The sequence below is a fragment of the Rhinopithecus roxellana genome, chromosome 5 (genome assembly GCF_007565055.1).
Source record: "Rhinopithecus roxellana isolate Shanxi Qingling chromosome 5, ASM756505v1, whole genome shotgun sequence".
NCBI lineage: Eukaryota > Metazoa > Chordata > Mammalia > Primates > Cercopithecidae > Rhinopithecus > Rhinopithecus roxellana.
In genome coordinates this window covers 111,739,110-111,870,380 of record NC_044553.1, presented here as the reverse complement: position 1 = coordinate 111,870,380, position 131,271 = coordinate 111,739,110, and the positions used below count along the sequence as shown (strand labels likewise).

The 131,271-nt window shown below is 47.0% G+C and overlaps 2 protein-coding genes across 6 annotated transcripts; one reads left to right on the top strand and one right to left on the bottom strand.

Annotated features, from left to right (window-relative positions):
* The first annotated feature begins 38,461 nt into the window (after window positions 1–38,461).
* ACSBG1 (acyl-CoA synthetase bubblegum family member 1) lies at window positions 38,462–103,444 on the top strand. 4 transcript variants are annotated; one of them, XM_030930538.1, is made up of 16 exons: window positions 59,632–59,721; window positions 60,439–60,616; window positions 63,885–63,989; window positions 65,042–65,142; window positions 79,422–79,642; window positions 80,129–80,217; window positions 80,523–80,643; window positions 91,370–91,450; window positions 91,540–91,689; window positions 92,006–92,182; window positions 93,213–93,394; window positions 94,367–94,597; window positions 95,334–95,551; window positions 99,793–99,932; window positions 100,475–100,718; window positions 102,757–103,444. In XM_030930538.1, the coding sequence occupies exons 2-16, from the start codon at window positions 60,567–60,569 to the stop codon at window positions 102,840–102,842; spliced, it is 2,196 nt and encodes a 731-aa protein (XP_030786398.1). In that variant the 5' UTR covers window positions 59,632–59,721; window positions 60,439–60,566; the 3' UTR covers window positions 102,843–103,444. The 4 variants fall into 4 exon arrangements, 3 of the variants coding, with proteins under 3 accessions (XP_010376959.1, XP_030786398.1, XP_030786399.1); XR_004057302.1 differs by lacking the exons at window positions 100,475–100,718; window positions 102,757–103,444 and adding an exon at window positions 99,491–99,575 and having other exon boundaries at window positions 99,793–99,931; XM_030930539.1 differs by lacking the exons at window positions 59,632–59,721; window positions 60,439–60,616 and adding an exon at window positions 63,143–63,251 and having other exon boundaries at window positions 102,757–103,435.
* A 305-nt stretch (window positions 103,445–103,749) lies between these two features.
* On the bottom strand, window positions 103,750–125,715 carry IDH3A (isocitrate dehydrogenase (NAD(+)) 3 catalytic subunit alpha). Of its 2 annotated transcripts, none has more exons than XM_010378658.2 (11): window positions 125,613–125,715; window positions 119,479–119,541; window positions 117,114–117,197; window positions 114,191–114,305; window positions 112,619–112,806; window positions 112,025–112,158; window positions 110,795–110,897; window positions 110,626–110,690; window positions 109,193–109,277; window positions 107,992–108,144; window positions 103,750–105,353 (listed from the first exon to the last, which is right to left on the bottom strand). In XM_010378658.2, the coding sequence occupies exons 1-11, from the start codon at window positions 125,637–125,639 to the stop codon at window positions 105,270–105,272; spliced, it is 1,101 nt and encodes a 366-aa protein (XP_010376960.1). In that variant the 5' UTR covers window positions 125,640–125,715; the 3' UTR covers window positions 103,750–105,269. The 2 variants fall into 2 exon arrangements, with proteins under 2 accessions (XP_010376960.1, XP_030786400.1); XM_030930540.1 differs by having other exon boundaries at window positions 119,503–119,541; window positions 125,613–125,675.
* Between the last annotated feature and the right edge of the window lie 5,556 nt (window positions 125,716–131,271).

Sequence of the window (131,271 nt, the reverse complement as noted above, 5' to 3'; positions counted from 1 at the left end):
CAGAACACAGTTTCTAATAACAGCGTCACATCCTTAAGATCACCAGTTCCCAGGTTTTAGGCACCAGAGACAAGTTTCATGGTGTCACAGACAGGGTGGTGGGGATGGGCAATAATTCTATGATGAAGGCCTGGCGTGGTGGCTCACACCTGTAATCCCAGCACTTTGGGAGGCCGAGGGGGGCAGATCATTTGAGGCCAGGAGTTCAAGACCAGCCTGGCCAACTTGGTGAAACTCCATCTCTACTAAAAATACAAAAATTAGCCGGGCATGGTGGTGCTAGCCTGTAATCTCAGCTACTCAGGAGGCTGAAGCACAAGAATTGCTCAAACCCGGGAGGCGGAGGCTGCAGTGAGCCGAGATCACACCACTGCACTCCAGCCTGGGTGACAGAGCAAGACTCTGTCTCAAAAAATAAATAAATAACAATAGGATTGCCTAGTAAAATCAGCCATTTTTGGCCAGGTGCGGTGGCTCAGGCGTGTAATCCCAGCACTTTGGGAGGTCGAGGTGGGCAGATCACTTGAGCTCAGGAGTTTGAGACCAGCCTGGTCAACATGGTGAAACCCTGTCTCTACTAAAAATATAAAAATTGGCCAGGTGTGTTGGCACGGGCCTGTAATCCCAGCTACTCAGGAGGCTGAAATAGGAGAATCGCTTAAACCCAGGAGGCAGAGGTTGCAGTGAGCTGAGACTGTGCCACTGCATGCCAGCCTGTGCAACAGAGAGACTCCATCTCAAAAAAAAAAAAAAAAGGGGGGGGGGGGGATGAAACTGTTTCATCTTAGATCATCAGGCATTAGATTCTTATAAGAAGCATGCAACCTAGATCCCCCGCATGTACAGTTCACAGCAGGTTTTGAACTCCTATGAGAATCTAATGCCACTGCTTGGTTCCTAACAGGCCACAGACCAGTACTGGTCCACAGCCCAGGGGTTGGTGGCCCCTACCTAAGGTGACACTGGCCCCACTACCCCCTCTTAAAGTGCCTGCCTGAGAAAACTTAAGGCTGCCAAAATATTTACTGTTTTGTTTCATCCAACACCTGAGGATAGAGCTTCTGTCTCCCAGTCTCTTTGGGAGGATGGCATCCTAACTTTGGTAATTGGCAGCTAGCAGACACAGCTGGCCTAATGTCACTTACACTGACCAACCCTTTGTCATTTTTCACTTCCCTGATTCTGTTAAACTGCTCCTTGTCCTTCTTCATATTCCCTCATCCTCTTTTCAAAATGCCCAATTACTTTTCTTACAAATCAATGTTGAGCTCAGTTCATACTAGATTGTTTTCCCTAATGCAATAGTTATGACTGATTAAATTCTGTGCTTACAGTTTTAACTAGTGTTCAGCTTTGTTTATCTTAGACAAAGCCTCTGACAATCTAGTAGATTATTTCCCAGAATTATGCATGAGAGGATTGGAGGCATTACACAGACATTTCTTATTTTGTCAGTTACATGTTTATTTTCATGATGACCTTTTCATTACTGTAACTTTTATTAAAAGTGACATTGGCTTTCCACTCATAGTAAGCAATTTTAGATTTCCTTTTTAAATTCTTTCAAAAAAGAGTAGATACATAGTAAGTGTATGATAGTACCTGTAGTACAAGAATAAAGCAACAGTGGTGGTGCTTGAATGACAGAAATTTGAGAAATGCTGATCCAGTTCCACCATCTCATTCTGCAGTTGGGGAGATTCTTAAAGAAGCCAAATTATACAGAACAGCCATTGTCCCCTGATGCTGTGTGAGGCTTCCTTTCTGACCCAGCCTAGGAGAGTCAAAGCAAGCATGGAAGTAGGTTTTACCCAGGGAATGCTGGGATGGGGTCTTCAAGGAGTTTCCTGAAGAGGGAGAAGCCACACCTACCTGGGGAGGGGGACCAGGAAGGACTTCATGGACGAGGAGCTTGTGCCATAGTCCAGGAAGTTAGAGCTCCCTTGAGCAGCAGGAAAGGGAGGGCAGCCATGCTGAACGGACAGCAGGATAAAGGCAGAGAGCACAGTTGGATGAAGGCTGTGAGTTGGGAGGGAAACAGAGAGAGGTGTGCTAGAGCCTTGAATGCCTTGAGGAGTTGTTTGCTGTTCTGATGGGCCCTGGGGAGCTATTGAAGGTTTCAGAGCAGGACTTGCATTCTGAGAGGAGTAACTAGCAGCAGTCTTCGGGGGCTGGATGGATCTGGACCTCCTGGGAGAGGCCCGAGCTGGGCATGCAGGTTTGAGAGGCAATCCAGAGAGAGGGCTGGAAGGAAAAAGAGAACTCCAAGGAAAAGTGTTGGGGAGCACCCGCCTTTAGGAAGTGGAAAGAGGAACAGCCATCAAAGAAGCAAGAGGAGAACCCAGAAAGTGGAGAGGACCGAAATCATGCAAGGCCAGAGCAGCGAGGGGTAGAGGAGACAGTGCCTGGGTGGCAGAGAGGCTGGGAATGGGGGACGAGTACTTCAAGGGGAGGACGTCAATTTATTGGCCCCCCCAAACAGCAGTTGTCATTTCAGGCCATTGTTTTAATATTGGGAGGGATTTCCACTTGGAGAGGCCTTGCCTCTCACTGGCTGTGTGACCCTGACCCTGGGCAAATTACCTTTCTCTGAACCTCCATTTCCTCCTTTGCAAAATGAGGATAAGAACATTGCTTCACAGAATTATTTTGTACAGAAGAATGGAGACAATGCATAAAGGGCTTACCGTGTGCAGAAAGCACATGTTCTCACAGTGGAATTTATTGATTTCATCACAACAGGATTAGTGCACACCTGCAATGTGTCTGGCTCTGTGCTGGAAACCAACAGTACAGTACTAGATTAAGGTTATGCTTATCCTCAAAGAGCTCAGAGACTAGCTGTGCCTGAACATCTGACTGCAGCCACTTTGGGTGACCCCTAGCACGGGCTGATTTTGCTAGCATTCCAACCCATAGAATTTTCTAAGAACTCACACTGAAATAGTTAACCATTGCCACCTTGCTTGAACAGATAAAACCTGAGCCTCTGGCTACATTCCTGTGGGTTAGGGCCTGGTCTCTGAGAAGTCACTTCCTTCTGGAACTTGGCCTTTACCCAGAGCTGCTGCCACCAGAGGTTGGGGCTGCTCTGTTTGGGGAGAAAAAAACTAAGAAAGTGAGGGAGTGGTCATCCTGCCACGTATTTGGAATTTAGAGACAAAATTCTGAGCTCTTCTCATCAGAGCACCCATCTTTCGAGGTCCCAGAGTCCAGAGAGAAGACATCCCTCCATCCTTCCCACACATTTGTAAAGTGCCTTTCGTGTCCAGTGTTGCAAGAGGCTTTGGAGCGCACCACGGAACACATCCTGTCTCCCCCACACAGAGGACAAGAACAAATCTAGAAATAAAGCTCTAACTGTAGGAGCGAAGGAAAAGTGTCCTTTTGAATTCTGGTTGGTCAGAAGGAGGAGATGACCTTTGCATGAATCCTGGAGGTTGACAAGAAACCAGGCATGCGGGACTTGGGTTAGAGAGTTCTAGGCACAGGCAACAGCACGTGTGAAGGCCCCAAGGTGTGAAGAACCAGAAAGGAACCAGTGTTTCTGGAACAGTGATGGAGGAGGGGGATGGCCTTCAGGGCAGAGTGGGATTTTATCCTTAGGGCAGCAAAGGTGGGGGGGTGTACTTTAAAAATTTTGTTGTATATTTATTTCATAAATTTTTTTTTTTACTTTATTTCAGCAATATCGCTATGTTGTTACAGACAACATCTTTGCATACTTTGTGTTCTATTTTCAGTAATGCCAGATTATAAAACATTTCTTGAGTCATTGTAGCTCTTGGTTTCAATTTGGAGACATTTTGCTCCTCTGAGGCATAGCAAAATCCTCAAAGCAATCCTTAGATTCAAAAATGAACCATGGATTTTATGTATCATGCTTGAATGTCATAATGGAGTCTCATAAGATAATTGAGAGTTACTACAGAAGTATTACAAATACTTTAATTCCATCACATAATTGCTATCCATTTTTTAAAAAAGTTTTATAAAAACAGCTGACACACAATGAATTGCACCTATTTAAAGTGTACAGCTTGATCAGTTTTGATATATGTAAATACCCATGAAACCACAATCTTAATTGAGACGTGAGCGTATCTGTTGCTCCCAAAAATGTCCTCATGAAAGAGTATGTATTTAAAAGCCTGCTCAAGCTTGTGTTGGTCAGCAGTTAAGCTGGGGCCACAGGCCTGTTCTGCTGTCTCCTAGTTTGTTTTTTTCTAGAAAATAAACCCATCAGCGCTTTGGTTGTGATAATGGCTCCATCGCTTCTTGGCTGCGTGACCTTGGGCAAGTTACTTAACTTCTCTGCCTCAATTTCTATAAAAAAATACCTACCTCATGGGGTTGTGAGGAACAGAAAAGGTTACGTGTGTATATGAATTACAGGACGAAAAGCTTTTGGACAGGGCTTGGCACAGTGTTCAATAAATACTAGCCATTGTTGTTATGTGATACAAAGAGCTCCATACATGCGTCTGCCTAGAAGGATTCTATTTGGAAATAAAAAAAGCCAAATAGGGTGGGAGGCTGAAAAACCTCCAGGGGAACTGGGCTGAGACACTTACCTTAATAGCGCCACTGTTATAGGGTGCCTTGTGTGTGTGTCCAGTAAAAGCTACACTTAATGATTTTTTCAGATCTTTTCTCAGCCTTGGCCAGTCCTATCTCAGCAGTAATGGCCTGTGTTAAGTATGGTGCCTAGAAAATTACAGACTATTCCAGACCAGGAAGGAAAGGAAAGTTGACTTCATCTTCAGATACTCAGGCTCCAGCCTGGAGGCATCTCATCTCTCCTCTGTCACTCCTTCCCCATCATTAAAGTTTGTGGATGTTCCTTAGAGTCTCCCAGACCTGTCTTGGCTTTAAGATGAGCCCTCATCATCCTCTGCCTAGCCCCCTCCAGTCACCCTCCTTCCATTCCAGAAGCTTTAATGGATCCTTAAGTAAAATAATCAAATCCAAATCCTTCCCCTGGCATTGAAGTTTTTGCATGGTCTGAACTCAGTTTACCCTTCTTGGCTCCATGTCCTCAGAGTGCTGTTTGCACGGTCAGAGTAGCGTGGTGCCATTCACCAGCTTGGAAGTTTGAGAGAAGTAGCCTGAAATCTGTTCAGAAGCAGAAAAACACTGCAATTCTATTATGATGATGGTGGAGTCACATTTTCAAATGTGCATTTGAGTAGCTGGCATTCAATTGTTCTTAGAATGGGAACTATCTTTGGAAAAAATACATTGATAAGGTATTTGAGATTCTAAGGCCAGGGCCTTAAAAGATGATGGTGAAACTTCCTGGCATGACATGGGAAAGGAATTTGTTAGGCTCTCAAGAGGGAGAAAAATGAGAAGCAAGGAGGGAGGGGGGCTGGGCGCAGTAGCTCATGCCTGTAATTCCAGCACTTTGGGAGGCCAAGGCAGGCAGATCACCTGAGGTCAGGAATTCGAGACCAGCTTGGCCAACATGGCAAAACCTTGTCTCTACCAAAAATACAAAAATTAGCTGGGTGTGGTGGCGCACGCCTGTAATCCCAGCTACTCAGGAGACTGAGGTAGAAGAATCACTTGAACCTGGGAGGCGGAGCTTGCAGTGACCCAAGTACCATTGCACTCCAGCCTGGGAGACAGAGAAAGACTACATCTAAAAAAAAAAAAAAAAAAAAAAATGGAGGGAGAGGGAAGACAGAAGAGCCTGCAGGATGAAGATAGGCTTGAATCAGGTGAGCCTGCTAGGCCCTCCTGTCTCCTCACCACCCCAGCCCATCTTCAGTGTGCTAAACTCACAAATATTTGGTGCTTGTGTGTGTGTGCAGGGTAGAGTGAACGTGGAAGGAGGGAGTGAACACATGCAGAGGAGGCCATGGAACCCTCCGCCCTGGAGAATGCACAGGATTGTGAGGAAAGCTTTGGAGTGCTGTAGGCTGTCAAATTTGAGGGATGCAAGCCAATTTTACTGAGTCTGGAGGAGCAGATGGTTCCATTTTTTATTGTTACTGTCATTGTTGTCACAAAAAATTACCCCTCAAAAAGATACTCCCTCCTAGGAAAGGCACAGAAGAAAGAAGAACAGAATCTTGTTGCAAAAAATACATATATATCTTTTAGAAATGCTTGCTTGGGGCCGGGCGCGGTGGCTCAAGCCTGTAATCCCAGCACTTTGGGAGGCCGAGGCGGGTGGATCACGAGGTCAGGAGATCGAGACCATCCTGGCTAACACGGTGAAACCCCGTCTCTACTGAAAAAATACAAAAAAACTAGCCGGGCGAGGTGGCGGGCGCCTGTAGTCCCAGCTACTTGGGAGGCTGAGGCAGGAGAATGGCCTAAACCCTGGAGGCGGAGTTTGCAGTGAGCTGAGATCTGGCCACTGCACTCCAGCCTGGGTGACAGAGCGAGACTCCTTCTCAAAAAAAAAAAAAAAAAAAAAAAAAAAGAAATGCTTGCTTGGCAAAAATATATCTTTCCTTTCTTTTTCACTGTTAACCATTAGTGTGGAACGAGTCCTGAGAAAATGTCAGGCTCTGGTCAGGCGTGATGGCTGTCACCTATAATCCTAGCACTTTGGGAAGTCAAGGCAGGAGGATTGCTTGAGTCCAGATGTTTGAGACCAGCCCGGGCAGCATAGTGACACCTTATCTCTACAAAAATAGAAAAAATTACCCAGATGTGGTGGTGTGCGCCTGCAGTTTCAGCTACTTGGGAGGCTGAGGTGGGAGGATTGCTTGAGTGAGCTGGGGAGGTTGAGGCTACAGTGAGCCCTGAATGTACCACTGCACTTCAGCCTGAGCAACAGAGTGAGATGTTGTCAAAAAAAAGAAAAAAAGAAAAAGAAAAAGAAAAGAAAATGTCAGGCTCTGAATAAACAGATAAAGATGTCCAGTAACCATATTTTAGAAGCTCAACCTCACTACTATCACTACTAATCCAAGAAATGCCAATTAAGACAACACATGATACCATTATTTGCCAGTGAGGACTGAGGAACAGCTGAATCAATAAGGGAACTGTGGGTCCCTATATAGTGGAGAGAAAGAATGCCTCATGTTCACCTGCTGCAGGCCTCACCAAGCAGGCCATCAGGGCCAGCTGGGACCAGGTGACAGGTGTCCCCACTTTGCGTGGTCCAGCATCCAGGAAGAAACAGTCAATCCTCCTACACAAGAACCAGAGGGCAGACCTGGGGAGCCAGGCCTGGGACAGGTAAGCATTCACTGAAAGAGACCGTTGTAACCTGAAAGGGGACCAGCCATATTAATTTTTAAATTTTCATAGTACTTTATGTATAAATCACATACAGTAAAATGCACAAAACTTAACTGCTCACATGTGTAGACCTGTGTGACCACCTGGATCAAGATACAGCTACTTCTGTCACCCCAGAAAGTTTCCGCATTCTTTTGAGTTGTCACCACAGACTGTATTCCATATAAATGGAACCATATGGTAGGAGATGTTTTTAGTCTGGTTCCTTTTGTTCATTACACCTTTTTGAGATTTGTCCACGGCCCTACATGTCTGTCTCATTAGTCCATTTGTCCTGATGAGTAGTATTCTATTGCGTGGATATACCACGATGTGTTTATTCATTATCCTGATCATGAGCATTTGGATTGCTTACTGCTTCAGTCTACCATGCATAAAGCCGCTTGCATGAATCTGTGTGAATGTGTGGTTTCATTTCTCATCCACTCTCATACCTGAGAGTGTGGATTTACCAGGTCACAGAATAGGTGTCTGTGTTACTGCTGCATGAGGTCTTGCCTCACTGACAAGCAAGCAAGCTGTTCTGCAGTGGACATCAGCTAGGTGTCCTCTAACTCACCTCAATTCTGACTCTGCCTGCCTGGAGATAGCCTCAGACCCCACAGGTCAGTATCACAAGACTTTACATGCCCTCCCACTATTAGATGCCAATCACAACCTGTGCCTCTGGCCTGATATGAATTGGGGTTTCCACAACCCCCTCCTTGGGTTCAATTAATTTGCTAGAGCAACTCATAGAATTCTGGAAACACTTTAGTTATGTTTACTGGTTTATTATACAGGCTGTTACAAAGAATGCAGATGAACAGCCAGGTGGAAGAGATGCACGGGGCGAGGCCTGTGGGAAGGGGACGCGGAACTTCCATGCCCTCCCTGCATGCACCACTCCAGGAACCTCCACGTGTTCAGCTCTCTGGAAGCTCCTCTGGACCCTGTCCATTTGAGCTGTTATGGAGGCTTAATTACATAGGTATGATGGATTACATCATTGGCCTCAGTGATTAACTCAATCTCCAGCCCTTCTCTCCTCTACCAGAGTGGTCAGGGAGGCAGGGCTGGGAGTTCCTTTTTTTTTTTTTTTTTTTTTTTTGAGACAGAGTCTTGCTCTGTTGCCCAGACTTGAGTACAGTGGCTCAATCATAGTTATTGCAACCTCAAACTCCCAGGCTCAAGTGATCCTCCTGCCTCAGCCTCCTGAGTAGCTGGGACCACAGGTGCATGCCACCATTCCCAGCCAATTTTTTACTTCTAGTAGAGACAAGGTCTCACTCACTACATTGCCTAGGCTGGTCTTGAACTCCTGTGCTCAAGCAATCCTCCCACCTCAGCCTCTCCAAATCCTGGGATTATAGGAATGGGCCACCACACTGGCCGAGTTCCAATTCTTTAATCACACGGTTGGTTCCCCGGGCAACCGGCTCTCATCTTGAGGCTATTCAGGAGCCCACCAGGAGTCACGTTATTAGAACAAAAGATGGTCCTATCACCCAGGACATTCCCAGGGATATAGGAGCTCTATGTTAGGAATCTGGGTCAAAGACTAAATATTAGAACAAAAGATCCTCCTAGCACTCCTGTTTTCCTAAGGAAATTACAAGAGTTTTAGTAGTTCTGTGCCAGGAACTGGGGGCAGAAACCAATATGTGTATTTCTTATTATTTCAGAACTGCTAAGCAGTTTTTCAAAATGGTCATTGCATTGTATACAATGGAATATGTATGCAATGTAGATGAGTTCCAGTTGCTCTGAATATTTGGCAGCACTGTAGAGTATCTTTTATTTATTTATTTATCGAGATTATTTATTAAGACAAGGCCTCATTCTGTCACCCAGGCTGGGATGCAGTGGCATCATCATGGATCACTGCAGCCTCCATCTCCCAGGCTTAAGTTATCCTCCCACCTCAGCCTCTCAAGTAACTGGGAACACAGGTGCATGCCACCATGCCTGGATAATTTTTTTTTAGAGATGGGATCTTGCTATGTTGCCCAGGCTGGTCTTGAACTACTGGGCTAGTGTAATCCTCCTGCCTCAGCCTCTCAAGTAACTGGGACCACAAGTGCATGTCGCCATGCCTGGATAGTTTTTTTTTTTTTTTTTTTTTTTGAGACTGAGTCTTGCTTTGTCACCCAGGCTGGGGTGCCATGGTGCCATCTTGGCTCACTGCAACTTCTGCCTGGGTTCAAGCAGTTCTTGTGCCTCAGCCTCCTGAGTAGTTGAGATTACAGGCATGCACCACCAAGCCTGGCTAATTTTTGTATTTTTAGTAGAGACAGGGTTTCACCATGTTGGCCAGGCTGGTCTTGAACGCCTGACCTCAAGTGACCTGCCTGCCTCAGCCTCCCAAAGTGTTGGAATTACAGGCGTGAGCCGTCACACCTGGCCTTTTTTTTTTTTTACAGATGGGGTCTCCCGGTGTTGCCCAGGCTGGTCTTGAACTCCTGGGCTTGTGCGATCCTCCTGCCTCAGCCTCCCAAAATGCTGGGATTACAGGTGTGAGCCACTGGACCAGGTCATCTGTCTTTAATTCTGCCCATTTCTGGTGAATATGTAGTCATATCTCATGTTTTTAAATTTGCATTTTCCTAGGAACCAACAATGTTCAGTATCTTTTTGTGCACTTACTGTTTCAAACAGTGATTCGGAGTGTGTCAAGGACCCGATTAATCATGGAATGAGGTTCCCTAAAGACAAAACACCTCAGGCCAGGCATAGTGGCTCACACCTATAATCTCAGCACTTTGGGAGGTCAAGGCAGGAGGATTGCTTGAGGCCAGGACTTCAAGACCAGCCTGGACAACATAGTAAGACCCTGCCTCTATCAAAAAAAAAAAAAAGACAAAACACCTCCAAACCGAAATTTGCATTTGTAGGCTTTCTCTTCCTATTCCTCTCACAGCTTTTTGTTGGCCATGGGTTGCGTTGGTGATTGAGAGGGCTGGGCAAGTCGTCCTGGTGTATTTGAGGGCTTAACATGGAAACCTTGGTGGGACATTACAGCTTTGAGCCACCTTGGACTCCACATGGCTCCTTTCCATGAGGCTTCTGGAAAATTCCATTTCCCAGGCGCTCTGACTTTTCCCTGTGGCTGTAGAAACCCAGGACGGCTATGGCCACTCAGCAGGTGCATGGGTGGGTGGGGCAACCTGGCAGAATGGGCAGGATCCCAGGCCCAATAACACAGTATAGTGAGACAATAGAAAACATTGTTATTTTTGACTGTCCAGAACCAACCCTCTTTCTCAACAGGCCCTCAGAAAATTGTCTCTTTGTCAGTATTGACAACCACTGCTTTAACTCACTTATATGTGGAATCTTAAAAAGTCATACTCATAGCAGAGAGTAGAATGGTGGTTGCCAGGGGTGAGGGGTGGGGGGCAGGAAAGGGGAGATGTTGGTCAAAGGGTACAAAGCTTCAGCTGTAAGAGGAATAAGTTTTGGGGATCTAATGAACAGAATGGTGACTATAGTTAATAATAGCGTGTTGCATACTTGAAATTTGCTAAGAGTAGATCTTAAGTGTCCTCACCACACACACACAAAGTAACTATGTGAGCGGATGGATGTGTTCATTAGCTTGATTGTGGCAATCACTTTACAGTGTACACATATATCAAATTATCACATTGTACACCTTAAATATATATACTTTTTTTGTCAATTCTATTGCAATAAAACCAGAAGAAAAAGGAAATTATCTCTCCTGGGGAGGGAGAGGGGTAAGCCCAGCCACAGGAAATGCCTGCCTCCCATGACAAGGTTCAGGGACCAGATCCAGCCTCTCCTGGTCCTGGTGCAGCCAGGGATGAGGGCATGATCTGGGGATTCCTAACAAGATAGATGCATTCTTATAGGACACTGAATCCCGAGAGAATGACACCAAGAGGAATTGGAGGAGCCAAGAGGAATTGGAGGCGATTCTTGGCAGCTCTGGTGGGGCTGGGGGTGTATGTGTATTGCTTTCTGCTTCCTGACTCCCTGGAGCTCCCTCGAAACTGCTCAGTCTCAAGCCTGGTGCCCCAGCCTCCTGTCGATTCTGCGAGTCCTCCAACAGCCTTTCCGTTAGGTATGGCTAGGTGACTGAATTCTGGCCAATGGAAAGAAAAGGAACAGTACGGACACCCCTTCAGGTCTGCAGAATCCTCTGCATGCTCTCTTCCGTGCCTGCTAGCTGCATGTTGGCTGGTCACCTAGGAAGCCAGGCATTGAATGGGTGGGGCCACCCTTGGCCTGGGTCCTGTACTGAGTGACTGTGATCCAGAGCTGCCTCCACTCCCCTCTACCCAGCAGGAACCACTGTGTCGGGCTTTATGTGAGCAAGAAATACATTTGTGTTGTATAAAGCGACTGTTATTTGGGGATTTTCCTAGTACAGCAGCCAATTCTGCCTTAACTAATGTAGCTAGCCAGAACCAGTTTCTGTTGCCTGCAACCAAACACCCTGGCTGATCAAATATACCTGGTGATCACATATGTAAATCTGAAGGATATACACAAAAATGTTAACAATAGCGATCTCCAGATGATGAAATGATGAGTGAGTCTTCTTTTCTTTTTCTTTTCTTTTGAAACAGGTCTTGGTCTGTCACCCAGGCTGGAGTGCAGTGGTACGGTCATGGCTTACTGCAGCCTCAACCTCCCAGACTCAAGTGATCCTATCACCTCAGCTTCCATAGTAGCTGGGACTGAAGTCTAGCTTCACCCTACCCAGCTAATTAAAAAAAATTTTTTTTGTAGAGACAGCATCTTGCCATGTTGCCCAGGCTGGTCTCGAACTCCTGGACTCACAATACCCTCCCACCTTGGCTTGCCAAAGTATTGAGATTACAAGTGTGAATCATTGCACCTGGCCGAGTCTTACTTTCTTTTTCTCTTTTTCTCATGAGATGGAGTCTTGCTCTGTCGCCCAGTCTGGAGTGCAATGGCACAATCTTGGCTCACTGCAACCTCTGCTTTCCCAGTTCAAGTGATTCTCCTGCCTCAGCCTCCCGAGTAGCTGGGATTACAGGCACACACCACCACGCCTAGCTAATTTTTGTATTTTTAGTAGAAGTGGGGTTTCGCCATGTTGGCCAGGCTGATCTCAAACTCCTGATCTCAGGTGATCCACCCACCTCAGCCTCCCAAAGTGCTGGGATTACAGGCATGAGCCACCACACCCAGCCTTATTTTCTTATTTTGCTTTTCTATGCGTTTCGATTTTTTTTTTTTTTTTTTTTTTTTTTTTTTTGCAGGAACATATGTGCCTTATATAGTTAGAAAAGAAAACCATTTAAATTAAGCAGATTTGGATTCTCTGAAAACAAATCAGAGATGAAGAAACACTAGCCTCCACACAAAAGACCAGAAAATCCAGAGAGCCCATTGGATTTGCAAAAGCAGCGGCCCATGGCCCCTGGGTCTTCTCCGAGCGACTTGGCTTCAACTCCAGCAGTTTATCCAGCTGTTTCTCACGTGTCAAGATCCTTACCCATTTCTCATGTCCTCTCATACTGAGCTGAGTGCAGTGTGAAAGGCTGGACCTCCATTCAGCTCAGCAAGGCTCTCCTGGTACCTGCTGTTCGCACAAGGCAGTGGGAAACCACATGGGAGGGATGACAGGCCTCCAGGGCATTAGCCCAGGCCCCTCGCCAGAGGGCCATAGAGCAGCCCCCTCACGCTGCAATCCCTCCCCAACCCCCACTCTCTGGGCCTCATGGGCAGGGGCAGGCCTGAGGCCCCCCCGCAGTCAGGTGAGGCTCTCAGGATACGGTCCCTGTGACCTGTAAAGGTGGGGTCTGCTTTCCCAGGGCTCCCTGCTTCCAACAGCTGGGGGCACTTTTCACTTCATCTTCCCATGCGCCCAGTAGGGTGGGCTTGGGCGCCTGCACTTTACTAGTAACAGAAGGAAGAGTGCGGGAGGTGCATTAACTTGCCCAAGTTCACGAACAACTAAAATGGGGACCTTGCCAGAATTCTAACCTGGACTGAGTGCTCCCAAACCCACCATGTTCTTTCCAGTCCACCGCACACCTGTCTCTGAGGCCAAGGTCAGATAATTGGGCCGTTAGTAATGGAGCCAAATCATCACATGACTGCTCTAACAAGGAAGCAGGAAAACGTCTCCAGTTCCAACAAAGTCCTGGGCTCTCTCTCTTTCTGTCTTTCTCTTTAAAATAAAGACTCAGCTTAGCTATAGTTCCAGCATTCTGCTGAATTTCTGCAAAAATCATATAACTCACATATACACCCTTCCAATTCACGGATAGAGGAAACTCAGACCCAAAAAGGGGCCACAACTTGCCCAGTGTGCACAGCATCATAGTCCAGGCACATTAAGGCTGGAACCTGGGCCTTCTAACACTAAGCCAATGCCTCCTACATCACATAGCCACCAAAATAACCCCCAACACTGTAGTACATTCATTAATAATTTAAAAAATAAACATCACAATATAAGGTACCCAAAGAAAATGCACAATCCATACGTGTGTTGTACAATAAATTATTACAAAGCAGACACTCCTATTTAACCCCTGCCCTGAATCAGAAAGAAAACATTGCCAGCACTCCAGAAGCCCCCGTGCCATCTCCCAATCACTATGCCCTCCACCACCCCAGGGGAACCCTATCCTGACTTCCAGCATGCAGATGCATTTTGCCTCTTTGTGAACAATAAGTACACGGAGCCATGTAACAGATCTTTTGTATCTGGCTTCATTCGCTCTATATCAAGTTGGTGAGAATTATCAATGTTGCTGGGTTTCATGATGGCTCATTCATTCTCATCGCTGTTCAGTGTTCCCTTGTAGGAACATACCACACTTTAGCCACCCGTTCTCCTCTTGGTGGACATTGGGGTTGCTTCTAGTTTGAGGCTATTATGGCTCTGCCACAAACATTCTGGGATGTATATTTTAGCACATGTATATTTACACTTCTCTTGGATATACTCCTGGGAGTGGAACTGGGGTATGGGCTGGGGTGGCACCTCAGTGCCCCTCTTACCTTCTCCCAGCACACTCCTCCCACCAGTGGAGAATCCTGCTTGGTGCTCTGAGAAACCCCAGGTGGCCCCCCACCCCTCATTCCTACGAGACCCTCAGGCAGCACTGCTGAGAAAGGGCAGTGGACAGCCATAGCATCAATTTGCTGTAGCCACGTGGCTGCTGGGCTGGCTCTGGCACAGCTGTTGAAAAGTGCTCACCTCTGATCCCTTCAGCTAAGTCTTTTCTCAATTAAACAAAAGCTCTGCAGCTGCCGGTTAGGAACTGCCTCTGTTCGGGCTGCCAGTTAGTGATAATCTGCTCATCCTGCACTGTCCTCTAATCCAGTGTGGCAGCTGGAGTGGCCTCCAATGATGCTACAGCCCCAGCCAAGGCAGGGGCTGCACCTGTCTTTTGCACTATCTCCCCTTGGCCTAGCATGGTCCTGGCATGTAGAAAGCTTGGTAAATATTTGAATCCAACTTTCTAAAATGCCAGTCGTACAATGTTGCTTGAAGCCCCAGTGCCCACGTGGTGCTCAGGTAAAAGTGCTGTGTTAATTTCCTGTAACGGCTCTAGCAAATGACCACACTTAGTGGTTTGAAACAACACACACTTATCACACAGGTCAGAAATCCAAAGCAAGTCTCACTGAGCTAAAAATCAAGATGTTCACAGGGCTGTGTTGCTCCTGTAGGATCTAGGGTGTAGATAATCCGTCTCCTTGCTTTTTCAGCTTCCAGAAGCCACCTGCATTCCTTGGCTTATGGCCTCCCTTCCTTCCTTCCTTCCTTCCTTCCTTCCTTCCTTCCTTCCTTCCTTCCTTCCTCCCTCCCTCCCTCCCTCCCTCCCTCCTTCCTTCCTTCCTTCCTTCCTTCCTTCCTTCCTTCCTTCCTTCCTTCCTTCCCTCCCTCCCTCTCTTCAAGGTGGAGCCTCGCTCTGTCACCCAGGTTGGAGTGCAGTGGTGCGGTCTAGTCTCACTGAAACCTCTGCCTCCCAACTTCAAGTGATTCTCCTGTCTCAGCCTCCCAAGTAGCTGAGATTACAGGCGTGCATCACCACACCCAGCTAATTTTATTTGTATTTTTAGTAGAGACAGGGTTTCACTATGTTGGTCAGGCTGGTCTGGAACTCCTGACCTCAAATGATGTGCCCACCTCAGCCTCCAAAGCGCTGGGATTAGAGGTGTGAGCCACCATGCCCAGTCACTCTTCTCCATCTTTAAAGTCAGCAATGTGGCATCTCCAAGTCTCCCTCTCTAACTCTGTGTCCATCATTACATCTTCTCTCACTCTGAGCCTCCTGCCTCTGTCTTGTAAGGACTCTAGTGATTACCTTGTGCCCCACTGACAATCTAGGATACTCTTCCCGTATCAAAATCCTTAATCATGCCTGCAAAATCTCTTTTGACACATAAGCTAACACATGCTCGAGTTTCTTCTTTTCCTTTCTTTCTCTCTTTTTTTTTTTTTTTTTTTTTTTTTGAGACAGGGTCTCACTCTATCACCCAGGCTGGAGTGCAGTGGGGCGACCGTGGCTCAAGCGATCCTCCCACCTCACCCTTCCAAATATGTGGGACTACAGGTGCACGCTATCACACCCAGCTCATTTTCTTTTCAAATTTTTTTTGTTAAGACAGGGTCTCACTATGTTTCCCAGCCCTGATCTTTAATTCCTGGGCTCAGTCGATCTTCCCACCCTGGCCTCCCAAAGTGCTGGGATTACAGGTGTGAGCCACCGCACCCAGCCAAACATGGACATCTTTGGAGCCATAATTCTGCCTACTGCAAGCTCCAAACTTTAGCCTGGCAGCAAGGCCTCAAGCCTATGAAACTGCGTTTCCCTCCACTCAATCCAGGTCTACACCCTCCTCTCCTGGCCTGGCACTGTCCTCCTTAGTCACTCCATGTGCCTTGCACTTTTCTACCTTTGTTCCTAGAATTATCATGGCCCAAAACTCAGTGCCTTCAGTCCTGGCACCACTGACAAGTCACCTTCATCAGGAAGCCACTCCCAATCCTGCTGGTGAGAGTGGCCTCCTCTCCTCAGTCCCACACACGGCTGGTGGCTCTGACAGGTGGTGTTGCTTGGGTGCAAAGCCTGGCTCTGTCATTTGCTGCCCCTGTGGCCACCTTAGGCAAGTTAATATCTGTGTGTCTTAGTGTCCTGGTCTATAAAAAATGATAATAGTCATTTTGATAAGGTTGCATGAGGATTGAATGAGAGAATGTGTATAAAATGCTTTAGCACAGAGCCTGGGACACAAGAAAAACTTGATTTACAAAACAGTATTGTTTCATTCACTGTTGATGTCTAAGGCTCACTTCCTAGCTGGAGTTCCTAGTAACAGCTTATAAGAACACCTGTATTATTCATCCCTGTGCCCCCAAGGTGTTCCCTGCAAATCATAGGTGCTTGTTAATTTGTGTTGAAGGGATGGAGGGATGGATGCATGGTCACATTTATTCATGCTCATCTATCTGAGTGTGGTCAGACCGCGAGGTCAGCAGAGAAGCCAGGCTCCTGTGGCCCCAAGCTGAGCAGAAGTGGCAGTTTAGCTGAGAGTAGCAGGCAGTGAGGGAGTCTCTATGGACTATGTGATGAAGTTGGGGATGCAGGGGTGTCTAGAAAGGCTTCCCAGAGGAGATAAATGTGGGAAGTTGGAGTGGGAGGAGGCAGTGGGGTGTCTGCTACCTCTACCTGGGCCTAGCCCTCAAAAGTAGCAACTCAAGGGCTCTCCCCACCCCCTCTCTCTCTTTGTGTCGCTCTCTTCAGCCTCCATGGCCCTGCAGTATGAATGTTCTTTAACCGAGGTGGTGAGGCCCTGAAGGACGTCAGTTAGAGATGCTGATGGTTCCTGGGGATGGGACGACTCTTCTTGCCAAGGACCCTCCTGAGTCCGCAGAGAGGGCTGATCAAAGCTGACCCCAGCTGTTCCCAAGCAGCCAGGATGGCCGCTCTTCTCCCACCTGTGATAAGGGTTTTGCTCTACTTTCCTGGGAGTGGGGGCAAGGTCTGTCTGGGTTCTGCCTGAGAGAGACCCTCATAAAGAATGAAGCTCCCAAAGTCCTACCAGGCAAGGGTGGTCTATTGAGGTGATCAGATTCCTGTTTGGGAAAAGGAAAAAAAAAAAAAAAGCTTTTTTAGAGCCTTGGGTAACATGACAGAAAAGAGCACTAATTCATTCAGCTGTAACTGTGCCCTGCACAATGAGTTCCTCTGGGCTTCTCGAGAACAAGCAGAGAAAGCCCCATTCCCACGGTCAACGCAACCATCATGCACTCATCACTCTACGGCTGCAAAGCCCTCCTCTGAGCTCCCGCCCCACCCTTGACCCCAGAGGCAGAGGCCTGGGTCAGAGATCAGCCTGTGTAGGTTCTGAAACTGACTTACTATGGGACGTTGGCATGCCCCAGCCCTCTCAGTGTCCCTATTTGCACAATGGAGGGTTATAATAATGCCTCCTGGCAGGACTGTCATGAAGCACACATGAAGCCTTGGAGGTGAATGTCTGGCATGGCTCTGGACACCAGTGTCACCTCCTTCCCCTCTCCTCCCTTGTTTTGGAAGTCCAGGAAGCAGCTCTCACACCTGAGTGCAAACTCACCTGGGCACTCCTTTCTTCCCAGCAATTGCCCTCTGGACATCAACAAGGAGGGTGAGGGGACCGCTCAGCTAGAATCTCAGAGGGCCCCATCCTGGCTCAGCTGAAGATGCTCCCCTAGCCTCCCATTTCCTGGCCTTAGAAGTTTGTCATTAAGACATGGGGTTTGAGCAGGGGATCAAGTTCTCCATGTTTGGCTGTTCAGCCCCTCAGTGAGCAGCACTTCTCTGCCCCAGCCTGTGCTGGCCCTGGCTTCTGGCTGTCTGGGCCATTTGCCAGGACTCCTGGGCCTTGGCTCCCCATTCCTAGCCACATCTGCTGCCCCAGGCAGAGGCTGGAGGGGTCCCCAGACTCATAAAAGATACTGCTTTCTGAGGTTCCTGATGTTGGGTGTCTGTGCCAGAGGAAGCTATTCCCAGGTGTTCCCAGGCCAGCTCTCAGGCGCTGAGAAAGGAATTTGCATATCCCCTCCCCCTGCCACACCTCCTCTGTCCCTGTCTAATCCACAAGCCCTCTCCCTCGCCCTGGCCAAGTTATTTCCTCTCTCAGGGTCCCAGTTTTGTCATGTGTAAAAGGAAGGCAGAAGGCTAGAAGTGTCTCTAAGCCCTTCCAGGTATGATATTCACAGATCCCATCTGGGCTAAGTGCTCACTGGGTTTGTGTTCAATCAATGTAGTCATTTACAGGTGAGGAGACTGGGCTTCTGAGCTGTGGAGGCCTCCCCCAGGGTCATGCAAGCTGGAACCAAGTCCTATTGACTCTCAATCCAGTGTTCCTTCCCCAGCCTCAGGCCACTGCCCCAAGGTCAGGGGCAGCCAGCGTGGGAGGTGCAGCCTGGGTAGCAACAGGCATCCTCCGCTGCGTGGCTCTGTCATTGATGAGAACCCTGGAGAAAGTCATTCAAATCTCCATTTTTTTCCCCGATAAGCTGCCTCTGTCCCGATGTCCAGAACATTCTCAGGCCCCAGGGTACTAAAAACAGTGAACACTTTTATTTTCTTTTCTTTCTTTTTTTTTTGAAATGGGGTCTTACTCTGTCATCCAGGCTGAGTGCAGTGGCACAATCTCAGCTCACTGCAGCCTAAAACTCCCAGGCTCAAGCAATCCTTCCTCTTTCAACCTCCTGAGTAGCTGGGATTATTGGCACATGCCACCATGCCCAACTAATTTTTTTTCTTTCTTTTTTTTTTTTTTTGTAGAGGCGAGGTCTCACTATGATGCCTAGGCTGGTCTCAAGTTCCTGGACTCAAGGAAGTGCCAGGCCTCCCAAAGTGGCAGGATTACAGGTGTGAGCTACTGCACCTGACAATGAATTCTAACTGAATGCTTACCTACTGCTCTAAGTGCCTTCAGTAGACTTAACTCACTGCAACCTCATGAGCTAGGAATCATTATGACTCCATTTTACAAATGAGAAAACTAAAGCACAGAGAGGTTAAGTCATGTATCCAAGGTCAAACAGCTTCTAAGCGTCTATCTCATCCCAGATGCTCTAGAAAACAGAGCCCAAGGCAAAACTTATGTCCTAAGGCTTTACTGGAAGTGGAATTCTAGGGCACAAGAGTCAGGAAAAAAAAAAAAGGAAATGAGGCAGGAAAGGAAGGAAAGCAAATAGAAGCTAGTTGCATTTCTGAGCTGTTCACAGTTGCACAAGGAAACATAGCTCTTTTCTATGTCATGTAGGTGACCCAGACAGGTCCTGTGCGCTGAACTTTGGACCATTCTGTTGAGGGGAGAAAGCCGGGGAACTTACCGGCTGTCTCCTTCCTATCCCCGGTCTCTCCACAGGAGGGAGCCAGTGCAGAGTGAGCTGTGAGATTCACTCCCTCATAAGGGAGGTGGAGAGAGGGTATCCTTCCCAGTGGCAGAGCACCCCCGCCCCTTCCTATTTAGTTGTTAACCCTGTCCTGCACTGCACCCGTCATCTCGTGGTCCGTTTTGTCTCTGCTGGTTTCAGTTAGGAGTTGTGCCCCCTGGCAATCATGACTCTCCATTTTATAGAGGAGGAAACTGAGACTCAGGTGACTTGGCCTGGGTCATGGAGCTAATCTAAAAACGAGTGTGTTCCACCCCTGCCCTATATGGTGCAGATCTGGAGAATACGTGTCATGTGGCCCTTGATCCAGGTCTTTCCAGGTAAGAAAAGAAGGTGCCTCCTCTGCAGAGGTTGCCCAGACATCTGGGTTCCTTCCCTTCCTCCTTCTTCCCTAATCCTCCAAAGGGCTCCATCCTCCATGATTTCCATTGCCCACTCCCAGTTCAGTCCTGACACATTAGACTCCTCTATGTGCTACGTTCTTCTGCCCCTGCTCTCAGGAAAGCTCTGCCCTGGTGACCTATAGCTCAGAGAATCTGAGTCCCTGGGAGAAGAGTTTGAATTTCCAAAATTCTCTGGGTTTTACCTATTTTATTTTATTTTATTTTATTTTTGAGACAGAGTTTCACTCTGTCACCCAGGCTGGAGTGCAGTGGCGTAACCGTGGCTCACTGCAATCTCCACCCCCAAGGTTCAAGCGATTCTCCTGCCTCAGCCTCCCAAGTAGCTTGGACTACAGGCACCCACCACCATGCCCAGCTAATTTTTGTATTTTTAGTAGACACAGGGCTTAACCATGTTGGTCAGACTGGTCTCGAACTCCTGACCTCAGGTCATCCGCCCACCTTGGCCTCCCAAAGTCGGGTTTTATCTAGAGCTGGTGGATACTCTGATCCCAGGACTCAAACCCCACCCACTTGATGTAGACAGGGCTGGAGGGGACACAAATGCAGCCCAGAGCCTCAGTGCCCTCCGGAGCACAAGGGTCTCCCAACCAGGCCCCAGACCCGATGTCCAGAGCACACTGCAGTGGCTGACGGAGGCCTTCTAGGGGCAGAGGAGGAAGGATGGCTGTTTCTGGGGATGGAGGCGGTGGCGCAAGACCCCCGTCCTGTGGAGACCAGGGCGGGTGGGAGGCACTGCGGCCAGCAGGGGTCAGCAGAGGCCCATTGTTCTCCTGCTCCTCCTGCACCCTGAGACGACTGCAAGGCCTCAAGCCAGAGCCCCAGGTGCCCTATTTCGTAATTTAAAAAGAAAAAAAAATTTGTCTCCTGGTAATACATACACATGATAACAATAAAGTGGCCCAGAAAAGCTAATGCTGAGAACATACAGCAATGACGCTCCCACCCAAGCCTCCGGGTTTTTTTTTTTTTTTTTTTTTTTTAGACGGAGTCTCGCTCTGTCGCCCAGGCTGGAGTGCAGTGGCGCGATCTCAGCTCACTGCAGACTCTGTCTCCCGGGTTCACGCTCCCGGCACATTTTAAAAACAAAAACAAAACACTTAATATCTCTTTGTTGTGGGAGGCAGGCTAATTCCTTGACCCCAGGAGTTCAAGACCAGCCCAAGAAACATAATGAGAGCCAGCCAATCTCAGAAAGAAAGACAGGAAGGGAGGGAGGGAGGGAGGAAGGGAAGAAAAGGTAGTTTCATGTTAATTTTGACATGCATTGGGAAATATCTATATTTATATATTTATATAACAAGTCCTTCAATTGCTTAGAATAAAGCTATTTCATTTTTAAATTATAAAAGGGAGTTGAAAAATAGTAAATAATGTACAATACCCCAGAGGAAAGCAAATATGGCAAAACTCATGAAGGTGATAAAGAAATTGATTGGAAAATAGCGGTCTTGATTTTTTTTTTTTTTTTTTTTAAAGAGATGGAGTCTTATGCTGTCACCCAGGCTGGATTGCAGTGGCGTGATCTTGGCTCACTGCAACCTCCACCTCCTGGGTTCTAGCAATTCTCCTGCCTCAGCCTCCCAAGTCGCTGGGATTACAGGTGCACAGCTCTATACTGGCTAATTTTTTGTATTTTAGTGGAGATGGGGTTTCACCGTGTTGCCCAGGCTGGTGTCAAACCCCTGAGCTCAGGCAGTCAACCTGCCTCGGCCTCCCAAAGTGCTAGGTGTGAGCCACTGCACCAGGCCAATTCTTGAAGTTGAAAACCAGTGAGGGTAGCAATCACTTCTATGATGGTAGAGGCTGGTGCAGAGGCATTTGGCCTTACACGCATAACAGGCACAAATTTCCACAATGAACAAACTCAGGTGGGCAAAACTGCAGTTTTATTTTCTGTAACTCAATGAAAAAAAATTTTTTTTACAGCTCTCCACCCTTCCTCCTAATGGCAGGACATTTAATCTGTTCATTTTGAGAGACAGGACCTGCTGGATTTCCTAGGCCGACTAAGAATCCCTAAATCTAGCTGGGAAGGTGACCACATCCACTGTTAAACACGGGGCTTGCAACTTAGCTCACACCCCACCAATCAGGTAATAAAGAGAGCTCACTAAAATGCTAATTAGGCAAAAACAGGATATAGCCAATCATCTATTACCTGAGAGCACAGCAGGAGGGACAATGATCGGGATATAAACCCAGGCATTGGAGCCAGCAACAGCTACCCTCTTTGGGTCCCCTCCCTTTGTATGGGAGCTCTGTTTTCACTCTCTTCTAGTCCGTGTTTGTTAAGGCCGTCTATGCCATCCCTCTGGAGCCAGCAGGGTGTCCGCTGTGCTCCTGATCCAGCAAGGTGCCCATTGCCGCCCCTGATAGGGCTAAAGGCTTGCCATTGTTTCTGCATGGCTAAGTGTCCAGGTTCGTCCTAATTGAGCTGAACACTAGTCAGTGGGTTCCATGGTTCTCTTCCATGACCCACAGCTTCTAATAGAGCTATAACCCTCACCGCATGGCCCCAGATTCCATTCCTTGGAATCCGTGAGACCGAGAACACCAGGTCAGAAAACACGAGGCTTGCCACCATCTTCGAAGCTCTGGGAGCAAGGACTCCCCGCCCCCCTATAACATTTTGGCAACCACAAAGGGACCTCCAAAGCGGTGAGTAATATTGGACCACTTTCACTTGCTATTCTGTCCTATCCTTCCTTAGAATTTGGAGGAGAATACCGGGCACATGTCGGCCGGTTAAAAATGATTAGTGTGGCCACCAGACTTAAGACTCAGGTGCGAGGCTATCTGGGGAAGGGCTTTCTAACAACCCCCAGTCCTTCTGGGTTGGGAACGTTGGTCTCCCTGGAGCAAGCTTCCACTTTCAATTTTCTTGGGGAAGCTGAGGGTCAACTAGAGACAGAAAGCTGTCATCCTGAACTCCCGGCATTAGCCAGTTGAGATCATGGCGCAGCCAGAAGTCTCTATTTGACAGTCACCCATGAGTGCACCCCTACCTTTTCTTCTGACCCATACCTCCTGGGTCCCCACTACAACTTTCTTAAAAATGTAGCCCCAAAATTCTCCTTACCTCTGAATCTACTTCCTCTGATCCCTGCCTCTTAGGTAGTAATGGTTCAGGCTTTCATTTCCCTCTAGCAAGTTGTATCTCCAAAGGGATCTAAGGAAGTTCTATGCTGCATCCTTAGGCATCTAGGCTACAAACCCAGGGATCTTATCCCTGATGTCCCTCCCAGTTTAGGTATACAGCTCTCAACATGGGCAGTTATGTGGTATCCATTCCCCACCACCCTTGCCAGGGCCCCAAGTTTGTAATGGCTAAAAGGAGGAGAGAGAGAGACAGGAGAGAGAGAAACACGGAGGAGAGAGAGACACACACATGGAGGAGAGAGAGACACACACATGGAGGAGAGAGAGACACACACATGGAGGAGAGAGAGACACACACATGGAGGAGAGAGAGACACACACATGGAGGAGAGAGAGACACACACATGGAGGAGAGAGAGACACACACATGGAGGAGAGAGAGACACACACATGGAGGAGAGAGAGACACACACATGGAGGAGAGAGAGACACACACATGGAGGAGAGAGAGACACACACATGGAGGAGAGAGAGAGGGAGACAACGAGGAAGTCAAAGAGAAAAAGATAGAAATAGTAAAAAAAAAAAAAAAAAAAAAAAAGAAGAAAAGAAAAGAAAAAAAGTGCCCTATTCCTTTAAAAGCCAGGGTAAATTTAAAACCTACAACTGATAATTGAAGGTCTTCTCCATTACCCTATAACACTCCAATACTACCTTGTTCTCACTGTAAACAAGGGCATAATCTAAAAATACTGAGACCACTGACAACCCATAGCTTTCCTATTAAAAATCCTTAATCCAGTAACCAGCGGATGCATTCAATCTGTAGTGGCAACTGCTCTGCTAATAAAAGAAAGTAAAAAAGTAACTTTTGTCAGAGGAGTAGGTTGCAAAAATTTTCTCCCATTCTGTAGGTTGCCTGTTCACTCTGATGGTAGTTTCTTTTGCTGTGCAAAAGCTCTTTAGTTTAATTAGATCCCATTTGTCAATTTTTGCTTTTGCTGCCGTTGCTTTTGGTGTTTTAGACATGAAGTCCTTGCCCATGCCTATGTCCTGAATGGTACTACCTAGATTTTCTTCTAGGGTTTTTATGGTATTAGGTCTAACATTTAAGTCTCTAATCCAAAGGGCTAATATCCAGAATCTACAAAGAACTCAAACAAATATACGAGAAAAAAACAAACAACCCCATCAAAAAGTGGGGAAAGGATATGAACAGACATTTCTCAAAAGAAGATATTCATACAGCCAACAGACACATGAAAAAATGCTCATCATCACTGGCCATCAGAGAAATGCAAATCAAAACCATAATGAGATACCATCTCACACCAGTTAGAATGGCAATCATTAAGAAGTCAGGAAACAACAGGTGTTGGAGAGGATGTGGAGAAATAGGAACACTTTTACACTGTTGGTGGGATTGTAAACTAGTTCAACCATTATGGAAAACAGTATGGCAATTCCTCAAGGATCTAGAACTAGATGTACCATATGACCCAGCCATCCCACTACTGGGTATATACCCAAAGGATTATAAATTATTCTACTACAAAGACACATGTACACGTATGTTTATTGCGGCACTATTCACAATAGCAAAGACTTGGAATCAACCCAAATGTCCATCTGTGACAGACTGGATTAAGAAAATGTGGCACATATACACCATGGAATACTATGCAGCCATAAAAAAGGATGAGTTTGCGTCCTTTGTAGGGACATGGATGCAGCTGGAAACCATCATTCTTAGCAAACTATCACAAGAACAGAAAACCAAACACCGCATGTTCTCACTCATAGGTGGGAACTGAACAATGAGATCACTTGGACTCGGGAAGGGGAACATCACACACTGGGGTCTATCATGGGGAGGGGGGAGGAGGGAGGGATTGCATTGGGGAGTTATACATGATATAAATGATGAATTGATGGGTGCTGACGAGTTGATGGGTGCAGCACACCAACATGGCATAAGTATACATATGTAACAAACCTGCACGTTATGCACATGTACCCTAGAACTTAAAGTATAATAAAAAAAAATATATATATATATATAGAAAACAACAAATAATAAAAACCATTTTTCCATAAAAAAAAAAAAAAAAAAAAAAGTAACTTTTAGAGGAAACCTCATTGTGAGCATACATCACCTGCTCAGAATTATTCTAAGTCAAAAAAGCAAAAAGGTAGCTTACTAACTCAAAAATCTTAAAGTGTGGGGCTATTCTGTTAGAATAAGGTAATTTAACACCAACCACTGATAATTCCCTTAACCCAGCAGATTTCCTAACAGGGGATTTAAATATTATTTACCATACAGAGGTCCAACCAGACCTAGGAGGAACTCCCTTCAGGACAGGACAATAGATGGTTCTTCTCAGGTGATTGAGGAAAAAACTACAATGGGTATTCAGTAATTGATACGGAGACTCCTGTGGAAGCAGAGTTAGAAAAATTGCCTAATAATTGGTCTGTTCAAAAGTGCGAGCTGTTTGCACTCAGCCAAGCCCTAAAGTACTTACAAAATCAAAAAGACTATCTCAACCTTGACTCAAAAAGTTACCTACACCCTTTCTGAAATGAATTTACATAAGAACTGTTTATGGGAATGCATCTTGATGGGGCAGCTGGGTTGTTATGAAATACTCAGGAACCCAGCCCAGCTCTAGGACTCACCCCTGAGCACAAAGGCAATGTTGGGTACGCTGGTAAAGGACCACTAGAATCCAACAGCCTGGACCACTTTCTTTGTGGTCAAGAAAGGTGGGAAAAGGGGTGCAAGACTGCTACATCGGTGAGTGTAACTAATCCAATAAGCAGAGGTCCACAGGTGGTTACATACCCTGGAAAGAAATAAGCATTAGGATCATAGAGATGCTCTAGGAGTAATGCTCATTGGAAAACAACTAGCGGTGCTGGCATCCCTATGTTCTTTTTTCAGATGGGAAATGTTCCCCCCAAGACAAAAACACCCCTAGAATGGGGACCAATTTGACCCTCAGACGCTAAGAAACGACTTATATTCTTCTGCAGTACTGCCTGGCCACGATATCCTCTTCAAGGGGGAGAAACCTGGCCTCTTGAGGGAAGTATAAATTAATAACACCATCTTACAACTAGACCTCTTTTGTAGAAAAGAAGGCAAATGGATTGAAGTGCCATATGTACAATCTTTCTTTTCATTAAGAGACAACTTGCAATTATGTAAAAAGTGTGATTTATGCCCTACAGGAAGCCCTCAGAGTCTACCTCCCTACCCCAGCACCCCCCTGACTCCTTCCCCAGCTAATAAGGACCCCCCCTTCAACCCAAACGGTCCAAAAGGAGATAGGCAAAGGGGTAAACAATGAACCCAAGAGTGCCGATATTCCCTGATTAAACCCCCTCCAAGCAATGGGAGGGGGAGAATTCGGCCCAGCCAGAGTGTGTGTACCTTTTTCTCTCTCAAACTTAAAGCAAATTAAAATAGGCCTAGGTAAATTATCAGATAATCCTGACGGCTATATTGATGTTTCACAAGGGTTAGGACAATCCTTTGATCTGACATGGAGAGATACAATGTTACTGCTAGATCAGATACTAACCCCAAATGAGAGAAGTGCTGCCATAACTAGCCCGAGAGTTTGGCGATCTCTGGTATCTCAGTCAGGTCAATGACAGGATGACAACAGAGGAAAGGGAACAATTCCCCACAGGCCAGCAGGCAGTTCCCAGTGTAGATCCTCACTGGGACACAGAATCAGAACATGGAGATTGGTGCCGCAGACATTTGCTAACTTGCGTGCTAGAAGGACTAAGGAAAACTAGGAAGAAGCCTATGAATTATTCAGTGATGTCCACTATAACACAGGGAAAGGAAGAAAATCCTACTGCCTTTCTGGAGAGACTAAGGAAGCATACCTCCCTCTCACCTGACTCTATTGAAGGCCAACTAATCTTAAAGGATAAATTTATCACCCAGTCAGCTGCAGACATTAGAAAAAAACTTCAAAAGTCCGCCTTAGGCCCAGAGCAAAACTTAGAAACCCTATTGAACTTGGCAACCTCGGTGTTTTATAATAGAGATTAGGAGGAGCAAGCAGAATGGGACAAACGGGATAAGAAAAGTCCCCCGCTTTAGTCCTGGTCCTCAGGCAAGCAGACTTTGGAGGCTCTGGAAAAGGGAAAAGCTGGGCAAACCAAATGCCTAATAGGACTTGCTTCCAGTGCAGTCTACAAGGACACTTTAAAAAAGAGATGGTCCAAGTAGAAGTAAGCTGCACCTTCATCCATGCCCCTTATGTCAAGGGAATCACTGGAAGGCCCACTGCCCCAGGGGATGAAGGTCCTCTGAGCCAGAAGTCACTAAAAGTCCAGCAGCAGGACTGAGGGTGCCCAGGGCAAGTGCCAGCCCATGCCATCACCCTCACAGAGCCCCAGGTATGCTTGACCATTGAGGACCAGGAGGTTAACTGTCTCCTGGACACTGGCGTGGCCTTTTCAGTCCTACTCTCCTGTCTCGGACAACTGTCCTCCAGATCTGTCACTATCCAAGGGGTCCTATGACAGCCAGTCACTAGATACTTCTCCCAGCCACTAAGGTGTGACTGGGGAACTTTACTCTTCTCACATGCTTTTCTAAATATTTCTGAAAGCATATTTAGAAATGTCACTCCCTTGTTAGGGAGAGACATTCTAGCAAAAGCAGAGGCCATTATACAACTGAACATAGGAGAAGGAACATCCATTTGTTGTCCCCTGTTTGAGGAAGAAATTAATCCGGAAGTCTGGGCAACAGAAGGACAATATGGACAAGCAAAGAATGCCCATCCTGTTCAAGTTAAACTAAAGGATTCTGCCTCCTTTCCCTACCAAAGGCAGTACCCCCTTAGACCTGAGGCCCAATAAAGACTCCAAAAGACTGTTAAGGACCTAAAGGCCCAAGGCCTAGTAAAACCATGCAGTAGCCCCTGCAATACTCCAATATTAGGAGTACAGAAACCCAACAGACAGTGGAGGTTAGTGCAAGATCTCAGGACTATCAATGAGGCCATTGTCCTTCTATACCCACCTGTATCTAACCCTTATGTTCTGCTTTCCCAAATACCAGAGGAAGCAGAGTGGTTTACAGTGCTGGACCTTAAGGATGCCTTTTTCTGCATTCCTGTACATCCTGACTCTCAATTCTTGTTTGCCTTTGAAGATCCTTTGAACCCAGCGTCTCAACTCACTTGGACTGTTTTACCCCAAGGGTTCAGGGATAGCCCCCATCTGTTTGGCCAGGCATTAGCCCAACACTTGAGCCAATTTTCATACCTGGACACTCTTGTCCTTCGGTACACGGATGATTTACTTTTAGCCACCCGTTCAGAAACCTTGTGCCATCAAGCCACCCAAGCACTCTTAAATTTCCTCGCTACCTGTGGCTACAAGGTTTCCAAACCAAAGGCTCAGCTCTGCTCACAGCAGGTTAAATACTTAGGGCTAAAATTGTCCAAAGGCACCAGGGCCCTCAGTGAGGAATGTATCCAGCCTATACTGGCTTATCCTTATCCCAAAACTGTAAAGCAACTAAGAGGGTTCCTTGGCATAACAGGTTTCTGCCGAATATGGATTCCCAGGTACCGTGAAATAGCCAGGCCGTTATATACACTAGTTAAGAAAACTCAGAAAGCCAATGCCCATTTAGTAAGATGGACACCTGAAGCAGAAGCAGCTTTCCAGGCCCTAAGGAAGGCCCTAACTCAAGCCCCAGTGTTAAGCTTGCCAATGGGGCAAGACTTTTCTTTATATGTCACAAAAAACAAAAACAAAAACAAAAAAACAGAAATAGCTCTAGGAGTCCTTACACAGGTCTGCGGGAAGAGCTTGCAACCCATGGCATATCTGAGTAAGAACATTGATGTAGTGGCAAAGGGTTGGCCTCACTGTTTACGGGTAGTGGTGGCAGTAGCAGTCTTAGTATCTGAAGTAGTTAAAATAATACAGGGAAGAGATCTAACTGTGTGGACATCTCATGATGTAAACGGCATACTCACTGCTAAAGGAGACTTGTGGCTGTCAGACAACCGTTTACTTAAATATCAGGCTCTATTACTTGAAGGGCCAGTGCTGTGACTGTGCACTTGTGCAACTCTTTTTTTTTTTTGAAACGGAGTCTCACTCTGTTGCCCAGGCTGGAGTCCACTGGCACGATCTCGGCTCACTGCACGCTCCATCTCCCAGGTTCACGCCATTCTCCTGCCTCAGCCTCCCGAGTAGCTGGCAATTCTTAACCCAACCACATTTCTTCCAGACAATAAAGAAAAGATAGAACATAACTGTCAACAGGTAATTGCTCAAAACTACGGCACTCGAGGGGACCTTTTAGAGGTTCCCTTGACTGATCCCCACCTCAACTTGTGCACTGACGAAAGTTCCTCTGTAGAAAAAAGACTTCAAAAAATGGGGTATGCAGTGGTCAGTGATAATGAAATACTTGAAAGTAATCCCCTCACTCCAGGAACTAGTGCTTAGCTGTCTGAACTAACAGCCCTCACTTGGGCACCAAAATTAGGAAAAGGAAAAAGGGTAAATATATATACAGACTCTGAGTATGCTTACCTAGTCCTCCATGCCCACGCAGCAATATGGAGAGAAAGGGAATTCCTAACTTCTGAGGAAACACCTGTCAAACATCAAAAAGCCATTAGGAGATTATTATTGGCTGTACAGAAACCTAAAGAGGTGGCAGTCTTACACTGCCGGGGTCACCAGAAAGGAAAGGAAAATAGAAGGGAACCACCAAGTGGATATTGAAGCAAAAAGAGCCACAAGGCAGGACCCTCCATTAGAAATGCTTATAGAAGGACCCCTAGTATGGGGTAATCCCCTCTGGGAAACCAGGCCCCGGTACTCAGAAGAAGAAATAGAATGGGGAACCTCACAAGGACATAGTTTCCTCCTCTCAGGATGGCTAGCCACCGAGGAAGGAAAAATACTTTTGCCTGCAGCTGAACAATGAAAATTACTTAAAACCCTTCACCAAACCTTTCACTTAGGCATTAATAGCACCCATCAGATGGCCAAATCATTATTTACTGGACCAGGCCTTTTCAGAACTATCAAGCAGATAGGGCATGTGAACTGTGCCAAAAAAAAAACCCCCTGCCTTATTGCCAAGCTCCTTCAGGAGAACAAAGAACAGGCATTACCCAGGAGAAGACTGACAACTAGATTTTACCCACATGTCCAAATCTCAGGGATTTCAGTATCTACTAGTTTGGGTAGATACTTTCACTAGTTGGGTAGAGGCCTTCCCCTGTATGACAGAAAAGGCCCAAGAGGTAATAAAGGCACTAGTTCATGAAATAATTCCCAGATTCGGACTTCCTCGAGGCTTACAGAGTGTCAATGGCCTCGCTTTCAAGGCCACAGTAACCCAGGGAATATCCCGGACATTAGGTATACAATATCACTTACACTGGACCTAGAGGCCACAGTCCTCAGGGAAGGACAAGAAAATGAACAAAACACTCAAATGACATCTAAAAAAGCTAACTCAGGAAACCCACCTTGCATGGCCTGCTCTGTTGCCTATAGCCTTACTAAGAATACAAAACTCTCCCCAAAAAGCAGGACTTAGCCCATACAAAATGCCATATGGACTGCCCTTCCTAACCCATGACCTGGTGCTTGACTGAGAGACAGCCAACTTAGTTGCAGACATCACTTCCTTAGCTAAATATCGACAAGTTCTTAAAACATTACAAGGAACCTGTCCCTGAGAAGAGGGAAAGGAACTATTCCACCCTGGTGACATGGTATGAGTCAAGTCCCTTCCCTCTAATTCCCCATCCCTAAATACATCCTGGGAAGGACCCTACCCAGTCATTTTATCTACCCCAACCATGGTTAAAGCAGCTGGAGTGGAGTCTTGGATACATCACACTCAAGTCAAACCCTGGATACTGCCAAAGAAACCCAAAAACCAGGAGACAATGCTAGCTTTTCCTGTGAACCTCTAGAGGATCTGCGCCTGCTCTTCAAGCAACAACCGGGAGGAAAGTAACTAAAATCATAAATCCCCATGGCCCTCCCTTATATTTTTCTCTATACTGTTCTCTTACTCCCTTTCACTCTCACTGCACCCCCTCCAGGCCGCTGTATGACCAGTAGCTTCCCTTACCAAGAGTTTCTATGGAAAATGTAGCTTCCAGAAAACATTAATGCCCCATAAATCTAAGGGAACCCCCACCTTCACTGCCCACACCCATATGCCCCACAACTGCTATAACTCTGCCGCTCTATACATGCATGCAAATACTCATTATTGGACAGGAAAAAGGATTAATCCTAGTTGTCCTGGAGGACTTGGAGCCACTGTCTGTTGGACTTACTTCACCCATACCGGTTTGTCTGATGGGAGTGGAGTTCAAGATCAGGCAAGAGAAAAACACGTAAAGGAAGTAATCTCCCAACTGACCTGGGTACATAGCATGCCTAGCCCCTACAAAGGACTAGATCTCTCAGAACTACATGAAATCCTCCGTACCCATACTCGCCTGGTGAGCCTATTTAATATCACCCTCACTGGGCTCCATGAGGTCTCGGCCCAAAACCCTACTTACTGTTGGATGTGCCTCTCCCTGCTCTTCAGGCCATATATTTCATTCCCTGTACCTAAACAATGGAACAATTTCAGCACAAAAATAAACACCACTTCCTTTTCAGTAGGACCTCTTGTTTCCAATCTGGAAATAACCCATACCTCAAACCTCACCTGTGTAAAATTTAGCAATACTATAGACACAACCAACTCCCAATACATCAGGTGGCTGACTCCTGCCACACAAATAGTCTGCCTACCCTCAGGAATATTTTTTGTCTGTGGTACCTCAGCCTATCGTTGTTTGAATGGCTCTTCAGAATCTATGTGCTTCCTCTCATTCTTAGTGCCACCTATGACCATCTACACTGGACAAGATTTATACAATCATGTTGTACCTAAGCCCCGCAAGAGTACCTATTCTTCCTTTTGTTATCAGAGCAGGAGTGCTAGGTGGACTAGGTACTGGCATTGGTGGTATCACAACCTCTACTCAGTTCTACTACAAACTATCTCAAGAACTAAACAGTGACATGGAATAGGTCGCCGACCCCTCCCGAAGAAATCTCAACTACACAACCCCTACTATGCCCTAGTTCAGCAGGAGCAGTTAGAGTGGTAGTCGGCCACCTCCCCAACAGCACTTGGGTTTTCCTGTTGAGAGGGGGGACTGAGAGACAGAACTAGCTGGATTTCCTAGGCCGACTAAGAATCTCTAAACCTAGCTGGGAAGGTGACTGCATCCACCTTTAAACATGGGGCTTGCAACTTAACTCACACCCGAACAATCAGGTAATAAAGAGCGCTCACTGAAATGCTAATTAGACAAAAACAGGAGGTAAAGAAATAGCCAATCATCTATCACCTGAGAGCACAGCAGGAGGGACAATGATTGGGATATAAACCCAGGCATTGGAACCAGCAACAGCTACCCTCTTTGGGTCCCCTCCCTTTGCATGGGAGCTCTGTTTTCATTCTATTAAATCTTGCAACTGCACTCTCTTCTGGTCCGTGTTTGTTACGGCTCAAGCTGAGCTTTCACTCACCATCTACCACTGCTGTTTGTCACCGTCACAGACCCCCACTGACTGCCATCCCTCCAGATCCAGCAGGGTGTCCACTGTGCTCCCATTGCCGCCCCCGATCGGGCTAAAAGCTTGCCATTGTTCCTGCACAGCTAAGTGCCCGGGTTCGTCCTAATTGAGCTGAACACTAGTCACTGGTCCTCTTCCGTGACCCACGGCTTCTAATAGAGCTATAACACTCACCACATGGCCCCAGATTCCATTCCTTGGAATCCGTAAGGCCAAGAACCCCAGGTCAGAGAACATGAGGCTTGCCACCATCTTGGAAGGGGCCCCCCGCCATCTTGGGAGCTCTGGGAGCAAGAAGCCCCCAGTTAACAGTTTCACAAAAACTCTGTCATTTTCAAGTTTAAACTTAGTCAAGTCGTAGCGTCCCATTTCTAGGAATTTATCCTAGAGATAGACTAGCTCAAGTACGAACCACACAAGGATAAGATTATTATTATGTTTTTGTTGTTGTTGAGACGGAGTCTTGCTCTGTCGCCCAGGCTGGAGTGCAGTGGCCGGATCTCAGCTCACTGCAAGCTCCGCCTCCCGGGTTCACGCCATTCTCCTGCCTCAGCCTCCTGAGTAGCTGGGACTACAGGCGCCCGCCACCTCGCCTGGCTAGTGTTTTGTATTTTTAGTAGAGACGGGGTTTCACTGTGTTAGCCAGGATGGTCTCAATCTCCTGACCTCGTGATCCGCCCGTCTCGGCCTCCCAAAGTGCTGGGATTACAGGCTTGAGCCACCGCGCCCGGCCAGGATAAGATTATTCATCGCAGCTTCATCCGTAACAGCAAAAGACTGAAAACAACCTAAATGTTTATCCTACAGAGCTGTTGAAATGCATCTCAGGCCAGCCCTTCCATGGAATGCTATACATACCCCCTAAAAAGAGAACCAGGAAGCTCTCCAGGCAAAAATATGAAAAGTTCTCCAGCAAATGTTGTCAAGCATAAGAAGATACGAAACTGTGTATGCCATATGTTAGCATTTGTATATATCCAAGATATTTCTAGAATGATGCAAAAAAAATTTTAACAGTGTTGGCTCTGGAGAAAAGAAATGAGTGAAGAATGGTGAGGAGAGGGACAGAAAAGTGGGAGGAAAATTTAATTTTTACTGTGAAGCCCTTTGTACCTTTCAAAACATTTTATTGAGGTGAAAATCACATAACATTAAATTCACTGTTTTAAAATGTAGGATTCATGGCTGGGCATGGTGGCTCACACCTATAATCCCAGTACCTTGGGAGGCTGAAACAGGAGGATCCTTTGAGGCCAAGAGTTCAAGACTATCCTGGGAAATATAGCAAGACCTTGTCTCTACAAAAAAATTTAAAAATTAGCCAGGCATGGTGATACATGCCTGTAGTTCCAGTCACAGGAGGCTGAAGTGGAAGGATCACTGGACCCTGGGAGTTTGAGGCTGCAGCGAGCTACAGTCACACCACTGCATTCCAGCCTGAGCAACAGAATGAGATCCTGTCTCAAAATTTAAAAAAAAATGTACATGGCCGGGCACGGTGGCTCAAGCCTGTAATCCCAGCACTTTGGGAGGCCGAGACGGGCGGATCACAAGGTCAGGAGATCGAGACCATCCTGGCTAACACGGTGAAACCCCGTCTCTACTAAAAAATACAAAAAACTAGCCGGGCGAGGTGGCGGGCGCCTGTAGTCCCAGCTACTCGGGAGGCTGAGGCAGGAGAATGGCGTGAACCCGGGAGGCGGAGCTTGCAGTGAGCTGAGATCCGGCCACTGCACTCCAGCCTGGGCAACAGAGCGAGACTCCGTCTCAAAAAAAATAAAAATAAAAAAAATAAAAAAAAATAAAAAAATAAAAAAATGTACAATTTTAGTGACGTTTAGTACATTCACAGTGTTGTGCAACCATCATCTCTATCTAGATTCAAAACATGTTCATCACCCCAAAAGGAGACCCATACTCATCAAGCAGTTAGTCCCTTTGTACATTTTCATGTTCCACTGTATCAATCAGGGTTCTGCAAGAAAGAGATGGCCCCCTGAAAAGGGGCAGGTGAAGAACTTAATGAAGGGACAAAGAGGTGAGGACAGTGTTTTTTTTTTTTGTTTGTTTGTTTGTTTTGAGACGGAGTCTCACTCTATCGCCCAGGCTGGAGTGCAGTGGCCGGATCTCAGCTCACTGCAAGCTCCGCCTCCCGGGTTTATGCCATTCTCCTGCCTCAGCCTCCCAAGTAGCTGGGACTACAGGCGCCGGCTACCTCGCCCGGCTAGTTTTTTGTATTTTTTAGTAGAGATGGGGTTTCACGGTGTTAGCCAGGATGGTCTCGATCTCCTGACCTCGTGATCCACCCGTCTTGGCCTCCCAAAGTGCTGGGATTACAGGCTTGAGCCACCGCGCCCGGCCAAGGACAATGTTAAGGGAACCACAGGGGATGGTGAGGCAGCTGCAGGGAGCTAGACACTTCTGACCTGAAAGAGCTGGGGAGGAACTGTTTCCCCTGAGGCCAGAGCTGGCTGGAGGGGCTGCTGCTAGAAGGACAAGGATGCACCTGCTGCCAAAAGTGTGGCCAGCCAGGAGGGAAGGAGGGGAATAAAAACTCCAATCTTTCTTTCTCTCCACCTTCTGTCCTGCCACCACCTGGCATTGGCCTGACAACCAGAGGCCAGAGGCTGGGAGCCCAAGGAATGCTCACACAGGGCAGCTCTGGGGACAGAGCGATGGGAGAGAGTAGAGAGGGAATCTGGGGCAAACAGAATAACTAGCATGTTGCTTGTCTTTATTTTTCAAAATGAAATGAGCCATTCAAAAAGTTCAGCTGAATCAGACTCCACTACGGCCTGACCTTTTCAGCACCATGTCCCAGCCTTGAACTTCTGTTGCTATGTTCCCTTTGTCCTGGTTGCCAGGTGGGGTCAGCCCTCCTCGCAGTGACTGCAGAATGACCATGTTCCCATCAGCCTCTGTTGCCAGCCCACCAACTCTCTCCTCCAGCAGCCACTTGACCCTCAGTTCACTGACTGCCCTGGCAAGGGGGTCTGCTGGGCCTTTTTGCTCTTAGTTCCTTGAAGCCATCTTTTCTCTGTGGCCTGTGCTGAGCACTCTGGGCGCCCTGTCGCTTTCTTGGGCCACCTCAGGTCCTCATTATGCTCAGACCTGGAAGATCTGCCCAAGGAAGGTCTTCTTAAGGCCCTCCCCAGGGCCTTGCCTCTGTTTGAACTCTCTTCCCCTTCCTGGTTCCCTGGATCTATAAGAATCTGAGGGAAGGGGAAGGAAGGGGTGTTGGGAATGAAAAACTTACACATTTTCCCAAACCTTCCCAAGCTTTCATCTTGATCAAGGCTTTTGAACTTCAGAGCTGAGGATTCTATGTCTTTTTCTCTGATTACGGTTCTCCTGGGGTGGGGAGACACTGACTTGTCACTTACAGTGGTGTCTCACTTGATCCCTCCAATCAGCCCATGGGCAAAGGGCTCCCCATCACCTTCTCACGTCCAGCTGGAGCTGGTGGCCACTTTGGCCCACCCCAGGCCTTCACCCTCATGATTCAAGCAGTTAAAACTGAGGCCAGGAGAGGGCAGAGATCTGCCCAAGATCATGGTGGAGGGCGTGTCAGTGGGAGATTCAGGCCTCGCAGCCGGACCCCAGACCTCCCGCTCAGTGTACCTTCAACAGCATTAGGAAGGCACCATTTGGGGGCTTGTGGCCTGAGACCGCGAGTTTGTTAGAAGGCAGCCCAGCTTTTTCTCAGTTACCTGCCTTCACCAGACAGCATCACCTGTGGCCCAGCTGGACCTATTTCTTCTTGGGGACATCTCATATGTATCCCCACTAACACCTCCTGTACACAATGTATATGGAATTGAATTGTGTCCCCAAGCAAATTCATGTCTACCCAGAGCCTCAGAATGTGATCTTTTTTGAAAATAGGGTCTCTGCAGATACAGTTAGTTAAGATGAGGTTCTATGGCCTCAGGGAAGGCCCTACTCCAATGACCAGTGTCCATGTAAGAAGAGAAAATAGGAACATAGACTGCTATGGTTGGAAAATTTCCAACAAATTTCATATGTTGGAAACTTAACCTCAAAATTCTTATGTTGGTTGGAGGTGGGGCCCTTGAGAGGTAATTAGGATTAGGTAAGGTCATCAGGGTGGGGTCCCATGTTGAAACTGGAAACTACAAGAGGAAGAGAGACCTGAGCTGGCACCACGCTCTTGCCCTCTCACCATGTGATGCCCTCCACATTAAGATGTAGCGAGAAAGCCCTCACCAGATGCCAGCACCTTAATGTTGGATTTCCAGCCTCCAGAGCTTTAAGAAATCAATTTTGTGTGTGTGTGTGTGTGTGTGTGTGTGTGTGTGTGTGTGTGTTTTGGTGTTTTTTAAAATTTGTTTGTTTTGCTTTTTGAGGCAGGGTCTCACTCTGGTTGCCCAGGCTGGAGTGCAGTGCTGCAATCATGACTCACTACAGTCTCAACCTCCCAGACTTGAGTGATCATCCCACCTCAGCCTCCCAAGTGGCTGGGGCCACTGGTGCACACCACGGCATGGAACCCAGCTAATTTTGTTTTATTTTTTAAAGATACAAAGTCTCACTATGTTGCTCAGGATAGTCTTGAACTCCTAGGCTCGAGCGATCCTCCCACCTTGGCTTTCCAAAGTGCTGAGATTAAAGGTATGAGCTTCCATACCCAGCCTATTTTCATTATGAATTACCCAGTCTGAGGTATTCAGTGATAGCAACAGAAAATGTACCAAGGCATTGACACAGAGGAAAGACAGCCATGTGAGGACAGAGGCAGAGGCTGGAGAGATGCACGTGCAAGCCAAGGAACACCCAGGATGGCCAGTGACCACCAGCAGCTGGGAGAGAGGCAAAGAAGAGTCTGCCCACAGCCCCTAGAGGGAGTGTGGCCCTGCGCACATCTTCGTTTCCAACATCTGGCCTCCAGAGCCATGAGAGAATATATTTCTGTTGTTTGAAGCCATCCAACTTGTGGAACTTTGTTACAGCATCCCTGGGGAATGAATACACGGTCTTAGAGGTGAGACTTTTGGTATTCAGAAAAAGGCCTTGTCCTATGTGAATTTCCCATCTCTTTATGGCTGCCTGAAAATCCACCCGTAACATGCTTCCTTCCTTTAGAAGAAGGGGCAGGTCCTGGCTTCTATTCAGATGTCCCTGGAAAGTCACATTCCTTGGTTGCCTCTATCATGTCTTCAGTGCAAATGCTTCTATAGACCATGTGACAGTTCTCAGTGTCGGAAAAGTCTCCTTCCTTCCTCTGGGGTGGGCTCCCTCCTCAAATCTGCAGCCTCCACGCAGGACCTGGGGGAGGTGGACTGAGTGGGTGAGATCCCTCCCAGGGCAGCATTCGGCAGACTGCAAGTCAAGAGTGCAGAGTGTATGCAGCCAGGGGTAGCAGCCACTTCAGGATCTGGGTCTGGATTTGTGCTGAGAACCACTATGGCCTTTTAAAGCCAGTGAGGAGGTTTTCTGGGGGCCCAGAAGCCCTGAGCCCATTGGCCAAACCTCCTGGGAGAAGCGGAGCAGATTTGCATCAAAAAGAACACTGGCTTCATTGAAATTCTCCTCATCTTGAGTGAAACAAAACCACAAAGAAGAGGAAAGTTTTAATTCTGAGAAACTTCACTGAGGAGCTTTTTTTTTTTTTTAACTTCTAAAAATAGAGAGGAAATGAGCCTCTTTGGGTCACTCTAGTTGCCGCCTCCCCCCGCCCCATGCCTGCCCCCGCTGCCCACTCAAGGCCAGCCTCTCACAGTGGGTGACTGAGCTGTCTTCAGTGGAAGCCCGAGGCAGATGCCACGCAATTCTGGAGCTGGATACGGCTGCCCACACGGGGACCCCAGCATGCTGGACAGCAGAGAGACCCCACAGGAGAGCCGGCAGGACATGACTGTGGGGACCACCCAAGAAAAATTGAAAACCAGGTAAGTCGGTGGTTGGGTTTCTGCACACTGCACCTGTGGGCCAAGTTCTAGACTTTACTCTGCTGTGTGAACTTGGGCAAGTTGCTTCTCTCTCTGAGCCTCAGTTTCTTCACCTGGGAAATGAAGGGAAGGATCTGGGCAATCTGTAAGATGGAAGAAGAACCAGTCATTTGGAGGGTTACTTAGCATGGCCAAGAAAGGCTCATCAAAGAATGAGGCACATCCCAGGGGTATGAGCTGGGGCTGCAGTGGGAGACCCGTTGGATCTCAATTGGATGGAGGAGGAATTTTTTAGTCAAGAAGAATGTTTCCCTGTCTTCTCAAGGGGGCCTTTTGCCTGCAGGTGTCAAAGATAGACATGTTTTGTCGGGGAGCCAGAGGTTCTTGCTCTGGTTTGGTATGTGACCGTGGCAAGTCCCTTTGCCCCTCTGGGCTGTAGCTTCCCTGTCTGAATATGAGTGCAGTGGCTGAGGTTTCCCTAAAGCCCTTCCATTGTGTATATTCCAGTGATCTGTGATTCAGAGGAAGTGGATTCAATGTGTCAGGCATTCACCAATGCCCACACTGCCCAGGCCCTGTCCATCCAGGGAGTAGGGGATCCTGAGAAGATGGGACTCAGTCCCAGCCCTGGGATGCCCTGGTCAGGAGGCAGGAAGAAGGCAGGCGTGCACGCACGCACACACACACACACACAAACACACACACTGTGATTTGTGTCCAGGAGGGGCACAGGCTAAGGGGCAGAGAGAGGGAGGCTTCTAACTGGGGCGCCTGAGATGGACCTTGACAGTCAGAGTGGAGACAAGAGCAGTCGGCAGAGAGAACGACCTAGCAGAGCAAGACAGGAAGTATGGGGATGGGAGAGGTCTGGATGCTGGGCGTATAGAACCGGGGAGGACAGGAGCTAAATGCCAGGGTCCGAGCCCTCTGTAGTAATGGGGAGGAAATGCCAGTGTCTGAGCTTCCAAGACTATGGCCACTGTCCTGATGGGAGGTTATGGGGAAGGAAGATAGAGGGAAATGGGAACAGATGTTAATGCACCTCAGAGATGCAGAGGCCCCTCCAAGGGCTGGCAGCTGGGCCGTGCCCTGGGTCTCCGGAGGACCCTGCTAAGCCAAAGTGGACTCCTGTTCTCCCAGAAGCAAGGACTCCTCCCTGCAAAGCCTCCAGGAGCATGAGGGCCAGCCCATCCCTGGGCATAGGTCAGACGCACAGAGGGTCAAGGGCCCCTGGAGGAAAGTTGGACTGACTTCCTCACCCAAGGGCAGATTCAGGATCTCCGGGCCCTGGTATCCTGGCACCTCCACTCCTCCCTGGGGCTTGTGGGCTCAGAGAGCAGGAAGGCCAGGCGAGATGCTCAGAGGAGCACATCGAAATGTGTCCGGAGGCCAGGCACGATGGCTCACGCCTGTAATCCCAGCACTTTGGGATGCTGAGTCGGATGGATCGCCCGGGGTCAGGAGTTCGAGACCGGCTTGCCCAATGTGATGAAACCCCGTCTCTACTAAAAATACAAAAATTAGCCAGGTGGTGGTACATGCCTGTAATCCCAGCTACTCAGGAGGCTGAGGCAGGAGAATCGCTTGAACCCGGGAGGTGCAGATTGCAGTGAGCCGAGACTGTGCCATTGCACTCCAGCCTGGGCCACAAGAGCAAAACTCTATCTCAAAAAAAAAATAAAATAAAATAAAGGAAATAAATGTGTCCAGAGCAGGGGTAGACAGGCATGAGGACAGCCAGGGCCAGGGGAGCCCTTGAAAACAAAAATCAAGGTCTGCAGGATCTCAGGGTCTTCTGCTCCCTATGAGTGAGGGGCCAAGTGGGGCTCAGGAGCCCAGTGGCTTTGATGTCCACGTCTCAGGCCTAGGGTGAATAGGGGTGGCAGAGGGTCCTGTGTGCCCTGCAAGGCTCACAGAGGCCCGGGCTTGTTTTGCAGACATCACTGAAGGAAGGTAGGCAAACTTGAGGCAGAACCCTAGGCTTGTGCAGAGAAGGACTCCCTCCTGAAAGGGTAAATGGGTCTTGGGACCCTGTAGGGAACAAGAAAGGTTAAAAATTCAAGAGTTGGAGTGCCAGTTCGACTACTTTCTTGCTGAGTGACTTTGGATACATTGTTTAACCTCTCTGGGCCTCAATAGCATCCTCTGTGCAAATAAATATAAAATGCCTGAACTTCATTGACACTGCAGAAAAATTGGGTGGATTCCACCAACTGATATGTATGAAAATGTTTTCAAAGCACAAGAGTTACCCATCACAGGCATAGTAACCCTTATAGCGACATCCTGGAACACTCTTAGCAGCAGGCTGGAGGGCACATGCCTTGGGTTCCAGTCCAGCTCTGCTCCTAACCCATTCTGTGACCCTTGGCAAGACACCTTCTCTGAGCCTCAGTTTCCCCATCTGTCAAGCAGGGAAGCCAAACCTGCTCTGACATTCTTGCAGAGCAGCTGTGAGGAAAGAACTTAATTCTTGTTAAACATTGTTCTAAAGTCAGAGAGAGCCGGGTGCAGTGGCTCATGCCTGTAATTCTAGCACTTTGGGAGGCCAAGGAAGGAAGATTGCTTGAGTGCAGGAGTTCAAGACCAGTCTGGGCAACAAAGCAAGACCTTGTCTCTGCTAAAAATTTTAAAATTGGCCAGGCATGATGGTGTGCATCTGTAGTCCCAGCTACTCAGGAGGCTGAGGTGGGAGGATCACTGGAGCCCAGGAGTGTGAGGCTGCAATGAGCTATGGCCACTGTACTCTAGCCTGGACTACAGAGCAAGACTCTGTCTCAAAAAAAACAATAAAAATAAAAAATAGGCTAGGCACAGTGGCTCACACCTGTAATTCCAGCACTTTGTTAGGGCAAAACGGGTGGATTGTTTAAGCCCAGAAGTTCAAGACCAGCCTGGGTAACATGGCGAAACCCCGTCGCTACAAAAAATACAAAAATTTGCTTAAAAAAATACAAAAAAGGCTGAGCACAGTGGCTCATGCCTGTAATCCCAGCACTTTGGGAGGCCAAGGTAGGCAGATCACCTGAGATCGGGAGTTCGAGACCAGCCTGACCAACATGGAGAAACTCCATCTCTACTAAAAAAATACAAAAAAAAAATTAGCCAAGCGTGGTGGCGCATGCCTGTAATCCCAGCTACTTGAGAGGCTGAGGCAGGAGAACTGCTTGAACCTGGGAGGCGGAGGTTGTGGTGAGCTGAGATTGCACCATTGCACTCCAGCCTGGGCAACAAGAGTGAAACTCCATCTCAAAAAAAGAAAAAAAAAAAAATTAGCCAGATGTGGTGGCACATACCTGTGGTTCCAGCTACTCAGAAGGCTGACGCTGGGAGAATCAGTTGAGCCCGGGAGGTCAAGCCATGATGGCACCATTGCACTCCACTTGGGTGACACAGCAAGACTCTGTCTCAAAAAATAGGTAAATAAATAAGGCAGAGAGATCGTTGTTGTTGCCGCCACTGTGATGCCCCTTTCTGCTTCTCTGCTCCTCCAGGCCAACTCCGGAGGGAAGGTGTATTAGTCTGTTTTCCCGCTGCTAATAAAGACATACCGGAGACAGGGAAGTTTACAAAAGAAAGAGGTTTATCGAACTTACAGTTCCATGTGGCTGGGGCGGCCTCACAATCATGGCAGAAGATGAAAGGCACGTCTCACATGGCAGCAGACAAGACAACAGAGCTTGAGCAGAAAATCTCCCCCTTATAATGGCCATCAGATCTTGTGTGACTTACTATAATGCGAACAGCATTGGAAAGACCTGCCCCCATGATGCAATTACCTCCCACCTATTCTCTCTCACAACACATGGGAATTCAAGATGAGATTTGGGTGGGGACACAGCCAGATCATATCAGAAGGGCTCTATCTCAGACCTGCCCATTTGCCCTGACCTTGTGGCCATGGCAGCTGCTCCTGGGGAAAGGCGGGTCTGCATTCCTCCATAGCCTGAGAGGGGCTTATCTTCCCCCCGATTCCCAGTGTTGCAGAGGGGAAGACAGAAGGTGGAAGAAAGGGGAGGCTGAGAGCCCGAGGAGGACTTGCTCCCTGGCCTGACCATGAGAGTTCCCTTTCCTGCCACACTAGTTGCAGGGCTGGATCCGAGTAATTGGGGCAGGTGTCCGGAGGAAACAGCCAGGCCGGGGCCAGGAGAGGCAAAACCAATGGGGCCTGAGCTGACACTGGCCCTGCTCTGGCAGCTTGTGTTCTGTGCCCTTGAGGCTGTGGCTGTAGACCATGTCCTCCATCAGGGACACCCCTTGAGCCTGCCCAGGGCATGGGTCCCGACCCCGGGAAGCCCTCTGTCCGGTGGAGACACCAGTCTCCCTGAGCCTAAGGAAGCCCATTGTGGAGGAAGGGCTTGGGAAGGAACCTAAGAAGAGGGCAGTCCATCCTGGGTTTGAAAGGCTGTGGATGCCCTGATGGCAAGCAGGGCACTGTGCTGACCAAAGGCGTGGTTGTGGAGATGTTACGAGTGGCCATGAAACTGGTCAGGTTGGGGACCGGCTAACTCCTGCGCCTAGAGAGGTTGATGTGGCCAGACTAAGGGCAGCCAGGCCCAAAGGAGGAGGCAGACAGGAGCTCTGGGAGGGGTGCAAGCAGCAGAAGCCCAGGGAGAGCCTGGTTTGGGGTTTGTGAATCTAGCAGCAGTGAGTACAGGCTGGACTAGGGGTGAGGTGGAGGCAGGAGGCCAGGACTTGGGAGCTCCAAAGGTCCCATCTGGCCCAGGGAGGGCTGTCAGGCTCTGAACTGACCACACTCACTCTGGGCTCCTAGCTGACTCTCCCAGCACTGCCTACCCAAAGACTGGGTGCAGAGAGGAGCCCCCTAAGAGCCAGGGATGTGGAACAGTTGCAGGAGGCAGCTACAAGCCGCGTGAGCAAGGCTGTTTCCATGGACAGAGCTTTCCCAGGATGACAGGGAGTGAGCTCTGCCTCTCTGGGGTGTGCTAGCCTAGGAGGGGCAATCGTAAGGCAAATGTCACTGAAAGAACACAGGTGTCCTTAAACATGGACTATCTGGACTTTCTAGTGCTGAAATTCTTCCCACTCCCACTGCCCACTTCCCGTGATATTGAAACACAGTTGTTGTTTCATGTTTTGGTTTCTTTATTGTTTTCCTCTCTTTTTGTTAAGAATACATTCATTTATTCAAAATTATTTCTTGTAGAATAATCAGGCATTGTGCTAAGCACTGAAGAATATAACAGAAAACAAGAACAAGTCTGTACCTTAAGGAGTTTGCATGCTCGCAGGGCAGACAGACATTAACAAATAATTATACCATTAAACTGTAATTGTGACAGGTGCCATGAAGGAATAAAAAAAAGGGGAATATAATCAATGCCACTGAATTATACACTTAAAAATATTTCAAATGGAAAATTTTATGTTATATGTGTTTTACCACAATAAAAACATTTTTTTAAATGTTGATAATTAAAAAAAAAAGACAGAGGGAATTCATGTCTAAAAAAAAGACAGAGAATTCCATTGTATGGCTATACTACAATTTTTTTATCCATTAATCTATTGATGGGCATTTGAGTTGTTTCCAGTTTGAAGATTTTGTGAATAAAGCTGCTATGAAATTCTTGTATAAGGTGGTTTTTTTTTTTTCTTTGAGACGGAGTCTCACTCTGTTGCTCAGGCTGGAGTGCAGTGTGGAGTGCAGAGGGAATATAACGAAGATCTGACTTGGTCTTGAGGGTTGGTGCAGGCTCTCCTGGTAAAGCAATATTTAAACTGAGACCTGAAACAGGAGTAGGAGTTGGTTAGGGAAAGAACTTTCTAGGAAATGGGTGCAGCATGTGCAAAGGCCCCAAGGTGGGATGGAGCTTGTAGTGTTCAAGAAACTAAAAGCCAGTGGGAACAGGGCAGATTTGGGACTATCATGTAAAAGCCACAGGGACTCAAAGTGCTGGTGTCAAGAGCCCAAGATCAAAGGGTCAGGCACATCCGTGGAAAGCGTGAGCCTCTAGGGCAAATGAACACTGGTCCTAGACTTCTGAGTACAGATCTGGATAACTTCCGGATGCAAGTCAGCCCAAGCCAGCTCCAGTCCTTGCAGGAGCTGCAGAGATTTTAGCCAGGGGCAGCAGAGCTCAAACTGACCTGATATCAGGATCTGGACCCAAAGCTAACTCACTGTCTCCAGGCAAGCCCCTGAATGGCAGAGTACCAGGCAAGCAGGTTTTTTAGGTCACTAAGTCCAATCCACTGTATTACAACATTCACATATTATCAATCTACTCTGACTTGATTACCTCCAGGGAAGGGGAACTCACTACTTACCTCTTCATCCCTGCAAAATCACAGTTTCATCTAGGGCCAGTGGTGGTAGAAAAAAAATCCTATCTCACACTAGGTCCTATGAGAGACCCCTGGATCCCAGCTTTGGCCTCCTACCCAGACAATTCTGGCTTCTTGCAAGGGAGCCTGTGAGGAACACTTTAGAACAGGGCTCGGAAGGTCCTTTGGAAACTGTAAAGGTTGTGACCATGTGAAGGATATCTAGGGCCTAGCTCAGACTCTGGTCCCAAACAGCTGTAAAATAAGAATTTAGATGTTAGCTGGGTGTGGAGGTGCGTGCATCTATAGTCCCAGCTACTCAGGAGGCTAAGGCAGGAGATCAGTCAATTAATCAATCTTCACCCTCCCTTCAGAACATAAGTAACCACTGTTCTGAACAGCCAGTGTTCCAGCTGTTCTTGATGGTGGCATGCATGGGATCACACAGAACGTTACTTGTCTGACTCCTTGCACTCATCGAAATGTTTGTGAGATTGATCAGTATTGCTAAGTATCTCAGTAGTTCATTCATCTGTACGTTTAAGTAGAATTCCATTGTATGGCTATACTACAATTTTTTTATCCATTAATCTATTGAAGGGCATTTGAGTTGTTTCCAGTTTGAAGATTTTGTGAATAAAGCTGCTATGAAATTCTTGTATAAGGTGTTTTTTTTTTTTTTTCTTTGAGACGGAGTCTAGCTCTGTTGCCCAGGCTGGAGTGCAGTGGTCGGATCTCAGCTCACTGCAAGCTCCGCCTCCCAGGTTTACGCCATACTCCTGCCTCAGCCTCCCAAGTAGCTGGGACTACAGGTGCCCGCCACCTCCCCCGGCTAGTTTGTTGTGTTTTTTAGTAGAGACGGGGTTTCACCAGGTTAGCCAGGATGGTCTCGATCTCCTGACCTCGTGATCCGCCCGTCTCAGCCTCCCAAAGTGCTGGGATTACAGGCTTGAGCCACCGCGCCTGGCCTGTATAAGGTGTTTTTGTGGACATATGTTCTCATTTTCTTGGCTAAATCCCTAGAAATAGAATTACTGGGTCAGAAGATAGTTGTGTGCTTAAAGAAGCTGCCAGAAGTTTCCACATCTTTGTCAACACTGGGTATTGTTACTCTTTTTAGTTTCATTCTGGTGGGTGGATCGTGACATCTTGCTGTGGTTTTAACTTAAATTTCCCTGATGGTCAGTGATATTGAGCATATTTTCATGTGCTTATTGGTTATTTCCATGTCTTCTTTTGTGAATTATCTTTTCAAATCTGTAGCTCATTTTGTAATTGAGTCCTTAATCCTTTTATTATTGTTTTGTAGGCATTCTTTATATATTCTGGTTATATTTTGTCAGATACATGTATCACAAATATTTTTTCCCAGTTTGTGGCTTATCTTCATTTTCTTAATTGTGTGTCTTTTTTTTTTTTTTTTTTTCTGAGACAGGGTCTCGCTCTGTTGTCGAGCTGGAGTGCAGTGGTGTGATATCGGCTCACTGCAGCCTCCGCCTCCTGGGTTCAAGCAATTCTCGTGCCTCAGCCTTTGAGCAGCTGGGACTACAGGCGTGTGGCACCATGCCAAGCTAAGTTTTGTATTTTTAGTAGAGACCAGGTTTCACCATGTTGCCCAGTCTGGTCTTGAACTCCTGACCTCAAGTGATCCACCCACCTCGACCTCCCAAAGTGCTGGGATTACAGGTGTGAGCCACCACCCCTGGCCAATGGTGTGTCTTTTGATGAGTAAATTTTTTTTTAACTATGGTTAGTGCTATTGTGCCCTCTCTAAGAAATCTTTGCTATTTCAAGGTCATATATACATATATATGATAGATATATATATATATTCTTTTTTTCTATGTGTTCTACTATTTCCCACATTAAATTGCTTGGCTCCTTTATCTAAAATTTACCACATTTGTGTCAGCCTATTTCTGGATTTTCTTCCATTTAGCAATTATTTCTCTATATAATACCGTACTGTCTTCATTCTATAGCTTTTTAAAAGTTTTTTTTTTTTTTTAGAGATGGGGTCTTGCTACATTGCCCAGGCTGGCCTTGAACTCCTGGCCTGAAGTGATCTTCCCACCTTGGCCTTCCAAAGCGCTGGGATGAACAGGCCAGAGCCACTGTACCTGGCCCACTACTACAGTCTTATACTAAATCTTGAAATCAGGTAGTGTTGGTCCTCTAACTTCGTGAATTGTTTCCCCCACAAGATTGTTTTATCTGTGCTAGGTGCAGTATGCAGCCTCTAAGATATTGCTCAATGATTCTTGCCCTCTGATATTCTTGCCTTTTGAATTCTTGTGTAATCATCTATCCTAGAACATGGGCTGAATCTAGTGATTCATTTCTAATATAGAATATGGCAAAAGTGGTGGGATTTCTTTTTTTTTATTTCTATGTAATTTTTATGATGACCATAAAAATAACCCTGTAGTCAATAACAATTTAATTGTACATTTCAAAAGAACTAAAAGTGTATAATTACAAAAAGTGATGGGATTTCACTTCAGAGATTAGACTACAAAAATACTGTGCCTTTCATTTTGATTGCTCTCTTTCATTTTCTTTCTTGCTCACTGTAAGACACACTTATGTGGTAAGGACCTGAGGGAGACCTCTGGCCAACATTCAGGGAGGAATTGATAACAACCTGCAAAGAACTGAATCCTGCCAACAATCACATGAGTCTGCTTTTGGAAGCTTATTCTCATCCACTGAACCTTCATATGAAGACTGCAGCCCTGGTTGACAGTTTGACAGTAACCCTGTGAGACACTTTGAGCCAGAGCTAGCCCATGCCTAGATTCCTAACCCATAGAAATTGTGAGATAGTGTTTGTTTTTTTTAAGCCACTACATTTTGGGATATTTGTTACATAATAATAGATTCCTAATATACTAGATCCTTTGTACTTATATGTAAAATGTAGAATCATCTTGTCAGTTTACTAAAAAAAGACTTTGAAATTTAACTGGGAATAAATTGACTCTATATTTCAAATTGGGTGAATCCATGAACATAGTATGCATTTCCATTAATTTAGGTCTTTGATTTGTCTCAACCATGTTTTATACCTTTCAGTGTAGATATCTTGCACATGTTTTCTTAAACATTTCTAGAAATTTTATGTTTTTGTTGCTGTGAAAACTAATTTATTTTATTTTTAAATTTATTTTTATTTATTTATTTATTTTTTGAGACAGAGTTTCACTCTTGTTGCCCAGGTTGTAGTGCAATGGCATGATCTTGGCTCACTGCAACCTCTGCCTCCCAGGTTCAAGCAATTCTCATGCCTCAGCCTCCCAAGCAGCTGAAGTTACAGGTGCCTGCCAATATGCCAGGCTAATTTTTTGTAATTTTAGTAGAGATGGGGTTTCACCATGTTGGCCAGGTTGGTCTCAAACTCCTGACCTCAGGTGATCCACCTGCCTTGGCCTCCCAAAGTGCTGGGATTATAGGTGTGTGCCACCGTGCCTAGCCAAAACTGTATTTTAAATTTAATTTCCTAGTCAGTTGCTGTTAGTATAAATATAACTGATTTTTTAATATTGACTGTATATCCTGCAACCATACTAAATTTATTTATTAATTCCAACACTTTTTTTTGTAGATTCCCCTAAGACTTTTATGTTCAAAATTTTGGTATCTGTTAATAAAAAGTTTTACTTCTTCCTTTCCAGTCATTTTCCCTTTTAATTCTTGCCTTATTGCATCTTTTAGGATCTCCAAATGTAATGTTGAGTAGAGATAGTAAGAGTGGAGATTCTTATTTTATTCCCAATATATTTAGCATTTACAGTGATCTCCATTCCTTTCTATAGATTCATGTTTCCATCAGGGCCAAGTCCCTTCAGCCTGAATACATTTCTTTTTTTTCTCTCTCTCTTTTTTTTTAAAAAAAGGAGCAACTTAGCTGAGTGGTTCTGGCTCAGGGTCTCTCATGATGTTTCAGTCCAGATGTCAGCCAGGGTAACAGCCATCTGGAGTGGTAAGACCTGCTTTCAACCTCACTCATGAAGTTGTTGACAAACCTGTTTCTCACCGGATGTGTGAGTTTCCCACTGCACTATAATAATTACCACAAATTTGGTGGCTTAAGACAACAGATATTTATTCTTTCCCAGTTCTGGAAGACAGAAGTTCAAAATTGGTTTCAGTGGGCTAAAGTCAAGGTGTCAGGAGGACTGCTTTTCCTCCAGAGGCTCTATGACAGAATCTGTTCCCTGCCTCTTCCAGCTCCTGGTGCTCCAGCATTCCACTCTTGTCTTGTAGTTGCATCACTCCCATCTCTGCCTCTGTGGTCACATTGTTTTTCTTCTGTGCATGTCAAATCTCTCTCTGCTCCCACTTGCAAGAATACATGTGATTGAATTTAGAGCCCAACCGGATAATACGAGGTAATCTTTCAGTCTCAAGATCCTTCATTTAATTACATCTTCAAATCTCTTCCAAGTTTTTGCCATTTAAGTTAATTTTAACAGCTTTCAATTTGCTAGGTCACATGGTAACACTATGTGGATAACTTTTGAGGGACATTTTCAACTTACCACACTGGCTGTTAGCCAGAGACCTTAGTTCTTTACCAATGGACCTCTCCATAAGCTCTTTGAGTGTCTGTGACATGGCAGCTGGTGGCTGAGGCTAGGGACAGGTCAAAGTCTTCTTTATCACATCTGGTGCCTGAAATAGGAAGACTCATTAAACTAGGATTTGGAATAGCTGAGCCCTTCAGTGTCTCTATTTTTTTTTTAATTTATTTTAATTTTTGGTTCTGTGGTACATGTGCAGATGTGCAGGTTTGTTACATAGGTAAATGTGTGCCGTGGTGGTTTGCTGTACCTATCAAACCAATACTTAAAATCTAGGTATTAAGCCCAGCATGCATTAGCTATTTTTCCTGATGTTGTTTCTCCCCCCACCCCACCCCCAATAGGCCCCAGTGCACATTGTTCCCCTCCCTATGTCCATGTGCTCTCATTGTTCAGCGCCTCTATTTCTGTGTGGTTTCTTCACATGCAAGTTCATGTAGCATCACTCCAACATCACTCCAACATCACTCGTTCAAGGTAGCCAGACTTCTGACATGGTGGGTCAGGGATCCAAAAAGCATGTGCCCTGAGAGAGTCGGGTGGCAACTGCATTGCTTTTTATGACTTAGCCTTAGAAGTCATATAGGTTACTTCCCATACGTTGTGTTAGTTAGAAGCCAGTGATAAGGCCAGCCCAGATTCTAAGAGAGGGAAATGAGATTCTACCTATTGTTGGGACAAGTGTTAAATAATTTGCAGGTAAGATTTCAAGCAACTTCAGCAGTTTCCTGGTGACAAATCCTCCCATCTTCTATGTAAATAAAAATGTCATTTTTTCACCTTATTTTTCGAGGATATGTTTACTGGAAAAGAATTCTGGCTTGATCATTTACTTATTTTAGCACTTTAAAATACTGTTACAATATCTTTTGGTCTTCATTGTTTCTTGTGAAAAGTCAGTTATCATTTCTATCAATTTCCTTTTATGTAATGTGTCCTCCCCACTCCATCCCACCTCACCTCTGCTTTGGTTGCTTTTAAAATATTATCTTTTTTAGATTATTATTTTGAGACAGGATCTCACTGGGTCACCCAGGCTAGAGTGCAGTGGCATAAACCTGGCTCACTGCCTGGGCTCAAGTGATCTTCCTGCCTCAGTCTCCCAAGTAACTGTGACCACAGGCACCTGCCACCATGTCTGGCTAATTTTTTTAATGATTTGTAGAGACAAAGTTTCACTATGTTTCCCAGACTGGTCTTGAACTCCTGCCCTCAAGTGATTCTCCCACTTCAGCCTCCCAAAGTGCTGGAATTACAGGCATGAGCCACCGCATCCAGCCTAACAACCAATTTTAGAATATTTTCATTATCTTAAAAAGGAATCCTATACCCATTAGTAGTTACTTCCTGTTTCTCCTCAATCCCCCCAGCTCTAAGAAACCACAAATCTGCTACAGCTTGTCTCTATAGATTTACTTATTCTGGACATTTCATTTAAGTGGACTAATACAATGTATGATCTACTGTGACTGACTTCTTTCTCTTAACACAATGTTTTCAAGATTCATCCATGTCGTAGCGTGTATCAGTACTTCATTCTTCGTATGCCCAAGTAATATTCTATTATGTGGACATACCACATTTTGTTTACCCATTCCTCAATTGATGGACATTTGGGTTGTGTGGGGAAAAGAAAGAGATATCAGATTGTTACTGTGTCTATGTAGAAAAGGTAGACATAAGAAACTCCATTTTGCCCTGTGCTCATAGAAACATGTGCCGTATTGAATCAAGGTTTAAGGGATTTAGGGCTGTGCAGGATGTGACTTGTTAACAATATGTTTGCAGACAATATGCTTGGCAAAAGTCATTGCCATTCTCCATTCTTTATTAACCAGGGACACGATGCACTGCGGAAAACTGCAGGCACCTTTGCCCAAGAAAGCCTGGGTATTGTCCAGGGCTTCCCCCCATTGAGACAGCCTGAGATATGGCCTCGTGGGAAGGGAAAGACCTAACCATCCCCCAGCCCGACACACATAAAGGGTTTGTGCTGAGGAGATAGTAGAAGAGGAAGACCTCTTGCAGTTGAGATAAGAGGAAGGCCTCTGCTTCCCGCACATCCCTGGGAACGGAATGTCTCGTGTAAAGCCGACTGTTCGTTCTATTCTGAGATAGGAGAAAACCGCCGAGTGGCTGGAGGCAAGATATGCTGGCAGCAATACTGCTCTGTTACTCTTTGCTACACTGAGATGTTTGGGTAAAGAGAAACATAAATCTAGCCTACGTGCACATCTGGGCACAGTACCTTCCCTCGAACTTATTTATGACTATTTATGATGCAGATTCTGTTACTCACATGTTTTCCTGCTGATCTTCTCCCCACTGTCATCCTGTTCACCCCATTCTGCCGCACTCCCCTTGCCGAGATAGTGAAAATAGTAATCAATAAATACTGAGGGAACTCAGAGACCGGTGCTGGTGCAGGTCCTTGCATGCTGAGTGTACCGGTCCCCTGGGCCCACTGTTCTTTCTCTATACTTTGTCTCTGTGTCTTATTTCTTTTCTCAGTCTCTTATCCCTCCTGAGGAGAAACACTCACAGGTGTGGAGGGGCAGGCACCCTTCAGGGTTGTTTTAATGTTCAGGCTATTATGAAAAGTGCTGCTGTGAACATTTATGTACAAGTTTTGTTTTGTTTTGTTTTTTGTTTTTTTTTTTGAGACAGAGTCTCACTCTGTCGCCCAGGCTGGAGTGCAGTGGCGCAATCTCGGCTCACTGCAAGCTCTGCCTCCCGGGTTCACGCCATTCTCCTGCTTCAGCCTCCCCAGTAGCTGGGACTACAGGCGCCCACCACCACGCCCCACTAATTTTTTGTATTTTTAGTAGAGACGGGGTTTCACCGTGTTAGTCAGGATGGTCTCGATCTCCTGACCTCGTGATCCACCCGTCTTGGCCTCCCAAAGTGCTGGGATTACAGGCATGAGCCACTGCGCTCGGCTATGTACAAGTTTTTGTGTGAACATCTGTTTTCATTTCTCTTGGGTATATACAAAGGAGTGGAATTGCTGGATCATATGGTAACTCTACGCATAACCTTTCGAGGAACTGTCAGATGGTATTCCAAAGTATCTGCATTCCCACCAGCAGTATAGGAGGGTTCTAATTTCTCCATATCCTTGCCAACACTGTTATTATCTTCTTATTCATAGCCATCCTACCAGGTATGAAGTGCTATCTAACTGTGATTTTGATTTGCATTTCCCGGTGGCTGACAATGTCAGGCATCTTTTAATGTGCTTGTTGTACATTTGCATATCTTCTTTGGAGAAATGTCTATTCAAATCCTTTGCTCAGTTTTAATTGGATTATTTGTCTTCTTATTGATTTGTATGAATTCTTTATATATTCTAGATATAATTTCCTTATCACATGTATGATTTGCAAATGTTTTCTCACATTCAGTGGGTTAACTTCACTTTCTTGATGATGTCCTTTGAAGCACATCAGGTTTTAATTTTGATTAAGTCCAATTTATTTGTTTTGTTTGTGCGCTTTTTTACCTTATCTAAAAAAGCTCACCTAACACAAAGCCATAAAGATTTATTAATATTTTCTTTTAATATTTTTACAGTTCTAGCATTTACATTTACATCTTTGCTACATCTAAGTTAATTTTGTTTGTGGTATGAGGAAAGAATCCAACTTTATTTATTTATTTTTGGCATGTGTCCCAGCATTATTTGTTGAAAAGATAATTATTTTCCCATTGGATTGTCTTGGTAGCCTTCTTGAAAATCTGTTCACTGTAAATGTGAATTGATTTCTGAATTCTTAATTCTATTTCATTCACCTATATGTCTGTCCTTATGCCAGTACCTTATTGTCTTAATTACTGTAAGTTTTCAATATGTTTTCAAATCAGGAAGTGCAAATCCTTCAACTTTGTTCTTTTTCAAGAATGTTTTGACTATTTTAGGTTTCTTGAATCTTTTGTTTCTTTTTTGAGACAGAGTCTCACTCTGTTGCCCAGATTCTGGAGTGCAGTGGCGTGATCTCAGCTCACTACATGTTCCGCCTTCTGGGTTCACACCATTCTCCTGCCTCAGCCTTCTGAGTAGCTGGGACTATAGGCCCCCGCCACCACGCCCGACTAATTTTTTGTATTTTTAGTAGAGACAGGGTTTCACCGTGTTAGCCAGGAATAGTCTCGATCTCCTGACCTCGTGATCCACCCACCTCAGCTTCCCAAAGTGCTGGGATTACAGGCATTAGCTATGGTGCCCCGTCAGGTCTCTTGAATTTTTATACAAATTTTAGGACTAGGTTGTCAATTTCTGCAAAGAAGCCAGCTAGGATTTTGATAAGAATTGTGTTGACCTGTGGATAAATTTGGAGAGCATTACCATCTTAACAATATTAAGTCTCTTGATCATGAGACGTCTTTCCATTTATTTAGGTCTTCCTTAATTTCATTCAACAATGTTTTGTGCTGTTCAAGTTAAAAATAGTTTTTTCTCTCTACCCTTTGGATTGAATAATTTCTACTATTTTGTCTTCAAGTTCACTTTTTTTTTTTTTTTTTTTTTTTTTTTTTTTTTTTTTGAGACAAAGCCTTACTCTGTCACCCAGGCTGGAATGTAGTGGCACAATCTCGGCTCACTGCAACCTCCCCTCCCAGGTTCAAGCGATTCTCCTTCCTCAGCCTCCCAAGTAGCTGGGATCACAGGTACGCACCACCATGCACAATAACCAAGTAAAAATACATGCACAATAACCAAGTATCTTAGCCACTCTGCTAAGCAATTCCAGTCAATTGCTTCCTAGGAAATCCTGTGTTGCTGAGCTGTATGGAGAGGTGCCAAGGACCTCATAGAGCTTCACCTAAATTTAGGCAGTGCATATGGTAGTGGTTAAGAAGATGCGGCTTGGTGAAGTGGCTCATGCCTGTAATCCCAGCACTTTGGGAGGCCAAGATGGGCAGATCACCTGAGGTCAGGAGTTCGAGACCAGCCTGGCCAGCGTGGTGAAACCCCACCTCTACTAAAAATACAAAAATTAGCCAGGCATGATGGTGGGCACCTGTGATCCCAGCTATTCAGGAGGCTGAGGCAGGAGAATTGCTTAAACCTGGGAGGCGGAGGTTGCAGTGAGCCGAGATCGCGCCACTGCACTCCAGCCTAGGCAACAGAGCGATACTCCATCTCAAAAAAAAAAGGAGATGCAATCTGAAGTTAGATTGCCTCGATTAGAAACTCAACCATCCCCGTTACTAACTGTATAACCTTTAGCAAGTTACTTCATATCTCTATGCTTCCATTTCCCCATAAAATAGGGATTATAATTCAGTACCCACTTGATAGAGATAATCAAATGAATTAATTTGTGTAAAGCAATTGGAACAGTGCCTGGCACATACTAAGTGCTCAGCAAATGTTAGTTCTCACTTTTTAAAAAGTGAAATAATATTCCCCTAAAAGGCCAGGCTCCTTCTGCTCTGTGTCCCCGCTGCCTGACCCCTTTGCCTGCCGCGTTCAGAGCTGCCTCTTACTTGTACAGGCTGTGGATGTGTTTCTTTATCTTCCTCTTTAAACCCTGGGCTCCTCCATGGCAGGGAGCAAGTCTGTGAGCCAGAACCAGCCCACTGCAGAGCACAATGCCCCCGCTGGCGGAAGCCTCACCCCAGCTTCACCCCTACCCTCACCCCCACCCCCATAAAGTTCCTCTGGAGTCTGAGGAATAGGAAGGGTTCTTTCTTCTTCTCACCTCACTGGAAGAAAGGTAGAGAATCACCTATCATGAGAGCTGGGACTTACAGGCCGTCCCATCCACCCTTCCCCCATTTTACAGATGGGTTAACTAAGGCCCTCCTAGGAGAGGAGTACCTAAAGTCATACTTGTGGTACTTCAAATAAAAATGACAAGCAATGGGGAGATGGTGATTTTCTAGTAGCCTTTGCTTTGGGCTGGAATTATGTCAGCTTTGAGCATCACACTGCCCTTCTTGTGGTGACCAAAACCACCAACTGGCCATTCTCTGTCTGTCATCAATACAACATATGAAAACACCTAGATTATGATTTAATATATGCACATTGTTTATATAAACATTTTCCAATAGGGTCTGATGATGAATTGTTGGATGCAGGGGTTTAGAGGACCCTGAAGTGCCTCACTCTCTACACCTCCCCATTCTTTGTCCCTATCCTGCTCTACCCCAGTCACCCAATAGGCCTGAGACTATTGGGTATGGCTGGCTTGTTAGGAGCATAAACTCTGGAACCCACTTGCCCAAGTTTATATTCTGACTCTGCTAACCAAAGGACCTTGGCAATTTCCATAATTTTTCTGTATCTCAGTTTCCTCATCTGTAAAGTGAGGGTGGTGATAGTACCTCATTGGGCTGTTACAAAGATTGCATGTGTAAGCTGCATGAAACATTGCCTGACACACAGTGCTGGGTATGTGTTAGTTGCTAGCTACTGTGATTATTCCTGTCTGGTTTTCTTCTGCCCCCTTGGGCCTGGGGGCCTGGCAATACCCAACTTTGCAGCCTTGTCCCTACCTGTTGCAGCAGGATTCCAGCCTAGAGCCCTAGATGACCAGTCACAGATAGAAAATGACAAGGCCCTTTATCTGTGACATCTGAGGAAACAGAGTCCCGGAAAGAACCAGGGACTTGCCCAAGGTCACAAAACTGAAACAGAGCCTGGGCTAGAAGCCAGATGTTCTGATGTTCTGGTGCCCAGAGAACTTTGTCTTGGGTACAGCCAGGCTGCTTACCAACTCCTTTAGGGCTGTGGAGTGGAACTTGATGTCTGACACATTTATTTGTATACAGCAGGCTGTGGGATTTGGCATGACAGAGTTGGACACTATGAGCACTGCCAATTGGGTAAGAAGTGAGCTGGCTGGGCTGCCCCACCCACCCAGGCAGGAGCCAAGGTGGAGCTGAGATGAGCCTTGGGGACTGAGGCCTCTCAGCAAACACACTTCCACTGGGGTCTTGGGCTGGGGGCTTCAGTCAGTCAAGGACTCCAGGGTACCTGCTCCAAATATATTCTTTCTGGTGGATTTAAGGGGATATATCTTAAACCTCCCCTGCCCTCAACCTTTCTGAAAGATTATGCGTCCCTAGAAGATCTCTGCTCAGCCAAAACCCCACCCATGTGAGCTGGAAAACCAAGACTGGGGATGGTCCACAGCCCACGTCTATCACCTTGGCCTTGACTCCTCTCCTCCGCACTAGCCTCCCACACTGTCTCCCATGAAATAATCAGACCTTTACTCCTTGCCAGCTTTCTTCCTTTAAGATCATTATACCCCCTCCCCAAGCCTGGGCCCAGCAACCCTGCAAAGAATGCATCTTTGTTAATCGATCCTATCATCTAAATCTTCGAAGCAGGGACCATGTCCATTTTTGTCACTTTAGCCCTTCGTCCCATGGAACATCTGGCACAGAGGAGGTGCTAAATCAATACTCATAGAAGGAGGGAGGATCCTCAGGGAACTGTCAGTCACTGGGGCAGGGAGAAATCAATTCCAACTTTGGGAATAAGGGCTTAATTAATATTTTTATTTCATGAGAGGCCATTATGTTTTTTAAAAAAACAATATCCAGTTTCTAAATGCTAAGTGCCTTGGGAGGAGATCAGCCAGGGCAGCTCCAGGAAGAAGCATGAGGGCTGAGGTCCCTCCCAGAGGAGGTGAGGTCTGAAGAGTGTCATAGGCGGCTCTACCACAGCAGGTCAGCTACTGGGTTTTGTAAGGAGACGAAAAGGGTAGATAACACATTTCCCAAGCCTTCCTAACCTTGGAATGAGCCATGTGCTGGCATAATAACTGCTGAGGTTTCCTTCCTTTTTTCTTTCTTTTCTTTATTTCTTTCTGTCTTTCTGTCTTTCTTTCGAGTTTCGCTCTTTTTGCCCAGGCTGGAGTGCAATGGCACAATCTCGGCTCACTGGAAACTCTGCCTCCCAGGTTCAAGCAATTCTCCTGCCTCAGCCTCCCAAGTAGCAGGGATTACAGGCATGCACCACCACGCCCAGCTAATTTTGTATTTTTAGTAAAGACGGGGTTTCACCATGTTGGCCAGGCTGGTCTCAAACTCTTGACCTCAGGTGATCTGCCCGCCTCGGCCTCCCCAAAATGCTGGGATTACAAGCATGAGCCACCAAGCCCGGCCACTGTTGAGATTTTCAAACCTCATCAATTTGGACACTGTGATTCCAGAGCTAGCCTTGAAGGACATTTGAGGACATTTCTGTTGTCATTCTCTACCAACGTCAAGTATCAGTGACAACTCCATTCATTAACATCATGGCTCAGCCCTCACCAGAAAAGAGGGAGGGGGAGAAGAGAAACAAGTTCATCTTTAGCTCTTCAGGACAAAGGAGAGGTCTGAATTCCTTCCTGGGATTCAGTAGGATTGGGGTTGTTAATATAGCGTGGGCTTCCAAAGTCCCGTGAGAACATAAAACAGCAAGAGAGCATTGGGGTACAAAGTGCCTTGATGGGGGTCTATGGGAGGTCTCCCAGTAGCTTCTCAAAAGGGTTCCTAATGCATCAGAGGCTCAGGACCAGTACTTGAGTCAAACTGTCAGGGTGTCTTGAAGTGGCAACAGGCAAGAATTGCTAAGATGGAATTGAAATTTGGTGAAGGGTAGAATTCTCCTGAAGTTAGAGTGCTGGCATTGACCTACCAGTTTAGGGTAGCAATATGACAGTCGTTTGCCATCTGACCAGGTGGAGGACCTTGAACAACCCCTGTCCCAATTGCTGCCTCTGTGCCCTGCCCCTTGGCCTTAAAATTAGGGCTGAGGCTGGGTGTGGTGACTCACGCCTGTAATCCCAGAACTTTGGCAGACCGAGGTGGGCAGATCTCTTGAGGTCAGGAGTTCCAGACCAGCGTAGCCAACATGGCCAAAATCCCATGTCTACTAAAAATACAAAAATTAGCCAAGTGAGGTGGTACACACCTGTAATCCCAGCTACTCAGGAGGCTGAGGCAGGAGAATCATTTAAACCTGGGAGATGGAGTCTGAAAGAAGCCGAGATTGGGTCACTGCACTCCAGCCTGGGCAACCGAGTGAGACTTTGTCTCAAATAATAATAATAATAATAATAATAATAATAATAATTAGGGCTTAAAATTTCCCTCTAACACTGACTAGGGCTGCCTCCATTTTTTCACCTCACCTAACCCCCACTCATGCCAGAGGCAGTTTGGAATTTGGGAGTTGTAGCTTGCAGGTAATAATTAAAGATGAGGGAGTGTGTGAGCTCCGTAAGGGGGAAAGGGGGCTGAGAGGTGGGCAGATCACCAGGGACAGCCCCCAGGAAACTCCAGGAAGCAGGAAGATGCTGGTGGGGGCTGGCTGCTGCCACAGACTGGCTAGTCCCTGTAGTGAAGGAAGAGGTGGAGGGTGGAGGGGGTATTAGAAGGCACAGGGCAAGGTGCAGGGATATTTGTAACCATAGAATAGGGGCTCTCCAGAGGGAATAGGGGGAGCTGGGGTGGTTAGCTGAGTTTTATGACATGCACATACTGGGTAAACCTTGTGTACATAGCATCTTGGCTTCAGAGCGGGCCATGGAGACCCCTGTTCACAATGCTAGTTCTGCCTTTTGCTGCCTGGGCAACACTGAGCAAATCTAGTGTTCTATCACCTCTTTTGGAAAATGTGACTATTAATAAAACCTACATTGCAGGGGCATGGAGAGAATGGGAGAAGCCAACCCAAGGCGCTCAGCATAGTACATGTGCTTAGTAAAGAAAAGTAAAGAACCAAACCAAACAAAAAGACGCACTTCTCGCCCAGCCCTGGGGGACCCAGTGGCAGGAGCCATGTCTCCCAAGGTTCTGCCAAGGATGACCGCCAAAAAACTGTGTCTCTTGCCTGCAATGGCAGGTCCTTCTCCTGCTGCCCGCCCTTCTTATGTAAGAGCCACACAGGTGGGCAGCTGGGTCCCGTGCCATGTAGGTCAGAGGTATCTGGGGCCACACCTCGACTGCAGCCCTAGGGCAGGCTGGGGCAGGTCCCCACTCATGCCCAACCCCACTGCCTCATCACCCGGAACCTGGGGCACCCACAGCCGCTGGCTCCCATACTCAGCATGCCTTAGCTGAGGGAGCAGAAGGGATGCTGAGCCCTGTGCCTGCCAGGTGCAAGAAGGAGAAAGGTGAGCACCCTGGGGCAGCCAGATCCCCAGGCACACCCTCTACCGTGAGTCCTCTATGGGGGTCCTCAGGCTGGGAATTGGCAATTAGGAGAGAGCTGCCAGAGGCCGGATCTTTGAGGTGAGGCAGTCCATGCAGACTAAAGAGAAGTAGGAGACGCGGAGTCCGCCATGCAGGGTGATGGGGAAGCCAGCGTGAATCGCCATTGCAGACTATATTGTTGCTATTGGGAGCACCAGGCTGTTCACAGGCCTGTGTGACTAGCACTATGGGGTTTGGAGGAGGCGTTGTTCTTCTCCTTGTTTGGGGTTGTTAGGATATGGGGAACTAGTTAGGCAACATCTTCCATGGAGAACATTCTCCAGCCATTGGGGAGTCAGTTCTGCTTTGCTCACCGAGCAGAGAGAGGTGAGAACTACCAGAAGTGACAGGAAGGCTGGTGAATGGTAGCCAGAAGTCTCTGCAAAGCAGGAGTCCTGGAGATTTTAGCTATTTGTTCATTAGTTGGCCATGGGGAATGGAGACCACATCCCCAAGGCAGCCACCTGCTACAAGGTGTTCTCCTTTGAATCTGAAGGTGTGGGCTTACGAGGCCGGACTGTAAATTACAGCCAGGTGTCCCACCCCAGGAGCAGATGAGTCATGGCCAGGAAAGAGGGCAGCTGTCCCCTCGCCCAGCCAGGCTGCCAGCGGTGACTCACGCTGTATCTCTGTTGCAGGGCGGTCCGGTGGAGCTGGGCCTCTCTGGGGCTGCTGTGGCTCTCCCGGGGGGACTCCGCGACACGTTCTCTGAGGTTCTGGCTCTCTCCTGGGCGAGCTCACAGATTGCAGCCACCCCCCAGGCACCATGCCAGAGGTGTTCCTGCTCAGGTCTACCAGCTCCATTATGAGGACTGTGTAAGGAACAAGGAGCCCACCTTCCCCCGCCTCCTGGCCCCCAGCCAGTCTCCCAGGGAAAGTAGTTGGCACGGAACCTGGACCCCCAGACTTGGGTTTAGGGTTTTTTCATTCTGTCGGTCACCCTCTCAATCTTGCCAAGTTATCTTTTTCTTCTTGCGCCCCCAAAGATCCATGAAAGCTTGTGAGTAATAATGATGACAGCTGACTACGTACTAAGCACTTCTCTTATATCACCTTCTTGCAATAGCCACAGGACATGGGCAGAAAACCGAGGGCCAGAGAGGATCCGTGACTTGGCCACACAGCTAGTAAAGTGAGTTGTGCCCAAGTAGGCAGACAGACTGGTGAACTTTGATGCTATCCTGTTTCAAGAAAGCATTCATTGAGCACCTACTTCATACACAACAGTGGCCTGGCTGCTGAAGGCTAAGCGAGAAGAAAGGGCAACAGAAATAAATAGGAAACGGATCCTCATCCATGAAGTGTTCAGATGGGAAATGAGGGTCCTCCTCAATTTTTGTGTCTCACACATAGCGACTACTTGAGAAGGTTTAGGTCCAACCAATATGTGCTGAGCTCCAACAGTGAGTACTCATGGCCAGAGGACAGAGCTGAATCAGAAGTGGCCCCAGCTCTCAAGCCATGTGTGACTGTTGAAACCCAAACCTGAGTGTCCAAGGTCCATAGGGTGAGAGGGTGTTGGGGAAATCTCAGAGGGCTTCCTGGAAGAGGAGCTGAAGGAGGCTTGGGAGGCTCTGTGTGCAAATGGTTCCCATCAGCTGCACTGGAAGGTAGGAGTAAGGAGACACCAATCCACCAAGAGATGGTTAAGAGAAAGGCACAGTGCAGATGCTCCCAGGCTCCTCTGCCCCCCACACACATCTGACATCATATTTGGTCAAACACACCCTTTGTTTTCTTGTTCCCATGCTGCTGGGTAGGTGCTGATAAAGTGTTTTTGTTTTCTGTGAAAGGAGAGCAAGGCAATGAGCTTAAAGTGCGCTTATGTGAGCTGAGGTCAGAGATTAATCCTTGTTCTCATCCGGGTGAAAGAGGGCCACCCTTGTAGGCTCTTCTTCCTCCTGGGAATTCAAAATGCAAACAGAAGCCAGTCAGCCTCCTCAGGCCATTCTCCCACCATTATTGTCATTCAATCATGTTAGGTGACTTCTGCCAACCTCTGGAGTACTGCCTTCCAGAAGGAGCATAATTTTCCAGAATGGCAGGAATAATATGTTAATCACCTTCAGCATGCTTATGATGATCATGATGACAGTAATATCAACTCACCTGTAGAATCATTTATGGCCACCTGTCCTTCCTGGAATAGCAGCAAGAATTAGGAGTAGGGCCCAAAATGTTTTTGAGGAGTCAAGATAGAGTAGGGGCGGATCCCCAAACCTCAGCTTCTTTTCTTCGAGGACAACGTGATAGGTTCCATTGTGGAACATGTCCCCCGATATAACCTACAGTTCTAATGAGCTTGGTTGTTTTCTATTCTGCTACAAAAAGAAATGGCAATGTAGGAGTGAGATGAATTGCTAGAAGCCAGCACACAAAGTAGCAAGAAGTGACTGCTAGTCACAGGGGAGAGGATGAAAAACTAAAAAATGGCCGAGCATGGTGGCTCGCGCCTGTAATCCCAGTACTTTAGGAGGCCAAGGCGGGAGGATTGCTTGAGCCCAGGAGTTGGAGACCAGCCTTGGCAACATAGCAAGACCCTGTCTCTACAAAAAATGCAAAAATTAGCCAGGTTTGGTGGTGCAGGCCTGTAGTCCCAGTTACTCAGGAAGCTGAGATGAGAGAACTGCTTGAGCCTAGGAGTTTGAGGTTGCAGTGAGTGGTGACTGTGCCCCTGCACTCCATCCTGGGCAACAGAGCAAGACCCTGTCTGCAAAATATAAATAAATACATACATACAAAATAAAAACTGAAAGACTACCATTACTAACAACAACGAAGGTTAGATAGCAGTCACAATGAGGAGAGGCAGATGGCCTGAGCAGTTTCACTTGTTTCTGTGTGGCAAGTCAGGTCAGGAAAGCCTGTTACTGGTTATAACCCTGAGTGAGCAGGAAGTTACTGGAGGTTTAGAATATTCTATTTTGAATGACATCTTCTCAAAGGGACTACCTCTCAAGGCCCCCATTAAGGAAAAGATCAGGCTTAATTCATTTGGAAAATTAGTTTTTGACATTCTCTTAATCATGCGCCCCAAATTCTGTAAGCATAGGGCATAGAGAGTTGAATCAGTGCCTTGGACCAGCCACAGGGATAAGCAAGATGTTCTTGTTAAACTGATACTGGCAGAGGGCCAGGGTCCACCCTCTCATTGACCATGGCTGCTGGACAAGATCAGTGTCTGAGCAACAAGAAATTTGACACCGCACTGGGTGCTGGCCCTCCCGGAAAAGGCACCCGCCCACAGCAAGAAGGTGCTGCCAACATCCTCAACCTCCCTATAAACAGAAGGTTCTAATCACGATAAGTCCGCTTGACCCTTGACTTCTTTCGGTGGCTGTCTTCATTTAGTCTTTGTGTAGCTATTTTAAAACCAGAACCAGTTTACACTAATTTTCTATGGGGAGAGAAGTGCTGTCCGTACCTTTTGATTAGGAGGATTTAAAAACAGGTTTGTTTGTGAGGAAGCAGTTCAGATGGTAGGACATTACAGCCAAGGACAGCCTCCTGCCTGGCTAATGTGGAGGTGGCTGCCCAGCTGGTGATCTCAGAGGCTAATTAAAGCTGCTAACTCTAACCTGGGGTGCTGTCCACCGTCTTCTGAGGACACAGGCCGAAATGGGGCAGGGACATCAACCAAGTTCACAGTCTTCCCCAGATGATCACAGTGTGGGCCCCTGAGCCTAGCAGTGTACGTGTCCCTGGTTTGCCTGAACCCAGAGCTCAGGGGCCGTTTGGTAACATTGCAGCCCAAAGTGGAGGTAGCTTCTATCTGGCTATCCCAGAGAGCTGTAACCAAGGATCCAAAGTCAGGAGGACAAGTTCTGCAGCATTCAGGCGCCTCTGTCTGCCTGGCACAGGAGACCTCACCCCGGAAGCACGCGTTGCCATCTCTTCAGTTTTTCCACAACCTCCCTGGAGCGGGTCGCCATAGCAATGGAAGGGCTGCTCCAGCCCTGTGGCCCAGGCCTTGCTCACAAATATCCCAAGAGTGGCGCCACCTCGGTTCCCCAATCATCCCCCTTCTCCCCATTCCCCTCCCTTCCTAACCTTCTGATATCTTTCACTTTAAAACCTATCTCAGGTTTTTAAACAGACTGCTGCCAGGTGGGCCTGGGTGTGTTCACAAACTTAGTTTTGTTCGGAACCTGCAGTGCCGACGAGGAGTAAGGCTGAATGTGAGAAGCAGGTAATTGGCCCGGCTTCCTGGGAACTGGGCAGGTACGGGGCTAGCCCTACCCTGACTGACAGACAGACAGGACTCCCTGGAGCCAGGGTCCTTCCCTCAGGGACACCATGACCAGCTGCACAGGTTGCATGCTGCACAACTCCCGTGGATTCTGTTAACATATTTGTTGACTGTGAAATGTGTCTCTGGAGTTGTATAATCCTGCTGCAGTTCTGAAGTGTGTATTGAAATCCATCTGCTCAGCCATGTAGGAGGTTGAGGTCTGGCCAGGTGAACCCTGAGGAAAAATGATGCTGAAGGGCAGTCAGGCTGAAATGATAATGAAAGCCCAGAAACCCATGAAACTCGGACTGGCTCAGAACGCTAGACCCTTTAGCCAGGGTCACTGAGCCTGGGAGGCAAAGGGGATCTGGGTCAGGGGTGAAGGTGCAAATCCTTGGGCCTCAGGTCTCCCTGGACCTGTGCCTGTCTTCTCTATGGAGTGAACAGACATGGGGTGCACCCACAGGCACATGGAAGAGGGGAGGCCCTCACTGGGGGCCGGAATAGGGACCCCTGAGAGCACTATGAGCACCTGCAGCCCCACTCAGAGTTTCTGGGCATGGGTGGGGACTGGTGGGTGCAGGGAGTGACAGGTGGGGGCAGCCCCACACCAAAAGTCTGCCCTCTCCAGGAGTGGTGTTCAGAATGCCCCAGTGCAGACCTCAGCCCCTTCCTCAACCAGATGGGGGCGCTGAGACCCCGAGAGAGGCATGAACTTGCCCAGGGTCACACCAGGAAGTAGAGCACAGAAGGCCTTGAATTCCCTTTCTCCCGAGCCCTCAGAGCCTACAGGGAGGCTGGGTGGTGGCAGGGTTAGCCCCTACAACCACTGAGGTCTTGTCCCCTGACCCACTGGGGTCTCTTCTGTGGATGGCCCCAGCATTTGTGGGAGACAGAGGTGCCAGTGTCTCCCTGGGTGTGCTGAGATGTGTGCCAGGCCAGAGTCCCTGAGCCCAGGCCAGTCCCCCACGTTCTAATGAATGTTTTTCCTGGTCCCCTCACCACCCCAGCTCACTGACTGACAGGCAGCCACTCTCCAAAGAGTCCCTGAACCATGCTCTCAAGCTCTCAGTGCCAGAGAAGGTGAATAATGCCCAGTGGGATGCTCCAGGTAAGCCAGCTGGGGGTTGCCGGGTGGGGCAGGGCGGGAAACTGCACTGTGCTGGGTATGTTGGAGGGGTGGGTGGTGTGGGGGACCACCACACAGAACCGCGGGAAGGGGCAGCTGGGGATCTTGTTGGTCTCCACGCTCCCAGGGACTCCACCAAGCCCCTTCCTTTATGGCCACCATCAGGGCCAGGCATGATGGAAAGGAATGGGGGGGAGGGGGGGCGAGATTTCTTCTTCAAGGAAGTTGGGAAGAAGAGAGGCCAGAGATAGAGACGGGTAGGATATCATCTGGGGCCAGGCCTTGGGAACTTGGATCTCTAGCACAGGGTTGCTGAGGGACAGGAGGAAGCCCAGATAAGCAATGCCTTGGGAGTTTTGGCTTTGTTAACTGGGGCAAGGGGCAGGTAGACAGATGTAGACTAGAAAGATTTGTTTTGGAGGCTTGAAACATTACATATTATTTTCTTGATCTTCACCATCAAATAATTGTGCCTTAAGGAAGGCAGAGTTATTTACTCTGACTCTGAGGAGTCATCAAAATGATAACAATAATACAGCTTTTGTGCACTTTTATTGGCTACACAACAACATTGTAACAACATAGAAATTTAAAAACAAAAAGAAAACAATAGGTACCCAGCGCAGAGGGCCAAGGCCGCCAGGTCAGCTGCCCCTCTCCCAGGCCGAGTGTCTTGGGGGGCTTTGGCAGGGATCTGGCCTGAACTGTGGGGGTGGGTGTTTCTTCTCATGCCCCCCACCCTCGCCTCAGAGATAAAGGAGTAGGGACTGGGCCAAGAAGAGGATCAACTGGTTTCTGAGAATGGTTTGAAAGACACCGGAGAGAGGCCAGGAACAGGGCCAGCTGGGTCCAGGGAGCCTCCCACGCTCATCCTCCCAGGATTCCAAGGCATCTCGCTGACTTGCTGAGCCACGTGGAGCAGGTCCCACCAGCTTGCTTAGGCTCAGACACCCCAGACTTTATAATCCCTTCTCTGCGGTGCTCAAAGAGCAGGTGTTGGCACCAGGGGCCTGGGCCACAGAAAAACCGTGGAGCTCAGCAAGTCCTGAGCATGAGTGATGGCACTGGCATTCCTGCAATTCAAGGGGCAGGAAGAGAGCCAGTGTGGGGGAGGCTCCGTGTCCCTTGGAGCCCCAGAAAAGCATCTGGCATCCCCAGGGAGAAACATGTAATCCCCAGCCCTGTGGGCCTCAATGCCTTCATCTGAATGGCTGTCGTCTGGCAGCCTTGCAGCAGCAGGCACGCAGCATGGGCAGGTTTTAAACAAGCAGGGGAGGGAGTCCCAGAGAGGGTGCCTTCAGACAGTGCTGGAGTAGAGGCATCTGAGCAGCCAGAGGCCGGATGGGGGGCAGGGAGAAGGCCCCGAGTTTAATGGCGAGGCAGGGCCTGGGTGGGCAACTGCAGGGGAGGTGACAAGACCATCACGATCTAGTGTATCAGGAATTTGGGAAGCTGACAGGGACGGCCAAGGTAGACATGCCCCAGGATCCTCCATCCTGTGTGCTGGGCTGTGAGGGAGACTGAGATGGACAATCTTCTTTCCTGCCCTCAAAGAACCCCCAGTCTGAGGGCAGACAGGTCCTCTGTAAAGGGCAGGGACAGGCTGAGGAAGGAGGGCTGCTCTCTGGGAGCTGTGGGGGCAAAGTGGGCCTCCTGCATTAGAAGAACCTCCAGCTGTCCTCAGAACCGCAAGCTACCTCTAGGCCTAGAGGTCTGGACTGAGTGCTCTGCCTTTGGGAGTTCAGCTTCCAGGGCTGGTGACAAGGAGAAAGGGGCGGTTTGGGAGGGGCTAAGGAGGAACCGTGGTTGTCAGCAGGCACCCAGAGTGGAGGCCACAGAGGGATCCCAGGTGCTTCCCAGGGCAGTGCTGAGCAGGCGTCATGGGCTCCCACAGACCTGGCTCGGGGGCCATGCTCTGCCCAGCACCCTCTCCTGCAGCCCTGGTGTCCTTGGGGGTGGAGGAGGAGCCTTTGCGCTAGAGTGTGGATGAGTTCCAGTTTCTCATGGATGGAGTGTCCACCGCGTGCCAGGCCTGGAGCGGAGCTTGGACTCTTTCTCATTGACTCCCCAGAAGCTTGGGAGCCCTGGGCTCTAGTCTCTGTGCAAGAAGGGGGATTGGGGCTGGCACAGATTGGGAGGGGTCTTGGAGCTGCCCTTTCACAAAGCAGCTTTTGATAAGATTGAGAAAAGGCAACTATCCCTATCAAAGACTGCTGGGGAGGAGGGATTCGTGGGATTAGAACTGAAAGTCCTCCTTCCCCACACAGTTGTGCCCTGAATAAGAAGAGCCAAGTCCTGTGCTAAGAGACTTTCTTGTATTCTTTCATTTTATCCTCATATCAGCAGCAGGGAAAGCATATGTATCACTCCCATTTGGTAGAGGAAATGGAGCTCAGAGAGGGTTAGTGATTTTCTCAGAGTCACACAACCGGTAAGAGGCGGAACTCTTAACTGGCCACACTGCCTCTTTGGGACGTAGATGGCATCACACAGTCTGGTCTTCCAGGTCTGGCCCTCCCAGGTCTGGCCAGCCCCTGCCTCCCTTCCATCTAACTGCAGCCCCTGGCAGCTCCTCTGGGGAGCTCTTGGAGTCTTGTACACAGGAATCAGGGCTCACTCTGGAGCCCTCGGAGGCTCCCAGATCTCTTTGAGCTCCCAAAAAGTTTGAAGTCCTGAGCTCTGGTCCCTAGGCTGAGCTCTGAGCTGCCCTGATGGTTGTACTCCCAGGGAGCAGCTGCACAAAGTCCGGCCACAGAGACACTGGAATCTGACCTTCACACAAAGGCAGCCTTGTGCTGGGCCCTGGAGACACATTACTTTTTACTTGCTGGCCTCTCTATATTAAGCATGAAGCCCAGCTGGAGAAGGGCAGCATCAAGACCAAAGAGAGGGAAGGGCACCCGGGGTGAGCAGCTGCTGGGGATGAAACTGCTGGAGGTGCTGGCCAGGGCTGGCTCCCTACCCGCTTTCTCCCTAGGAAACTCCCACACCCACTAAGGAGATTTTGAGATTGGGAAGCTAGGTGCTCAGCCCCACTTGTCTCCAGTCCAGTGAAGCCCTTTGTGGGTCAAGGGATTTGCTGGGCCTCCCTCGGTTTGTCACTCCAACCCTTCTCAAACATCGCAAGGGGTGGTGTTTCAGGCTGAAGCTATGAGCTAGGGAGCCGGAAAGAAGCCCGATACAACTCTTGTCCTCAAGAAGCTCACAGTTTGAGGCCGGGTAGCAGGAGGAGGCCGTTGGGATAGCAGAAGAAGGAGAACCTACCTGTCCTGGCAGCCTCTGATGGGGCTGGGAGTGGGGGCCGGCAGGAAAGGCTTTCCAAGGGTCAGAGGAAATGAGTGCCGGTGATTCCTTCTCCGTGATATGGAAACAGGTAATCCTGGCCCTGCCAGCCAAAACGAGTGGAATCTCTGGGGGTCCTTAGAGAAACATTTTCCACAGGGGTCAAGGCACCCACCCAGCCCCTGCCTGGACAGCCTCAGACACTGCCTGGGTGTCCCCTCCTGGGACCCTGCCATGTGGAACAGGTCTGGGGCAGGTCAGCCCAGGGCTTCTGGCTGGGATGCCCGATTTCTTGCTCAGATCTAGCTTGTCTCCAGTGGATGGAAACCCAGCCTGAGGTCTCCTGCACATCTCCTGAGCGTGTTCACCTTTACAGGGGCAGGTAAAGCACATCTTGGGTCCCTTACCCTGGTGGTCCAGGCCTGGACAAGTGGAATCCTAGAGGCAGGATTAAAAAGCTAAAACAATGACCACAGAGGAGCGTATAGAGAATATCTTGTCCACCCCAATTGTAATTCAGATGGAGAAACTGAGGCCCAGGGAGACCAGGGGTCTGCCCAGGGTTACTCTGCTGTGGTGGCCAGAACTCAGAGCTCTTGAGTCCCCGTCGAGAAAGCCAGGAGTGGCAGCTGCAGGGACCCTCTCCCCTCGGGCACAGAGGAACTACCGAACAGCTGACAGACCCTTCTGTGATAGGTCTTGTCCTCATCTCTCTTCATGTCCTGGGGCCAATGTGGCCCCTTCCTCTTCTGTATCCCCAAGAGTGTCTTGCATTGGGCTGGCCCTCAGCTCAGGGTCCAGTGTTGGAGAGAGGGCCCCTCCTGGGGCTGGTCTCTGCCTGGCCTTTGGAGGAAGGCCTTTGGGGTCGGTGCCCTGCAGGACCACTCTCAGAGAGAGATCTGTCCTAGGTCTGAGATCCACCTCTTCCTCAGGACCAGTTATTCCTCCATCTGCACAATTAGCTACTTTCCTGCAGCCTTTCCCACAGACCACAGAAAACAGCCCCAGCCTCCTGCTCTCTGCTGTTGTGTTGTTCTCCTTCCCGGCTAATTGAGTGACTGCCTTTGCTCTTTAGACGCCTTTATTCCAGAACCCCAGAGAACACAGCTCCCTGCCTGCCCAGTGGCCCCCAGCATAAAGGGTGGATGGATAAGATACAAGCCAGGGTCAGGCCAAGACAAGTGGCAGAGGGAGGAAGGGGGAGAGGGAGAGGGAGGTGGCAGAGAGTACCAGCCTTGCCTGGGAAAGCCCACCCCCGGCTCTCAGCTGACTTGGCACTTGGTGGGTGGGCAGTGTGCTGGTGGTGCTGCCTTGGCAGCAGGCTGTGAACTTTCTGGGGTCTCCACTGTGCTCTGGATCTAGTCATTGGTTGCCTTTTGGAGTCAGCTCCTGCTGGGATCTGGATGCCTTGCTGAGCAACAGAGACCTTGATTGTGTCCTTCCCCATTCTTGGCTGATATTGCAGCAGTGATCTTAGTTTGGGACAGAGCTGATGGTTGCACCCCTGTTGATGGGGCACAAAGGGGAGATGAGGACTACGTTAAGGACTGGCAATCATCCTGATTTCCTAAGTCCCTCCTACCCACAGGAAACCACCTTCAGAGAGGCAGGCTGAGAGGTGCCACAGCAGACCTGGGCCCACTCATATCCCTCCCTCATGCTTGGTTCTGAGCTGCCCAGCATATGACAGAGTTAGGGGACTGGGGCACACTCTCCACCCCGGCACCATCCAGGGGAGAGTAGACTTTGGACTCCCAAGTTTCCATTCACTGAACAGCCTGCCAGCTACTGACACAAGGCAGCTGCCGGGACCAACTGAGGCCTAGTCCCAACTCTGCCCCTAACTCTGCCATGACCTTGGCCATCCCTGCCCACTCTGGGACTCAGTTTTCTCATCTGTAAAAGGAACATCTACCTCTGATATGCTGCGTGTGGAAACTCCCTGCCCCAACTTCCCAAGATGACCCGTCTGGCTGAGGTCTCTGCCTGTATTCCTGATGCAGCTAGAAGCATCACATGCTTAATTTGATTTATTCTTTCAGCAAACACTTATTGCAAGGTCAGTGCTTACATCAGAAGCTCAGAGTCTAGGTACAAAGGGGAGAGAGAGATGTCTTGAATACCCACAATGTGCTAAGCCTTTTAATAATAATACGTTAATACAGTTCTTTTCAGTGTGGTCTATGCATTTCTGTATGCACATTTTTTGGTCCTCTTTTCACTCGATGTTATACTGTGAACATTTCCACATGTCATTAAATATTATGTAGTACTTTATTTTAATGACTGCATAGGAATCCATGGTATGGCTCTACCATAATGAACCGAATAGGAGACCAGTCCCCTGTTGGACATTTGGGTTGTTTCCAATGGCTTTGCTAACAGACACGGAGCTGTGCAGATATCCATCTCCACATTCTCGCTGTACATGTCTATGATTGCTTCCCTTGAGTAACTTCCGGAAAGTATGATTGCTAAGTGCAAGGATGTTTCTGTTTTAAACCTTTGGATATATATTGCCAGTTGTCCCCAAGAAAGTTGTACCAGTTCATGTTCTGCACTGCACTGCACCTTCCAGACAGTGGATGTTGTCTCTTTGCCTGATTATATCTTTGTTGCTTCAGGTTCTTTCCTTTTAGGAGAAACCCAGGGAGAGAGGGAGGTTAGGAGATGAGTTCAGATGGCTTCAGGAGATGTGGGTTATTGTGAGGAAAGGCAAGGAAGAAAAGAAGCTTAGAAAGAGGCTAGGAGGAGGTCGGGAGTGGTGGCTCATGCCTGTAATCCCACCACTTTGGGCAGATCACGAGGTCAGGAGATCAAGACCAGCCTGGCCCAACATGGTGATACCCTGTCTCTACTAAAATACAAAAAATTAGCTGGGCATAGTAGTGCGCGCCTGTAGTCCCAGCTACTCGGGAGGCTGAAGCAGGGGAATCGCTTAAACCCGGGAGGCGGGGGTTGCAGTGAACCAAGATCGTGCCACGGCACTCCAACCTGGTGACAGAGCAAGACTCTGTCTCAAAATAATAATAATAATAATAATAATAATAATAATAATGGGAAAGAAAATAAAAGAAAAAAGAAAGAGGTAGCAGGGAATGGGAAGAATGGACCTTCCTGGCTCCCTGCTCAGGTGACAACCAGCATTGTTGCAATTCAGCTCCTCCCTGCCTTGCTGCCTGTGCACCTGCTTCTGTGCACTCCACTCACTATGCTGTGACTTCCACCACCCCATTATCTCAGCTTGGCTATCCTGATCTCTGCAAGTCACTTCCAAACTCTGCAACAGAGAGGCTCTAATTGTCTGTCACCACCTACAGGGAGCACTCCCACTGAGCAGTGCTCCTGCAGGCAACCTTATGTGCCTCTGGCCAGGGCTTGCAGCTCCAGCCTCATGCATGTGGTCAGGGTCGCAGAGCCAGTGTCCAAGGCTCAACAGCTGTGGGCAACCCTTTCTGACTGTTCTGCCCTGTGTTTGGCACACCTTGCCGGTAGCTAAAACCCAGGCCCAGCCCTTCTAAGTCATTGTCCAGAGACTTCTCCTTCTTCTATAGAGAGGGATATTGGCAGAGGACACAGTGTGAGCAGAGCCCACAGGTGGGAACACATGGACGTGAGAAGATGGGGGAGGATTGCGCACCCCAGGGTAGGAGATGCATCTGTCTTCCCTTCTTTCAGCTCTCAAGGGCGGGAGTGAGCTTGGCAGCTGGCACCCAAGGCTGAGGCCACTGAACTGTGGTGGCCCAGGTCAGAAGGACACTGAGCAGGGCAGGCCCTACCTAGGTCTCTCAGGGGTGCAGGATGGGAAAGCAGGCTGGTGTGTCCCTCTTGAGGAGATATCTGCTCTGGGAGCCTGTCTCTGTGCTTAAGCACAACGTGTCCTGCCTCCTCATTGGCCACCCTGGGGGGCAAGGGTGAGGTCGGGGAGAGATGAAGGCCTGGGTCCTCTAGACACAGTCACTGGGTCTCCAGCCCTCCTGGGACTAGGGTTGGGCAGAGGTCAGCTCGTTCTTCCCAAAGAAGAGGGCCCTGGCCTCTGCTCGGGGCCAAGTTGCTGCTGGTAGCCAGGACTCAGAGGGGAGGGAACCTGACTTCCAGAGCTCCAGGCTGAAGAGGCAGCCCCGACCATGACCCCATCCTTCATTAGGCTCAAGGATGGAAGTCTTTAGTGAGGAGGCAACACATAGTCCTTGAAGGGCGGTAAAGTATGGACATGTGATGGAGGGAAGGGCATTGCAGGCAGAGTCACAGCACAGGCAAAGACACAGAGGCGGGGAACCAAAGAGAACTGGGAGCAGTTCAGGTTGGCTCTAAGGAAAGGTGTGTGTTGAGGCTGGGAAAGGTAAGTGAGCCCCTTGGGGAGGGCCTGCCTTAGAAGCCATGGTATCTACATCTCCCTGTGGCCAATGAGAGCTGTTGGGGGCTTTTGAGCAGGTCAGACCTGGGTTTAGCAAGGTCACTCTGGGAGCCTCAGGAAGGTGGGAAAAGGCCGGTGGCTGGAGGTCATGGCTGCCCAAGATCACCCAGCCTGAGCCTGGCACAGGACTTGGCGGGAGACATGATAGTCCTTTCCCAGAGGAAATGGGAGATGTGGTGCCGGGGTCTTCCTTGAAATTCACCATGAGAGGCAGCACCCCCATGGGAACAGAGCAGACTTGGATATGGAACTGTGGGGGTTTGGATGCCAGCTCTGCCACTCAACTCTTTTGGGAGGTGACAGTGGAGGATGGTCAAAGAATGACATGGCACATGGCAGGGGCTCAGTAAGCAGTAAGCAAGAGATGATGGGGGCCTCAGTGAGGGCAGGGGCAGCCCCTTTCCCACCAGGATCTCCTCTTCCATTTGGTCTAGAGGCTCAGACAGGCCCTGCTGGCTCAGCTGAGCTTGTGCAGAGAAAGGGCTGGGTCACGCAGCTGACTAGGAGGCCTTGTCACCCTTCCCAAGAGTGACAAGGGGTCCTCCAGGGCCAGGGTTCCTGTCCCTGTCAGGAAACAGCTGGGCTAATAGGAGACTGACCTTGCAGATCTATGAACCTTCCTTCCCTTCCCATGCCTCATTCCCCCCGTCCAAGAAGGATGTGAGATGACCTGACACAAAAGCACAGGCTCCACGGAAGAAGAAACAGGAAAAAGACAGAACCATGTAGCTGATGAGAGAGGAGAAATTAGGTGAAGAAATCTGTCCAAAATGTCCGTCAAGATTTTAAACACTCTATTCCCTTGATCCGGTAAACCTCCTTCTAATAATCTAAACGTAAAAGGAGGGCTGGAGGCTGGATATCACTTGAGCATCCTTCAGTGGAGAGTGGCAGAGTCAATTATGATAGGGCCCAACCGTGCAGTACGACACAGCCACACAGCATGCACACAATGGGGCAGGCATGCTAATATCACCAACATTAAAGATGGATGATTTGGCTAATGGCTAGGTTTGATTTGAGTCATATGATTTAAAACATACATTTGACTGAACGCAGTGACTCACACCTATAATCCCAGCACTTTGGGAGGCCAAGGTAGGAAGATTGCTTGAGACTAGGAGTTCAAGACCAGCCTGGGCAGCATAGCAAGACCTTGTCTCTACTAAAATTAAAAAAAAAAAAAAATAGCTGGGAATGGTGGCATGTACCTATGGTCCCAGTTACTTAGGAGGCTGAGGTGGCAGGATCATTTAAGCCCAGGAATTGGGAGCTCCAATGACCTATGATCACGCCTCTGCACTCCAGCTTGGGCAACAGAGCAAGACTTTGTCTCAAAAAAAATTAAATTAAAATTATTAAATTTATTTAAAACACACCCAGATTTCTGGTAACTTTTGGTCTCCATTCCTACTGGGTACCAAATCCTAGAGTTGAGGAGCGGCCACCCCATTTGGATGAAGTATGCGTTCTCCCACCTCCACAGTCCCCTTTGGGTGACAACCGCTCCTTGCTGCCTCCGTGATACTGAGGCCGCAGTCGGTATAATTATCATTGCCCTTGCACTGCAGTTTTTCTTTCTTTTTAAAAAACTTTACTTTTTAAATTGACAAAAATTATACACATTTATTGTGTACAATATGTTGTTTTAAAATATGTATACATTGTGGAATGGCTAAATCGATCTAATTAGAATACACATTACTTTACATACTTCACACACCTGGCTAAATTTTTGTAGAGCCAGGATCTACGTTTTGTAGAGATAAGGTCTCTCTTTTGTTCAGGCTGTCTGGAACTTTTGGCCTCAAGAAATCCCCCTGCCTTGGCCTCCCAAAGTGCTATGATCACAAGCATGAGCCACTGCACTTGGCCTGTAGTTTTTCGTATAATGGAAAAATATGGTCAGGCACAGTGGCTTATGCCTGTAATCCTAGCACTTTGGGAGGCCAAGGCTGGAGGATCGTTTGAACTTGGGAGTTTGATACCAGCCTGGGCAACATGGCTAACCCCTCCGTCTCTACCAAAAATACAAAAATTAGCTGGGCTTAGTGCTGCACACCTATGGTCTCAGCTACTCAGGAGGCTGAGATTGGAGGATGTTTTGAGCCCTGGGTGACAGAGTGAGACCCTGTCCCCCACCGACCCCAGCAAAAAAAAAAAAAGAAAAGAAAAGAAAAGAAAAATATTGCACTGTTCCATGTCTCTATCAAAAGCAGAGAAACAAAAGGTGGACTCCAAGGTCCATGTGTCTCAAGGAAAGTAAGAGTGAGCTCATTTCTTCCTGGAAAAGAAGACTGCCTCTAGTTTCACTTGCAAATCCTGGGGCACTTCATTCATTTATTATGTATTATAATACATTATTTACTATGATGCTGATACACTGCCAACCTGGTCCCAGGAGCATTTTGGGTTTGCTACAGGTGATTAATACAGTTAATAACATGACCTCTCCCCTCTGCCACCTTATTTTTCATAAAAAGCAATTGCAACAACAAAATAAAACCTAAGTCCTTGCATGTGTATTTGTAGAAAGAGGGCCTATCACTTTTTCTGTCATAGACGGCTAAATTGTTTTGTATTTCTTGGAACAAGTATGCACATTTTGGTCATTAAAAAGAGATTATAGGCCAGGCACGGTGGTTCATGCCTGTAATACCAGCACTTTGGGAGGCCGAGGCAGGCAGATCACCTGAGGTCAGGAGTTCAAGACCAGCCTGGCCAACATGGTGAAACCCCATCTCTACTAAAAATACAAAATTTAGCCAGGCATGGTGGCACGCGCCTGTAATCCCAGCTACTCAGAAGGCTGAGGTGGGAGAATCACTTGAACCCAGGAGGCAGAGGTTGCAGTGAGCCAAGATCGTGCCACTGCATTCCAGCCCGGGCGATGGAGTGAGACTTTGTCTCAAAAACAAAAAAAGAGATTATAGTGGCTGGGCATGGTGGCTCACGCCTGTCATCCCAACACTTTGGGAGGCCAAGGCAGGCTGATCACTTGAGGCCAGGAGTTCGAGACCAGCCTGGCCAACACAGTGAAACCCTATCTCTATCAAAAAATACAAAAAAATTAGCCAGGCATGGTGGTGCATGACTGTAGTCCCAGCTACTCAGGAGGCCGAGACAGGAGAATTGCTTGAAACCAGGAGGTGGAGGTTGCAGTGAGCTGAGATAGCACCACTGCACTCCAGGCTGGTCAATATAGTGAGTGAGACTCCATGTCAAAAAAAAAAAAAAGGAAAGACAGAAAGAAAAAAGAGAGAGATTATAAATGCTCAAGTTAAAACGTTTGGCTAGAGATCCCAAGACTGACCTCTGCTCTTCTTGGCAACCTGGGTGAACAGGTGAATACAGAGGAGTGTGAGCTTCTAGAGGTGAAAGTCGCCTTTTCTCTGGTCCAGGCCTAGGAGGAATCTGCGCCAGGAGGGAAGAGAAGTAATAACCACTGAGCGGCAAATGGATGCCAGGCCCTGGGCATGCTCTGAGGGCCATTGCACAGGATCCTTGCACCACTTTGTGGGGGGTCAACATTCTCTTTTTTTTTTTTTTTTTTTTTTGACAGAGTCTTGCTCTATCGCCCAGGCTGGAGGGCAGCGGTGTGATCTCAGCTCACTGCAACCTCCACCTCCCAGGTTCAAGCAATTCTCATGCCTCAACTTCCCAAGTAGCTGGGATTACAGGTGTGCCCCACCATGACCAGCAAATTTTTGTATTTTTAGTAGAGACAGGGTTTCACCATGTTGCTCAGGCTGGTCTTTAACTTCTGGCCTCAATTGATCTGCCTGCTTCGGCCTCCCAAAGTGCTAGGATTATGGGCATGAGCCACCATCCCCAGCCCTCTGTGTTTTTCTTAAGTAGCTTTATTGAGCTATAATTTATATGCCATGAAATTTACCCATTTTAAGTGCACAATTTGATTATTTTTAGCAAGTTTACGGAGTTGCAAAACATCCCCACAATCCAATGTTGGGACATGGCCATCACCCCAAAAAGATCTCCTGTGCTTGTTCCACCGTCACTCCCCACTCCCACCTCTAGCCTGGGGCAACCAGTAATCTGCTACTATCTTTTCTGCCTTTCCTTTTTCGTACCTGGCTTCTTTCATTGAACATGCTTTTGAGTTTCATCCATGTTGTAGCCTCTATCCGTACTTTATTCCTTTTTATTTATTTTTAATTTATTATTTAATCTTAATTTTTTTTTTTTTTTTGAGTCAGAGTCTCACTCTGTTGCCCAGGCTGGAGTGCAGTGGTGCGATCATGGCTCACTGCAGCCTTGACCTCCCACACTCAAACGATCCTCCCACCTCAGCCTCCCAAGTAGCTGGGAATTGTATTCCCACCATGCCCTGCTAATTTTTTTTATTTTTTGAAGAGATGGGGGTCTCACTATGTTGCCCTGGCTGGTCTTGAACTCTTGGGCTCAAGTGATCCACCCGCCTCGGTGTTCTCATGTGTTTACAGGTGTGAGCCACTGCCCCAGGCCACTTTGTTCCTTTTCAGAACTGAATAGCATGCTACTTACTCTCTGACCACATTTTGTTTTTCACTTACAAGTCAGTGGACATTTGGATTGTTTCAATTTTTTGACTCATAAACAATGCTGTGAAGAACGTCAGTGTGTAAGCTTCGTGGGGGACATGTGTTTTCATTTCTCTTGGGTAGATACCTAAGAGTGGAGTTGCCGGATCGCGTTGTAGTTTTATGTTTAACTCTTTAAGAAACTGCTAACCTGTTTTCCTACATGGTTGTACCATCTCATTCCCACCAGCACTGTATGAGGGCTTCTGTGTCACCATGTCCTCGCCAACCCCTCACATTTGCAGGTGATGAAGATGTGGCTGAGAGAACGGTTTGTTAGGTCAAACAGCACACAGAGGCAGAATTGAGGTTTTTGAACCCAGGTGTACCTGACTTTCTGGTCTGGGCATGGACTTTAGCAAAATGCAACAGTTAGAGGCTCTGAAGAGGCAGATCAGCGGGGTCCACCAGGCTGGCATCCCGGGATATGGGGCAAGGCTTGGAGAGGGCTGAGGAGTGATTGTACAGGGCTCAGTAGCCCTTGACTCATGCCACTACCTGAGGGCTCAGGGCTCCCGCATGGCCAGTGGCAGAGGCGTTCATCCAAGGAGGTCTTGGCTTCTGCCATACATAAGATCTTCTCTCTGGCACCCTCCCCTGCCCCGCCTGCATTTCCTGCAAGCTGCCATCTATCCCGTTTGGGTCTGGATATGTCCTTGTCATCCCCACTTCTGGCGCTCCACAGGAGGAGGAATGGGCTTTCCTGTCCCAGCCCCCAGATCTTTACCTCTTTCTGTCAACCTCAGAGTCTGCATGCAACCTAAGAGTGTCAAAGAGGAGGAACAAGCTCATCTTATTCATCTGTGCCTCAGGGAAGGACTGGTGATAGGACAATGGGCAAGGTGGGTCTGGCCAGCAGGTGGCAGAGCAGCCCACGTGTCCTGGCCAGCCCTCATCCCTTCCCACCATCATCGTGGAACCACCACCTTTGCCCTAAGGAAAGGAGGTCTCATGAGACCAAAGGGTCCAGACCACCCATTCAAGCTTCCTTTGCAAATTTGGAAAAAGGAGGAAGAAGGAAAACGTGCATTTATGGAGCACCAGCCATAGGTCAAATCTTCTTCATATACACCCTTTCTCTTGATTCTCATGTCCACCCTGAGAACTGAGTCCTCATCTTTCCCCTGAAACTGATTCAGTGGTTCAGTGGCTTGCCAAAGTCTTGCATACTAAGTAGTAAACCTCTGTTCCCACCCACCACACACGGAGTAAGCCTCTGACTCTTAAAGGCGGGGTGGCACCCCCGACAATGTCCTAAGTGTGAGCTGTGGCATCAGGTACACCTGAATTCAAATCCTGACCCTGCACTTTCTCGATGTGTGATCTTGGGTACATGACTGAACCTCTCTGAGTTGCAGCTGCCCCATCTGTGCAATGGAGCTCTCCAAACCCATGCTGTGAAGACTAAATGAGACACCTCATTTGTGAGGGAGAATGAGCAAAGACTGTTGTTATTTCCTGAGACTGGGAGACTGGAGAGCAGGGCTGATGGTTTTCAGTCTCCTCCAGACTCTCGAGAGGGTCATTCTCTTTGGTGCTTTGACCTTCTGTCTAGTTGGGTCTGTCCCCAACCCTGTTCACAGGAGGGCAGGGAAAACCAGACACCCTGAAGGAGATCTGGAGTTCTGGAGATCTGACAGTTCCACTGCCCAACCTTGGGAGGCAAATTCCAGCTGGGATAAAAGAAGGAACAGAGTATCTAGGCCTTCCGTCTTTCCTCCAGTTATTTCCTCTCATCTTCTTTGCTGCATCCCTAAACTTTGCTCTTCCTTCAAGGCTGAGTCAGACCTCCTCCTCTAGGCGGTCTCCCAGCCTGCCCCAGCCTACCCCAGCCTATCCTTGCCTGCCAGCCTCAAAGCCCAGTACCTAAGGCATTTTCAGCACCAGAAGGGCTGCGAGCTCCACCCAGGGCAGGACAAGGGTCCTCTGCAGAAAACCTCAGGCTGGCATGATCCAAGCTGTGGTCTCCCCCCACCCCGCAGAGGTGGCACTGTGGACGACTCGGGCCGATGGGCGAGTGCGCCTACGCATAGACCCCAGCTGCCCACAACTTCCCTACACTGTGCATCGGATGTTCTACGAGGCCCTGGACAAGTACGGGGACTTCAGCGCTCTGGGTTTCAAGCGCCAGGACAAGTGGGAGCACATCTCCTACTCCCAATACTACCTGCTCGCCCGCAGAGCTGCCAAGGGCTTCCTGAAGGTAAGGGGGCCCTTCATGGCAAGGCCTTGCCCCTCCCCAGATGTGCCTGCCAGCTCTGGGCCTCACAGGCCTCCTCTCCAACTGCCCACTGGGCAAGGCTCTTAGGAACAATAACTGTAAAAGCCATCACTGTGCGTGGAGCTGATACTCCATGCTGGGCACTGTACTGAGCTTTTATTTGCTGAGCCCCTACCATGTGCCAAGCACTTGATACTCACTTTTCATTTGTGATCACATTCAGGGCGGGCTGGAAGCCCAGTGTGCTGGGCTGAGGGGCCGGACAGACTCCCTGGGAAGGCCTTGGGAGGTGCAGTGAGGGCTGTTGAGTGACCAACCCCTTCTCCTCCAAGGGGATTCTCTGACTGAGGGGACCCTGGGAGGGTGGAGCCTGCAGGGTCCCCTGCAGTCTCAGTGGGGGCTCTGAGAGGGGCATGAGGGTCCCAGTCCCTGCCTGGCTGACCTGGCCTGTCTGCCTTTGGCCTGGAGCTCGGCCTGGAGCGGGCCCACAGTGTGGCCATCCTCGGCTTCAACTCCCCGGAGTGGTTCTTCTCAGCAGTGGGCACAGTATTTGCAGGGTGAGTGGCAGGGGCAGGGATGGTGTCTCCAGTGGGTTGGCGGTGGGTAGAGGGCAGGGGAGGGTCCTTATCTCTTTTTAGTAGCCCCCATCCACTCCCCACCATCATGCCTCCTCCTTGGGGCCTTCTGGTGGACCTGCATCTGGCACCCTCTCTGCAGGGGCAGAGGTGTTGAGGTGCCTTGGGAGCCCCTCCTGCCAGGCTGTGGGAGCTCTCTGGGTCTGGGGGCTACAGATGTGGGGGTGGGGGAAGAGAGTGGCCCCTCTGCACCTCTCCTAAGGTGAATCTTCCTGGGTCTCCTACAGTGGCATCGTCACCGGCATCTACACCACCAGCTCCCCCGAGGCCTGCCAGTACATCGCTTATGACTGCTGCGCCAATGTCATCGTGGTCGACACGCAGAAGCAGCTGGAAAAGATCCTGAAGGTTTGGGGAAGGGGCAGTGGGCATGCGGTCAGAGGCTGGGTATCTCCATGCGCCTTCACTTCAACTCACACGGGACCTTCCCGCCCTCCATCCAGAGTGTCCTCATCCTTAATAGCAACCCTCTAACTCACACACAGCAAGCAAGGCAGGGCAACAGCTATTTACCCATTTGACAGGCAAGGAAATGGAGGCTCAAGGGACATGCCCCAGAAGTGGTGATAAGGCCTTGGGTAGGACTCCTGTCCAGCCACTGCCTCCCATGGCTTTCTCTTTGGGACAGGATCTTCCCTAAGGGGGAGCAAGAGCTGTGGGGGCCGGGGTCCTCTGGCAGTGGAAGGGTTATGTGCAGGTGAGTGGCTTAGGGCTCTGACATCTTGAGCACTCGAGTCTAGATGAGAAACGGGGTGATGGGGGTGGCGAGGGCTGCCACAGGATGAAGGTTGAGCCAAGTCAGAGACAGTGAGGGCAGAGCAGGAGCTCAGAGTGCCTCTAGAGCCAGCAGGGTCTTTTCTGGAGCATTGATGATGCCTCCCGATCTAAGGCCCACCCCTAACTGGCTCTGTCCCCCCATGCACCATACTGGGGTGTGGTAGTCTGGGGACACCTCTGTGTCTCAGCTGAACCCATCAGCCTTTGAGGCATTCAGGGGCTCCCTGCATCCCAAAGGAGGCCCCAGAGACTGACTTGTTGGCTTGCCTCTGATTCTGGAGATGTCACCTGGGCCACAGCTTCCATCTGTACCTGAGGGTGGGACAAATGGTCTCCAACCTTCCATGACTATGGGATCTGGATCCCCAGAGGAGCCAGAGGAGATGCCTACCCTCATTTCTAGTGGAGAAGTTTCCTGAAGCCTGAAAGAGAAAAGCAAGCGGGGCCAGTGGTTCCCAGCAGGGCAGTGCCAGAATCCTCGGGAGAGATCTAGGCTGCAGCCCAGACCCTTGAGGCAGAACCTCTTGGAGGGCTTTGTGACTTTGAAAATAGCCAAATCAGAGTGACTTTGAAATAGCCTCAGCTGAGGCTGTGGGCAGCCCAGGCCAAGAATTTCTGGCTCACAGCAAAATAAAATGAAGCCCCAGGAAGACCTCAGAGCTGCCCTGGCTGGACAAACAAAAGCCTCTGAGCAGGGTTTAAACCCAGAGGTGGTGTAGAGAAGCGGGTGAACACACACACTTGGGCTGGACCTGCCAGAGCTCAAATGTAGTGTGGCCTAGGGGAGGATGGTGACAGGCGCAGAGGTCAACTGGAAGGGCTGGTGTAAAGGTAACTCTTAGACCAGCGTCTGGCTCTTGGTGGGCGCCTGCGTTCATTTGCCAAGGTTGCTGGAACGGGGTGGCTTCTGGAGTTGGCTGGCCATTTTTGCGCTCCTTGGCTTATAGACACATCACCCAGGCCTCTGCCTTCATCCTCACCTGGCATTCTCCCAGTGTCTTCACGTTGTCGTCCTTCTGTGTCTGTCTCTGTCCCAATTTCCCATTTCTATCAGGACACCAGGAATATTGGATTCGAGCCCACCTTAATGACTTTGTTTTAATTTCATTATCTCCATAAAGACCCTGTCTCCAAATAAGGTCACACTTAGAGGTACCAGGGGTGAGGACTTTGGGATATCTCTTTGCGGGGATGGGGACACAATTCAACCCATGGCAGCACCATATAAGTGCTTTTAAATCATTATGTTGTCATAGTCTTCACTTGTAAGACAAGAAAGAAAGGGGTTCTGTCTAAGACTTAGGGAGCTTTCAGAACCTGGAGGGACTGGAAAAGGCATTCCATCCAACACCTACCCTCTGTCCATTTCACACATGAAGAAACAGACCCAGAGTGGAAAAGGAGAGTCCCAGGTGGCGGCACCACAGCCCAGCAGTAGCAGTGGATAGAAACTGTTCATGGCACACTGGCTCCACTGAGTGCCCTGCAGACATTGCAGCAGCCTGAGAAATGGGTCTTCTCATTCATTTTACAGGCAAGGAAACCAAGGGCCAGAGCAGTGAAGTATGGCTTACTCAAGGTCCCATCCTGGCAGGTGGCAGTTGAGTGACTCTGTGCTGCAGGTTCTTAAGAGGATGCCATAAGAACCATTTGTGAGAGAAATCAAGGGGGCCACATCTCTCCACAAAGCATCATTTATGGAGAGCTTATAAAGTGCCAGAGTCTGCTCTGAATACCCTAAATCAGCAACTGAGGCAGAGCGAGCCCCTCCTCTTCCAGCGAGGACAAGAAGGAAATATATAGCTGTGGCCAGCTCCTTACAGCCCTTGGAGGCCAGAGGCACTGTGAGACAGGGCTGGGGGAGGCCCCCACTCCCATTAATGTCTGGGCTGGGAATGTCAGCAACCTTAGGGTTTCAACCCTCAGCCTATGGCAGCAGGGCTGGCTTCAAAGGGGCGTGGCCCATGCTTCACCTCACACAAAGCCCGAGTTTACGAAATTCTCTTTCTTTTCCTTCCTTCTTCTCTTCTCTTCTCTTCTCTTCTCTTCTCCTCTCCTCTCCCCTCCTTTCCTCTCTTTTCTTTTCTTTTTCTTTTTTCTTTTCTTTTCTTTCTGGCAGAGTCGCACTGTGCCACCCAGGCTAAAGTAAAGTAGCTCAATCACAGCTTGCTGCAGCCTCGACATCCTGGGCTCAAGTGATCCTCTCACCTCAGCCTCCCACATAGCTGGAACTACAGGCATGGGGCTCTACACCTGGCTAATTTTGTGTAGAGATGAGGTCTTGCTCTGTTGCCCAGGCTGGTCTCAAACACCTGGCTTCAAGCAATCCTCTGTCTCAACCTCCCAAAGTGCTGGGCTTACAGGCATGAACCACCTCACCCAGCCTTGAAACTCTTAATAAGGTTTGAACAAGGGGTCCCCACATTTGCATTTTGCACCTGGCCAGTTCTTCCTTTGGGTTCCAGACCCCTCCAAGGGTTTGCTCTAATCCATGTGAGTGTACCCAGTTTTATCCCATTTTAGGATTATTTTGAAACCCCTTTTTTAAATGGGCACTTGGGCCTACTTGTGTTCTACTCAGAAGGATGTATCAAATGGGCCCACTTCATGAATGAGGGGCTTGTCTTGCCTCCGTGTGGGATCCTTTTCTGTCTCAGCTCCTTTTGACCCTGTGTTTTCAAGATCTCTCATTCTGAACATCTCCATCCTGTCTGACTTGAATCAATACTTGATATTGGTTTGGATTATGCCACCTAAGATGAATTGCTCAGAGAGAATGAGAAGCGCCTTCTCCTTTGGCTCCCAGCAGGGATGCTCTGTTGCTGGCCCTCCCAGGTACCTTGGCCTTGCTGTGGCCTCAATTTCTTCAGGTTTGGCAGCTTCATAGACCCCCGTGACTTGGAGGCAAAGGAGTCATTGGACTAGTTCCTGAGCTCCACTCCTCACAGCCCCACCCAAGCACTGATCCAGCCTCTCCCAGGACAGGCTTAAGATTTGCTTGAGGGCCAGGCTGGCAGATGCCTGAGCTACTTGTACCACTTGTACCCAGTAGTCATCCCTTCTCAGCCTCACCTAAGGGAGTCACACTGGCCCTACCATTCCCTCTCTTATCGGAATGCAGGATAGGAAGGGTGGAAGACATTAAAAAGCCTCCCCACCCAGTAGGTTTTGCCAGGCCCCTCAGGGAGGCCAACCCCCTTGTGTAAGTTGTTGGTCTAATCCAAATACCATCTCCCATCCCCATTTTGCAGTTGAAGAAACTGAGGTCCAGAGTTAGGAAATGACCACCCCAGGTCAATATTTAAAAAGAAGGCTTGGTTTTTTAAATGTTTGAGACAAGGTCTCACTTTGTCACCAAGGCTGGGGTGCAGTAGCATGATCATGGCTCACTGCAGCCTCGACCTCCTGGACTCAAGCAATCCTCCCACCTCAGCCTCCTGAGTAGATGGGACAACAGGTGCCTGCAGCACCATTCCTGGCTAACTTTTGTACTTTTTCTTTAGAGAGACAGGGTCTCACTATGTTGCCCAGGCTGGTCTCGAATTTCTGGCTCAAGCAATCCAAAGTCCTGGAATTACAGGCATGAGAGACCATGCTTGGTAATATGGTTAGGCTTTGTGTCTCCACCCAAATCTCATCTTGAATTGTAATCTCCAGATATTTAGGGAGTGACCTGGTGGGAAGTGATTGGATTATGGGAGTGGTTCCCCCATACTGTTCTCATGATAGTGAGTGAATTCTCATGAGATCTGATGACTTTATAAATGGTAGTTTTTCCTGCACTAATACACACTTGCTCTCTTTCTCCTGCTGCCATGTAAGACATGCTCGCTTCCCCTTCTAACACGATTGTAAGTTTTCTGAGGCCTCCCCAGCCATGCAGAACTGTGAGCCAATTAAACCTCTTTTCTTTGTAAATTACCCAGTCTTGGCCAGTATCTTTATAGCAGTGTGAGAACATACTAATACACCTGGCATAAAATAAAATTTGTATTATGACAGTTTTCAAACAAAACTTTTTTTTTTTGAAAGTAGAGAGAATCCCCATATATCTATCATCAGATCCAATCATTGTCAATGTGTTTTCATCACACTTGCTTCTTCAATTGACCTTTTTGCTGAAGTGTTTGAAGGAAAATCTCTGATATCATGTCACTTCATTATCTGAATACTTTAATATGCATCTCTAAAAAATATGAAATCTTTCTCAAATAAGCTCTGTAACTTTATCACACCTAGCACAAGTAAAATAATTCTATCCTATCATCTAATACACATATGATGTCTTTTTTCCAATTTTTTGTTGTATTAAACACATATGACATAAAAACATACCATCTTAACCATTTTTAAGTGTCCAGTGGTAAGTGCATTCAGATTGTTGTACAATCTCCACTACCATTCATCTCTAGAACTCTTGTCATCTTACAAAACTGAAATGTTGTACTCATTAAACAACTCCCTATTCCCTCCTGGCAACCATCATTCTACTTTCTGTCTCTATACCCACGATGTCATTGCATCATTGGTTTATTTGAATCAGGATCTAAACCAGGCCCACGTGTTGCATGTGGTGGTGTCTCTTAAGTGTCTTCTAATTTAGAGCAAAGCTCTACCATTGACCAGTGTGGTCCCCAAATTAGCATCATCTGGGAACTTAGAAATGCAAATTCTCAGGCTTCACCGCAGTCTTACTGAATCATAAACTTAGTGTGTTGGGCCCAGCATTCACATTTAACAAGCCCTCTGGCGATTCTGATGCACATTCAGTTGTGAGAACTTCTGCCATAGACCCTGCAGTAACTAGGTGAGTCATCTTGTACAGGGTCTCATGTTCTGTGGTTGTCTGACTGCTTGCTTTTGCCATCAATTAACTTGTCCCTCTAACTTCTGTATTTCCTGTTAGATCTAAAGGCTTGATGCATTTCAGATTGGACATTTTTGGCAAGAACATCCCATAGGTGGTACCATGTCCTTCACAGAGCACCAGCTCAAGAGGCACATGATGACAGGCAGTACCACTTTCAGTGATGTTGGGCTTCAGGTCATGATCACCTTCTCTTCTTCCACTGTGAAATTCCCCATCAACCTTTCTCCTAATGGTTTTAGCATCCCTTGATGATGTTTGCCTGAATTAATTATTTTATTAGGGGTAGCAAAATATTGATTTTCTAATTCACTGGCTGGAATTCTCCAAAGAAAGAACTTTCCCTCATTACCTGGGGCTCTTTGGTACTTGAGACACTCTGTTTGTACAGAGTAGGTGTGATAGAATAATGATCAATTTCGGTGAATGTTCCATGCATATTTGAAAGAATGTGTACTCTGCAGTTGTTGGCTGGAAGATTCTACAAATGTTAATTAAATCAAGTTGGTTGGTAGTGTTTTAATGTTGTCTTCTGTATCTCTGTTGATTTTCTGTCTTCTTGCTCTATCAAATACTAAGAAAGGGAATGTGGAAATCTCCAATTATTATTGTAGACTTATCTATTTTTCCTTCCAGTTCTATTAGGTTTTGCTTTATGTATTTTGGAGCTCTGTTATTAGGCATATACATGTTTAGATTATTATGCTTTCTTGATAAATTAACCCTTTATCATTAAGAAATGTCCCTCCTTATCCCTGGTAATAATTCTTGTTCCAAAATTACTTTGCCTCAAATTAATGTAGGCACTCCAGGTTTCTGGTAATTAATGTTTGCATGTATATATTTTTGTATTCTTTTAATTTTAACCTATCTGTGTCTTTATATTTAAAGTGAGTTTCTCATAGACAGCACATAGTTGAGTCTTGCCCTTTTATCCAATCTGACAAAATGATGTATAAATCCACCATTTGGCTATTTTTTTATTTGTCCCATCTATTCTTTGTCCCTTTTCTTTTCTTTCCTGAATTTTTTGTATTTTTTATCTTGTTTTGCTTTGGTATTCCATTTGATCTCCACTGGCTTATTAGCTATCCTTTGTTACTATATCAGTGTTTGCTCTAATTTTACAATGTGCATCTTTAACTTATCACAGTGTACTCTCAAATATACCAGTTCCCATGAAATGTGGAACCGTACAACAGTGTACTTCCACTTCCCCTCCCATCCGTTCAGCTGTTGGCATCCATTTTACTTCTATAGAGGTTATAAACCCCACAAACATTGTTATTACTCTTGCTTTCAACAGTTGAGTATCTTTCTTTCTTTTTTCTTTTCTTTTAAGACAGGGTCTCACTCTGTCACCCAGACTGGAGTGCAATGGTGCAATCATGGCTCACTGCAACCTCAACCTCCTGGGCTCAAGCAATCCTCCCACCTCAGCCTCCCAAGTAGCTGGGACCACAGCCATGTGAGGCTGCAGTGAGCCGTGATTGCCACACTACACTCCAGCCTGGGTGACAGAGTTAGACCCTGTCTTAAAAACAAAAAAAAAAAAAAAAAAAAAAGAAAAAGAAATAATGAAAGACACTCAACTGTTGAAATCAAGAGTAATAACAATGTATGGTGGGGTTTATAACCTCTATAGAAGTAAAATGGATGACAACAGCTGAATTTTTGTATTTTTTGTAGACACAGAGTCTTGTTGTGTTGCCCAGGCTGGTCTCAAATTCCTGGGCTCAAGCAATTTGCCCACCTCGGCCTTCCAAAGTACTAATATTACACGCATGAGCCACTGCACCCAGCCCAGATGAGTATCTTTCAGAGAAATTTTTAAAGAAGGAAATAATATGTTTCATATTTACCCACATTTTTTGCCATTTCTGATACTCTGTCTTCCTTTATGTAGATCCAAGTTTTTATCTGATATCATCTTTTCAGCCTTAAGAACTTTTCTTTAATATTTCTTATAGTACAGGTCTGATGGCAATACATTCTCTCAGCTTGTCTTTGTCTGAAAAGGTGCTTGTTTTTCTGCTCATTTTTTAAAAGTCATTTTATCTGATTTAGATTTATGGGTCCACGGGGTTTTGTTTTTTTTTTTCTTTCAGCACTTTAAAGATTTCATTTCAGTGTTTTCCATTTGCATCTGTTTTTTTTTTTTTTTTTGAGACGGAGTCTTGCTCTGTCACTCAGGCTGGAGTGCGGTGGCACGATCTCGGTTTACTGCAACCTCTGCCTCTTGGGTCCACACCATTCTCCTGCCTCATCCTCCCGAGTAGCTGGGACTACAGGCGCCCACCACCACGCCCAGCTAATTTTTTGTATTTTTTGGTAGAGACGGGGTTTCACCATGTTAGCCAGGATGGTCTCGATCTCCTGACCTCATGATCTGCCTGCCTTGGCCTCCCAAAGTGCTGGGATTACAGGCATGAGCCACTGCACCCGGCCCATTTGCATCATTTCTAACAAGAAGTCTGTGATATCTTATTTTCGTTCCTCTCCCCATAGTGTTTTGTTTTTCTGGCTGCTTTTAAGACTTTTTTCCTTTTTCGCTGATTTTCAGCAATTTGGTTATGTTGTATCTTAAGGTGGTTTTCTTTGTGTTTATTCTGCTCAGGAGTCATTGAGCTTCTGAAATTAGTGGATTTATAGTTTTAATCCATGAATTTAAATTTGAAAATTTCTCAGACTGTTTTTCAATTAAAACAATTTTCTGGGACTCCAATTACATGTATGTTTGATTTCTTGATATTGTCCCACAGGCAATTCTTTTCCATTTTTTTCTCTCTGAACGTTATTTTGAGGCTATGTTTAAGGCTTTTTAGGCCAGGCCTTTAGATAACCTTTACTTTAATGCCAATTTAGCCCCATCACTAAGACATGACCCTTCTGGGTCTCTGCTTAATGACTGATGGGGTCCCTCCATGCTGGTGGGGGAAAACGAGCAATTCCTACATCCGCCGCTGTTTGACTTCCACCCCTGGTCATTGGTCTTCCTCCAGCTTCATGGAGTTTCACCCTATGCATGTGCAGATGGAGAGCCAATCAAAGACCCTAAAATAATTTCTAGAACTCTTTCTCTATATAGTTCTCTCCTCTCTGGTATTCTGTCTCACAAATTCTAGCCACCTCAGCTTTCCTGAGTTCTGATCTTGGTCACCTCAACCCAGTAAGACAACTGGGTTCTGTATTCTCCTCTCTCTCTCTCTCCCTCTCTCTCTCTCTCTCCCCAACTCTGTCTCTCCCATAGCCCAAAAATTGCCCCTGGGCAGAAAGCTGGGGCACACTTAGAGGCTCACCTCATCTGTTTCCCTCTCTCAGGGATATCAGTCCTGAGCTGTCTGTAGTCCAGTATCTGAAATCAATTGCTTTCTCTCCAAACAAGATGGCCAATGTGTACACGGGATAGGCCCGCTGGGCCCACCCAACTATTCTATTTGTCCAGTTTCCTAGTATTTACAGTGCAATGATGGATGTTACTCCCTTGTGATCAGAATCAGAAGTCTCAGGAAAATATATTTTAGCAAAAAATCATGAGTTCACACTGATATTTCTGTTATTTCTATAACATTTCAAATGTTATATTGTGAAGTTTTAGCTTACTTTTTAAATTTTATTCTTGTATTTCTTTTATTTTACCTTAAAATCTTAGTTCCTAATAGGATTAACATAATCCTATAGTACATCAAATAATTTTGAAATAGTAGTATCAATATTATTACCAACAATAAGGCCAGGTGCAGCAGCTCATTCCTATAATCCCAGCACTTTGGGAAGCCAAGGCAGAAGGATCTCTTGAATCCCAGGAGTTCAAGATCAGCCTGGGCAACATAGTGAGACCCTGTCTCTACAAAAAAAAAATGTAATTATCCAGATGTGGTGGTGTGAACATGTAGTCCCAGCTACTCGGGAGGCGGAGGCAGGATCATGGGAGCCCAGGGGTTTGAGGCTGCAGTGGGCCATGATCATGCCACAGAGTGAGAACCTTTCTCCAAAACAAAACCAACAAAACCAACAAAACAAAACTCCAGAAACCAATAAGACTATTGCATATAATTTGAAATTCCTTTTTGCCTTTAGAGTAAGTGCCACTAAAAAAGAGGAATCAAAGTGCACTATTATAAAATTCCTTGATCTTGATGTAATTCTGTGTGTGTGTGGTTATGTTGCTAACTTAGTATGTGGTCTAATTCATTTCTTTCTTTTTTTCTGCTGGTTCCTTGATCTCATTTTTTCCCTTTCTAAAAATTTTTTAGTGATCCTCCCCCACCCCACAAAGATACGGCCTCACTATATTTCCCAGGCTGGTCTCAAACTCCTGGCCTCAAGCAATCTTTCTGCCTCAGCCTCCCAAGTAGCTGGGATCACAGGCATATGAGCCATCACACCTGGCTTCCTTTTACATATAACTTTATTTTTCAAATGGTTGAGACATTTACATGATTCCAAAGTCAAAATCATGTGAGATAACACTCAAAGAATTTTTGCTTCCATCCCTTTCTTCTTACCTTTATTCCCTCTCTGCCTATACATAGTGAATTCAATCAGGTTTTGGTTTAACCTTCCAGAGTTTCTTTTTTTGTTTGTTTATTTTGAGACAGAGTCTCTCTCTGGAGTGCCGAGGCGCGATCTCTGCTCACTGCAACCTCTGCCTCCCGGGCTCAAGCGAGTCTCGTGCCTCAGTCTCCTGAGTAGCTGGGATTACAGACATGCACCACCACACCTGGCCAATTTTTGTATTTTCAGTAGAGACAGGGTTTCACCATGTTGACCAGGCTGGTCTCGAACTCCTGACCTCAAATGACCCTCCTGCCCTCAAATGACCCTCCCGCCCTCAAATGTACCCTCCGCCCTCAAATGACCCTCCCGCATTGGCCTCTCAAAGTGCCAGGATTACAGGCATGAGCCACCGCACCCGGCCTCTTTTTGTAAATATAAGTAAATACATGTTTGCATACATATATTTACATTGCACCCCTTTCTTACACAAATATGGTATACTATATGCAGATTGTAAACATTCCTTTTTTCACTTAATAATATATCCTAGAAACCACTCACTCTCTGCACATAGAATTCTCTCCCTCTCTCCTCTGTGCTCTGCTCCTCTCCCTCTCTCTCCTACAGTCACATAGCACTACTCCATTGTGTGGCTGGGTCATGGTTTGCTCAACCGAACCCCAGCTCGTTTTGGGTTTTCCTCCAATGAGGAGCCATCCCCAGCCCCCTGGCTATCCCCACCGTTACTGCTCCCAAGTTCTCAGGAGGGAAACTACGGGTGAAGGGTGGCAGTTGTCCTGCTGGGGTCAAAGGTCAGATACGGGGCACCCAGAGACATTTGCTAAGCAGACTCACACAGGGAGATGGGGTACTTCTTAGAAGGTGACATTTCTCTTGCTGAAACCTGATCTATTTTTCCTGTCAATGCAGGTCTGGAAACAGTTGCCACATCTAAAGGCAGTCGTGATTTATAAAGAACCTCCTCCAAACAAGATGGCCAATGTGTACACGGTATGGGCAGTGGGGCCCTGGGCACTAGGTGGGGTCTGTTGGGCCCACCCAGCTGACCTAGCCTGCCTGTTCCCTGCATCTGGCTACAGATGGAGGAATTCATGGACCTGGGGAATGAAGTGCCCGAGGAAGCCCTGGACGCCATCATTGACACCCAGCAGCCCAACCAGTGCTGTGTGCTAGTCTACACTTCCGGCACCACTGGGAACCCCAAGGGTGTGATGCTGAGTCAAGACAATGTAGGACAGACGCCTGGTGTGGGGCTGGGCAAGGGGGGTTATGGGTGAATCTGGGCCATGGCTTTGCCCCAGTAGCCCCTGGGAAAGCTCCTTGGGCCCCCCTGCTCTAGGAGCTGGGATAGGTAGAACAGCCCATCAGTCTGTGGCCCAGACTGAGCCCAGCAAGGGGGAGGGGAGGCCTGTCCTGGGGTTTTCAGAGCCTGCAGAGATGCCACAGGGGCACCACACTGGGGCTGGCCCTCAGAATGGCCACAGTTGTGAGCACCGCCAGGGCTGGCTTGTGGACACTGCTGGGATCCATCTGCTTGTCCTCCAGATCACGTGGACAGCACGGTACGGCAGCCAGGCCGGTGACATCCGGCCGGCAGAAGTCCAGCAGGAGGTGGTAGTCAGCTACCTGCCCCTCAGCCACATTGCTGCCCAGATCTACGACCTGTGGACAGGCATCCAGTGGGGGGCCCAGGTCTGCTTTGCTGAACCCGACGCCCTGAAGGTCAGTCTGCCTTTACTGTGCGTCCATCCCAGCCCGTGTGCCAGGCCACGTCCACGTGTGTCCGTGGGCCCTGAGTGTGCATTTGTGTGTGTGCTGTTCCTGTGCATGTATCAGTCAGAATTCTGTCAGCTGCAATGGGCACAGCCTGACTCAAATGACCAAACAAGAAGGTAAACTGGGTCGGACGTGGTGGCTCATGCCTGTAATCCCAGCACTTTGGGAGGCCAAGGTGGGCGGATCACAAGGTTAGGAGATCGAGACCATCCTGGCTAACACGGTGAAACCCTGTCTCTACTAAAAATACAAAAAATTAGCCTGGGCATGGTGGCGGGCACCTGTAGTCCCAGCTACTTGGGTGGCTGAGGCAGGAGAATGGGGTGAACCCAGGAGGCGGAGCTTGCGGTGAGCGGAGATCGTGCCACTGCACTACAGCCTGGGCGACAAAGCGTGAACCTGATGCCATTACATAAAGTGGAGTGAGAGTGGTTCACGGGACTTGTAACACGATCAAGTACGGGTGTCCTCAGAGTATCACCAGATGGCTACAGCCCTTCCCTGAATCCCAGCCTCACAGGATATACCTGTTCTTGGGACCCTTATTTTAACTGTGAGGAAAACGTTCCCAGAAACCCCCCAGCAAGTTTCCCTCCACCAGCATCTCAGTGTCCCAAAGTGTCACCTGTCTGTTCTCAAACCAAATGCTGCCGAGGGGAATGGGATTCTTGTGTCTGAGTTAGACTCATGGAGAGTCGCCACGCTCAGGGCTGGGATGAGACTGAGGTCCTTCTGAAGCACTGGCTGCCTGACGGTTGCCTGACGGCTGCCTGACCGCTGCCTGCCACCGGGGTTCTGTGAGCAAAAAGCGAGGCGACAACCATTGAGGAAACAGTATGTGCCATACCTTGTGTGCAGGTGTGTGTGGGTGCCCGTTGAGCATGTGTGTGCCGCCGGCATGCCTGGCTGGTGAGAGGGGGCCCCTGGGCCCCAGCTGCCCCCGACCCAATAGGGCTGCCTCTTCCGGTGTGAACAGGGGAGCCTGGTGAACACGCTGCGGGAGGTGGAGCCCACATCGCACATGGGGGTGCCCCGGGTGTGGGAGAAGATCATGGAGCGCATCCAGGAGGTGGCGGCTCAGTCTGGCTTCATCCGGCGCAAGATGCTGCTGTGGGCCATGTCGGTGACCTTGGAGCAGAACCTCACCTGCCCTGGCAGGTACAGAGGGCCCACGGGCAGGAGGCCTGGGGAGGCAGTGCTCTGGGTCATAACCCAAAACACAGTGAGGGTCTGATAGGCCATGCCTGTCCCGGCTCCAGTGGCCGGGCAGCTCTGGAGACCCCATGCAGATGCCCCATCAATGACGGGGCTTGAGCTCCTATGCGTTTCCCAGGGCCTGCTGGGGAGAGTCGCTCCACCTTTGGATTCTGACTGGGAGGACTAACTTGCTTTCTCTGAAGTGAAATTCACCTCCCTTGGAGCAGCTCCTGGCACAGTCTCCTGAGGTCTTCTGTCCTCAGTAGGTGGCTGGAGAAGGGGCCACAGTGATGACGACTTGGCCTTTCCAGCCTTTTCAGCATCCCAAGTAACCCCTCAGATGTCTCACCCTTTCTGTCTTTCTATAGCTTTTAAAATTCCCACATAGTTCTATGGAGGGTCAGTGATATAAATCTGGCTTGGTTTCAATTTAGAAGTAGTTTCCATTCCCCATGTGTCTGTGAAAGGGTATGTTTCATGAGATGTGTGTACGTATCTGAGCATCCACAGTTTCATTTGCACAGACATGAAACACGAACATGCATGAACAAAGCAATTGTGGGCTTCACTGGGGTCCGACGTTTGTACATGTGTACACACGAATACATACTTCAAGTCTCTGTGCATGTGTATTTTGTGTGCAAAATGGCATGTGTCTTTGTTGTTGCCTGTACACCTGTACACAGCTGAATCTGTTTGACTTCCTGGTTCAAGACACATTTGCACACAACCATGTGCCTGCATACCCACATCTGCATCCATGTTCATGGGCAGGTTCAATATTCAAACCAACCAAGTGGAACAGACAACTGGAATGGCCGAGCCAGGGTGTTCTCACTGAATACCACCCTTTTAGTGTGTGTGTGTGTGTGTGTGTGTGTGTGTTTGTGTGTGTGTGATTTCTTCCGTGAACCATTCTCCCTGTCCCACCAGCGACCTGAAGCCCTTCACAACCAGACTGGCAGATTACCTGGTGCTAGCCAAGGTCCGCCAGGCACTGGGCTTTGCCAAGTGTCAGAAGAACTTCTATGGAGCAGCCCCCATGACAGCAGAGACACAGCACTTCTTCCTGGGCCTCAACATCCGCCTGTATGCGGGCTACGGCCTCAGTGAGACCTCAGGCCCCCACTTCATGTCCAGCCCCTGCAACTACCGGCTGTACAGGTGAGTCTCGAGGCTGCTGCACACATGCACACCCATGCGCCCTTGCTGGTACTCCTTTGTGTCTGCTTGCTGAGTGCCCTGGGGACCACCTTCTCTTTGCAAGCCAGTTGGGTCCCAGAGACCTGGCCACTGGGCTATGGAGCCCCTGAGAGCCAACACTGCCCTCTTGGGCCAAGTCCCTAGCTTATCCTCCTCAGTCTAGTGGGGGTGGCCTCGGCCACTTTGTTGTGTGAGTCTGTGGTTGAAAACAGCCTGCACAGCCCAGGTGTCCCCTGAGCAGGGGTCTACCTCTGGAGCAGTTTTCCTCTGGCCCCTCCCTCTCATGGCGTGGGGTGTGCTCCAGCATGTTCTAGGAGAGTGGATGGCCCAGGGGCCAGCTAGGGTAGAAGTTGAGGGGACCAGGCCAGCCTCCTAATGGGCGGTGAGGGCAGTCAGTTCTGGGGAGTGATTTGCAGGATCATCAGTTATGATTAAATATCTCCTCTCCCTGCCAGCCTATCACAGTGCTCCAAGTTCTACCATTGCCATTTCATTTGTTCCTTCCTTCCTTCATTCCCTAAAACTCTTAAACTGGCTCTACCTTTCAGCTGTAAGTCCCCTGTTAAAATACAAAAGCCCTGTGAGGTGATACCTTCTAGCCATCAGTGAAGACTGAGCTGTTGGGACCCCGGCTCCCCAGTGGGGGCTTGGAGGAGACAGCTCCCTCTGATCAGTCTCCTGGCCCCTCCCTCGACAGCTCAGGCAAGTTGGTTCCCGGCTGTCGGGTGAAGCTGGTGAACCAGGACACAGAGGGCATTGGTGAGATCTGCCTGTGGGGCCGCACCATCTTCATGGGTTACCTGAACATGGAGGACAAGACTTGCGAGGCCATCGACGAGGAAGGCTGGCTGCACACGGGTGACGTTGGCCGACTGGATGCCGATGGCTTCCTCTACATCACTGGGCGCCTCAAAGGTGAGCACCCCAGGCCAGGCGCGGTGGCTCATGCCTGTAATCCCAGCACTTTGGGAGGCTGAGGCAGGCAGATTGCCTGAGCTCAGGAGTTCAAGACCGCTCTGGGCAGCACAGCGAAACCCCATCTTTACTAAAAACACACACAAAATTAGCTGGGCGTGGTGGCATGCACCTATAATCCCAGCTATTCAGGAGGCTGAGGCATGAGAATTGCTTGAACCCGGGAAGCAGAGGTTGCAGTGAGCTGAGATCGCCTCGCTGCACACCAGCCTGGGCCACAGAGTTAGACTCTGTCTCCAAAAACAAAAACAAAACAAACAAACAAAAAAAGGCAAGCGCCCTGGACAGCTGCAGTGGGGTGGGGGCAGGAATTCCACTGCCACCACTGTTTATACCAGCTGCTGGTCTTGAACCTTTATTAAGTGTCACGCACCTTTAGTGACATCATTTTATTTACTCTACTCTCCTATGGGGCACGTACTATTAACCTTAACTTGTTAATGAGGACATCCAGAGAGGTTAAGTAACTTGCCCAATGTCACCCAGCTAGTAAATGGTGGAGTTGGAAATCAGACCCCTAGAGAAACAAGGCAAGTCTTTCCAGAAGATTCAAGAGCATAAGTATTATGTATATTTATATGCAGACACAGATGTGACGGGGAATAGCATGCAAATTGGATATAAAATTTTAAATAAGACAAACTTCCCACAGAGACAGGTATAGTTGGGGATGCCTCTGTGGAAGGATGTTCTGCCTGCTTCACCCAAGCTGGTGTCATGCCCGCAGCACCCACGTGGGAATCCCGCACCAGGGCTTCATAGGGGAAACTGAAGCTAAGTGAGTGGGGAAACTACTTTGTGGACATCATGTAGGCAGTGTGCGACCGTGCCTAGGCCCCAGCTGATGGCCATGGAGGCTTGACCACCCCAGGGAGGGACAAAAGGTCGCAGTGGCGTTTGGGCCCTGGGATGTGCAGGCTGGTGAGCCCTGGCAGGTACCCTCCAGTGAGACCCCAGGAGTGACAGGTGGCTGCTTGGATGTGCCATGGGCGCCGCCTAGTGTGCCTCTTTGTAACGGCAGATGAGGGGACCCACATCCCTGCACGGGGGAGGATAGTAGCCAGAAAACCAAATTCAACCAGAGCGGGCCCTCCTTTTAGAACTAGTATAGTGAGAGGTAAGGGTCCAAATAGTTTTTCTCCAAATACATATCCAACTGACACGGCATCCTTTCCCCATTGCCTTGCAGTGATACCTTTGCCCTTTATGAAGTGACTGTCTATGAGAGGCCTATGTGTGGACTCCATTCTGTTCCCTTAGTCTGTTTGCCTATCTGTGCACCAATACCCAGTGTCTTAATTTCTATAGTTTGATGACAGGGCTAGATATCTGGCTTAGCCCTACAACCTTGGTCGTCTTCTTCATGACCTTGGCTATTCTTGGCCATTTTCATTCCCATATGAACTTTAGAATGATTGTATGTTTCCTCAAAAACTGGGTGGAATTTTGATTTTGATTTCATTGAATCTATAGATCAATTTGGTGAGGAAAACACATCTTTACAGTATTATCTCTTCCAATTCACAAATATGATAAATCTCTCCATTTACTTAGGTCTTTTTTTATTTTATTATTATTATTATTATCATTTTTGAGATGGAGTCTCGCTCTGTCGCCCAGGCAGGAGTGCAGTGACGCGATCTCGGCTCACTGCAAGCTCCACCTCCCAGGTTCACACCATTCTCCTGCCTCAGCCTCCCGATTATTTAGGTCTTTTTAAGTTTCTCTCAATAATGTGTTATTTATTTATTTATTTATTTTTGAGACAGGGTCTCACTTTGTTGCCCAGGCTGGAGTGCACTGGCATGATCTCAGATCACTGCAACTTCTACCTCCTGGGCTCAAGTGATCCTCTGGTCCAGCTTCACCCTCCCAAGTAGCTGGGACCACAGTTGCAAGCCACCACACCTGGCTAACTTTTTATTTTTGTATAGAGGGGTTTTGCCATGTTGCCCAGGCTGCTCTTGAGTTCCTGAGCTCAAGCCATCCTCCTGTCTCAGCTTCCTAAAGTGCTGGGATTATAGGTGTGAGCCACCACATCCATCCTATGTTTTCTGGCGTAGAGATTTTTGCACATCTTTCCTTATATTTACTTCTAAGAATTTTTATGGTATTTTAAATAACATCACTTAAAAGTTTTTTTCAGCTCAGATGTTGCTGCAAAAAAAATTTTTGTCTTCTATTTGTTTGCTGCTGGCATATAGAAATACAACTGCTTTTTGCATATTGGCTTTGGATCAAATGATCTTTTGTGGATCATTTGATCAGACCACATATTCAATCCAGTAGTGTGTATATTCTTTTGAATTTTCTATGGACACAACGATATCATCTGCAAATGACAGATGATTTTTTTTCTTGCCATATTGCACAGGTTAGGACCTCCAGGATAGTGTTGAATAGAAATGGTAATAGTGGTCATCCTTGTTTTGTTCCTGATTTCAGGGGAGAAGCATTCACTATCTTATCATTAGTATGTTTGTCTGGGCACAGTGGCTTACACCTGCAATCTCAGTACTTTGGGAGGCTGAGGCAGGGGGATTGCTTGAGCTCAGGAATTCAAGACCAGCCTGGGAAACATAGTGAGATCCTGTCTCTATTTATTTTTTAAAAAATTATTAAATCTTAAAAAAAGTATGTTTGCTGTAAAAATTTTTAGATGTTCTTTATCAGATTAAAGATGTTCCTTTCTAGGCTTAGTTTGCTAAGGGTTTTTTTTTAAATCATTTACTAATGGTAAAAGATGCTGGTGAGAATGCAGAGGGCGGTGGTGAGGAGAAGAGGGCAGGAATGAGGTAGCAATGATGAGGCATATGTGAGGAAGGCTGGGTTTTTGTCTTCTCGTATTTCCAGAGTCTGTCTTTTCCTCTTCACCTGACTTCTGCTGTCCTAGACAAACCCTGATCATCTAGACACTTGCCATGGCTTCCTCTCTAGCCAGCCTGCCCCCTGAATAACCACTCTTCACCCCAGCTACCTACCAGAGTATCCTAAAACTTTGATCTCACACCATTCAGTGATTCCCACCTGCCTGCCCACAATCCAGCTCCTGAGCCAGCACTGGAAGCCTCTGAGATCTGCCCTACTACTCTCCAGCCTCTGCCTCACTTGCTACCTGCAGTTCCCTTAAGGCCTGTGAGCTTCTGCTCCTGTCCTGCCCTCTGCCTGCCAACCCCATTCATGTTCAGCATGCAGCTGGGCCTGATGCTTCCCTGCCCTGGCCCTGCAGCCCCTGTGCCTCCCTCTGTCTCGCTGCCCCCCTGCACTGTGGGCTCCTTGCAGCCATGGACAGCCTTGTTCTATTCTGTGCCTGATGTCAGCACAAGACCTGTGCACAGAATGTGGCCAACTAATCTTTGTTGAATTAGATAGAAATGAGGGACAGGAGTACAGTCTCACTAAAATTAGTCAATGTGCATTCGTTAAATTTATTTTATTTAATTTATTGCCATCTAGCCTAGAAGTAAGCCATCATTACTATCAGAGAACAGCAGGCTAGGGCACTGAGTGCCTGGCAGTCTGTTGGACAGAAAGAAAGAAGGGGAGAGGACCTTCCAGGGAGAAGGGCGCAAGCAAAGGGAGAGGCATCCTAGCAGGGCAGGTGAGAGCATGGGCTCTGGAACTGGACTGGATTTAAAATCTTAGCTCTGCCACTTACTAGCATGTGAGCTTGGACAAGTTACTGAATGTCTCTGTGCCTCAGCTTCCTCATCTGCAAAACAAGAGTGTCTGCTTCATTATAGGTTTATTGTGACAATTAAATGAATTACTCTATGTGAAGTGCTTAGCATGGTGGTGAGTGCTGTGTGAGTGACAGGGATGGTCACTTTGCTTAAGCAAAGGCAGGGAAGGGAAATGACACGGGCTATTTGGGACCAGGAACTGGGGCTGGCAGAAGGGGACATGGATGAGATGCCTGAGCAGGCTGAGTCTTGGACGACAAGCTGAGGAGAGGGAACCCTGGGTGAGCATTTGTCATTGGGGTGCTGCCACCGGCCCCCCAACAGGTGTGAGTTGCTTTGGAGGGCCTGCCACTGCTTCTTGGCTCCCAGAGAAGGGGCGTCTCCAGCTGTGCTGCCTGCTGTGCTGAGGTTTCCGGGCTGTGGCTGAGGCTTGGGTTGTGGTTCAGCTGGGGCACCTGGACTACATTCTGTGCCGGGGGCCTGGCCTTGCCTCCCCAGAATTAATCATCACAGCTGGTGGGGAGAATGTGCCCCCTGTGCCCATTGAGGAGGCCGTGAAGATGGAGCTACCCATCATTAGCAACGCCATGCTGATTGGGGACCAGAGGAAGTTCCTGTCCATGCTGCTCACCTTGAAGGTGTGTCTGGGGGGCTCCAGCTCAGAAGGAGCAGCCAGTGAGGGGGTCTGTGGGTCTGGCTGGCAGCCACATTCAGCACAGGGCACATCCAGATCTCATGGCTTCATTTTGGAATGACTCAAGTCCATGCTGCCTGCACTGTTGGAGCAACTGTGGCATGCGGAAATTCCTTCTGTCCCACATAAGCCACCGTGATGATCCTTTACATGTTACTGGCACTTTCCCATTTACAGAGTGCTGCTGCCCTCCCTCATTGCTCTCTGCAGGTACTTGAGCCCCAAGGTGGCAGACAGGCAGGAGTTATGGTCCCTGCTTTATAGACAATAACGTCACTGACCGAGCCCTTCTAATTATCAGACCACTGCTCCTTCCACAATAACACGAGGCTCAACACAGTAGCAGCTACTCATTCTAGAACCGTCTCTTTGAAACAGAGCTCACATGATTCACACCCTTGCAGATAGCAGTAAGACCTCCTCCAGGACCAGGGCTTACGTCTTGTGGGGTAAGGCTTGGTCCTCATCTGATCTCTGGCTTTTCAGTGCACTCTGGACCCAGACACCTCTGACCCGACTGATAATCTGACTGAACAAGCTGTGGAGTTCTGCCAGAGGGTGGGCAGCAGAGCCACCACAGTGTCCGAGATCGTAGGGAAGGATGAGGCCGTGTACCAGGCCATCGAAGAGGGGATCCGGAGAGTCAACATGAATGCGGCAGCCCGGCCCTACCACATCCAGAAGTGGGCCATTCTCGAGAGAGACTTCTCCATTTCAGGTGGAGAGTTGGGTACGTTTTTTCTTTTCACCGTTGCAACGGCTGTGTGGGAAGGCAGAGGCCATGGCAGTGCCTAGGAGGTGCCTGTTATGAAGCAGCCATGGCAAGGAGAAGGTCATGGCAGGAATCTGGGTGATACCCATCTACTTCCTGTTGGAGGACACTGATGGCTCCATGCATGGGCTTGTGGTTATGTGGAACCTGTTGAATGTATAAGATATGTGCTAGAACTTTCTTTTTTTCTTGAGATGGAGTCTCGCTCTGTCACCCAGGCTGGAGTGCAATGGCACGACCTCGGCTCACTGCAACCTCCACCTCGTGGGTTCAAGTAATTCTGCCTCAGCCTCCTGAGTAGCTGGGATTACAGGCATGGGCCACCACGCCCGGCTAATTTTGTATTTTTAGTAGAGACGTGGTTTTTCCGTGTTGGTCAGGCTGGTCTCGAACTCCCGACCTTAGGTGATCTGCCAGCCTCGGCCTCCCAAAGTGCTGGGATTACAGGCGTGAGACACTGCACCCGACTGATACGTGCTAGAACTTTCTAATCTGAACATGACATTTAACTTGGCCTTGACTATGGGACTATTTTCCCCTAAAATCACAATGGAACTACCAGGCCAACACCAAGGCCCTGTTAATGTTCAGGCTGGAGTCATGTGGTTCTAGGGGTGAGACTACTATGATCTTCTGGAAAGTCAGCTTGTGTGATAAAGGGCTAAGGCTGTTCTGGAACACTGCCTACAGAACCAGGAGAGGGCTCTGGTGCAGCCTCAGCTGAAGTCACTCTTGGCTGTAGCCAAGAGATGTTCATGGGGTGTTCATGGAACAGGGTAGGTAGAAATGGTTATGCCAGTGTGATTCCCTCAAATTCATTAAGGCTGAACCCAGATGCAATTGTCCACAGCAATGCTGAGCTGCAATCAGAGACCTTGAGCTTCTCTGACTGTCTGCTGCCAGCACACTGAATGCACGGTCAGACAGACAGAAGATGTCCTCGCTAAGTAGTTAATACAATGATTTTAATGCAGAAAGTTTCCAGTTACACAGTCAAGAGTGAGTTAGGCACTTTAAGCTACCCAGGACCTCAAATCAGAGCTCTTTCAACCTTGTTTTTGAGGGGGTAAATCAAGTTCAAGAAAAGGAATTAGGGGAAGACCTCTCATAAAGACCATGGCAGAGGCTCCCCGTAACCTGGATATCCCCTGCCCCCATCACAACCATCAAAGCATAATGTTGTATGAACATGCAGAGGTGATGTGTACTAGTTATCTAATACATTGCTGTGTAACAAATGACCCCAAAAATGTAGCAGCCTAAAGCAATAAACATTTATTATCCACATTTCTGTAGCTCAGGAATCCAGGAACAGCTTAGCTGAGTGGTTCTGGCTTGGCTCTCATGGGATGACAGTCAATATGAGCCGGGTGCAGTCACTTGCAGCTGAGGGTCCACCTCCGTGCTCACTTACGTGGCTATTGGCAGGCCTCAGCTCCTTGCTGGCTGCTGGCCAGAAACCTCTGTGTGTGGCCAGTGGGCCTCTCATGGCTTCCTGTGTGTCCTCACAACATGGCAGCCAGCTTGCCCAGGAAGAATGGTCCAAGAGAAAGCCCAAGACACAAAACCTAGTCTATTTTTTTATTGCTTCAACAATTTATTCATTCAAGAGACAGAACAAATAAATCCATTTCAGAGAAAATGGACTGAGGATCAAAACTGGGTGCAGGTCAAGGATAAGGCAGATGTAGCTTATACCACTTTCCTATGTATATAAAAGAAACTGCAGTCTTTTATAACCCATTCTCAGAAATGACATACCAACCCTTCATCTATACTCCACTGCCCACAACCAACAGTATAACACAGGAGACTACACACAAGCCATGTGAATACCAGGAGCCATCACTGTCTTGGAGGCTGGCTACTGACTGTCCTGATTATCTGGCCTAATTCCTGAGTTATATATAGGACTCAGTGAGTGTGAGTCTTTACCACACACATTCTCAGAATTCTCAGAGAATTTCTCACTCATTTCTTCTCATTTCCCTTTTAGGTCCCACGATGAAACTGAAACGGCTCACAGTTCTGGAGAAGTACAAAGATATCATTGACTCCTTTTACCAAGAGCAAAAAATGTAGTCAGGGCCCATGCTTGCAGTTTCTACAGAATAGAGGGCAGGCGTTCCGAGCCTCTTCCTGAGCCCCAGGTCTCTTCAGTCTGGACACAGGCATTTCTGGCAAGTCTGTTAGATCTCCAGGTCAGGGCACAGCACTGGCTCCACATTTACCAGGTCTTACGCCAACAATAGCTGACAATTCCGACAAGCTTCACGTATGGGTAGTTTTAATTCAGTTTAAGTATTGCTTTTTGTTCAGGTGACAAATGAGGTCAACTCTCCTTCCAGAACGAAAGGGCTGATAATTTTTGGCCTTAGTTCCAAGTAGATTAAAAAGCTGCTAGCTCACATACAGGACAGCCAGCAGCAGGCTGTGGAGGGGGTGGGAGGGAGATGGCTGACACTGCTCGTGTGCGCTGCAGGAAAAGCAATCAGTTACAACTTACCTAGCGACCTGACTTACTCTGGAATCGCGGTGGGCATCGCCGACCCTATTATTCCATTACCAGGCACTCCTCTGCCACACACATGCCAACTGACTTGATGCTTAATAAAACTGCTGCTGCTGGTTTGATTCTATTTAATGTATAATTTGAATATTAAACCTTTTAACAGAACTGTCAACAAGGACCTGATTTTTTTGTCAATTGAGCAGGTGGGACCAGTGCAGACAGTAGTGGGTATTTAAGTCACAGGACCGTGCACAGCAGGCGTGCGAGTGACCATTAGTGCCCTGGAATAAACAAAGGTGCAGGATGGCGTCAAGTGGAGCATTCTCATAAAAACAGCCAACTCTACGTTAGCCTGTCGCCACCAGACCACCCCACTTCCACCCTGAATATGGGAAGCAGCCATTCTCAGTAGCAAGCTGAGCCAAAATGACCGAAGGCATCTGAACAGGAAACAGGTAGAGAAAGCAAACATCTCAATCAGTTTTGGAATTCTTTATTACTTTGAACCCAAGAGCCACTGATAACTAGCTCAATCCAATGAAACACAGAAAGCAGCAGCTTAAACAAAGGAAAATACATTTAAGATTATAAGTCTGGTTACAAGCTTAAAAAGTTACCCAGGCAGGAATATCATTGCTAAAAAAAAAAAAAAAAAAATCCCCTTGTGACCTGGGTACATTTTGCAAAGCCACAGGTTTGCAATGTTACACAAGGGCCAAGGGAGGTCATGAGTTGTCTTTGGTTGTGGGGCCAGAGGGTAACTGTTCATGAAAATAGTGAGTGTCTGAAGATTAAGAAAATCATGCTGCAGCAGAGGATAAGGGAGAGGAAGGCAGGAAGGGAAAGGAGACACCTGAAGGTCAAAAGCTGAGCCCAAGCCTAAGCCCAAGCTCAAGCCCCAGCATGGCACAATTTTGTGAATTAACTCAGGCTGAGTCGCCTCCAGTCTTTGGAATGTCATCTTGTACTGCTGATGCAGAGGGCAGTAATTGGTGCTCTGGGATAGGAGAAGGGGCAGTTGTTGAAATACGAAATTAACAGTCAGCATCCCGAGTTCCTCAATTGGAGCCAAAATACATGTGTTCAGGCCTTTAAGCAGTATCGCCCCCAGAACTACCAGCTGTAGTGTGGTCCATTCCCAAACAGCAACGTGCAAGAATAAGTTTACAATACACTCAGCCCTTCTGGCTTAAGATCAGGGGCTCAGAGGCTGTGACAACTCATGATGCTGAAAATGTATCCAATGAAAATGAAGTACTAGCTCTCTGCTTCATTAAAAGCTCTTGGAAAGAATATTAAATCTCAAGACAACAAAATAATTGAATGCGCAATACATTTGTGTTTTTGTATCCAATATATTATCTTTGTCATTAACAAAAATTATATCTCTCATTATATATTTCAGGGATCTGAAGTTTTTATTCATAATCAGTAATTTCTGTAAAGGACAAATCTGTCTCTATTTTTCATATCATTTAGAAATATACCACATTCACTCTTTTTGATGTGAACTTTCCCAGGAAATTTCTCTTGTGCCCATTTAGTTTTATAAGAGTGTCATTTTGTGCTATTACATCAATATCCTGTTTTATTTTCATTATGTTTTTCAACAACCAAAGAAAATAAGGTTTTTCTTAAAAAGTTAGACATTTTCTCTTATTAATTCTGTATCCTGATATTTACAGCTGAAGATAAACTATTTTAACTTAAGTGTAAAATGGTTTAGAATAGCAAATGATACAGTCCACTCAGAGTTTACCAAAAAAACATTTACCAGGTAGACACTTAATAAATAAAACAAGCACTTGGAAAAAGTTCTTTGAAAACAGACCTAGGGACATCCACCTGCATCTTTTGCGCAGATTTCATTAAGGCCAGATCTAAAAATGTACTGTCAAGAAACAAGCGAACCAATGCATACATACGTAGGTATTCTAAATAGAGGTTTATGTGGTGTCCATTTAGAGTGACTGATGCAAATACCAGTTGTAGAAGCATTAATCTAAATCTTTCACTCGGCGACAGATTTCCTCTGTGAAGTCTGAGCATTTTGCATTGCCTCCCAAATCTTTTGTCAAGCTCTGAGAAAAGGAAAAAGCAAAAATAAAAGATGTATCCACAAACTAAACTAAACCAAGAAGATTTTAAAGCCCTCAGTGAGATGCCACCTGGGCAAGTTTCTTGGCTGCTCTTTCATTTAGTTCCTCATTTCCAAGTGAGGAACCACTCCACCACCATCTACCCAGCCCAGGAGGATCGGGATCCAATCTCATAGCGTATACATCGCACTACGCAAAGAATAAGGCGCTCTTGATGCAAAGGGAGGCAGGGAGCTTTACCAAAATTTTCCCTTTGTTCACACAATGGATCCTAATACAGATTAGTTGGTCATGGATATTTAAATAAAAGCAAATCTAAACAAGAAGTTTCATAAAAATCCTTGGGAAATATGTCTCAGGAATAGACCTGAGACATATTTTGATCTATTTTTGTTTTTATTATTATTATTTTTTGAGATGGAGTCTCACTCTGTTGCCCAGGCTGGAGTGCAGTGGCACGATCCCAGCTCACCACAACCTCTGCCTCCTGGGTTCAAGCGATTCTCCTGCCTCAACCTCCCAAATAGCTGGGATTACAAGTGCATGCCACCATACCCAACTAATTTTTGTATCTGATCTATTTTTGTAGGCTGGGAAACAAATACGAAGGAAATATTTAAATCACTAACTCTTTTTTTTAAAAAAAAGAGATGGGGTTTCACTATGTGGCCCAGGCTGGTCTTGAACTCAGAGGCTAAGGTGATCCTCCTGCCTCAGCCTATAGCTGCCAACTACAGGCATGCACCACCACAGCTGCCTAAATCATTAACTCTTAAACCTCCCTCTTTAGGAAAGAAAGCCTCCCATACAACCGATCTGTTCTACCAGCTTATCCTTTCTTTCCTGCATACAGACCCCAATATATTTAATTCTCTTTATCTTTCCATCCTACACAATAAAAGGGCTCACTGTGTAATTCAGGCACCTCTCTACTGGGCTGTAGATTATAACTTCCCAAATATAACTTTAAAGAATAAGAAAATCGTATGACCTCCAATGTGATTATCAGGCTGTTAAAAAGAAGCCTGAATTTCTTGTATTTTGGCTTCACGATATAATTTCAAATTACAGAATTCTTTTTAAAAGAAGGGACCAACTTTGAAGATACTATGCTAAGTGAAATAAGCCAGACTTAAAGGACAAATGCTGTATGATTCCACTTACATGAGGTACCTAGAGTAGTCAAATTCATAGAGACAGGAAGCAGAACGGCGGGTGCCAGAGGATGGGAGGGGGAAGGGAAAGTTACTGTTTAACGGGTGCAAAGTCTCAGTTTGAGAAAATGAAACTGATCTGGAGATGACTGACGGCGATGGTTACATTACAATGTGAATGTACTTAACATTATTGAACTGTATACCTAAATATGGCTAAAATGGTAAATTTTATGTTATGCATATTTTTCACAATTTTTGTTAAAAAGGACGGGATGAGTCTTCAAGTGCATTATCTCCTCTCACTTTGGAAATAACCCGCCACACTTCTTCCACGGGCCACAGTTGCTTACGGAGGCAGAGAAGCTTGTTGGGTAAGACCCAGACTGGGTGTTAATACCAACTTGGTCATTTAGGAGCTGTAAAACCTTGGACAAATTATTTAATCTCTCTGTACCTCAGTTTCCTCATCTATAAAATGGAATTATAGCATCTATTTCAAAGAGTTATAGAAAAACTTTGCTGAGATGATATATAAAGAACTTACAAGTTGCGTGAGTATTCAATTAATATTAGTTACTACTTTTATAAGCCTTCTGGATTGCTTTTGTATTATAGATGCACATAGTGTGACATATAAGACTATTGTATTAGAGGCACATCTGCATCTGTATCTGCCACTAGATTCCCAGCTCCTTGAGGCTCAGCATGTTACCCTATTCATCATGTTATTCTTCACACCTTATAAGGTACACTCAATAGACGTTTGTTATGAAGAGGAAAAAGTTGTCTATAAAAATCAATGAACTTGGCTGGGTGCAGTGGCTCAGGCCTGTAATCCCAGCACTTTGGGAGGCTGGGCAGGAGGATCACTTGAGGTCAGGAGTTCGAAACCAGCCTGGCCAGCATGGTGAAACCCCATCTCTACTAAAAATACAAAAATTAGCTGAGCGTGGTGGCATACACCTGTCATCCCAGCTACTAGGGAGGCTGAGGCAGGAGAATCGCTTGAACCAGGGAGGTGGAGGTTGCGGTGAGCCAAGATTATGACACTGCACCCCAGCCTGGGAGACAGAGCAAGACTCTGTCTCAAAAAAAAAAAAAAAAAAAAAAAAAAAAATCAATGCACCCGGCCAAGGTCACACAGCTAATAATAGAATAACTGGGCATGTATCTGATGCTGGCTCCCAAATCACTGACCTTTCCACTGTACACTGATGTCTTGATGTCAGATGTCAGTGCTTCTTAACTTTTTTTGGATGAAATATCTAGATCCTCACCTCAGAAAATGCACACATGTGCACACATACCCTGTTCAATCTGGGACCCACATTAAGAATCCTTGTTCAACATCAAATGCTTGGGCCCGTGTGAGAACTATTATCTGTCACAGCCCCTTTCACTCAGATACAACACATGGAAGCAATGCATTTTACCCAGCACAAGTAAATCAAGATTCCTGTTACCTTTCCATCCTTAATTGTAGCAAAGCATGCGGCCTCAATTCTTGCAGCATGGTCAAAAAGTCCCATGTGGCGCAACATCATCACGGCACTGAGCAGGAGGGCTGTGGGATTCGCCATGTCCTTGCCTGCAATGTCTGGAGCTGTCCCATGAACCTACACATCGGGAAAAGTAGCATCATCAGGGGAGAGGCAAGAACTAACAGTCTTCTTCTGGGAAAGCTGGAGTCTTAATCATCTTTCCTCAGCAATAGAAAATATGCACTGAAAGCTACTGTGTGCAATTCATCTGATACGGACTGAAGAAATAAAATCTGGGTTGGGCGTGATAGCTCACACCTGTAATTGCAACACTTTGATAGGCCAGGAGGATCACTTGAGGTCAGGAGTTCAAGACTAGCCTGGGAAACATAGTGAGACCCCATTTCTACAAAAAAATTAGAAATTAGCCAGGTGTGGTGGTGTGTGACTACAGTGCCAGCTACTTGGGAGGCTGAGGCAGGGGGATTGCTTAAGCCTAGCAGTTTAAACCTGTAGTGAGCTATGATCACACCAGTGTACTCCAGCCTGGGTGACAGAATAAGGACCCAACTCAAAAATAAATAAATAAATAAAGACTTGGAGCAATAAAGAGCTAAAGTAATTTTTTTTAAGTATAAAAATATAGACCAACAATCTTTTTCAGTCAATTTTTGGTAAAATATTTTAAGTAAGGAAGGATACATAACAAATACCTGGAGGGAAATGAAGAGATAAACCAAACATATATATATGTACATATAACAAACACAGGCTGGGCGCAATGGCTCACACCTGTAATCCCAGCACTTTGGGAGGCCAAGGCGGATGCATCATCTGAGATCAGGAGTTCAAGAACAGCCTGGCCAACATGGTGAAACCCCATCTCTACTAAAAATATAAAAATTAGCCAGGTGTGGTAGCACACACCTGTAATCCCAGCTACTTGAGAGGCGGAGGCAGGAGAATCACTTGAACCTGGGAGGCAGAGGTTGCAGCGAGCCAAGATCGCACCACCGCACTCCAGCCTGGGTGATGGAGCAAGACTCCATCTCAAGAAAAAAAAAAAGCATCATTTTGTTTTGACAATTTGAAAAATGAATTAAAGCGTACTTATACAGATAACTCCTCCTGCGTTCATACACTGTTCTGACCTGAATTCTGTTTCAGGTGTCAGGGTCCTTACCGACTCAAAAATTGCAACCCCATTGGCTCCAATGTTGCCACTTGGTGTCACACCAAGACCTCCGATCAATCCTGCACACAGGTCACTAGGGGAAGAAAAGCATTTCAAAGAATGTTTTGAAAAATAAAACATCTCACCTAGCACCCAGATTTTAGTTTTTAATTATCATTCTCCACTAAAAGGAACTAGCGTTCCTTGGATAAATGGCTGATTCCAGGGCTAAGGTTAGGAAAATACAGATGAGCTTGAGCATCTTACTGTGTCAGAAAGCAAGGCAAGGTTCAAAGAACGAAGGGCTGTGTCTAAAGGACACAGGAGACATGGTGAAGGGATCCCCACCAGCCGAGTTAGGACAACCTAGGCATCAATATTCATGATTATGACGATGGATATATCACTGAATAAAACAGAAAACCATGTCCACAGCCAGGCTCAGTGGCTCACACCTATAATCCCAGCACTTTGGGAGGCCAAGGTGGGCAGATCACTTGAGGTCAGGAGTTCGAGACCAGCCTGGCCAACATGGCGAAACCCCGTCTCTACTAAAAATACAAACATTAACCAGGTGTGGTGGTGTGCACCTGTAATAATACCAACTACTCGGGGCTGAGGCAGGAGAAACACTCGAACCTGGGAGGTGGAGGTTGCAGTGAGCCAAGATTGCGCCACTGCACTCCAGCCTGGGGGACAGAGCAAGACTCTATCAGAAAAAAAAAAAAGAAAGAAAGAAAAACAAAACCACGTCCATATTGACAGATAAACAAGAAGGAAAAACATTCTTACAGTTGTGTGCCAACTCATAAATATAGAAAAAATGGCCTTAGAAAATCACCATTTGGCCAACATCTTATCTCTCTCTCTCACTGTGTGTGTGTGTGTGTGTGTGTGTGTGTGTGTGTAAAAGAGAGAGACAGAGAGAGGCACAAAGGAGGAGAGGAGGAAGAGGAAGGGAGGAAGGAGGAAGGGAGGGAAAATGGGAAGGAGTAATAAAGTAAATGTGATAAAATGCTGACATCTGGGGAATGTGGAATCTGGGTGTTGAGTACAAGGGAATTCTTTGTGCCATTCTTACAACTTTTCTGTAAGTCTGAAATTATGTCAAAAGTTACCAAAAAATAGTAACAACGACCACCCACCTACCTGGCTATACATAACAAAACCTTGAAATCGATCAATTAATGAAACATTTAAAAACTGGGAAGAGTGAGCTAATGATTAGGGAGAAAGAGCCCAGTGATGATTTGGCAAATAAATGAAGGAACAAGCCACCCAACATGTAATAATTCATATCACAACCTGAATTGTTAGAATTCAATTCATACGTTGTAACACTTTATTTTATAATACTCAATTGAAAATGTTAAGCCATAATTATGTTAGGATGTTTATAAGTAAATTATAGGCTAAAATAAAAAGGTTGCAGCCAGACTCACCTAAGGATGTCTCCATACAAATTTGGCATAACAAGAACATCAAATTGGGAAGGATCTTGTACCATCTACAAGGAATACATTTGTGCATTTAGTAATCAAAATCTGCATCCCCACAACACACACACTATTCACCATAAAAAGTAGCAGGTAAGTGTGAATATATACTTACATTCAAACATACTGTATCAAGGTACATCTCATTAAATTTAATATCTTTACAGTTTTCTGCAACTTCCCTGCATTTTTGTAGAAAAAGCCCATCTGACATCCGCCTGTATTTAATCAAATAAAAACTGCTGAAAAAAAAGTCTTACAGAAAGAAAAGAATCAAATCAAAGAAGTAAAGTAAGTTCGAGAAATTTAAGTTCCAGAAGCCAAGCTACCTGATCTCAATTACAATAAAATCATTTCTTAGGTAGTTAATAAAATATAAGCTGAAAATGTCTTAGGATCCTTCTGAAAGTATAAAAGGGTAAAAATATAAAATAGTTTGATCATAATAGAGAAGACTATATTTTTATAGTGTTGTCTAACAAGAATGAAGAAATATCCACTAATATTATTAAAACTGCTTTCAAAGGTTAACATAATAATTTAAATAGTTTTACTGTTTTGCATGTTCAATGCTTCTCTTAGGTTAGGAAAACTGTTAACATATTCAGAGGACTTCAACAGCCTCTGGATGAGAATTTAAATGGGCAGAGTTAACACATCAGGTATTGTTAGCACTACTTTAAGCCTCCCACTATTCCACTTCTAAAACGTATGCTATGTGGCCTCTGCTGATGGCCCCAGCATCTGGGGACCCAGAGGCTCCAGCTTCCTTTCCTGATAACCCTCAGTCCCTCCTTGAGCTTCCAGGACCTGAATCACCATCCCCTCCTCATTTGCTCCTGTCATTCGCCCAGTGAGGCACAGTAAACAGGAGACTCCAGGCCGGGCACAGTGGCTCATGCCTGTAATCCTAGCACTATGGGAGCCCAGGGCAAGTGGATCAACTAAGGTCAGGAGTTTGAGACCAGCCTGGCCAACATGGTGAAACCCCATCTCTACTGAAAATACAAAAATTAGCCAGGCATGGTGGCATGGGCCTGTAGTCCCAGCTACTCGGGGAGCTGAGGCAGGAGAATTGCTGGAACCTGGGAGGCAGAAGTTGCAGTGAGCCAAGATCGCGCCGCTGCATTCCAGCCTGGGCAACACAGACTCCGTCTCAAAAAAAAAAAAAAAAAAAAAGAGGAGACTCTGACAGAAGAGAGATGTTGGATCTTTGGATTGCTACAAGGTTCTTTTTCAAAGATATTAGGAATCAAGGAGCAAGCTGAAGAGGAGAAAGAGAGGCCCTGTCACTGCTCTCCCACAACAAAGCAAGATGGGGTGCCAGTCCCCGCAAGGAGCTCACATGATGTTGGCTTTGTGCACCGCCGTGACGTTGCTCCGGTGGTTGTTCCGGGCATACTCAAAGGCAAACTCAGCAATGCGCTTGCTCGCCCCCTCGGTGATGAGCTTGATACTCTGCACAACTCCATCAACGATCTGCAAGAGAGGAAGTCCCGCCTCGCTGGAAAGCGTGTGACAGCAACGCCGTGGGAGACAGAGGGTGGGGAGTAGACAGTAACATTTGTGGCAAGCCTGCACAGTGCCAGCTAGCATGACTAATCACACACACTGCTATGTCAATGGGGTTCATATAACTCCAGCCATAAGAGGTATTACGAGCCCCGCTGCACAGATGAAGAAAGCTAAGATGCAGGGACAGTCACCTGCGGAAGAGCATACCTGTGAAGTGAGGGATTCAAAATTCAGAGGGCATATTCCCAAGCTTGTGACCTGAACCACCATGCCTTACATCTGTTTGAGTACTGTCAGCCAGACACCCAGTACCAAGACAAACACCCACAACTCCTCACAGAGATAAAGCAGTTCTGTCTCTGGGGTCCCAGATGCACAGAAAGCAGCCCAAGCAGGAATAAAAAGGAATCTGGAGTGAACATACCACATGCTCAATTCCACTGTATTCTCCTTCTGTGTTCTCTCGAATGGTCACAATATTTACATCGGTGTAAGGGGTTTTATAGCCTTCGATAGAGACACATGGTCGAACATTTGCGTAAAGGTCAAATGTTTTGCGCAGCAATAAATTCATAGATGGGTGACCGGCTGCTATTGGGGTCTTCAAAGGGCCTGTTATACAGAAGAAAACTCAGATGACACGAGAAGGCATTCTGGTCTCACGTGTGACCTACTAACCCACCTAGGCTACCTTGTGAAATGTGTTCTGCCTCTAATTCACTCTCTACCTGAGACTCAAATGAAGGAGGAAAACTTCCTCATGGGAGCTTTCTGAAATATGAACTGCATTTCTTATCTTAAGAACTTCCTGAGGATCAAGCATTGTAATCATGTGCTTGACATGATCTAACCTTTACCATCAACCCGTACAACAGCAACTCTGTTACTGTCATTTGAAAATGAAGAAAAAAGAAAAAATAAACTAAGAATAAAAAACTTGCCCAAGCCTTCTAGCCAGTAAGTAGCAGAGATGAGATTCAATGTTGGTTCTGTCTGTGGTTTTAAAGCCTACGCTTGCCGGGTGCGGTGGCTCAGGCCTGTAGCCTGTAATCCCAGCCCTTTGGGAAGCCAAGGCAGGCGGATCACTTGAGGTCAGGAGTCCAAGACCAGCCTGGCCAACATGGGGAAACCCTCTCTCTACTAAAAATACAAAAATTAGCTGGGCATTGTGGTGCGTGCCTGCAGTCCCAGCTACTTGGAGGCTGAGGCAGGAGAATGGCTTGAACCTGGGAGGCAGAGGTTGTAGTGAGCCGAGATCACGCCACTGCACTCCAGCCTGAGCGACAGAGCAAGACTCTCAAAAAATATAAAAATAAAGCCTATGCTGAATTTAAATCTACCCCTTGCTAGTATTTTTGAATCATGGCCTTAAACATGTATTAATTAAAATAATGATAAAAATGTAGGCCAGGCACAGTGGCTCAGTCAGGCCTGTAAACCCAGCATTTTGGGAGGCAGAGGCAGAAGGATTCCTTGAGCTTAGGTATTCCAGATCAGTTTGGGAAACATACTGAGACCCAATCTCTACAAAAAACTTTTTTGAAAATTAGCTGGGCATAGTGGCACACCTGTAGTCCCATCTACTTGGGAGGCTGAGGTGAGAGGATCGCTTGAGCTCAGGAGGTCAAGGCTGCAGTGAGCTGTGATCACACCACTGCACTCCAGCCTGGGCGACAGCGAGACTCTGTCGCAAAAAATAATTAAAATAAATAAATAAATATACAAATGTAAAAATTAAGCAAAAGATACATATAGTTCAAGATTAAATAGAGATACTGTTATTTGGTATCATCCAGTAATACTTTAATGCTTTTACTGGGGGAAAAAAATATCTCAAATGAATAAAGCATCTTACTGTGAGTAGTTTCTTCATAAAAGAACAGCTTTACTTTCACAGAAGGCCAGGCCTTATTCAGTTTAAATGCATAAATTTTCAAAACTATGTAACCCCTGTAGCGAAAATCTATAAAAACCCCGGTCTCTACTTCAGTGCTACCTTTCAAGCCCATCTTGTTCTTATCCATGGACTCTTTAGCCTCTGAAGGGATCATCCACTTTCCTCCGGGTCCTTGAATGGCAGTGACGTTCCGCTCCTCCCACTGAATAGGTGCCTAGATGCCACATTACAGAGCAGTGAGCTGGAGAGACTTAAAGGAAACTGACATTCATACTGCAATGATGAACAAACTTATTCAACTTTCAACTTTGTTTTTGAGACAGAGTCCCGCTCTGTTGACCAGGCCAGAGTGCAGTGGCACGATCTTGGCTCACTGTAACCTCCGCCTCCCAGGTTCAAGCGATTCTCTTGCCTCAGCCTCCCGAGTAGCTGGGATTACAGGCACATGCCACCACACCCAGCTAATATTTTTTGTATTTTTTTTTGTAGAGATGGGGTCTTGCCAGGCTGGTCTCGAACTACTGACCTCAGGTGATCTGCCCACCACAGCCTCCCAAAGTGCTGGGATTACAGATGTGAGCTACCATGCTCAGCCCTTTTTCAACTTTGGATGCGACTGCTAAAAACAGTAAAGGTCCAGAAAGTTCCTGGCATGCAAGAAGAGATGTCATTCTCTAGCAGGCCCAGAGGAATTCTCCACATTACCTGTGCCCAGTCATCACTCCCAGCCACCACCTGCCCACTTATTTTTTTTCACAAGGGCTCTTAAGAGTGGCTATAATTAGAGTATCATAAAGAACAGAGGAATATGGTTCACAGAAACATTATATAGTACTGATACATGGATGAAACTTAAAAACATCATGCTAAGTGAAAGAAGTCAATCATAAAAGACCATATAAGATTCTATTTATATGAAATGTCCCAAATAGGCAAACCTATAGATATAGAAAGTAGATGAGTGGTTGGCTGCCTAGGGCTGGGGAGGAAAAAGGGGGAGGAGGTAGGGAGGGAGAGAGACAAAATGGGGAGTGACTGCATAGGGTATGGGGTTTCTTTTTGGGTGAGGAAAATGGTCCAAAATTAGATTGTGGTGATGGCTGCATGACTCTGTGAATGTACTAAAAACCACTGGATTGAAAGGTGCACTTTATAAGGATGACTTAGGCCCGGCGTGGTGGCTCAATGCCTGTAATCCCTGTACTTTGGGAAGCCAAGGTGGGTAGATCACCTGAGGTCAGGAGTTCTAGCCCAGCCTGGCCAACATGGTGAAACCCTGCCTCTACTAAAAATACAAAAATTAGCTGGGTGGGGTCGCGGGCACCTGTAATCCCAGCTACTCGGGAGGCTGAGGCAGGAGAATAGCTTGAACCTGGGAGACAGAGGTTGCAGTGAGCCAAGATCACGTCATTGCACCCCAGCCTGTGCATTAAGAGTGAAACAATGTCTCAAAACAAATGAAAAATAAAAATAAAAAATAAATAAAAGGATGAATTATATCTTGATAAAGCCGTTTTTAAAAAACAATATTATATTTTAAAAAATATATATATAGGCCAGGCCCGGTGACTCACAACTGTAATCCTGGAGGCCAAGGTGGGCAGATCACCTGAGGTCAGGAGTTCGAGACCAGCCTGACCGATATGATGAAACCCATCTCTACTAAAAAAACAAAAATTAGCCAGGTGTGGTGGCATGTGCTTGTAATCCCAGCTATTTGGGAGGCTGAGACAAAAGAATCACTTGAACCCAGGAGGTAGAGGTTGCAGTGAGCCAAGATCGCTCTATTGCACTTCAGCCTGGGCAACAAGAGCAAAGCTTATATATATGAAGTATAGAAATATATATATATGAAGTATAGGAATATATATATATATATATATAGGAGTATAGGAATTATGAAATCCAAATCAGATTCCATATATATATATGTATTGCATAACCTATGAATGTACCAGTTGAAGGTATAAACAAACATCTCTTTCTCTCTACCTACATCCTTCATGTGTGTACACACACATTTAACAGCCAGCACACAGAGCATGTCCTAGGACAGAAGTTCAGAGTCAGACACAGTGCTGGTCACAAGCAGCTTACAGCTGAATCCACTTACAGAATTTTAAAATTATCTACCTGTATCAAAGGCTCAGCTGTTAGAAGTAATAACACTCCATTCTTGATAACACATCAAAAACTTTATTTTAAAGAGATTATTTCAAAAGCGCCTATATAGATTTTTGAAACATCAATTCTAGTCTTTTTTTTTTTTTTTTTGCAAAAAGATGGGTGATTTGGCAGGGCTTAAAAGATCTCAAACCCAAGCAGGACTTAAAGATCCACAAATACTACAGTACTACTTTGATTACTTTACATATAACTGATGCCAATGCAGGAGTTTAAACTATCAACAATAGGAGCAGCCAGCCAGGTGCGGTGGCTCACGCCTATAATCCAAGCACTTTGGGAGGTGAAGGTAGGAGGATCGCTTGAGCCCTAGAGTTCAAGACCAGCCTGGGGAATAGAGCGAGACGAAAGAAAGGAAGGAAGGAAGGCAGGAAGGCGGGAGAGAGGGAGGGAGGGAGGGAGGGAGGGAGGGAAGGAAGGAAGGGAGGGAGGGAGGGAGGGAGGGAGGGAGGGAGGGAGGGAAGGAAGGAAGGAAGGAAGGAAGGAAGGAAGGAAGGAAGGAAGGAAGGAAGGAAGGAAGGAAGGAAGGAAGGAAGGAAGGAAGGAAGGAAGGAAGGAAGGAAAGGAAGGAAGGAAGGAAGGAAGGAAGGAAGGAAGGAAGGAAGGAAGGAAGGAAGGAAGGAAGGAAGGAAGGAAGGAAGGAAGGAAAGAAAGAAATAATGGCAGTAGCAAACACTGAGACACACACTGTTAAAGTGACAATCTGTGGAGATGAACAACAGACCTTACTAAATTTCATAGAAATGTATACAATGCATCCTAAAAGTTCACAGAATCCAACTGTCTAAGAAAACTTTTCAGTGAATCATCATTAAATGTATTTTTTAAGCCCACTTACTTTGGCAGCATCAAAAATCTTCATAACTGCAGCTGAAATTTCTGGGCCAATACCATCTCCTGGAATTAAAGTTACTGTCTGAACCTGAACATAAGAAATTATCAAAGAAGACAGTCAGAATTTTTATTTTTGAAGGCTTAAAAAAGAACATTTTGACAGAGAAATCCACTTTATGTCTCAGAAAGATTCAAACGCTGTTAAGAAAACAGATATACCTCCCCCAGGGTCATCAAAGGGGAGGCAGGAATCATCAGAGACTCTGCAATCCTGCTCTTTACCTGAGTTCAGAGGTTTTAAAAAGAACCCAAATGATACTCTTTACTTAAACGAAAATAAATTAAACTATCAAGTAGATTTCCTAATTGATATTTCTTTTCAGACAAACTGCAAAGAGACCAATTAATTCAAACCTTTAAAACCAAAGACAACAACAACAACAAATTAACAATGTTCTCTCACTAAAATTTGGAGGGTTTCTCATGAAGGCAAGTGTTTTCCTTTCCTTTTCATTGTGATCCCGGAAAGCTGCTCATGCAACTTCTTCTTCGGCCTTGCAAAACACTTTCAGACACATCTCCAAAATATTACTGAGGTCTGTTTTGGTACTCAGGGAAAATCAGACTTTTTATCAAGAGAGCTTCCATTTTTTTCTTAGTTCCTCTATAAAACTGTCTGCTTAAATCTAAGAGTAATCTACATAAGCTTGGCAAAGTTGATCTGCAACTAAAAAGAATAGTATCCGTCATCATACCTGCAAAGCCTGAGTCACACTTAGAATGACAATTATTGTTTTTATAATGTAACAGCAATGATTTACTCTGAGGCTTCAGGCAAAACGAAGCCAGCATTTCAAACGCAGAAATAAAAATACGTAAGGGAGAAGATCAGCACCTCTTTTTCCATTTGGGAACCATATATTTTATTATCTTGGGACTTCACCCCACCTAGGGGCTTGGCTTTTTTTCAATTCTAGTTGCTTGAACTGCATTTAAAAGAAATCACTAATTCAAGTTTCCTTGGTCCTTTGCTTCCAATGATTGTCTGCCCAGATTGGTGGACTAATTATTTCTGATTTTTTTCTGTACAACTGAAGAGACATTTTTATTTTTTTCATTTTTCTAATTTTCAGTTTTTATTTTTTAGAGATGAGGACTCACTATGTTGCCAGGCAAGAGCGCAGTGGCTACTCAGAGGTGTGACCACAGCTCACTGAAGCCTCGAACTCCTGGCCTTAAGCAAGTCTCCCACCTCAGTCTGCCACCTCAGTCTTAGCCAGGGCTAAGGCTCATACCAGTTTTCCCGGGTTGACGAAATCTTTAAAAAAATAAATATATTCTCTTATTTCTTCAAAAATAATCTCCTCCATCAAGCAAATTTTTTTTCAAATAAATAGCCTGAAAATTAAATAATAGCAGACAGCAATGATCATCTTATTTGCTTATCAGAATGCGTTTGAAATGCTAGCATGGCTATCCTCGAGCTTGAAGTGCAAGCCCTATCCTGCATTCTTGGCATAAGCAGAGCCAAAAGAACGCTTTGGCTGCTTCTTCCTGTTCTCCCAACGTAATAATAAATGTCATCAAGTCAACAGAGAATCTACTTTTCTTCCACAATACAGGAAGTAAATGGAGGAAAAAAAGTACTATGGTCTTATAAATCTTACACGGCATAGATGTTATATGGGAGTAGAGGAATTACGAAATCCAAATCAGATTCCGTAAAAGGCGGGGGCGGGGATAAAAACAAATAGGAAGTCACTGACCCACAGTCTTAGAATGTTCCAAAAATGTGGTATCAGCTTTTAAAGCACAGAACTCTGATGCTGGGAATTCTAAAAGCAGCAGATTTAATGAACAATAGATGATCTACTACTGCAATAGTCTACAAAGCCTATATAAGGAAAGTCCAAGCCTATAGGGCTTATAGATGTTCGAGGCATTCCTAATTGGCATTCCATCTACTGGGTTTAGGGAAGCTCATAAAATAACAATGCAAAGCAGGTTTTGAAGCTTCTCAACAATTTTCTCTCAACTTGTACAAGTTTTGAAAAAAGCTGTCTCACCGAAACAAGATTGTGAAATAAAATAACAGGCTCAAGGGTACTTTCTATCTATTTTTAATAAGGCTCCTTCAAGATATTAATGTGACAAACTTACATAGCCAGCTGTCAGACAATTCTTTCAAATGTGCAAGTAACCTAATAGATTTGTGCATGTCAGTCAATAATTTCAACATACATTATAAATATGGCCAATTTTCCCTAATTTTAAATGAATGGAGATAAAATGCTATATAATAAATATATTAGAGCATCTTTCTTGAGAAACTTCTAAAAGGAAAAAATAAAAGACATAATTATACTCACACCACCAGTAAAACCTCTGGTCACCTGTTTTGGGTTGTGGAATGCCCCCAGCAGCCGAGAGACCTATATTAATATCAACAGAGAGACATCAAGCACAGAATTAAACCACACACAGTAAAGAAGAGCGAGGAAGTCTTGATGGTTGGTAATGCTGCAACTTGGCATGGATATATTCAGTAGCTTCCCAGGAATACAAATCTCATGTATTAGCTCAATGTGGCAAGCTATCTCAGATTTGAAAGCCTAAATACTCAAATTTTTACTTTAGATTGACAACCTAAGTACTATATATTTCAAAGTCAATTTAACTAACATAAGTTGTCAAATAAAAGATGTTGAAGGTAGAATAAAACTACTTTTTCAGCTCAAACATACGGACTTTTCTCAGATGAGTGGATCATTTTGTGCCAACATTCTTGAGCATCAGGTCAATTTAAGGGTAACATATACTCTAAGAAAATAACTATTAATTTTAGAGCCAGGATGTTCCTCATGAAATCCAGAGCACAACTCACTTATTTCTTGTTGTTTTAGGCTTTTTGAGACGGGGTCTTCCTAGGTTGCCCAGGATGGAGTGCAGTGACTATTCAAAGGCACAGTCACAACTCGCTACAGCCTCCAGCTCCCGGGCTCAGGTGACCCTCTTGCCTCAGCCTCCTGAGTAGGTGGGATTACAGGTGTGCACCATGACACCTGGCAACTTGCTTATTTCATAAGGGAAGACACTGGTCCCAAAGAAAAGGATTTGCCTAAGGTCACACAGCGAATAATTAGCAAAATGGAAACCCACATACAGGTCTTCTGACTCCTAGTCCAGTGCTCCTTCAATTATACATTATATCTATTCTGTGAATATTAAGAAATTACACTTTATAGTAAAATCTAAGAAAGTTTATTTAATACCATCTGATGCCCATGCCATACAGAATAAAGATTTTAAATAAATTATTGTTTCTTCTGATAATATAGGTACTGTGGTCATTACTGTCAGTTTGCTGGGACTAGGAAAAGATACAAAAAATAAAATAAAAGTTACCCAGTAATCCCCACACCAAGATATTACCACTGGTATGTGTTTTTTTTTTCTCTCTGTCTCTCTCCAATTAACATTATCATATACCAGAAATATAAATTTTAAAGGTTTATTATAAACTTTAATAACTTAGTCCTTGAGAACAGGTACAAAGTCATACTACATTACTATAAACAATATAAAAAAAGAATCTACATAGACCAAAGGTATTAAAATGCATTAATTTTTTTTTTTTTTTTTTTGAGACAGAGTTTCACTCTTGTTGCCCAGGCTGGAGTGCAATGGTGCAACCTCGGCTCACTGCAACCTCCACCTTCTGGGTTCAAGTGATTCTCCTGCCTCAGCCTCCCGAAAGTAGGTGGGATTACAGGCATGCGCCACCACGCCCAGCTAAGCTTTTTGTATTTTTAGTAGAGATGGGGTTTCTCCATGTTGGCCAGGCTGGTCTCAAACTTCTGACCTCAGGTGATCCACCCACCTTGGACACCCAGAAGTGCTGGAATTACACGCATGAGCCACCACACCCAGCCGCATTAAATTTTTTTAAAAGCAACTTTTTCTCCTGCTAGACACATTTGTTGTATCCTGTCTTGATATTTTTTTCTGGGGTCCGAACCTTTGCTGAAATATTTATTGGCATCTAACAACCAACAGCCAAAAAAGGTATGAATGAATTTTATTCTCTAATCTTCTGGTATCTATAGTCATGACTCTGCATTGAAAATAAGACACGGCCAAATCCAAAAGAATACTCTATGCCAAAACTATTGGCCAAAATGTTAATCCTAGGGCATGATTCATCTACCAGCGAGTGGGCTATTGGAAGGGAGGCCATTTAAAGCCTACTTTGTGACAAGAAAATTGGCACGTGTCCTTTCTTCTCTCCCTGAACAAAAAAGAAGGAAAAGACATTCACACAAAACTCATGTCCTTGTGACAGAAGACCCAACCAACCAGCCTGGGCAACAAAGTGAGACCCTGTCTCTACAAAATTAGCCAGGCATGGTGGCACACACCAATGGTCTCAGCTACGTGGGAGGCTGAGTCGGCTTGAGCCCAGGACTGCTTGAGCCCAGGAGTTTGAGGCTTCTGTGAGCTATGAAAATCAGCCTCTGCACTGCAGCCTGGGTAATGGACCAAAAAAAAAAAAGGAAAGAATGAAAAAAACCAGACCAAAATGACTGATTTTAACATGTAAACCCATCCTAGCTGCATATGCTGGGGGCAGCAATGTAAACCCAGGAGTAAGGATTTGTGTTTTGTTCACTGTTGTATCTAGTGTCTAGAACAGTCCCTGGCTCATAGAAGGTAATCAATAATTTAAAAAAAAACTGAGTCCAGCCTCAGTCACATCTCTACCTGAAGAGTTTCCAACCCAGCAGATAGCATTAATACTTGCAATGATCTTCTTTTCCATGTTTGTCATCACTCTTGCATGATCTTAGAATAAAGTAGTACTGCACCTAAGTCATCACAACGACCCAGAACTTTAAGTAAAATAAAATTTCCCAAAGCACCATTTAAAGGTTACTTTGCGACAGGCAGAGAATAAAACTGACATGAGGCCGCGCGCCGTGGCTCACGCTTGTAATCCCAGCACTTTGGGAGGCTGAGGCGGGCAGATCACCTGAGGTCAGGAGTTCAAGACCAGCCTGACCAACATGAAGAAACCCTGTCTCTACTAAAAACACAAAATTAGCCGGGCGTGGTGCACATGCCTGTAATCCCAGCTACTCAGGAGGCTGCAGGAGGAGAATCACTTGAACTCGGGAGGCAGACTCAGCTACTCAGTGAGCCAAGATCCCACCATTGCACTCTAGCCTGGGCGACAAGAGCGAAACTCTATCTCAAAAAAAAAAAAAAGAAGGCCAGGTGCAGTGGCTCATGCTTGTAATCCCAGCACTTTGGGAGGCTGAGGCGGGTGGATCACCTGAGGTCAGGAGTTCAAGACTAGCCTGGCCAATGTGGTGAAACCCTGTCTCTACTAAAAATGCAAATATCAGCTGGGTGTGATGGTGGGTGCCTGTAATCCCAGCTACTTGGGAGGCTGAGGCAGGAGAATCACCTGAACCTGGGAGGTGGAGGTTGCAGTGAGCCAAGATCATGCCATTCCACTCCAGCCTGGGCAACAGGAGCGAAACTCTGTCTCAAAAAAAAAAAAAAAAAAAAAAACTGACATGAATTCTTTCTCCTCTCCCAGCCCAAAAAAGAGGAAAAAGACATTCACACAAAACTAGCTTATGTCTTTGTGACAGAAGATCTGACCAATCAGCCTAGGCAACAGAGTGAGACCCCACCTCTACAAAAAAATTTTAAATATTAGTCAGTATGGTGGCACACACCAGTAGTCCCAGCTACATGGAAGGCTGAGATGGCAGGATTTCTACTGTATAGAATACTCATATACTCATATATATACACACACAGATATATATCACATCATTTTATTTATATAAAACCTGTAGAGATAGGCATTAGTGGCACTTTTCAGATGAGGAAACTGAGGCCAGGTTGATGGAGCCTGGACCAAAACCCTGAACTTTGGACTTCAGGTCGTGGGCCATCTTAATCCGTAACTCAATTCCTTTTTTACCTCCAGGCTCCAACTTAAAAACATGTAAATAATGTTGTACACGGGTTCTGAGATGCGTTTAAAAAAAAAAAACTTTTTTTTGAGACAGAGTCTTGCTGTTACCCAGGTATGATCTCCACTCACCACAGCCTCCACATCCTGGGTTCAAGCGATTTTCCTGCCTCAGCCTCCCGAGTAGCTGGGATTACAGGAGCGCACCACCACGCCCAGCAAATTTTTGTATTTTTAGTAGAGATGGGGTTTCAACATGTTGGCCAGGCTGGTCTTGAATTCTCCACCTCAAGTGATCCGCCCGCCTTGCCCTCCCAAAGTGCTAGAGTTACAGGCATGAGCCACCATGCCTGGCCACAAACAAACAATCTTAAATGGAAACTCAACAGAGGAACTGTCCTGATTGAAACCGGCATCCAGTTCTGCACCTCCACCATCCTGGGGTCAGCCTCTGAGCCACCTTCTGCTCCAATCCCTAAAGTGAGAAGCTGGCCCAGAAGTCAAATGACTCTGCCAAAGGTCACACAGGGAGTACATGTCAGAGAACCTCATCGTCTGACTCCACAACCCAACACTTTCTGAATACCTACTATGAGGGTTTTTTCCTGCAGATCACACTAAAGGCAAAACAAATTTACCAGCACAATCATTATCAAGTGTTGCTTTAGTGCCTCACTGTGAAGGCAAATGTACCTACCAAAGATGAATTGGGTATTTAATGTAAGTTCAGAGATTAAAGGACTGAGTTCAGTTTTCACAGTGACACAGAAGTTGCTTTACTTCTAGGAGCAAATGTGACATAAGCCTTATCAACACAAGCAAATCTGGGTCTGAAGAGCATGACAAAGTAGAACCTAGTTATTGAACAAAAAAGCCAGTTAACGCCGGGCGCGGTGGCTCACGCCTGTAATCCCAGCACTTTGGGAGGCCGAGACGGGCGGATCACGAGGTCAGAAAATCAAGACCATCCTGACTAACACAGTGAAATCCTGTCTCTACTAAAAATACAAAAAATTAGCCGGGCGTGGTGGTGCGCCCCTGTAGTCCCAGCTACTCGGAGGCTGAGGCAGGAGAATGGCGTGAACCCGGGAGGCGGAGCTTGCAGTGAGCCGAGATCCCGCCACTGCACTCCAGTCTGGGCGACAAAGTGAGACTCCGTCTCAAAAAAAAAAACCAGTTAATGATGCCCATGAAAACCACTGTCTGTTGGATGACAGATAAACATATTGATAAGAAAGCTTCAGATTTTTGTGTTCCTTCCGTATATACCAAGTGCTTTCGCATACATTATTTTATTTAATATTCAGACAACTCCGTGATGTAAGTATAGATATTCACAGATGGGCATATTATGGCTTAGAGATGTTTAGCAATTTACTTAGGGTCACATAGTCAATCAGGGGAATTGCTAGGATTTAAATCTGGGACTTCTAAATTCCAGTACAGAGATCTTTTCATTAAATAACAGTGCATCTCTGGACCTCTCTTTAAACCGAAAAAAAGGGAGAAAAGTAGTATCAAACTTATAGAAAAACGTTAAATTGCTTATAGGTTTCTAGGGGACCACCCTTTCGTAGCAACAGGAGACTTGAGGCCTGATGACCTGTACCCATAATTTGTTATGTGACCTTGGGAAATGGGAACCAAGACACCTAGGTTCCTCTCCCAGCTGACACCGACCTCCTGTGTGACCTTGAGCAAGTTCTTCTTCAGGCACAGGTTAGTTCCACTGAGAAGCTAAGGAACCGCACAGATGATCTAAAACCCTTTCCAGCTTCGGCATCTGAGCTGTCAAGGAGAGCTAAAGCGTTTGCAGGATTCCCACCAATGAAAGGTAAAAGGAAGGCTCTCCTGGTCTCTCTCTGAAGGTTCAGATGGTAATTCCAAGGTGTAAGATGCCCTATATCCTCTGAAGGGGAAATAGCTACAAGAGCACTAGAGGTCTGACTGGGATGAGCGCCAAAGGGAAAACAATCTGATAGGGAAAAGGGCCCCAGGATTCTCTCACCTGGGAAAACCTCCCAAGCTCAACGCCAGTGCCCGTGGCACCTGCGGTTCCCCGGCCAAGAGCCGCGGAGACAGCGGATGAGAGGTCTGGATGGTGCTGAGAGGATCAGTCCGGCAGCAGGGCCGCAGCCGGGGAAGCGGCCCGGATGGCGGAGCCGGGGCAGAGGTTCCCGTGACTCCCGGGCTCCGCGCGAAGCCTGGACTCTGGCCCGGGTGGATGCGGGTGACGGCAGCCGGATCTCTGCAGGAGCAGGACCGGCGCCCCCCGCCTTGACCTTGACGCCGCCCCCGCCTCTGCGCTGCTGACCCGGCCCAGGGCGGCCCATAAACTGCGAGCCGGCCACAGAACGCGGGGCACGGGCGGCCAGGATCGCCTCCCAAGCTCACCCCGCGGGCCGCCACCGCCTCTCTGTCTGGCCTGCGCGCCCGCCCACACCCGGCACGCGGCCGGCTCTCCTGCCACCTCTCGCGACCAGCCTCCCTGCCACACGCCGGCCGGCCAGCGCTCACCTTGGAGATCCATGCGGGCCCAGCCATCGCTTCCCCTCCGGCTCCGCGGCGACAGCGGCAGCAGCAGTGCGCAAGCGCCCTCCCCACGCTCGGAGCCCGCCCCTGCACGGCCTCGCCCCCTAGGAGCCCCGCCCCCGAGACCGCCTCAGGATTGCTTCGCGCTCGCTCGCTGCCCCGCCCCTGGACATTCCACTGGCCAATCGCCGGGCTCCTCTCTCTGTGACTTTCCTGGCTGAGCTCCAGGCGGACCCGGAAACTGCCTAGCCGGGATCTCGGGGAAAGCTTCCTCCTCTCCTCCCTGGTTCACTGACTCGCTGTTTAGGTAAGACGTTTGTTCCACACCTACTAGGTGATGATTAATCTTCTAGGATCTTGGGGATATAGCGCTTCTCACAGAGTTTACAATCCCGTGGAGGAAGACGCATAATTTCTCATTCCACAAATTTTGACTTTTTTTTTTTTTTTTTTTTTGAGACTGGGTCTCGCTCTCTCGCCCAGGCTGGAGTGCAGTAGCCCGAACAGGTTCACTACAAAGCCTCGACCTCCTGGGATCAAATAATTACTAAGCCCAGCGATCTGCTCGCCCCAGGCTCACAAAATGAGCCACTGTGTCTGGCCGAATTTTATTTTTTACCAGCTTTATTGAAGTATAATTTATATATCATAACGTTTACTCACTGTAAGTGTACAGTTGGATGATTTTTAGTAAATGTAAACAGTTGCACAACCATCACCACAATCCAGTTTTTGAGCATATGAAAATGTTTCTTGGCCGGGCGCGGTGGCTCAAGCCTGTAATCCCAGCACTTTGGGAGGCCGAGATGGGTGGATCACGAGGTCAGGAGATCGAGACCATCCTGGTCTACACGGTGAAACCCCGTCTCTACTAAAAAATACAAAAAATTAGCCGGGCGAGGTGGCGGGCGCCTGTAGTCCCAGCTACTCGGGAGGCTGAGGCAGGAGAATGGCGTAAACCCGGGAGGCGGAGCTTGCAGTGAGCCGAGATGCAGCCACTGCACTCCAGCCTGGGCGACAGAGCGAGACTCCGTCTCAAAAAAAAAAAAAAAAAAAAAAAAAAAAAAAAAAAAAAGAAAATGTTTCTTGTGTCCATTTATAGTCAATCCCGCTCCTGTCCTCAATCCCAGGCAACTACTAATCTGTCTTTTTAGCTCTACAAATATTTCTGAGGGTCAACTAGATGCCAGACACTGTTTTAAGTGCTGGGGCTTAGTGTCCAGTAGGAAAGACAGGCATCAATCAAGTGTCACACACATATGTCATTAAAACTGTTGTGCCAAGAAGCAAAAGAGCAAGGAGCTATGGCAAGGCAAAATCAGGCAACCTGATTCAAACCTAACCTGGAGATCAGGGAATGCTTCTCTGAAGAAATAACATCCATACTTACCTTTCCCCTCGTCCTCTCCCTGTCCATCACAAACTCCTGAGCTCCTGCTGATGGCCAGGCCTCTGGCTGGGTGCCAAGGGAGGTCAGGTGTTTAAACCAGGTCTCTGCTACCCTACCCTGGCAAGTGTTCTATCCAGAGAGGAGCTGCCCACCCACCCAGAGAGGTGATGAGTGCAGTAGAGGAGTGATCCCAAGCGCTTTTATGACCTAAATAATAAACTGCAGCTAAGTCTGTGGCCTTGTCAGGAAGGAGGGCTTTTATCAACCCCTTTCCATTGGGCCTCTCCCCCTCATCAGGCCCTGACAGTCCCATCCTGAAGTGTTCTCCTACAGTTCCTCCATCCCCAGTGTGTCACCCCTGCCCTCCTTCAGGTCTGAGCACCTCGGGCACAGGCTCTTATAACAGCCTCTTCACCTGCCAACCTGCCCTCCCAGTCTTCCCCTTCAGGCACAGCTCTGACCAGGGTTGGCCCTGGCTCTGAAAACTCCTGGCTCTCCTTTGCACTCTCCTCTCACACCCCTGTCTTTTTTCAGCCTGATTTCCCACCACCCCTTCCAGCCCCAAAGACCTGGAGCGCCAGCCAACTAGGACTGCTGGCCAGCCCCCAAATACTTCCCATATTTTACCTCTCTGTGCCTATGGTCATGCCATTCCCTCAGCTTCAATGCCCTCTTGCCCCACTTCTACTGGCTGAAATTCCAGCTCCTTGTCAAGACTCAGCTTACATGTTCGGAAGTAATAAAAGTTGTAAAAGCTCCCAAGACCCACGAATGTGTCCCCCTCTCCCTACTTAGCCCTCTAGCACTTGGCTCCCACCTCTCCTGGGAAACATCACATTCTCTTCTGCTGTGTGCCATTGAGAAGATATGCTTTGGGCCAGGCGTGGTGGCTCACGCCTGTAATCCCAGCACTTTGGGTGGCCGACGCAGGTGGATCACTTGAAGTCAGGAGTTGGAGACCAGCCTGACCAACATGGCGAAACTCTGTCTCTACTGAAAATACAAAAATTAGCTGGGCGTGGTGGCACATGCCTGTAATTCCAGCAACTCAGGAGACTGAGGCATCAGAATCGCTTGAACCCAGGTGGCAGAGGTTGCAGTGAGCCGAGATCATGGCACTGCACTCCAGTCTGGGTGACAGAGCGAGACTCTTTCAAAAACAAAGAGAGAGAGAGAAGATATGCCTTAAGTCCGGAGATAATCTTGATGATCTCTTATGACTTCGTTTCTGGAACAGGCACTGGTACACAAGGAATAATTGCTGCTCAGTGATTATGAAATAAACATTGATTGACTTTGTCCAATCTTCATTTAATCTTCACAACAACCCTATGAGAAAACTGAAGTACAGCTAGTAAGTGATGATGCTGGCATTCACACTAGGAAGCTTCCTAAGTATTAAGGCAGTTCTCCTACCTGCTAAACTTCCTCTGAGGGCCAGTCCAATCCTATGAAGGCTTCCTAAGCCAGTCTCTATCAAGTGCACTGTGAGAACAAAAAATGAATAAGACCCACCACTGAGCTCCAGATCTAGCGAGGGAGAAACTCAGAAGTCTCAGATGGAAGTTGGGTGGTGATCAAGGAAGATGCCACAATGGAGATGGCATTTGAGTCAGTCCTTGAAGAGGTAAAATGTCAGCAGCTAGAGGGACATGCAGGAGAAAGAAATGACCTCACCTTGAGCTGAGATCTGTTCCCTGAGTCAGCCCTTAGCTCCAGAAGCCCCAGTCACCATTCCTCGAACATGTTCTAGAGTTCTTCCAAGATGCAGATCACTCTCCTCTGGAAAAGCCCTTTTTCCCTGTCCCTTGCACTGTGTAGTGCCCAGAGATACCATCAGCAAGGTATGTTTGGACAAGATGGTGGGAAAACTTTGCCACTCAGGAGAAGAATCTAGAAAGTGCACCCTTATCTGTAAAAACAAGCACTATCCAATCCAGGTGTGCTTCACTTTAAGAGAAGAAAAAGATTTTAAAATCAAGAGGCCAGGCGCGGTGGCTCACTCCTGTAATCCCAGAACTTTGGGAGGCCGAGGTGGGTGGATCGCCTGAGGTCAGGAGTTCGAGACCAGCCTGGCCAGTATGGTGAAACCCCATCTCTAAATTAGCCAGGCGTGGTGGTGTGCGCCTGTAGTCCTAGCTACTCAGGAGGCTGAGGCAGGAGAATCACTTAAACCTGGGAGGTGGAGGTTGCAGGTATCCAAGACTGCGCCACTGCATTCCAACCTGGGTGACAAAGCGAGACTCTGCCGCAAATAATAAATAAATAAATAAATAAATAAATAAATAAATAAATAAATACATAAATAAATACATAAATAAAATCAAGATAGCAATTTTTAAGTGAACAAATCAGCAAAATAGAATATAATTATTCACATACCAAGTGTTTCTTTTTTGTTACAAAAGAGACAAATTCATTTCAACAGTTTTCCTACTTGATTTAAAATATTATTTTCATTAAAGATATGATTGGCAAAGGGTTCATCCCTATCTCTAAGTTAGGAAAAGATCCAACAAATTGGTGAAGAAGGTATGAGGACTTTAGTAAATAAATGGGAAAGGGGGGCCGGGCGCGGTGGCTCACGCCTGTAATCCCAGCACTTTGGGAGGCAGAGGTGGGTGGATCACAAGGTCAGGAGTTTAAGACCAGCCTGGCCAAGATGGTGAAAGCCCTTCTCTACTAAAAATACAAAAAATTAGCCAGGCGTGGTGGTGGGCACCTGTATTCCCAGCTACTCAGGAGGCTGAGGCAGAGAACTGCTTGAACCCAGGAAGTGGAGGTTGCAGTGAGCTGAGATCATGCCACTGCACTCCAGCCTGGGCGACAGAGCAAGACTCCGTCTCAAACAAAACAAAACAAAAAACATAGCCCTGGCGTGGTGGCTCATGCCTGTAATCCCAGCACTTTGGGAGGCTGAAGCGGGCAGATCATAAGGTCAGGAGTTCAAGGCCAGCCTGGTCAACATAGTGAAACCCCCTCTCTACTTAAAATACAAAAATTAGCCAGGCATGGTGGTGCACGCCTGTAGTCCCAGCTACTGGGGAGGGTGAGGCGGGAGAATCACTTGAACCTGGGAGGTGGAGGTTGCAGTGAGGCGAGATTGCACCACTGCACTCCAGCCTGGGTGACTGAGTGAGACTCCATCTCGAGAAAAAAAAAAACGGGAAAAGGACCTGAATAATCAATACACAGCCAAAGAAACTTTTAAATAAATGGTCGACCTTAACAATTGTCAAATGCATGCAAACTTCTTAAAAAATTTATTTTTATTTTAAAATATTAATAAAATGCAATGCCTTATACCATCCAATGTATAGTGCACTGCTTGGCTGGCCTTATAAATTTCCACAATCTCTTTGGAAAACAGTTTAGCAATGTGTCTCAAGAGGCACATTAACTGTTCTTACTCTTTTACCTAGTGAATCCATTCCTGAGAATTAAACTCTTGGGGGAAAAAAATCCGGAAAGAAAAAGCCATCAACACAAAGATATTCATTATACAATTATCCTTAATTTTGAAAACTAAAAAGAAAAAAAAAAAACAGTCTAAATGATTAACAGAGGAAATGGTTACGTAATTTAGGGGAAATGAATGAAATGGACCATCATGCAGCCTTCAGAAGTGATCAGTGGCCTGGCATGGTGGCTCACATCTGCAATCCCAGCACTTTGGGAGGCCGAGGTGATCACTGGAGGCCTGGAGTTCAAGACCAGCCTGGGCAATATAGCAAGACATTGTCTCTACAAAAATATAAAAATTTAGCCAGGCATGGTGGCATGTACCTGTAGTCCCAGCCACTTGAGAGGCTGAGGTGGAAGGCTCGCTTGAGCGCAGGAGTTAAGAGGCTACAGTGAGCCATGACTGCACCACTGCACTTCAGCCGGGATGACAGAGGGAGACCCTATCTCTAAAAATAAAATGTTAAAAAAAAAAATTTTTTTTTTTTGAGACGTAGTCTCTCTCTGTCATCCAGGCTGGAGTGCAGTGGCACTATCTTGGCTCACTGCAAGCTCCGCCTCCTGGGTTCACGCCATTCTCCTGCCTCAGCCTCCTGAGTAGCTGGGACTACAGGCACCCACCACCACGCCTGGCTAATTTTTTTTGTATTTTTAATAGAGACGGGGTTTCACCATGTTCGCCAGGATGGTCTCGATCTCCTGACCTCGTGATCCACCCGCCTCGGCCTCCCAAAGTGCTGGGATTACAGGCATGAGCCACCACACCTAGCCAAAAAAAATTTTTTTAAGTGA

Excerpts from the sequence above, each read along its gene's own strand:
- ACSBG1 (XM_030930538.1), top strand. The coding sequence starts at position 60,567 with ATGCCAGAGGTGTTCCTGCTCAGGTCTACCAGCTCCATTATGAGGACT. Across the intron at positions 80,218-80,522 it reads GTGGGCACAGTATTTGCAGG|TGGCATCGTCACCGGCATCT; the intron begins GTGAGTGGCAGG and ends GGTCTCCTACAG. Across the intron at positions 80,644-91,369 it reads AGCTGGAAAAGATCCTGAAG|GTCTGGAAACAGTTGCCACA; the intron begins GTTTGGGGAAGG and ends CTGTCAATGCAG.
- IDH3A (XM_010378658.2), bottom strand. The coding sequence starts at position 125,639 with ATGGCTGGGCCCGCATGGATCTCCAAG. Across the intron at positions 119,542-125,612 it reads GGCCCGCATGGATCTCCAAG|GTCTCTCGGCTGCTGGGGGC; the intron begins GTGAGCGCTGGC and ends ATATTAATATAG. Across the intron at positions 110,898-112,024 it reads GTGCACAAAGCCAACATCAT|GCGGATGTCAGATGGGCTTT; the intron begins GTGAGCTCCTTG and ends GATTAAATACAG.